General features: G+C 48.5%; 3 protein-coding genes across 10 annotated transcripts; 1 reads left to right on the plus strand and 2 right to left on the minus strand.

Moving 5' to 3' along the window:
• The first annotated feature begins 16,548 nt into the window (after positions 1-16,548).
• DHRS7B (dehydrogenase/reductase 7B) lies at positions 16,549-76,418 on the plus strand. Of its 6 annotated transcripts, XM_027625870.2 has the most exons (9): positions 16,592-16,610; positions 22,508-22,682; positions 23,160-23,236; positions 54,522-54,700; positions 59,887-59,996; positions 68,681-68,897; positions 69,508-69,600; positions 73,259-73,411; positions 75,085-76,418. In XM_027625870.2, exons 4-9 carry the CDS (start codon positions 54,547-54,549, stop codon positions 75,288-75,290), a joined length of 933 nt encoding a protein of 310 aa, XP_027481671.2. In that variant the 5' UTR covers positions 16,592-16,610; positions 22,508-22,682; positions 23,160-23,236; positions 54,522-54,546; the 3' UTR covers positions 75,291-76,418. The 6 variants fall into 6 exon arrangements, with proteins under 6 accessions (XP_027481670.2, XP_027481671.2, XP_035580488.1 ...); XM_035724595.1 differs by lacking the exon at positions 16,592-16,610 and having other exon boundaries at positions 22,493-22,682; XM_027625869.2 differs by lacking the exons at positions 22,508-22,682; positions 23,160-23,236 and having other exon boundaries at positions 16,549-16,610.
• Positions 76,419-76,559: 141 nt separating this feature from the next.
• On the minus strand, positions 76,560-94,584 carry TMEM11 (transmembrane protein 11). Its single transcript, XM_027625874.2, has 2 exons — positions 94,472-94,584; positions 76,560-80,632 (listed from the first exon to the last, which is right to left on the minus strand). The coding sequence occupies exons 1-2, from the start codon at positions 94,531-94,533 to the stop codon at positions 80,116-80,118; spliced, it is 579 nt and encodes a 192-aa protein (XP_027481675.1). The 5' UTR covers positions 94,534-94,584; the 3' UTR covers positions 76,560-80,115.
• A 13,871-nt stretch (positions 94,585-108,455) lies between these two features.
• Positions 108,456-120,477, minus strand: NATD1 (N-acetyltransferase domain containing 1). Of its 3 annotated transcripts, none has more exons than XR_003525226.2 (3): positions 117,734-120,116; positions 112,881-112,999; positions 108,456-111,005 (listed from the first exon to the last, which is right to left on the minus strand). XR_003525226.2 is itself a non-coding variant. In XM_027625447.2 (3 exons), exons 1-3 carry the CDS (start codon positions 120,418-120,420, stop codon positions 110,889-110,891), a joined length of 342 nt encoding a protein of 113 aa, XP_027481248.1. In that variant the 5' UTR covers positions 120,421-120,477; the 3' UTR covers positions 108,456-110,888. The 3 variants fall into 3 exon arrangements, 1 of the variants encoding a protein (XP_027481248.1); XM_027625447.2 differs by lacking the exon at positions 117,734-120,116 and adding an exon at positions 120,315-120,477; XR_003525227.1 differs by having other exon boundaries at positions 110,987-111,005; positions 114,693-120,131.
• Between the last annotated feature and the right edge of the window lie 7,241 nt (positions 120,478-127,718).

Below are 127,718 nucleotides of genomic sequence, written 5' to 3' on the forward strand. Positions count from 1 at the left end.
CAGGCAGAAGGAGCAGTTATGAAAAGAGAAAAAGAAGTAAAAGAGCGTGGTTAAGTATACTTGAGTGAGTAGATACTGGAAGGTGAATGGGGAGACATCTTGTTGGAAGGTTGATAGGGGACAAAGGATGAACGGCCTTGAGCACCAACAACAATAGTATGCATTCTTTTGTTCTTAGTATTCTAGGCACTTTTCATATATTAACTCATTTAATTATTGCAACAACCCTGTGAAGTAGGTAATATGATTACTTCACTTTACAAACGAGGAAAACTGGTTAAACACTTTCTTCAGGTTCATATGGCAAGTGGGAGGCAGAGAGATGATTTAAGGCCAGGAAGTCTGGCCCTAGAACCTGTTCTTTAGCCACAATTATTATGTCACTAATCAAACGAGTTTGTAGTTCAGCCCAAAGATGATAGGGAGTGATTTATTAGGAAATGAAATTTGATTAAAATGTAAGTAGAGAATTCCCATTAAAACCTTCTGAGTTGATTTTGGATCCTATGGGAATATTGACGCAAGAATGAAGCGGTGTATCTTTCAAGAAGAAAACCACAGGCCCCAAATGGCATTGCTTAGGTTAAGGCCCCAAGTCAGTAAACCAAGACTTAATACCTAACCTAAATGCATTTTAAATCCCCCAGGAATGTAACCTTTAACCACTCAGCATGGGAGTTTCCTGGTTGCACCAGAAAGTTTGCTGATAGACCCCCTCCACTCCCTTGAGGAGGGTGGCCTTGCCTCAAACAATGAATTCTCCGCTAATGATTTCCTGTTTTCTGCTCCCTCTCTACCTATAAAAACCCTTTCTATTCTGTAGCCCTTTGGCATTCCCCTCTATCTGCTAGATGGGATGCTGCCTGATTCATGAATCAATAATAAAGCCAATTAGATCTTTAAAAGTTACTCAGTTGAATTTTTGTTATTTAGGACATCCTTCAAATTTTTTTGTGGTGTAATATACACACAGTTGTTATATATATAATAAAGTGCACTAATCTTAAGCGCACAACTCGAAGAATTTTTACATATGTATACACCTACCTAATTATTCCCAGATCAACGTGTAGACTAATTCCTGTACCAGAAGGTTTTCTCATGCCCCTTTCCCCATCACAATCCCCAGCCCCAGGGAGCCACTATTTTGGCCTCTGCCATCTCCATCGCCTGTTCCTAGACTTCATGAAATGGTACTCAAATTCGTGTCTTTGTTAAAGACCATTCATCACTATGTCTGTGATACTCATCCGCATTGCCCCTAGCTGCAGTTAATTCTTTTCCGTTAATTTGTTAACAGTGCATTTTATGATTACATCACAATTTGTCTGTTGATGAACGTTTGGGTTCGTTTCTGCGTTTTGGTGATTACGAATAAAGCAGCTGTGCACATTCTGGTACATTTCTCTCGGCAATACACCTACCAGTGGAATCCCTGGGTGACAGGGTGGGCTACACCTTCACTTACTCAATTCTGCTGACTTACCCGCAAGCCATCCCTGGCCCAACACCCCGACACAATGGGTTACTTTCTGAACGCGAGGACCCCTCAGCATCAGCACCTCGGGAAGCAGCGAGGTGGACACGGCGCTCAGCGCCCCCTGTCGGCACGCGGGACTTGTCGCGTCTCCGTTACTGACATCTCATTGGCCCGCTAGTCTGCAAAGCATGCTGGGAAATGTAGTCTTTTGTTGAAGACGGAGTGACCTGCTAAAAATCAGGGGACTTTTATGCCTATATCGATCGAGAGGATCAATATCTATTCCTGTTACAATGACAAAAAGGGATTTTATAGGAAGGAAAGAGCAGGGATTCAGGGAACAGAAATTAAAGGGGCAGCTTCACAGGACGGGAAGGCAGAAAATATCAGCCAATCTCTGTCCACCCTTTTTTTACTTTTCGGACTTGAAGTCGCTTCTCACAAAAGCCCTAGAGACAGAGCCTGATTGGTCCAGACGTGACACAAGCCCAATGCTTGATGAAGACCTCTTAATTGAAAGTCCTACCATTCTCTAGATTGATGGACAACTCACAAATGGGTGGACTGACCCACTCATGCACGCACGGTAGGAAAGGGAAGGAGACAGCAATTCCTTGCGAGTGGATCCAGGAGGAAAACACTACCCAAACCAAAGACTACCCAAATCAAAACCACCCATTTGTCTCCTCCAACGCGCTTCCTAAAGCTCTCGGAGACAATTTTAGAGTCGCTGATAACACGACCAGCTACAGAGCTGGCTAGTAGGAGGAGCTGCATCCCATGATGGGGTCAGAATTTGCATCTCTCCTCTTTTAATTTAAGGTGAAAAGCAAGTATCTCGTCGGAAACAAAATGTGACATGTGATTCTCCAACAATTACCAGGAGGACGGTATCCATTTCACACAGAGCCAGAAACTTAAAGAAGAGAAAGTCAGAATTTAAATGAATTCCAGGCAGCAAGCATTTTCTTATCCCTCAGTTAAAAGTCTTGCCACCATCTACATCTATCTGTCCGTGTTCAATAATACACTAGGTGACATTTGGACCCCATAGCACTTTACAACTCAAAATAATTCTAAGTATTATCCAGATTCACTTTATAGACAAGTACCCCTATAACTTCAAACACCGGTACCTAAATTACAAGGGGGAAATTAAGTATTCATAAGCACAAATTAAAGTAAGATGCTTTTTAAAAAAATTTAAATTCAGTTAAAGGTAAGATGCTTTAAAGTTTCATATCTTAAACTTCCCTCAACAAAAGATTAATAGGGGTGGGAGAAGGAGGGATAAATAAGCAGAGCACAGAGGATTTTTAGGGCAGTGAAAGTACTTTGTATGATATTATAATGATAGATATATGTCATTAGAGTTTTGTCCAAACCCAGAGAATGTACAACACCGAGAGTGAACCTTATTTTAAACTGTGGACTTGGGTGGTTAGGATGTGTTGATGTAGATTCATTCTTGGTTAAAAAAAAAAAAGTATCATACTGGTGAGTCATATTGGTAAAAGGGGAGCACGTGTATGCGTGGGGACGGGAGGTATGTGGTAAATCTCTGTACTTTCCTCTCAATGTTGTTATAAACCTAAACTGCTCTTTGAAAAATGGTCTTTTAAAAAAGGTTATTAATGCTTAATATATACCAGAAAGGGCTGAGATAGACAAATACAATTTCTGTCTTCGAGAATCTATCAGTTGAGGTAGAGGGAAGACCAAGGGTAGTTTGGATAATTAACACAACTATATGGGTAATTTGTCCCCCAAGTCTCCATGTGATTGGAGCTATGAGAATATGAAAAGGTTCTGTGAATGGGAAAATTTTTTCAACCTGGGGAAGGAGGCAGAGTTAGGGAAGGCTACATGGGGGAGGTGGCAAATAAGAAAACATCATGACATCATTAGCATTTATCTAGTGCATTCAGTGTCTGAAAAGAACATAGTTATGTGGAAACAAAGAAGATATAGATCTTGCCCTCTGGGAATTCACAGTCAAGGTCTCTGGCACAGTGTAGATTTTTTTTTCTGAGTTACTTAAATTTTATTCACATGGTTCAAAAACATGAACATAATACATGAATAGGGCTCAACAAATAGAAAGTATAATAAAAAGTCATTCATTGACATGGTTCCGTCATCCTTCCTGCCGCAGTGTCTGTGTTCCCCTCCTTGGGTTCCCTCTGAGCTTGGCTTCATATGCATCTGTGCGTTGATTGGGCTTTTGCTCAGTTAATATTCACTCTTCTCGCCTCCCTCCATTGTGGTAGAATTTACCTGCTGACGTCGGACTTGACATTCCTCTAACTAGAAGACAGAAGATGGGCAGAAGTGAAAGTGCACCCTTTCCAAGCTGAGGTTTTAGGAGATGTGGCAAGTTACCTCCAGAACTCTTGCATTCCTGCCACCTGCCAGGACAAGAGCTTGCATGTTCAGACTGGGCCCCAGGATGAGAGACATGGGGAGCACACCTGAACCTGTGTAGCAGCCCGAAGCAGTCAGACCCCCAGATCCGCGAGCAAGAAAATGTTGTTGTAAATCAGTTAGACTTTGGGAGGTTGGGGCATACTTATTAGGTGGTATTATTGCAGCAAAAATCTAGTTTCAGGGGCACCTGAGTGGCTCAGTTGGTTAAGCGACTGCTTTTGGCTCAGGTCATGATCCTGGAGTCCCGGGATCGAGTCCCACATGGGGCTCCCTGCTCGGCGGGGAATCTGCTTGTCCCTCTGACCCTTCCCCCTCTCATGCTTTCTCTCAAATAAATAAATAAATAAAAATCTTTTAAAAAAATCTAGTTTCATTTTGCCTTTAACTTTATATATAAGTCACTAAGATATATAGTGACTTCCCATATTGGAGCACAGATTTTCTTCTTTGAGCTTCATGATATTCCAGTGGAGAGCTGGGCCCCAATATATTTAACCAACTTCCACAAATGAGTTCTCGGCTTGGTCCACCCAAGATAGGGAAACGGAAAGGACTCTGTTTCAGAAAGGCTCCATCTCTACTTGCATCTGAATAAACCAAGGAAGCTACGTTCCCACTCCAAGGGGGGAAGCAAGAAAGTTAACCATTCTCTGAGTTTCATCCTCAGCCCCCATACACCTGATGACATCTAAGAAAAACCGGATCCCAAACATGTTCCAGTACATTAGCTCTGAACAAAACCTGGCCAACACTGGCATCAATACCCCCTGCCTTCAATGATTTATGAAATAACACCTATTGTTCACCTGTCACTCACCTTTGATTGGACCCTACCCTGGAGTCCTGAAGGAACATGTACCCTGGACCCCTTTCCCATATAAACCCCTAACTCCGAGTGATGATGAGACTCACTCTCCTTTCTTTTCAAGTCTCCTAAACACTCAGTCTACTACAATGTAACACTTAATGCTATTCAAGGAACTCTGCTTTCACTTCCTCCCAGCTTGCATTTAGTTTCTATCCTGGGCAAAGCCAAGGACCCTCCTGGCTGGTCCTGTGGGGCCCCCTCTGGGTCCTCAGACCCAGCCTGCCCACATTCCAATGTTTTGTTATCACAAATAAAGATGCACTGAATAGTCTTTTACATACGTCATTTTATATATGTGCAAAGGTATCTTTAGAATCTTGGAATTTCTGGGACACCCAGGTGGCTCAGTAGGTTAAGTGTCTGCCTTCGGCTCAGGTCATAATCCCCGGGTCCTGGGATCAAGCCCCACATCGGGCTCCCTGCTCAACGGGGAGTCGGCTTCTCCCTCTCCCTCTGCCTGCCGCTCCTCCTGCTTGTGCGTGTGCTCTCTCTCTCTGACATACAAATAAAAATAAACTCTTAAAAAAAAAAGAATCTTGGAATTTCTGGGATGGAGGGAACATGAAATTTGAAATACTGAAAGATATTGCTCAATTGCCCTACTTAGGAGTTTAGAAGAACAATGACATTGATCACCAAACTAAAACTGGATGGGATTAAGAGTACACTTTAGTTTTGGTATCACGTGTATCCCCATTCTCATCCTTTTTCTCAGAGGTCACCTGCTACATCTTCTCTTCTTCTTTCTATTCCCTTAGTTCACCAGATCCTTGGTATCAGTCAGGACAAGCTAGGTTATGCTGTATAAAAAATGACCCCTGTATTTCAGTGGCTTCTTGATCATGTACATGTCCATTGTGGGTCTGTGTTTTGTGCAAGTCTCAGCCTATTAACCAATTCTGCAGTTCCTGTAATGATCGCAAGATGCCCTTCAGCAATGACCATCAGGAAACCTTGAAAAAACAGAGGATCAGTCAGTTAAGTGTCTGCCTTCAGCTCAGGTCATGATCTGAGGGTCGAGTCCCGCATTGGACTCCCTGCTCAGTGGGGAGCCTGCTTCTCCCTCTGCCTGACGCTCCCCCTGCTTGTGCTCTCTCTGACAAATAAATAAATAAAAATCTTTAAAAAAAGAAAAGAAAAAAACAGAGGGTTATTACTTAAAAGACATCGAAAATATGCAACACTTGGAGCCACACAGCGAGGTTGGGGGTAGAGACAGAAGAGCAAGCATGGGCCATGAGTTCTACTTTTATTGGGGTCAAGGGATGGGGGCCTAGGCTTTCACAGGCTCACTCCTAATTGGTGAGTTGAAAACATAAGAGGGGGAATTTAAAGTGCAGGGAAGAGAAAATACAAGTGGCTCAAATAGTTATTGAAATCAGCCAAGATTTATAAATCAAAGGGCCCTGAATGGGAAGAAGGTAGCCTGGCTCTTTGTGTGGTCCTGTGGCAGGCAGTGTGTTTATTTGACTTTGAAGTGGATACCTTGGTGATCAAAACTTAAGTCAGGCACTTGTATTGAGAGAGAGAGAGAGAGAGAGAAGACAGCCACTGTCAAGGCTTACACTACAGTCTTCTAAGGTCCCATCTCTCACTTTCTTCATTCCAGGACCCAGACTATTGGAGAAGCCTCTATATGGGACATTGCTGATTTAAGGCAGAAAGAAAAGAGGCATGATAAACTGCACACTGATTTCCTCAGGTTTTGCTCAGAAGTGACACATGTCACTTCTGCCCACATTTCACTGGTTACGGAAATCTAAGGGCCACTCCTGAGTTCTATAGAGCAGAGATGTTTAATCTCTCTGCAGGGTGGGGTACCACATCGGAGTGAACAATAATTCAATCTACCACAGCCCTATTCTCTTTTTACCTCACAGTGTGGACCTGGGGCTCAGGCCCTTTCCTTCCCCTAAGGTGATCCCGTGGACTCTATGGTCTTTGCTCTGTCTCCAGGCCTGACAAAGTGACAAATCCAATGCTTGCTGGGCAGCTCTAGAGGGATCCCTTGCCAGAACCTCAACCCCAACACATCTAAAGTTAAGTTCATTTCATCCCCCACCCCCCAGCCAAACCTGCTTCTTCTATCATACCTACATCACCCTGGATCCTGCTCAAGTCATGTTTGCCTCTCCCTCATCCAGCCCACTGCCAAGTCACAGTTGAGGCTACACTTGCCGTGTCCCTGGATTTCAGCTTCTCCAACTCCATTTCTGCCCTCAGGACCCTAACTTTGAAATCCATTCCCTTCATTATTCCTGAACCACCTGGCACATGGTACGTATACAAGAAATATTCATTAAGGGGCGCTTGGGTGGCTCAGGCGCTAAGCGTCTGCCTTCGGCTCGGGTCATGATCCCAGGGTCCTGGGATCGAGCCCCGCATCGGGCTCCCTGCTCAGTGGGAAGCCTGCTTCTCCCTCTCCCACTCCCCCTGCTTGTGTTCCCTCTCTCGCTGTGTCTCTCTCTGTCAAATAAATAAATAAAATCTTAAAAAAAAAGAAATATTTATTAAATGATGAATTAACTTTCCATAATTCCTTAATGTGTTTTCTGTGAACTTGCATTAAGTTACGTGCTTAACCGTGAACAACGTTACTCCTGTTTCCTAACTGGGCTATGTGCCTCTACTGTCAACCCTCTTCCGGCATGTTTCAGAGAGAAGCTGTGGGGATCTTCCTGACGCACAAAACTGCTCAATTCCCTGCTACGAAGCCAGTCGTGTCTCCTCACTCCCAGCTGAACACAGGCCAGTCTGACCCTGTCTGCTCTCCAAAGTCTCATCTTCACCTGGCCTGCACAGTAGCCAAATCAAACGCCTAAGCATCTCTGTGCCCTTGCTAACATCACTAAGGGTGAAATGGACATGTCTAGGTTCTCTGTATCCTGCAAAGACCCACACAAATATCTACTCTTCCAAGAAGACTTCCTGGGTGCCCGTCCCTACTCATCTCCTTCTAAATTTCCACGACACTGTGCCTGAAACTCTCTACACTGCATGCCATATTCTCTTGGCCCAGCTAAGCGTGTTCATGTCTTCTCTCCCCCTCAGATCCTGAGTTTCTGTGGGCTAGAGCTGTGCCTGCTGTACCCTTGCACCCAACAGTACCCTACATGTAGTAAGTACTCTATAAGGATTTGTTGAACAAATACACGGGAAATAGTAAGAAAATGAGGTGCGTTTCTCCACAAAACATACCTTGATCCAGGATGATGCCCTGTCAGTACTCTCCTGAGCACTTACAATATACAAAGCCCAGGCCTGAAGTCTTGGGCTCCAGTAGCTGAAACCACAGACTCCTAGGCTCTCACTGTATGATTTTCTACCTGCTTCTGCACGGGCAATGGTGGGAGCTCTCACTTCCCATTTCATCTTCCAGATCGGTCGGTTTCAGCTAACCCAGAAATGTCACAGACCATGTGTTGCCACGGCTGATTGGACTGCATGTGGTTAGTAAGCACACAAATAGCTTTTCATAGGTCCTTCAACAGAATTTTTGATAATCACATGTGCTTTTTTTAAAAAAACCAAAAATACCCTCGGGATGGCAGAAAGTCTCTAAGTTGCTAAATGGCAGATGCTGCAGCTTTTGAGTCTAGAAGATTCAGGCCCTTCCCGGGAGAAACCTTGAGATCAAAGCTTATCTGTCTGCCTCAAAGAGGGATGTGACCACCACACACACACACACACACACACACACACACACACTCACACACACACACACACACACACACTCACACACACACACACACACACACACACACACTCCGAAATCCATGGCCTCTGTTTTGGCAGAATCTTTGTGCTGGAGAAATAGAGGACAATCGAACCGACCAGCTAAACTACCTCGTTCTCCACTCCCCTAACTGTGCCGGGCGAACAGTGAAGGGGAAGTGGGATTGCTCTGTGAAGCCGTGTCCTTAAGGGAAGACAAAGATACCCACTCCCTTCACCAGAGTTGTGTACCCACAATTCTACAAAGAGAAGCTTAAGAGGTAGGGTAGCTGGCAAGAGGGTAAGAAAGGCACAGACAAGCCACTCCTCTCGGGAGAATCAACACGAACGCCTCCTGGTCAGGGGAGAAAATGGAAGTTGGGAGAGCAGCCCGCGCAAGATGGCTCCTCGGGGGCCGCGCGCCGGTCGCGGGCGCCACCTGCTGGAAGAGTTCGGAACACACCCTTTTGCGAGCCCTGCTTTCCCCCCGCGTGCGCGGCTGGAAACCCGCCGGTTGCCGGTGGGCAAGGCGTTTGTCCCCGACTTCGTATTCGACAAAGTCCTGTTTTAGACTTCTGACTTTATTGCCCTGGGAGGCCACGGAGTCACGGAGAGACGCTGACGGGAGACAGAAAAATGTCGCTTCTCATACTATCTACACTCTTGTCCCCGCCCCACCCCTGGGGCAGCTGTCACTAGATCTCCCCAGGAATTCTGGAATTGTAAACAACACAAATACATCACATTTTATTTGCGTATTGAAATCATTGATTTGTTAAATGCCAACCTTAGAGGTATTCCCTAAGTATTGTAATCGCATTTGGGGTTTTTTTTTGTTTTGTTTTTGTTTTTTCTTATTTTTTAAACACACTAGGAGGTTTTAGAAGGTGGAAGCCCTGGGATTGAATATGGAAGAGAAAGGCAAGTAAGACCACTTCTCATCGAGTCGGCATGGACACTAGCAACCATTAAATTGACATGTTTTGATTCAAACAAAATCCAACAGTTCCTGTGAACATAAAATGGAATTGGTTTTGAAGCAAGGTGCGTGCGTGCGTGCGTTGCAGAGCGCTGTTTCATGTGTATGTGCATGCGTGCGTGCGTGCGTGTGTGTTGCAGAGCGCTGCTTCATGTGTATGTGCATGCGTGCGTGCGTGCGTGTGTGTTGCAGAGCGCTGCTTCATGTGTATGTGCATGCGTGCGTGCGTGCGTGTGTGTTGCAGAGCGCTGCTTCATGTGTACGTGCGTGTGTGTGTACGCGCGTGTGTGTGTGTGTGTGTGTGTGTGTTGCAGAGCGCAGCTTCTCTGCCCCCGGGGGCCCAGAGTCAGAGAATTTACTCCCTGGACTACAAAAGAAGACGTCCGTAACCAGCTGTGGAGCTGTGGTCTCTCACTGGAAGATTATAACTATTTCCAAGGGTGTGCTCTGGAGTCAGACTCCTCAGGTTCAAATCCCAGGGTCTGAAGGTTAATTTTTTTCCATTTGACATTAGCACATTGTTTGACACACAGATGCTTTTGACAGGAGTAGAAGTATCTAGTAGAAATAGCGGTGCAGAAGGAACGTTTATCCAAGTTAGTGTACCTTTGCTGTGACTCGTCTAGTGCTGTTCCAGAGAACTTTCTGAGATGGCAGAAATGTTCTCTGTCTGTAATGAACACTTGAAATATAGCTGGTGTGACTGAGGAACTGAATTTTTAATTTTATTTTAATTAATTTACATTTAAATAGCCATATGTAGCTAGTGGTTACTGTACCGACAGCACAGTCTTAGCCCCAGATGCCACCAGCTTCCTGTGGAAAAATTAATCTTATGAAAATGTTTACTCCATCTGACACTCCTAGCCTTTTATGGGTGTTCCTCTCGAATATTATGTCTGATTAAAAGCTTGAAGAAATGCAGTGTACATATTATTAGTTAGATTAGGCAACAGGATCCTACAGGACATTTTTACTTAAAAAGTTTTAGAAATCCGCTTCTTCCCAGGGAAGAAATACAGGCTGTCTGAGAGTCACAATCTCTGTGCAGTAATGACCAAACACTTGCTTTTCTCCTAAGTTTCAGTGAGTAGCACTAAAACTCCCCTTGCTGCCAGGAAACTGAACATTTCCCAGGAACCACAAATAACAGAACATGTTGTGTGTGTTTCAGCTTTGTGCTTTTTTAAAATATATATTTTTTAGTAATCCCTCTACCCCTACACCCAACGTGGGGCTCAAAATCATAACCCCAAAATCAAGAATCGTGAACTCCACCAACTGAGCCAGCTAGGCGCCCCTCAGCTTTGTGCTTTCTGCTCTCACACAGGCAATATTCTAAAAACTGCATTGCTTTTCTTCTGTTATCTCTTCCCAGGTGTCCTTCTGACCATTTACTATCTTTGGCATAACCTTTATACTCACAAATACATCTCCGAGATGAAGAGGGGATACAACAAGTGCAAATACAAGTACTGCAAACTACTGATTTGATTCCACGTGCTTCGGGAAGGCGGTGGTCTTTCCTTGCAGCTCTGTGTGGTGGAGGAGGCGGGGAGGGGTCCTTTGCATCATCCTTGCAGCCTCCAAGTAGCATCATATGAAGCACATATCAGACGGAAACCAATTTTATTAAAAAGATCCATGGGGTGGGAGGATGGGGTCATGTTAGAATTCTTGTCACTAATAGAAGATTTCTCCTTAGAACTGTACAAAATCTGTGTCACTACCAATGAAACATTTTTTTTCCTTTTTCTGCTCTCATCAGAGGAAAATATGGTTATGTATCCTTGTATTTTTGCACCAATAATTCCACCACCAACTGCGATCAAAACAACAGCTATTGGGGCGCCTGGGTGGCTCAGTCGTTAAGCGTCTGCCTTCGGCTCAGGTCATGATCCCGGGGTCCTGGGATGGAGCCCCGCATCGCGCTCCCTGCTCGGCAGGAGGCCTGCTTCTCCCTCTCCGACTCCCCCTGCTTGTGTTCCCTCTCTCGCTGTGTCTCTCTCTGTCAAATAAATAAATAAAATCTTAAAAAAAAAACAAACCAGCTACAATTTATTGAGCACTAACTTATGTGGCACTTTACAGGTGTTATTGCTTTTGGTCTCACACTTTATTTTCATTTTAAGGAGATGTTAAGGCTGAGGTGTTAAGAAATTCAACACTTGTCATATGTGTTTAATTTTAAACTTTATTTTGAATGAATTTTAGATTCACAGGAAGTTGCAAAGGGAATATAGAGCAGTATAGAGCATGATTGTATTTCTGTACCAAAGCCAGGAATCTAACAATGTATGTGTGTTAGTGTGCATACGTGCAATTCCATGTCATATGTGTAGATTTGTGTAACCACAGATACAATCAAGATACAGAATTATTGTATCACCACAAAGATCTCCTTCCTACTATCACTTTATAGTCAAAATCATTCCCCTCTCTCCCATGGCAACCCATAGCAACCCCTAATCCGTCATTTTAAGAATCTTATATAAACGGAAACCTTTTGAAGTTGGCTTTTTTCACTCAGCCTAATGCTCCTGAGATTCAAACTATTGCATGAATAAATAAGTCATTCCTTTTCCTTGTTTATTAGTATTCCGTGGTATGGATGTACCACCATTTGTTTAACCATGAGAGACATTTTGGTTGGTTCTAGTTTTTGTCCACCACAAGTAAAGTGTCTATGAACAATTGCGTTTGGGTTTTCATCTTTTTGTAAGTTTCTATTTCTTTAGGATAAATGCAATTATTAGGTTCTATGTTTACTTTTTTATTTTGTGTTGAGAAACTATCACACTGTTTTCAGGAGTGGCTGTACCATTTTACATTCCCACCAACAATGTATGAGAAATCCACTTTAATTTTTTCTTTTCCAATCTGTATGCCCTTTATTTCCTTGCCTTGCCTTATTGCACTGGCTAGAACTTCTAGGTTGAATAGCATCAGTGAAAGTGAACATCCTTGCCTTGTCCAATTTTAGAGGGAAAGCATTTGGTCTTTCACTATTAGCTATATGGACAGCTGTGGGTTTTTCATAGTTGCTGTTTATAAGATTGAGTAAGTTCCCTTTCATTCCTAGTCTGTTGAATGTTTTTATTATTAATGGGTGTTTGATTTTGTCAAAATCTTTTTCTGCACCAATTGATATGATCATATGTTTTATTTTCTTCATTAGTCTCTTAATATCGTGGATTGCTTTGATTGATTTTTTTCAAATATTGAAACAGCCTTGCATTCCTGGGATAAACTTCACTAGGTTATGGTATATGATCCTTTTTACATATTGCTGAATTCTAATTGCTAGTATTTTACTAAGAGGTTTGCCTCTAGATTTATGAGGAATGCTGGTCTATACGATTCTTTGTTTCTTTCTTTTCTTTTTTCTTTTGGTACTGTCTCTGTCTGGTTTGGGTATCAGGGTAATACAGACTGACTTCTTAGAATGAGTTAGGAAGTGTTCCCACCTCTTCTAATTTCTGGAAGAGATCTGTAGAACTGGTATTACTTCTTTAAATGTTTGGTGTAACTCTCCAATTAAACTATCAGGGCCCAAATATTTCATCTTTGGCAGGCTTTTAATTATTTCTTTAATAGTTAAAAGGCTATTCTACTTTTCTATTTCATATTGGGCAAGTTGTGGCAGTTTGTACTTTTTAAGGAATTGGTCCATTTCATCTCAATTGTCAAATCTATGTGTTTAAGTTGCTTTAGCACTCCCTTCTGATGTCTGTGGGTCTGTAGTGATAACACCATTTCATAACGCTGTTTATCTTTTTTGTCAGTCTTCTTAGAGGTTTATCAATTTTATCTTCTGAAAGAACCAGCTTTTTGTTTCATTAATTTTGTTTTAAAATTTCATTGATTTCTGTTGTCTTTATTATTTTCTTCTGTTTGTTTTGGTCTTTTTTCCCTCCCTAGTTTATTTTTAGCTTGTTTGAGACTGTTCTCTTTTCTGATGTAAGTAAATTTCCCTTTCAGCACCACTTTAGCTGTGTCCCACAGGTTTTGGTATAATATATTCTCATTTTCATTATGTTCAATGTATTTTTAAAAAGCTTCTTGAGACTACCTTTTTTGACCTATGGATTATTTAAAAATATGTTGTTTAGCTTCCAAGTTTTTGGAGGTTTTCTTCTTAGTATTCTCTTGATATCTAGCTTGAATCCATTGTAGTTGGTACACACTCTGTATAATTCCACTTCTTTTAAACTTGTTGAGGTTAGTTTTTTATGGCCCAGAATATGGTCCATTTTGACATATGTTCTGTGAGTGCTTAAAAAGAATGTGTTTTCTGTTGTTGTTGAGGGATGTCCCACAAATGTTGATTAAGTCCTGTTTGTTGATGGAATTGCTGAGCTCTTCCATGAATGTGGGGTGGGAGGTGGCCCTGTTGCTGCTGAGCAGTGGTAAAGGTCCTAACTCTTCATTAGTTCCTCTAACACCACCTCAAAGAGGGGGGAGGGGGTACCTCCTTACCATTAAGTGGGGATGGAAGTCCAGGTTCCCCACACAGTTTCCACTAACACCATAATGGGTGAGAGCCTTCTGCCCAATGGGAATGAAAGTCCCAGCTCTCTACTTGGCCTTCTCTGACATTATATCAGCAGAGGGAAGAAAGGGGTAGCCGGATCCCTTTATAACGTGGCTTGAGGGAAAGTCTAAGCTTTCCACTTAGCCTTTGCTGGCAGGGGTGTGTGGGGCTAAAGTATTTTTCAGGTTATTGGCTGGAGTAGAGCCATTGTTTAAGTTTTCTGTCTTCCAAGGCTGCCCTTTTCCTTGTCTTTCTAGTTAGAGAGAACAGAGGGCCTTTTGGGGGGGGACTCTGTCTGTGCATGTTGGCATTTCTAGGTTGCCTGCACCTCTAGTATCCAGTTTGGGGTAATGAGGCAAAGAACAAAAACCAAAACCAAAACCCCCAGGGAATTCACCACCATGTTGTTCCTTCAGTCCCAAGGTCCCTAACCAGTGTGCCTTCCCTCTACTTTTCAGATAGTTCTTATGCTTTTTAAAATATATATTGTCCAGGGTTTTTAGTTGTACATAGCAATAGGAATAGTGTGTCTATTCTATCTTCTTAGGAAGTGCCCTGTCCCGTTTTCATTGAAAGCCATGGAGTCTATTTGTATAATATCCTGGCTGGGAAGTTAGAGTTCTTATACTTGCATTTGACAGAAGATCCAACGCGAATGGGTCATAAAAACATTGGAACTTATTCTTGCTTCCAGAATGACTCCAAGTAGGACTGAAGTTTATGTTGGCTAAAGGGATGGATGATAGGTTTAGAAAATTAACCCTAGGAAACTGACTCAGTCTTGCAGTAAGGACTCAGGATCATAGTGGGTTTGTGAGTGGGATATTCACATTTTGGGAACTAGCAAGCAGGAGTCTAGAGTTTCAGGGCGCCTGGGTGGCTCAGTTGGTTACGCGTCTGCCTTCAGCTTGGGTCATGATCTCAGGGTCCTGGGAATGAGCCCTGCATCAGGCTCCCCATTCAGTGGGGAGTCTTGTCCCTCTCCCTCTGCCTTGCTCCTGCCTCTTTCTCTTTTCTCTCTCTCTCTCTCTCACAGTCTCTCTTTCTCTCAAATAAATGAAATCTTAAAAAAGAAAAAAAAAAAAGGAGTCTAGAGTTTCCAGAACAGTGGACAGGAGGCAGGAGGGTATACCAACTCCTGTGAAAATGTCTAAGGAAAACATATTAAACATATTATTTGAAAAGATAACTAGCACTTAGAGATACAATTTCCTTTTTCTAGATTTTGTGAGTACTTGTGAGGATTTCCATGAAAATTAATTGACTAAAGTGAATAAAAGCAACATACAGAGCAGTGCCACAGTATGCTGTTTGTACAACAAGGGACGATGGGGAGAATGCTGAATGTACACATCATTGCTGAATTATGCATAAGATAGCTCTGGAAAGACAAACATAGCTAATAGCATCGTTGCCTACTGGGAAGAGAACTGGGTAGTACCTGGAGAGCAGGAAGGGAGATTTTTCAACTTACACACTTTTGCCATCTCTTGAATCTTGAACTATGAGAATTCTCCTGTTTCTCTTTCAACATCCTCTTCCCATGGTTCCACTTCAACCACTTCAGCTCTTTTACAAAATTTACTTGCAAGAATTACTTACATATCCTGAATAAAAATCATTCTCAGATATATGTATTGCAAATACCTTCTCCACTCTATTCCTTGCATGGTACTCTCTTCTGTCTTTCGATGTCTTAAATTTAAGGATGCCCAATTTAGGGCGCCTGGGTGGCTCAGTTGGTTGAGCGATGGCCTTCGGCTCTGGTCACGATCCTGGAGTCCCTGGATCGAGTCCCGCATCGGGCTCCCCGCTCAGCGGGGAGTCTGCTTCTCCCTCTGACCCTCCCCCCTCTCATGCGCTCTCTCTCTCTCAAATAAATAAATAAAATCTTTTTTTTTTTTTTTTTTAAGGATGACCAATTTATCAACCTTTCCCTTTAGGGTTGGTACTTTCTGTGCCCTGGTAAAAAACATTTCCCTAATCCATGGTCCCAACATTGTGCTGTTATTTTCTAGAGTTGCGCCTTTCACATTTAGGTGTACTTTTGAATTGATTTTTCGTACAAGATATAGGTCAAGGCTCATTACTCACCCCCAATCCCTATCGGCATTCAATTGATCTAGCACTATTTACTGAAAATAACTTTCCTATTGCTTTATGGTGGCTCCTTTGTGGAGGAGAATTATGCCTACATGCCTGTGGGTTTGTTTCTAGCCTCTTCTTTTCCATTGATCTTCTTATATATCGCTGTTTTCATTATGTCTTTGTAATTTATAATGTCTTGATAACTGGAGCATACATTCTCCAGTGTACCGACCACTTCCCCCCACCCCAACAAGCCACCGAGAGAGTGCAGGAAACCCAAACCACGGCCTTCCGAATTTCCCTCCGAAAGATGGAAGGAAGCCACTTAGGTAGGAGTTGGCCTTTCAAACTTCGCAGTCCTGCGCATCCTCCCGGCACCTCGAGGAACGCACGCCCGACACGCACGCGCAGCGCAAGGACGGGGACTGGACGGAGCCTCGCGGGCTGGGCGAGCGAAGTCTCGCGTCACTTCCGAGGCGGGAGGATGAAGTTGATTGACCATGGTCACAGAAGCGACCAGGTAGGGGTTGGGGAGGAAGCAACCTTGGCGGCGAGGGGCGGAGGGACGGGCCCGGAACGAGGCGCGCGGCTGTACCCCGACTCGAGTGCATTCCCGGCCCCGGCGAAGGGAGGGAAGCGGGTTTAGGGGCCGAGCGGAGGCCGCGGACCCTGAGGGGCACGCCGCGTCCCGGGGCGGGCCTCTGGTCGCCCGCCGCCCCCCGGGTCTGGCGGAAGACTCAGTCCGGCGCTTACACTCGAGTCTTGCCTCTGGTGCTTTCTCTTTGGACAGCCGGCGCCTTCGCTGACGTCCCTGTGGCGGTGTGAGCCGCTGGAAAGGGCGGACACGCCCCAGTGTGCGCCCCGGGCCGGGGCCTGTCGCTTTCCCCGATTCCGCACCCACGGACGTGACCCAGGCTCGAGCGCTAGAGGCTGGTGGCACTAAAGCCTGGCGTTAGAGACCTAGCATTAGCAAAGGAGATCCCGTTTTTCACAAGGCAGGGGAGGGTATCGACTGCGGAGCACCCGCAGCCGGGGGCTGTTTTCACATCTCTTACTCCTCCAGGCCTAGCTCCGCCGCTTCCTGCCTGTGCGTCTCCAAAGACGCACAAATGTCTTAAATTCTTGGCGCCTGGGTACTCAACAGTAATTTTGAAAATAAGACGCCCCTATTCGTGAAGTGGTTGTGAAACGTCAAGGAGCTTGCCTGTAGGATGCACCCCGCCCAGCGTCCGGCACATAGTAGTTACCCAATAAAAGGTATCTGTAGAATTCTCTTTTAATTTCCCTTGGTATAGTGATTTGAGAGTTGAGAAGTTACTTCTGGGCTTCGTATACACCTATGTTTAATGAACTAATAATACTTGATTCTTGTAGTGGACTTGCCAGGGAGTGCTTTCCGCGTCTCCCAACCTGTATGGAGGTGGAGGGAGGGGGGTTGGTGGTGAGGAGAACAAAGAGGAAGCCGGTTTCTAAAGGAGTGGCAGGTGGAGCAAGGGATCCTTAGCTTGGTGGTCCAGAGATACAATTAGTAAAAATGATCTAATTCTTCAGAAGGATAGGGGAACTAACTTATGACTGTGTCTCTTGTAGATATCTCTCTTACTCTTCACCACAAAAGAGTAAAGTGGGTGGTATCATCATATGCGTTCAGTGGAGTTATGAAAGCTGAGATTACACACAACAAATACGTGGGGGAGGCAGGCTTTTAGAACTAGGCCTCTCTGTAAAACCTACTCATTCTAGTACAGGGGTTGCCTTTGAAGAGGTCCTTGTGAAAGAAGTTATATTTAAAAGGTAATCTGGAGCCTTGTCATAATATAGCTTATGAACATACAGAGGGTCTCTCAACCCTTTCCTAAGGTAATGATGCCTTTTATTTCTCCTGAGGCTTATGATGGAAGGAGCCGAGATGGGAGGAAGAAGTAGGGTCATGACTGGGCCTTGGTCAGGAGTGACCAGTAAGGCTGAGTGCTGCTTCTTGCTGGGATTTTCTGGGCTGACCTTCTGTTATCCCCAAAGGCAGTGTAGTGAGGCTTCCAGATTAGCAGTTGACTGTAGCCTATTGTAGTCCTAATAGGGCTCGCTTTAAAAGGAGGCATTATAAAGATGGATATGCATGAATTATGTTTTGCTGAATTAATCTTTTTCAGGAAACAGAAGACCACCTAATTTGTTCTATTGTTTTCCTTTGCAACATTTTTTTAAAAAGGTTTATTTATTTGTAAGAGAGAGAGAGAGCACAAGCAGGGGGAAGTGGCAGGCAAAGGGAGAAGCAGACTTCCTGCTTAGCAAGGAGCCCGATGTGGGACTCGATCCCAGGACCCTGGGATCTTGACCTGAGCCAAAGGCAGATGCTTAACAGACTGAGCCACCCAGGTGCCCTCCTTTGCAACATTTGAAGCTTCTTTAGGATCATTCCTTTTATTCCTGGGTGCAAGGTTTCTTTTATTGTAGAAAACAGACTTTGAAAAAAAAACTTACACCATTGGAAAGGATCTTTGTTGTAATTTTTTTCTGGATTGTAGATTGATTAGGGATCTGGTAGAAACACTAAAACAGTAGTTAGCATGTGTTAATTTTATGGCATATACTGAGCCATTTACCCAAGAGGGAACTACTACCTTATTCATTTTTTAAATATTTATTTATTTGTTTTAGAGAGAGAGAGAGAGAGAGTGCCTGTGCTTGGGCGGGGGGCAGAGGGAGAGTGAGAAAGAGAATCTTCAGCAGACTCCTCACTCAGCGCAGAGCCTAACACAGGGCTCTATCCCACAACCCTGAGATCATGATCTGAGCCAAAATCAAGAGTCAGATGCTTAACTGACTGAACCACCCAGGTGCCCGGGGAAGTACTATTTTAGTTCCATTTTTTACAGATGAAGAAATTGAGGCTTACAGAAGTGGAATGATGTGTCTAAATTTGGAGAATCTAAGAGAGAACAGAAACCATGTTAAAGGGGGGTATCTTGGGGAATGTAGAATACACCAGGAAGGGAGAGAAAGGTTATCCTCAGATGCTGGAGAACACTGGAATGAAGGGACATTTTCTCCTTAGGGCTTGGAGTTTTTTCCTACTGGGAGGGAAGGGCACTTAAAGGCAAAAACCTGTTGTTTTATCAGCATATCCTGGGCCAAGGTCAGCACAGCTGGACTTAGGTCCCTAGGTTTTGAAGTGCAGGTCTGGAACCCTGCTGCCTTGCAGTAATGGATTGATAATGTACTTTGCTTTGAAAGAACCTGATACTGTATACAAGAGTGTGCAGATCACATAAATGCATGATCACTTCACATCCAAAAAGATTCTTGGCTATTTATAAACATCTATTTGAGGGTTCTTTTAGTTTTTATTTAAAATTTTTTTCTTATTTTTAAAAATTTTAATTCCAGTATAGTTAACACAGTGTTATATTAGCTTCAGGTGTACAATGTAGTGATGTAACAATTCAGTATATTACTCAGTGCTCATCAAGATTAAGTGTTCTCTTAATCCCCTTCATCTGTTTCACCCATCTCCCCACCCACTTCCCTCTGGTAACCATCAGTTTGTTCTCTGAAGTTAAGAGTCTGTTTTTTGGTTTGTCTTTTTTTTTCCTTCGTTCGTTTGTTTTGTTTCTTAAATTACACGAGTGAAAACATATGGTATTTGTCTTTCTCTGACTTATTTTGCTTAGCATTTATTCTTTAGCTTAGCATTTATTCTTTAGCTCCATCCATGTTGCAAATGGCAAGATTTCATTCTTATTTATGGCTGAATTGAATATATATGTACAATCCATTACATAGATGTATGTATATACACACACGCACACACAATATATTACATATATACAATGAGGATACTATACAATAGATGTATACATACATATTATACAATATATGTATGCAATATGCATATATATTATACAATATACATATATACACACAGAATGTATCATACACACACACACACACACACACACAGTGCATTGTATATATACACCACATCTTTATCCATTCATCTGTCGATGGACACTTGGGCTGCTTCCACAATTTGGCTTGTAAATAATCCTGCAGTAAACATTGGGGTGCAAATATCCTTTCAAATTAATGTTTTCGTATTCTTTGGGTAAATACCAGTGTTGCGATTCCTGGATCATAGGGTAGTTCTATTTGTAATTTTTTGAGGAACCTCCATACTGTTTTCCACAGTGGCTGCACCAGTTTTCATTTCCACCAACAGTGCAAGAGGGTTCTTTCTCTTCACAGCCTCGCCAACATTTGTTTCTTGTGTTTTTGGTTTTAGCCATTCTAAAAGGTGTGAGGTGATTATCTCATTGCAGTTTTGATTTCCGTTTCTCTTATGATGAGTGATGTTGGGCATCTTTTCACGTGTCTGTTGGCCATCTGTATATCTTTGGAATATGTCTGTTCATGTCTTCTGCCCATTTTTTAATTGGGTTATTTGTTTCTTGGGTGTTGAGTTTTATAAGTTCTTTATATATTTTGGTTACTAGCCTTTTATTGTATATGTCATTTGTAAATATCTTCTCCCATTCAGTAGGTTGTCTTATAGTTTTGATTGTTTCCTTCACTCTGCAGAAGCTTTTTATTTTGATGTAGTCCCAATAGTTTATTTTTGCTTTTGTTTCCCTTGCCTTAGGACACATATCTTTTTTTTTTTTAAAGATTTTATTTATTTATTTGACAGAGAGAGACACAGCGAGAGAGAGAACACAAGCAGGGGGAGTGGGAGAGGGAGAAGCAGGCTCCCCGCGGAGCAGGGAGCCTGATGTGGGACTCGATCCCAGGACCCTGGGATCATGACCCGAGCTGAAGGCAGTCGCTTAACCGACTGAGCCACCCAGGCACCCATCTTTTTTTTTTTTTTTTTTAAGATTTTATTTATTTGAGAGGAGAGAGCACACATGAGCAGGGGGGAGGGGTAGAGAAAGAGAGAGAAGCAAACTCCCCGCTGATCAGGGAGCCCGATGCAGGACTCCATCCCAGGATACTGGGATCATGATCTGAGTCGAAGGCAGACACTTAACCAACTGAGCCACCCAGGTGCCCCATAGGACACATATCTTGAAAGAAGTTGCTATAGCTGATGTGAAAGAAATTACTGCTTGTACTCTCTTCTTCAGGGTTATTTTAGATAATACATTCCTATAGTGTACTTAAAATATTTTATTCAGATTTGCAACTGTATGTTTGTCTAAAGGGAGCTATGTTTGTGTTTAGTCAAGAACGTGGAATGTATCTTCCCTAACATACATTCCTCTTTTTCTCCATAATAATAATAGTTAACATTCATTGAGTATTGTGTGCCAGACTTTATGCTAAGCATTTTATTGGATTATTCAATTCTCACAATAACTCTGTAAAGTAGGAATAGTTATCTTTATAGAGGAAGAAATGGGCTCAGAGATGTTAAGAAATTTATCCAAAGGCACAGAGCTAGTGAGGGTAGAGCCAATTCTATGTACTCCAAAAGCTAGTGTTTATTTGTGTATTTCATTCACTCCTTCATTTAGCAGAACACACCTACTCTCTACCAGCGATTTGCTAGGTGTTGGGGATACAGTGATGGCCCAAACAGACACAGTGCCTGTTGTCAGGTTGCTTCTAAGTCTAACAATGGAGATAGGCAGAAAAAGAATTACAAACTAAATATTAATTACAGTTGTGGTACATGCTATAGAGGACGGTAGAGGGTGCTGTGAGAATGTATAATGGGGCCATTTGGCAGCGGGAGGGAGTGAGGGGAGACAGGAGGCTCTGCTGAGGAAATACTTAGGTCTGAGACCTTTAAGGACTGCGTTGGAGTTAAATTGGGCAAAGAGAAGGGTGAAGAGTTACCAGGGGGAGGGAAGGGCATGTGTGAAGCCTTGAGAATAGGAGGAGCTTGTGTCTTATGGTTACTGTGTGGCCAAAGGATGGCAAGTGTTGCCCAAGTCTAACACAAAATGTAGATAGGAGTCTTAGCCTAAGAGCAGTATCACTCTCCAGTCTTGGTTTATTTGCTTCTCAGAATTTATAATCAGCTCCACAAACCATATCTGTTTTCCAGCTCTGATGAGAGTCCAGCCTCCTTCAAACATGTGGTTAGACCTCTGGTTGCCCACAGGATGGGGATTGGGGAGGAGAGGAGAGATAAATACCTAAATGCGAGACCTAATTGGCATTGGTAATTTGTACTACAAAGCTAAATAGACACTGAGTGCCAATATTTTGTTTCGTCATGTTGTCTCTGGTTTACAAAATGATTTAACAAACATTGTATAGCCCCACTACAGTCCACACCCTATGTTAGCCACCCAGGGTACAAATGTGTAAGGACATTCTTTTCCTTTGCCATGCATAATTTAATGTTTTATATGCCTTCCATTTAAGGTGCTGCAGGTTTTTTAAGAAAGGTTTTATTTACTTTTTTGAGAGAGAGAGAGAGAGAACGCCAGCAGGGGATGGAGCAGAGGGCGGAGCAGAGACAAGCAGACTCTGTGCTGAGCATCGAGCCCAAGGTGGGGTTAGATCCCATGACCCTGAGATCATGACCTGAACCAAAATCAAGAGTCGGATGCCCAACTGACTGAGCCACCCAGGTGCCCCTAAGGTACTTCAGTTGTTTTGTCAACATTATTCTTCAACATATATTTATTTAGCATTTATTATGTGCTAGGCACTGGGCTAGGGATACAGCATGAGCAAATAGTCATGGTCTCAGTCCTTCTGGAGCTTAAAGCTCCCATTTGGGGCTGGGAGGCAGTGAGGGAGGGAGAGAGACAGGGAGATAAGGTTGAAAAGGTAGGCTGGGGTCAGACCATGCAGCCCTCATAGGTCATGCCAAGGATTTAAGGCTTATCCTAAGAATGGTGGGACACCGTTGAAGAATTTCAGTCGCGAGAGTATCAGCAGATCTGTGTTATTAAAAGATCACTTTGGCTCCTCAGTGGAGGCAAAAGTCCATGGATTTGAGGGCTATTCAGGAGGTAGATCAGTAGGGCTTGGTAATATTTTCACTCTGGGATGAGAGGGGAAAGGAAGGTGTCAGGGCCAGTTCTTCATTTTCTGGCTTGTGCTTCTGTGATAGGAAACCCTGGAGGAAGAACATGAGTTCAGTTTCGAAAAAGATGTCTTTGAAATAATCCAAGTGGAGGTGTCACAAAGGTAATGGTCTAGGGGGATCTGTCCCTCAGATGACAGTAATGGGCTAAGTCCCTAAGAAAACCTCTTGTCTGTGAGGAATTTTTTTTTCTTGTATTGAGGGAGCCATCAAAGTCTGGAAAGTGACAGTGAGGTAGCCCAGCAGGGAGTAAAATTTCTCCACATTTATGTTGCGGAAAAGTTAAGATCTGCCCACCTTAGAAATGGTCTCCACAAATGTGGAATGAAAGAAACTAGTTCTGTTATTGAATAAGCATTAACCCAGACTGGGATACATCACAAGTACTCTGCTAATGAGATTACAAAAACAAAAAAGAAATTCTGCCATTTACAATTCATTACATACAGTCTCAAGATTAATGGTAATCTTGTAAGAACACTTGACAGCACCATTTGATGTACATGCTTTCATAGTTCCTCCTAAATTCACCTGGTAATGGAGGTGGCCATCTGTACTAATTAATTGCCCTTATCTGAAAGAAAAGTGAAACCTCTCTAATCTCGGTGTGCACAGAATAGAGGTGTGTAGGCTAAACTCCTACCGTGACTGGGAGAGGGGGCGCTGCCTTCCTGGGTATTTACATTTAAAAGAGATGGCTTCTAGGACCTTCAAAAAACCCTTCCTGAGTCCTGCAGCTAGCTTATTTAACCTTTAAAAAGATTTGCATACATATCAAAGGACAGAGGAAAGTTTTATAAATAGGTTATTCAAAGAAATGCTCTAAGAAAAACGAGAGAGGAAAAAAGATCTCTTTCCCTTTTGGCAACAGAGAAAAGTCAATTTTAAAAATTTACTTAAACTTACGGTGCAGTAAAATGTTGGACTGGAGCACACACAGAATGGGGATTATTCTGAAGATGACTTTGAAGTGAGTTCCATGTACTTTTGCATAGTTAGGATGCCCTCAAATGGTCAAATGTAGCCCATAATTTCTTGTACATTGATTTAAAGAAAAATGTAGATCTGGGTGCTCCTGGTAGTTTCCAGCCAAAACTCTTGTCTCTCATAGTTAACCCTTCCAGGGCTTGTCTTGTCCTCCTTAATGTCAATAATGTCATTTCTTAGTCCTACCCAGTGTTGAAAAACAAAATTCAAATAAGTAAAATTTGAAGATTTTTTTAAAGATTTTATTTATTTATTTGACAGAGAGAGACACAGTGAGAGAGGGAACACAAGCAGGGGGAGTGGGAGAGGGAGAAGTGGGCTTCCCGCGGAGCAGGGAGCCCAATGCGGGGCTCGATCCCAGGACCCTGGGATCATGACCTGAGCCGAAGGCAGGCGCTTAACCAACTGAGCCACCCAGGTGCCCAAAATTTAAAGATTTTATTAGCTTTATTCAGTGATTCATAAATCAGGCAGCGTCCCATCTAGCAGACAGAAAGGAGCTTCCAGGAGCTGTACAAAATGAAAAACTTTTATAAGCAGAAGGGACTGGGAACAAGGAAGTTATACTAGCAAAAAGTGGATTGATTTTGGCAAGGTCACTTTCCTTTAGGGGATTGCAGGGGTCTATCAGATTACCTCACCTGACCAGGTGGTTCCTGATTGGTTTAAGATTCCACTCCTGGAAGAGTCCGAGACTAATTAAACCAAGACTTGGTTTGGTGATGTGGGGCTTAGCATACGTGACTCTGTTTTGGGTCTTTTGCCTTGTTTTTAACCCCAGTTATACACATATGAGACCTTTCTTTGGTAGGTAATGTTAAGATTTTAATGCAGAACTGAACTCTCCATTAATCTATTCTGGAAAGCTACAAACATGAGGATAGAAAAAAGCTACAAACATGAGGATAGAAATTGAGGTTGAATGGCAAGTAAATTTAGCTTGGAAGCTTCTTGCCACCCACCAAGGTAGGAAATTGAATAAATGCTTTTAGACTGTGACTGAGCTCTCCCTCCCATCTCCTTAAGTTCATGGTAACCTGAGACTTGTCTGCTCATCTGCTTTGTGGGAGGGAGAGGAGGTCTGCTGATAGCCGCTGAGTTAATGGAACGTTGCTTACCAGTGGTTTGAGCTTGTTTGCTTTAGCTAGAGCTTTACTTTCTCAAGTAAGATCTTGTTTGTATTGGGAGCACTGTTTTGAAGGGAGATGTAAGATTTTCCAGGTTTGTATGAGTAGTACTTAGCAGTTGTTAAACTGGCAAGTGTATTAGGAAACTACTATTGCTTCAAAATTCTCTGTGGGTAGGGTATTATAGTCCAGATTGGCTTAAAACATTAGCTAAACTGAATCAAGGAAATTGTACTGAGTTCCTATTAAGCAATTAGCTTATTTACATTCAATTCTTGCATAAAAGCCTTTGTATTTTATTTGGGTGATTGCAGCTGAATATGGGGATCTATTCATCTAGACAGTATTAAAATTCTTCCTGTTTAGGGCTCCAACTAAAAGATTACTAATATTATTATTTACCCCCTATGTAATGCACTTAATGTGGACTTTAGAGTCTGAATACCTGGTTCAAATCTCTAATCTGCGACTTGCTGGCTATGTGACTTCAAGTGCTTTTCTCATTTAGCAAATGGAAATTACTATCATACCTACCTCATAGGATTGGTATGAGGAGGAAATGAGATCATGGAAATGGAGTCTGTAGCCCAGTAAGTTGCAAACACTAAAAAACTTAGTAATTGTTATTAATATTTTTCTTTACACAGTAGCCATATATGGTAACAAGCTAAAAGTTACTTTTTTAAAGTACATTTTGGACATTTGTGTAATATTATTGTTTCACTCCATTAAACTCGTCATGTGTGTTAGAAATGGTCACAGAATAAGTAAAAGATTAATTATATTAGAAATAGAAATGCACTCTGGCGCAGGGGTTGGGATATCTAGTAATTTCTGCCACATTTTCAAGGGAATGAAGGATTGTGACATTTTATCTTGGAGCATTCTGTAATATATAAAAAGCATCTGAAAGCAGCATTATCCCTCTTTTCCTATCAGTTGCCGGATCTTTACAAAGGGCAAGCTTTTTTCTCTCTTCTTAACCTGGAGATTTACAAATTGTGACAAATAGTGGTTCTTTTTGTACATACTGTACATGCACCTCCCAAGGGCCCAATCCAGTAGGTTGCACAAAAGTGTTACAGTTTTTGCTCTCCACTGACTCTTTGGAGAGCGATTGGGGCCTGAAGTTCCAGCTCCTGAGAACTAGGAGATAGGAGTACCGCGAGGGAGCCCAAGGCGCTACAGGTGTTCGGTTTTTTCATTTCACATATGCCACCCATTTGTTCATCATTCATCCAGCAGTATTTGTGTCTGGCACAGGAAGCAGAGAACTGAGGGGCTTAAGCCACCAGAGAGAGTCCACATGTGGACAGATCAAGTACAACCAGGTGTTCCAAGAACTCTGGCATAAGGCACCAGACAGTTCTGGGCTTTCTTCTTGATCTGATTTTCAGGTTGAGAAACACTTACATGAGGTAAACTTGCAACAGCAGAGGAGGTTTCTAGCAGCTGGGGTAAGCAGTTCCAATGGACCCCACTCATCACTTTATAGTATATGAAGAACTGTTATCTCTCTATCTCTTACCATAACTGTCTTGAGATGTGTGTAGAATGGGGATTATTTCCTTATTTTATAGGTAGGGAAGCTGGGGTCCAAAGTGGAAAATAAGTTCCATTATAGAACAGGAAATAAATGATGGCAACATTTTGATTCCACCATTGCTCCACCAAGTAGTAATTACAGTGATTTGCATTTCATTTGTAATGCTAGACTGCCTCAGTTTAAGGAATCTAGACTTAATGAAAATCCAGGTGTACTAATTCAGTCAGGTTTAAGAGGTGAATATTCACATGGCAGAAGGATTTTCTAGCAAAGGTAGGTATTCTAACTTGTAGTATCCAGATGGACTTAGGGCGGTTTGTGGATTTCCTGATATTTCCGCAGTTTATTTGTATAAACTTATATTTTAGCAGATTCAGCAGTAATAAGGTTTCCAAAGGAATCTATTCCGAGAAAAGATAGAGAATTTTTAAAATTCAATATATAAATTTAAGAACTATGGTACTTAATTTTCCCCAATGTTTCTCAGACAGTAATGTCCCCCAAAAAATTGTTTAAAAAAATGTAAATGCAACTTTGTAGGAAAATATCTGTTATGTTCCTCAGTGTGTTGTGTGTGGTAGAATATCATACTGTGTAGAACTGTTTCAATTAATGAAAAGGGGGATAAAAAAAGAGAAGGTCACTTCATTGTTAATTGGTGGATAAGGAGAGATGAAATTTAAATAGTTACTTTGGCCACCCATGAGTGCTAGACATAGCAAGAAAGATTAATTTATCCATTTTCTTTGTTCCTTTTTTTTTTAAAAAGATTTTATTTATTTATTTGTCAGAGAAAAAGAGAGCACAAGCAGGGGGAGTGGCAGGCAGAGGGAGAAGCAGGCTCCCCGCTGAGCAAGTAGCCCTATGTGGACTCCATCCCAGGACCCTGGGATCATGACCTGAGCCAAAGGCAGACATTTAACTGAGCCACCCAGGCATTCCTTCTTAATTCCTTCTTTTCACCCTTTCTGACATTACCTACCAACTTTCGAAGTAGATAACCCAGTAATTATAGAGATCATTGCTATCATTTCTAATCCTTCCTGCAACTGTGTGAGGCAGGTGTTAGACATATTTTGCAGATAAGGAAACCAGCTAAAATATTAAGTAACTTGTCTAGAGATACTTACCTAGTTAGTCTGGTTATTGGTATTTGAACCTAGGTCTGCTTGGTTCCAGAGATGGTTTGCTATATCATATCAGTAATTTGAAATTATCATCATACCTGTCATTTATATCTCAATAGAAAAATGGTAGCTGGAAACTTGATCTTAGGTAAAAATCAAGAGAAATTTGGGGCACCTGGGTGGCTCAGTCGTTAAGCGTCTGCCTTCGGCTCAAGTCATGATCCCAGGGTCCTGGGATCGAGCCCCGCGTCGGGCTCCCTGCTCAGCGGGAAGCCTGCTTCTCCCTCTTCCACTCCCGCTGCTTGTGCTCCTGCTCTTGCTATCTCTGTCAAATAAATAAATAAAAATCTAAAAAAAAAAAGAGAGAGCGAGAGAGAGAAATTTAAAGAGAAATTGTTGGGAAAAAAATTACTGAATTGTAAGAAACAAAGTTTGGTTCTGAACTGTATCAGGAGAAAGGTGTGGTTGGACAACTGTAGCAACTGACACCAGGCCAGAGATACTGGATAAAGTGAGAAAATGTAAATTCTTACAAGAAGCAAATTTCACAGTGATCTAGTATCTTTTTTTTTCTTCCCATAAACTTGAAATTAAAATTAGTTGCTTTTTTTCCCTCAACATTTTAAATTTAACTCGGCCACATATCACGTCTTAGAAGCCATCTTTTGAAAGTTTCTAATTGACATGCAGTATTTGCTTATGAAGACATTCAGATAGGATGATTTGAGAGACAGAATTTCTATTTGATTAGGTTTGTGTTATTATCAGTTTTAATGTCTAGCAGTAGGAAAAAGTCCATTAAGTCCTTGGGTTGAGGTGGGAGGACTTCTGGTATGGTAAAGAGGTTGCAAATTTCCTCAAAAAACTAACTATAAAACAGGACAGATTTGTCAAAAACAACCATTTCAGAGGTCTGGAAATTGACCAAAGGCACACAAATTTGAAAAGCATTTATTCATGAAAAAGCATCCAACAGGGGCACGTGGGTGGCTCAGTCGTTAAGCGCCTGCCTTTGGCTCAAGTCATGATTCCAGGGTCATGGGATGGAGCCCCGTGACCAGCCCGTGATCGAGTCCTGAATCGGGCTCCCTGCTCATTGGGAAGCCTGCTTCTCCCTCTCCTACTCCCCCTGCTTGTATTCCCTCTCTCACTGTCTCTCTCTCTCTCTCTGTCAAATAAATAAATAAAATCTTTAAAGAAAAAGAAAAGAAAACGCGTCAAACGTTAGGTGAGACCAGTGGGAATCTGTGGTGTTCCTGCCTGGGCTCCTCCCATCCCATCCCCCCAGCTCAGTTAGTGTAGTCGTTCAACCAGGTGACCAGCTGTCTCACTGTTGCGGCTAGCTATTTGGAACAGAGAGAAAACCAAAAACCATGCCCAGCAGCTTTCTTAGTCTTAGGTTGTGGCCCTGGTTGGGCAAGCAGTGAACCAGTAGACGAGCTAGAAATTTGACAGGTCCTATAAGTGAGACAGCCATAGATAGGCTTGATAAACCCGCACATACTCTGGATGACTGGAAAGCTACATGTATGAGCACAGTTTGCTAGAGAGGGCCCAAGCTATCCACACATCCCTGGATGACAGTGTGCAACTACAGAGGAGTTATGAGAAAGCTTGATGAAAAGTAAAAGCTGAGGAAGACTTGAAAATTGCTTGAACTTTGTATGTACTTCCCATACCACACATAGATCCATCTGCAAAGGGTAGAAGCTGTACTTGTCTGAGGTGTTTGGGCACAAATACTGACATATAATGGTTGACTATTAAGATATTCAGATAACCACCAGTAGGAATCCAAGCATAAAACTAAAAATAAGAAAAAAAGAAAACCTGAGCAGAGACCTCAGTGGCCACATACTGTGGGTGAACCAAAATCCATAGGTTTAGTACAGGCAAGTTATTAACCAAATTTTTAAAGTCTGCTACTCTACCAGTCTCCAGAGGAGAAAATGAGAATCTGGAGTTCTACAATATAATAGCTAAAATAGCCAGTTTTCAACAAAAAATGTGTAAGACATGTTGAAAAAACAGGACACTGTGACTCATACCTAGGGGAAAATAGCAAAAAGAACAAAGGTTGAAGACAGTTTAATAGAGCCTCAGAAAGCCTTGGGACAACATCAAGTGTACTATCATTTGGGAGTACCAGAAGAAGAGAGAATAGGGCAGAAAAAGTATTGAAAGAAATAATGTCCCAGGGCGCCTGCGTGGCTCAGTTGTTAAGCGCCTGCCTTTGGCTTAGGTCATGATCCTAGGGTCCCAGGATGGAGCCCCGTGTCAGGCTCTCTGCTCAGTGGGGAACCTGGTTCTCCCTCTCCCTTTGCCTCTCTAACCCCCCCCACCCCCGCTCATGCACTCACTCTGTCTGAAGTGAATAAATACTAAAAAAAAAAAAAAAAAAAGAAAGAAATAATGTCCCCAAATCCCGAAATTTGACAAAGAACACTGTATTAGTTTCCTATTGCTGCTATAAGTTACCGCAAATGCAATAGCTTAAAACTCCATAAATTTATTATCTTATAGTTCTTGAGATCAGAAGTCCTAAAATCAAGGTGTCAGTGAGATTGTATTCCTGCTGGAAGCTCTAGAGGGAATCTGTTTACTTGCCTTTTCCAGCTTCTATAGGCCATCAACATTCATTAGCTCAGGGCCCCTTCCTTATATTACTCTAACCTCCACTCTGTTGTCACATCTACTCTATGACTCATCCCTCTTATAAGGACTCTTGTGATTGTATTGGGCCTGCCCAGATAATGCAAGATAATCTCCCCATCTTGAGATCCTTAATTAATTGCATCTTGTAAAGTTCCTTTTATCATATAAATAAAATAATATACTCATAGGTTCCAGGGATTAGGATGTGGACATCTTCGGGGGATTTTATTCAGGCTACTATAAACATCAGTATATATATCCAGGAAACTCAGTGAGCCCCAAGTAGGGTAAACGTAAAGATTCTTACCTAGATACATCATAGGAAAACTGTTGAAAGCCAAAGATCAAAGTTAAAAGCAGTAAGAGAAAAATTACTCCTCACATACAGGGGACAACCATATATGATTAATGGCTTAACTTCTCATCTTAAAGAATGGTGTTGGGACTTCTGGTTTCTTATTCAGCATGTAAGGAGCTTAGAAGTTGCCCTTCCATCCTAACAAGTAAAAAGCAGAACAAATGGAAAAATCAACCCAACTCTTAGATCCATCAGAGTCATGAGATCACAGAGCAAACTTTTGCCACCAAAATTGGCAAGACAGGTGGATACAGAGAATCACACTTGTTGGAGCAGTACTGCTGCAGGAAAACCTGAACTGTAATTGACAAATTGTTGGGAGGCTTGATGTGGACAAGTCTGAGAGTTAAAAACTCTGGAGTGACCCAGTCTAAAGGGAGCCCCACAGTTTTGTGAGTTTTGACTCCAGGAGCTCTACCAGGCCTTCACAGTGAATACTGGGAGAAAAATTCCCTTGTGCTTCTGTTATGGGGAGGGAAAAGTAACTCTTTTGAAATATGGCAGAACATTTTGTTCTTAACAAGACCTGCCCTCAGGAGAAACTATTTTATCTAGGGAACTTACTTAGGGAAAGGGAAATACTCAACTCCAGCTCCCTCTGGTCATTCTGTCCTAGCTAAGGAGGGGGATAAAACCCTGAGAACCACTGATGAAGTTCACAGTTAGGGGGATAGGCTCACCAAAAGACTAGATCTAATCATTGGACCATAGCATGCATCCACTGCCTCTTCATTTCTCAAGGCCTATTTACTGCAGTTCTTTTTAACCAGTACATCATTTCTGCCTTTTTTTTAAATATATTTTATTTACTTATTTGTCAGTGAGAGCGAGAACACAAGCAGCGGGAGCAGCAGGCAGAGGGAGAAGCAGGCTCCCTGCTGAGCAAGGAGCCCAATGCAGGAGTCAATCCCAGAACCCTGGGATCATGACCTGAGCTGAAGGCAGATGCTTAACGGACTGAGCCACTCAGGCATCCCGATTTCTGCCTTTCAAGAAAACATTACAAGGCATACTGAAAGACAAAAAATAAAGTTTGAGGAGACTGAACAGCATTAGAACCAGAGTCAGATATGGCAGGAAAGTTGGAATTATCTGATAATTATCAGATCAAATTCTCTGATAATTTGAAAACTATGATTAATATGCTAAGGAGTTTAAAAGAAAAAAAATAGACAACATGCAAGAACAGATGGATAATATAAGCAGAGAGAAAATCTAGGAAAAAATAAAAAAGAAATGCCAGAGATAGAAAACACTCTAAGAGAATGAATGTCTTTGATGGGCATGGCTGAGGAAAGAATCTCTGAGCTTGAGCATATGACAGTAGGAACTTTCTGTTCTATTCCTTTCAGTTCCTTTCTTCCCAAAACAAAAGCAAAAAGAAAGAGATATAGAAGAACTGTGAAACGACTACCAAAGATGTAATATATACATAATGGGAATATCAGAAGGAAAAGAAAAAGAATCAGAAACAATATTTGAAGCAATAATGATAGAGAATGTCCCCAAATTAATCGGAGACACCAAACCACAGACCCGGGAAGCTCAGGGAATACCAAGTAAGGTAATGCCAAGATAATCTCACAACACCTAGGCATACTGTTGTTAAACTTCAGAAAATCAAAAATAAGAAAAAAAATCTTGGAAGAAGCAAAAAACCACCCCCCACACAAAAAAACTTACCATAGAGGAACAAAGATAATACATCTGATTTCTCTTCAGAAACCATGTAAGCAAAAACAGAATAGTGTGAAATTTCCAAAATGTTAAGAGAAAACCTAGAAATTTTAAACAAAATTTTTAAATTTTTATTATTTTTTAAGTAATCTCTACACCCAACATCGGTCTCAAACTCACAACCTGGAGATCAGGAGTCACATGCTCCACTAACTGAGCCAGCCAGGTGCCTCAAAAAGCCTAGAATTCTATACCCTGGGAAGTTATCTTTCAAAAGTGAGGGAGAAATAGACTTCTCAGACAAACAAAAATTGAGGGAATTTGTTGTCAGTAGACTTGCCTTGCAAGAAATGTTAAAAGAAGTTCTTCAGAGAAGGAAAATGGTATAGGTCAGCAAGTCATATCTACATAAAAGAAGAAAGAGCATTAGTGAAAGTAAAATAAAAACTTTAATTTTCCTCTTAATTAGCCTAACAGGTAACAGTTTGCTCAGAATAATAATAGGAAAAATGTATCAGTTTGTGTGTATATGCGTATGTATACGTGAAATGAATGACAGCAATGATAGATGGAAGAAAGGAATTAATATTTTGTCACTTGCATTATCTGTGAAGTGGTATAGTGTTAATTGAAAGTGGGCTTGGATTAGTTATAAATATGCTGCATTCTGTAAGGCAACCACTAAAAAAAGTTTAAAAAGAAGTATAATTGATATTCTAAAAAAGAGAAAATGGAACCATATAAATGCTCAGTTAAACTCCAGAAGGTAGAAAAAGTGTGGAAGACAAAAATAGGAGCAAAGAATGATGACAACAAAGAGAAAATAGTAACAAATATGGTAGATACTAATCTAACTATATAAATAATCACTCTAAAGGTCAGTGGTCTATATATACCAATTATAAGAAATTTTCAGGGTGGATCAAAAAACAAGACCCAACAATACGTTGTCTACAAGAAACCTATTTTAAATATAAAGACATATAGATTAAACTAAAGGGTTGGAGAAAGATATATCATGCTAACACTAATGAAAAGAAAGCAGGAGTAGCTATATTAATTTTAGAGCAGACTTCAGGGTAAGGACAGTGATCAGGAATAAAGAGGGGCATTACATAATGATAAGGGGAGTAAAAAATACTCCCAAAAGATGTAACATTCCTTAATGTGTATGCACCTAACTACAGTGTGTCAAGGTACATGTGGCAAAAACTGGTAGAATTACTAAGACAAATAGATGAATTCACTATTGTAATTGGAGACTTAATACCTCTCTGTCAGAAATGAACATAATTCACCAGGCAGAACATCAGTAAGAACATACTTGAAGTTAACAGCACCATCAATCAACTGGATATAATTAACATCAGAAGGAAAAGAATATCTCATCCAACAACAGCAAATTACAAATTATTCTCAAGTTCACATGGAACATTCACCAAGATAGATCATATTCTGGGCCATAAAACACAATAAACTTAAAAGAATAGAAATCATATATTGTCCGCCTTTGGGCCACATTGGAATTAAAGTAGAAGTCAGTAACAGAAAGGTAGTTGGAAAATGCCCTAAAATGCGTGGAAGATTGAATGACACACTTCTAAATAACACGGGGGTCAAAGAAGAAATCTGAAATTTAAAAATATTTTGAACTAAAGGGAAATGAAAATCCAATTTATCAGAATATGTGGAATGTAGTGAAAACTATGCTTAGAAATTTATAGCATCGAATGCATATATTAGAAAAAAAAGAAAAATCCCAAATTAGAAATTTAAGCTTCTACCTTAGGAAAAAGAACAAATTAAATCAAAAGTAAGCAGAATAATAATGCTAATTGGAGTAGAAATCAGTGAAATTGAAAAATCGGAATTGGTAAAATCAAAACCAAAAGCTGATTTTTTTTGAAGAGATTAATAAAATTGATAAGCCTCTGGCCAGGCTAACTAGGAAAAGGATAAAAGAAAGACATTGCTAATATCAAAAGAGAAAGGAGACATTACTACAGATCCCATGGACATGATACTAAAGGAATATGAACAATTCTATGCCCACAAATTTGATAACCTAGATGAAATTGACCAATTCTTTGAAAGACACAATGTGTCAAACTCATACAAGAGGAAATAGACAATCTGAATAGGCCTATATCTGTGAAAGAAATGGGATTAATAATTAATGTTCCAAAGTAGAAAGCACCAGACCTGAATGAGTTCACTGGTGAATTCTGCTAAACATTTAAGTAAGAAATTATGCCAATTCTCTATAATCTCTTACAGAAGATGGAAGTAGAGGGCATGCTTCCTTACTCATTCTGTGAGGCCAATATTACCCTGATACCCAAACTGGACAAAGAGATTACAAGAAGATAAAAGTACAGACCAATATTTCTCATGAACATATATGCAAAATTCCTCAACAAAATATTACCACATCGAATCAAGCATTGTATAAAATGAATTATACACCATGACCAAGTGGAATTTATCTCAGCATATAAGGCTGGTTGAACATTCAAAAATCAGTATAACCCATCACATTAACATACTAAAGAAGAAAAATTATGTGACCATATCAATGGATGCAGAAAAAGCAGTTGACAAAATCCAGTACCCATTCATGATTAAAAATAACAACAACGACAAAAACCAACTCTCAGCAAACTGGTAATAGAAGAGAACTTCCTCAATTTGACAAAGAACATTTACAGTCAACCTACAGCCAACATCAGCCTACTTAATAGTGAGAAACTCAAAGCTTCCCTACTGAGATTAGGAAAAAGGCAATGCTCTTCTCACCACTGCTTTTCAACAGAGTACTGGAAGTCCTAACTTATATAATGAGAAAGGGAAGCAAAAAGTATACCGTTTGGGAAGGAAGAAATAAAACTGTCTTTTTTTTTTTTTTTTTTTTTTTGCGGATGACATGATTGTCTATGGAAAACCCAAAAGAATCAGCAAAAAAAACCCAAACAAACAAAAAAAACTCCTGGAATTAATAAGCAATTATAGCTAGGATATAGGATACAAAGTTAGTATATAAAAGTCAATCGCTTTCCTATATGCCAGCAATGAACAAGTGGAATTTGAAATTAAAGACAATATTATTTCTTTTTTTTTTAAAGATTTTATTTATTCATTTGAGACACAGAGATACAGAGAGAGAAAGCATGAGCAGGGAGAGAGGCAGAGGGAGAAGCAGGCTCCCCGCCGAGCCAGGAGCCCCATGTGGGGCTTGATCCCATGACCCTGGGATCATGACCTGAGCTGAAGGCAGACGCTTAACTATCTGAGCCACCCAGGTGCCCCTAAAGACAATATTATTTCTGTTAGCATCCATCCCAACAAAAATAGTGAGATATTCCATGTTCACGGATAGAATGACTCAATATTGTCAAGATGTCAGTCCTCAGCTTGATCTATGATTTCAACATAATCTCAATAAAAATCTCAGCGACTTATCTTGTGGATATTGACAAACTGGTTCTAAAATTTATATGGAGAGAGAAAAGACCCAGAATAGCTGACTTGATAATTGAAGAACAAAGTTGGAAGATGCAACCTCAAGACTGACTGTAAAGCTACACTAATCAAGACAATATGGTATTGGTGCAAGAACAGAAAAACAGATCAATGGAACAGAATAGGGAGCCCAGAAATAGACCCACAAAGCTCTAGTTAGTTGATCGTTGACAAAGGAGCAAAGGCAATATAATGGAGCAAAGAAAGTTCTTTCAACAAATGATGCTGGAACAACTGCACACCCATAGCCCCCCAGAATGAAGCTAGACACAGATCTTACACCCTTTACAAAAATTAAGTCAGACTGGATCACAGACTTAAATGTAAAACACAAAGCTATAAAACAAGAATATAATGTTGGAGAAAACCTTGGTAATTTGGGGTATACTGATGCCTCTTTAGATACAACACCAAAGACATGATCCATGAAAGAAATACTTGATAACCTAGACTTCGTTAGAATTAAAAACTTCTGCTCTGGAAGAAACTGTCAAGAAAACGAGAAGACAAGCCACAGACTGGGAGAAAATATTTGTAAAAGACATATCTGATCAAACACGGCTATCCAAAATATACAAAGAACTCTTAATTTAAAACTCAATAGTAAGAAAATGAACAGCTGAAAAGTGGAGCAAAAGACTGACAGACACCTTAGAAAGAAGATATGCAGATGGTAAGTAACCATGAAAAGATGTTCAACATCCTATGTCTCTGGAGAATGGCAAATTCAAACAACAGTGAGATATCAATACACACCTATTAGAAAGGCCAACATCCAGAACACTGACACCACCGAATGCTGGCAAGGATGTGTAGCAACAAGAACTCTCGTTTATTGCTGGTAGGAATGCAAAATGTCACAGCCACTTTGGAAGACAGTTTGGCAGTTTCTTACAAAATTAAACGTACTCTTATCGTATGACCCAGCAATTGCACTCCTTGGTATTTACCCAAATAAATTGAAAACTTTTATGTCCACACAAAAACCTGGAAACGGGTGTTTTTAGCATATTTATTCACAATTGCCACGACCTGCAAGCAACCTAGATGCCCTTCATTAGGCAAATAAACTATGGTACATCCAGGAATATTATGTATATTTTCTTGTGCTACAAGAAAATGTTATTCAATGTGTGAAGGAAATGAGCTATCAAACCATGAGGAGACATGGAGGAACCTTAAATGCATATTACTAAGTGAAAGAAGCCACTCTGAAATGGTTGTATACTGTGTGATTCCAACTGTCTGACATTCTGGAAAAGGCAAAACTATGGAGACAGTAGAAATATCTGTGGTTGCCAGGAGTTGGGGGGGCAGGAAGGGATGAATCAACAGGCACAGAGATTATTTAAGGCAGTGAAACTATTCTATATGATACTACAGTGGTGGGCATATGTCATTATACATTTTTCAAAACCCATGGAATGTGCACCGTCAGTAAACCATAACATAAACTGTGGACTTTGGTTGATAATGAGGAGTCAACATAGGTTCGTCAGTTGTAACATTTACCACCATGATGGGGGATGATGACAGTGTGGGAGGTTGTGCACCTGTAAGGAGAAGGGGTATGAGAGAACTGTACTTTCCGCTCAGTTTTGCTGTGCATCTAAAATAGCTCTAAAAAATACAGTGTATTAATAACTGAAAAAAAGAATGCTTATCACAGAACGTGGAGTTCCAATGTTCAGTGGAAAAACTGTCAACACCAAATTCTATATTAAATATATCTAAAACTATCCTTCAAAAATGAAAGTAAAATATATTCTCGCGTAAACAAAGATGAGGTAATCTCTTGATTACAGACTTCATCTTTCAAGAAATACTCAGGGATCCTTTAGGCTAAAAGGAAATGACTCCAGACTATATGTTGTATCTGCAGGTAGAAATAAAGAGCCCTGGAAATGATTAACTTGTGGGTAGCTATAAAAGACTGTAAATATGTTTTCTCTTAATTTGTGGAAAAGTCATAAGATCGTATTAAAGCAGTAGTAATTATTAACACTGTTGGGTTGACATGTTTAGATCTAATCTGTATGATAATAAATTCACAAAGAAAGAATAGCCAGAATGGGGTGTTTGAGGTGAAGATTCTAAAGGGCTGCTGTTTGACTATGGGAGTGGCCGAAGTAGGGTGGAGGATAAGACAATGGAGGACAGGTCACGGAACTATGGCGTAGGTAGGAGCACCCATGTGTCTGTAAAATCTCCAAGAATTCTAATGACAGGAAATGTGCTGGAAAGAGTAACAGTGAGTAGCTAAAAATCTTTTTAAGTAATGCTGGGGTGTGGGGGTGGTGGTGACCAAGAGGAAAGCAGGTGCTTATAATGCAGTGTGTGACATCCTCTGACAAGGAAGAGGCACAGCTGGGCAGTTTTAGGGAGAAAGGGAGGAATAGTGAGGAGCAAAGACGGCCCCACCGTACCTTCGAGTGAGTTTGTGAGGGGGATGGGGGAGAAAACAGCCACCACTGCAGAGGTCTGCAGGGGAATCTGTCCTCAGGAGGAGCCGGACATCGTTGGAACAGGAAGGTGAAGGGGCTGTCCAGCGTAGAAGATATGAGTTGAAGATGCATGATTTCGCTGATGACTGACCAAGAGGACCACGGGTTAATATGGGGAAGGGTGGGAGGTGGGGTCAGAAAAGGGAGTGTGCAGAGTGCTTTAGGAGCCTGGGGATGTCTCAAGAGACCTGGACTTCCTGTGGTGACTGATGTAAACAGATAAAACTTATGATGAGATTGGTCCCAGTGGTTTCCGGGCAGATGGGGGTGGGGGGGTTGGGCATTGGGGTAAGGGTGGGGGTGGAGGGCCTTTTCTGGACTCCTGTAGATGAAATCTAGAAAAAAAGCAGTTACCCCTGACCCTGTGAATGGAAGTTGGCAGAGAGCCCTTGTTACCCACAGAGTGGCACATCTCTGTTGATAGACAATTACAGAGATCTCCAGGGGCTTCTAACTTTAGTATCTATTAAAATCATCGGAGGAGGGGCACCTGGGTGGCTCAGATGGTTAAGCATCTGCCTTCAGCTCCGGTCATGATCCCGGGGTCCTGGAATCGAGCCCTACATCGGGCTCCCTGCTTGGCGGGGAGCCTGCCTCTCCCTCTCCCTCTACTGTTCCCCCTGCTTGTGCTCTCTGGCTCTCTCTGTCAAATAAATAAAAAAAATATTTTTAAAAAATCATCGAAGGAGGGCATTAAGAGTCCAGATTCCTAGGTCTCACCTTTTCTGGTATATTTCAAAGGTCTTCACTGGGTGGGGGCCCTGGAGCTGGATTTTAACAGGTGCTTCTAATGTAGGTAGTGATTAGACGAGGACGAGTAATGCAGCTTGGAGCCAGCTTGTTTGGAAAATACATCAGGAGGGGAAGCCTGGAAAAGTCTGATGATTTACTCTGTAGTCACCTGGTCTCAAGTCCCAGGAAAGGTCCAAAGCAAGACCCCACACAGATGCCACTGTAACTTAACATTGGTCAGTTTGTCCCTTTTGGTGTTCTAGTTGGTGGTATTTATTAGCTACTTTTATTTCACAAAGTTGATACTTTCAGTGTAGCTAATTGTTTACTTTTCCAACTCCATTTTAGCAAAGTTGAGAGTGAAGTAGAAATTATGGAAATGCTCAAAGATACACCAAACTTGAATAGTACAGTGAACCCCTATATACCCTGTACCCAACCTCAACAACCATCAGCATTTTGCCGTGGAAGGAAAGAGACTTTAATGTTTCATTTCTTGACTCCTAAAATTGTCTCTAAAATTTGTTTGCTTTTACCTCATTCTGTGGTTAAGCTTATTAACTTTTATATCACCAGGAAAAAAAAAGCTTCATTATGTAACTGTATATTTTAATGCAGTGTAAGAGATAGCCCTTACACTGTTACACACTCACAACAAATACAGTGAATGTATAAAGGAAGTTTTCAATTGCAAGTGTTTTTCCTTTTAATATATATTCTGGAATTTGTCAAATATATATTTTTTAAGCCTGAAGGGCTCTGAGAGAGAAATAAGAGGAAAAATATGTTTGGGGAAAGGTGGGAAATCTAAGAGTGGTTGAAATAAAATTTTTTGACTCCCTACCATGGGCCTGTCCTGAGGAGACATGGCTATGTCTCAGGGAGCAATTTGCTAGGACACTGAAAATAAAGTGATCAGGCACTCGCTAGGCTATTTTTAAACGAAAGCGTAGAAGTTGGCGATGGAAAACCCCTCTCAGGTTATACTGCTTTCCTTCTGCTTTTGCCCTTTCAGTTTGTGAAATTCCTTCCTTTATGTTTTCTGGCATAAAAGTCAGTGCACTACAAGTTTTAAGTACAAGCATTGTAAAAACTGCTTCAGAATAAAGGGCATTTCCTAGTTAAATTTCACAATAATGTTTTTCAGTTCTAAAAATAACTTGGAATTCAGGGTGAAGCATCATCCTAAACTAATTACAGTAAGGCAGATTGTCTAAGAGAGACAGTGAACAGGGGCAGATGATTTATCTAAATCCATGAGGAAACTAAGACAGTCATTTGTTAGAATTTAAGATAATCTGATTTCAACCATGAGCCTACATGAAATTGGGCAGCATTTAGTGTTTAATCCTTTGTGAATGACATACTTATTTTTTCTTTTTGTGATAAAATACACACAATAAAGTTTACCATCTTTTTTTTTTTTAAGATTTTATTTTTAAGTAATCTCTACACCCAACACGGGGCTCGAACTCAAAACGCTGAGATCAAGAGTCACATGCTTCACTGACTGAGCCAGCCAGGTGCCCCACAAAGTTTACCATTTAACCGTTTTGAAGCGTACAGCTCAGTGGTGTTAGATACATTCGTAGTGTTGTGCCTCCATCACTATCATACATCTCCAAAACTCTTTTATCTTGCAAACCTGGAACTCTGTACCCAATAAAATATAACTCCCATCCCTTCCTGCTCCCACCCCAGCCCCTGGCAACTGCAATTCTACTTTTTGTCTCTAAGTATTTGACTGCTCTAAGTATTTCATATAAGTGGAATCATAAAGTACTTGTCCTCTTGTGACTGGCTTATTTCACTTACCTGTTATGTCTGCAAGGTTCATCCATGTTGTAGTATATTGCAGAATTTCCTTCCTTTTTAAGACTGAATAATATTCTTTTGTGTATATACTCTCTTTTGCTTATCGTTCATTGGTTGATGGACACTTTGGTTGCTTCCATGTTTTATCTATGGTGAATATATGCTTCTATGAGCATGGTGTGCACGTATCTCTTTGAGACCCTGTTTTCCATTTTTTGGAGTATACATCCAGAAGTGAAATTGCTAGATCATATGGTAATTCTATTTTTAATTTTTTGAGGAACCTTTATACTGTTTTTTTCAGCATCTCTACTATTTTACATTCCCACCCACAGTGCACAAGGGTTTCAATTTCTCTACATCCTCCCAAACACTTGTTATGTTTTGCTTTTTTGGTAGTAGTCATCCTAAAGGATGTGAGGTAGTATCTCATAGTTTTCATTTGCATTTCACTGGTAGGTAGTGATCTTGAGCATCTTTTCATGTACTTATTGGCCATTTGTGTGCCTCCTGTTGAGAGATGTCTATTCAAGTCCTTTGCCCACTTTTGAGTCGGGTTGTTTGTTTTTGTTTTGTTTGTGAGTTCTATGAGTTTTCTATATATTCTGGATATTGATCCCTTATTAGATATATAATTTAAAAATAGTTTCTCCTATTCTGTAAGTTGCCTTTTTATTCTGTGGATAGTGTCCTTTAATGCACAAATTTTTTAAATTTTCATGAAGTTCAGTTTGTCTACCTTTTCTTTTGTTGTCTGTGCCTTTGGAGTCATATCCTAGAAATCGTTGCTAAATCCAATGTTGTGAAGCTTTTGCCCTGTTTTCTTCAAAGAGTTTTATTGTTTTAGGTCTTACAATTAGGTCCTTGACCCATTTTGAGGTAACTTTTGTATAAGGTAAGGGTCCGGCTTTGTTCTTTTGCATGTGGATATCCAGCACCATCTGTTGAAAAGACTGTCCTTTCCCCATTGAATGATCTTGGTACCCTTGTCAGAAATCATTTGACCATATATAGAAGGGTTTATTTCTGGACTTACTGTTGTGTTCCACTGGTCTATATGTCTGTCTTTATGCCCAAAACACACTGTTTTGATTACTGTAGCTTTGTAGTAAGTTTCAAAGTTGGGAAATAGGAGTCTTCCGGCTTTGTCCTTTTCAAGATTGTTTTTGGCTATTTGGAGACATTTGAGGTTCCATATGAATTTTAGGATGAGTTTTCCTGTTTCTGCAAAATGTCTCTGGGATTTTGATAGGGATTGCATTGAATCTGTAGAGCACGTTGGGTAGTATTGACATTTTAATAATATTAAGTGTTCCACTCCGTGAATATGGGATGTGTTTCCGTTTACTTATGTCTTGTTTAATTTCTTTCAGGAGTATTTTGTAGTTTTCGTTTTACAAGTCTTTACCTCCTTGGTTAAGTTACTAAGTATTTAATTTTTTCAGCTGTATTGTAAGTGGAATTGTTTTTGTAATTTCCTTCTCAGACTGGTCATTTTTTGCACATAGAAATACCAACTGATTTTTGTATGTGGACTTTGTATTTTGCTACTTTGCTGTATTTATCTATTCTCACACCTTTTTGTGTAGTCTTTAGGGTTTCCTATGTATAAGATCATATCATCTGCAACTGGAGATCATTTTACTTACTTCTTTCCAATTTAGATGCCTTTTATTAACTTGCCTTATTCCAATATTGCATTTTAGGGACATCTCCCATTTGGTCATTTTTTTAAATATGCTGCTGAGTTCAGTTTGTTATTTTGTTGAGGATTTTTGTATCAGTTTTCAAAAGGGCTGTTGGTCTGTAGTTGTTTTTTTGTTTTTTTCTTGGTATCAGGGTAGTGCTGATCTCATTGAATGAGTTAGGAAGTATTCTCTATAATTTTTTGGAAAAGTTTAAGAAGACATGGTATTAGTTCTTCTTTAAAGGTTTGGTAGGATTCATCAGTAAATCCACTGGATCTGGGACTTTTTTCTTTTTCTTTTTTTAGAGGTGGGGGGCATGCACAAGCAGCAGGGAGAGGTAAAGGGAGAGAGAGAGAATCTTAAGCAGGCTCTACACTGAGTGTGGAACCTGACATGGGGCGCAGTCTCATGACCCTGAGATCATGACCTGAGCCAAAATCAAGAGTTGGATGCTCAGCTGCCTGAGCCACCCATGTGCCCCCAGGACTTTCCTTTGCTGACATTTTTTATTATGGATTCAGTCTCTTTAGTAGTTATTGGTCTATTCAGATGTTCTGTATCTTAGTGATTAAGTTTTGGTAGGTTTTGTGTTTCTAGGAATATGTTGATTTCATCTAGGTTATCCAATTTGTTGGTGTATAATGTTCATAGTACTCTCATAATCCTTTTTATTTCTGTAGAGTCAGTAGTAACATTCTCACTTTCTTTTCTGAACTTAGTAATTTGAGTCTTTTTTTCTCTCTTTTTTAGTCCATCTAGCTAAAGGTTTGTCAATTTTGTTGACCTTTTCAAAGCATCAACTTTTGGTTTCATTGATTTCTATTTTCTATTCTGTTTCATTTATCTCTGTTCTAATCTTTTTTTAAAATAGATTTTATTTATTTATTTGCCAGAGAGAGAGAGCACAAGCAGGGGAAGTGATAGGCAGAGGGAGAAGCAGGCTCACTGCCAAGCAAGGAGTCCGATGTGGGGCTCGATCCCAGGACCCTGGGATCATGACCTGAGCTGAAGGCAGGCACTTAACTGACTGAGACACCCAGGCATCCCTCTGCTAGCTTTGACTTTAGTTTGTTCTTTTTCTAGTTTTTTAAATTGTGGAATTAGGTCATTGAGATCTTTCTTGTTTTATAATATATGTATTTATAGCTATGAATTTCCCCCTTAGCACTCTTTTTGTTATATACCGTAAGTTTGGTGTATTATATTTTCCTTTTTATTTATCTCTAAGTATTTTCTAATATCTCTTGTTATTGATTTTCAACTATATCCTATTGTGATCACAGAAGGTAGTTTGTATGATATCTGTCTTTTATTTTATTTTATTTATTTTTTAATAGTATCTCTTTATTTTTAAAGATTTTATTTATTATCTATTTATTTGAGAGAGAGAGAATGAGAGACAGAGAGCACAAGAGGGAAGAGGGTCAGAGGGAGAAGCACACTCCCCGCCGAGCAGGGAGCCCGATGCGGGACTCGATCCCGGGACTCCAGGATCATGACCTGAGCCGAAGGCAGTCGCTTAACCAACTGAGCCACCCAGGCGCCCGATATCTGTCTTTTAAATATTGAGACTAATTTGAGAACTTGTGGCCTAACATATGTATATCCTGGAAATTGTCCCATGTGTAGTTCAGAACAATGTGTATGCTGTTGTTGTTGGATAGTGTTTTATATGTCTGTTAGACCTAGTTGGTTTATTGTGTTAAGTCCTTTATTTCCTTATTTTGGTGGTTCTTTCCATTATTATGAGTGGGATATTGAAGTCTCCAACTACTCTTATAGGACTGTTTTGCCTTCAGATCTGTCAGTTTTTACTTCACATATTTAAAGTCCATTTTGTCTGATACTAGTGTAGCTACCCCTGCCCTCTCTTACTGTTTGCGCGGAGTATCTTTTTCCATCCTTTCACTTTCAACCTGTTTGTGTCTTTGGATCGCAAGTGAGTCTCTTGTAGGCAGCATATAGTTGATCATGTGATTTTTATCTATTCTGCCAAATTCTGTCCTTTGGAGAGTTTAATCCATTTATGTTTAAAGTAATTACAGGTAAGGAAGGACTTACTTCTACAGTTGTGCTATTTGTTCTCTGCTTCCCCCCGCCATTTCCTTTATTATTGTCTTTTACATTTAGTTGATTTTTTTTGTAGTGAAATGTTTTGATTCTCTTCATTTCCTTTTGTGTATGTTCTATAGTTATTTTCTTTGTGGTTACCATCAGGATTGTTTAACATCCTAATGTTATAACATTGTAATTTGACTTTATACCAGCTTAACTTCAATAACAGACAAAAATTCTTCTTTTACAGCTCTGTCTCCATCCCTTTGGTTGTTGATATCACAAAATTACATCTTTGTACATTGTGTGCCCCAAAGGCTAAATTAATAATAATTTTAAATGCAATAGTCTCCTAAATTATGGGAAATGGGGTCTGTGGGTGGCTTAGTTGGTTAAGTGTCTGCCTTCCGCTTGGGTCATATCTCAGGGTCCTGGGATCGAGCCCCATGTTGGGCTCCCTGCTCAGTGGGGAGCCTGCTTCTCCCTCTGCTCCTCCCCCCGACTTGTGCACTCACACTCTCTCTCAAATAAATAAAATCTTTAAAAGAAATTATGTAGGAAAAAAGATTTGGAGTTACAGACCAAAGTTACAATAATATTAGCTTTTAAACTAAAAATTGGTTTTTAAAAATGAATTAGTCTTTTAAATATGTAGAAAACAAAGTGGAGTTACAAACTGTTGTTATAATAATTCTAGTATTTATATTTTTGCATGTATTTACCTTTATTGAAATCTTTATTTCTCCACATGGCTTGGAGCTACTGTCTAGTGTCTTTTCATTTCACCTTGTAGGACTCCCGTGACATTTCTTGCAGAGCAGATGTAGTGATCAGCTATCTCAGCTTTTGTTTATCTGGGAATGTCTTAATTTTTCCCTCACTTTTGAAGGACAGTTTTGCCAGATACAAGATTTTTGGTTGACAGTTTTTTCTTTTAGCACTTTGAATATATTGTCCACTGCCTTATATGTGATGAGAAATGTGTTGATAATCTTATTGAGATCTCTTGTGTGTGACAAGTCACTTTTCCAGCTTTCAAGGTTCTCTGTATTTGCCTTTAGAAAGTTTGATTATAATATGTCTTGGTATGGGTCTCTTTGAGTTCATGTTACCTGGAGTTCATTGAGTTTTTTTGTCTTTCAGCAAAGTTGAGAAGCTTTCAGCCACTAATTCAAGTATTCTCTCTGCCTCTCTCTCTGTCTCCTGTTTTTGAAGCTTCTACAATATATGCTGGTTGGCTTGATATGTCTTGTGGGTCCCTTACATTCTGTTCACTTTCATTTCAATCTTTTTCCCTCATTTCTTAGATTCAATACTTTCCATTGCCCTGTCTTCAGGTTCGCTGATTCTGTCATCTGCATGCTCAAATCTCCCTTTGAATCGCCATAGTGAATTTTTCATTTCTGTTATTCTTTTCAACTCCAGTGTTTCCTTTTGCTTTCTTTTTAGGTTTTCTGTCTCATTCTTGGTATTTCCATTCTTTTTATACATTATTTGCTTGATTTTCTCTAGGTCTGTCTTTAGTTTTCTGAGCAGCTTTAGACAGTTGTTTTAATATCTTGTCAGGCAAATCTGTAGTTCTTTCACAGGGACAGTTTCTTTGAATGGGCCATGGTTTCCTATTTGTTTGTATGCCTTTTGACTTTTTTCTTGAAAACTGGACATTTTAATCTAATAATATGGTAACTCTGGAATCAGATTTTCTCCATTCCCTAGTGTTTGCTGTTTTTTGTTAACTAACTAATTGGCATATTTATTTTTGTAGGCTCTCTTTGTGCCTAGGAGCAGTCTGATCTATGAACTTAATTAAGGTCTTCTCAGGTCTTTTCTGAGCGTGTGCCTTTTCCTGGACATTCATGGTCACTTTCTAATCTTTCCCATGTATTCAATTGCTTTTGAATGTACTACTCTTTAATTACTGGCTCCTAAAAGGAGAAAAAGAGGGAAATGAAGGGAGGATAAAATGCTGCCAGCCCTGTAATTACCCTGGCAGCCACCTCATCCGGAGGTGGAGAGGCTTGCTACAATGGAGGGGGTGCAGCCACACTGGCTGCCCACCTCTGCCTGCACCTCTCTGATCAGAAGCAGCAATGAGCAGTCAGACACACATCCCTGATATTTAGAGGACAGGGTCTTTTTTGCCTCATTCCAGCAAGTTGCTGCAGCATGGCGGCCACATGTATGCCCCTGGGGTGGAGGTTGTGTAGCTACTACTGTGTTTGCAGCTGAAATTGACTGAAATTAACCACAACTTGCCAACTAGGCCTTCTCAGGGAACTTGCAAGCCTTCAGTAGACTCCAGAGCTCTAAAATATACGTTTATACAGGACAGATTCTGTGAGTGCAATTATTGAGTAGGTAGGGAGATGGATTCGTGGTGCCTCCCATTCCACCATTGTCTTAGAATCCTTTTGATGTGCATTTTATTTGCTTATCTTTTTTAGTGTTTGTCTCTCCCATTGATATGTCATCTCCACGAGGACAACAATTTGCTTACCATTTGCTCGTTGTACCACAAAACCTGGAACAATTGACACACAGTAGGTGCTGAGTAAATGTTTGTGTAGTAAATTTATACTATAGCAGGTATAGTGAGTAATTGTGCCCAAGTTTGAGTACAGTGTTTACTGTGTTTTCTTCTTGTTTCTGAAGCTGATACCTATGCACAGTTCCTATTACATACTCTGGTTTGGGTCCTGCCAGCTACTTTTCAACACACTGGATTCTTGGAGCACCTGGTGGCACAGTTGGTTAAGTGTCCAACTCTTGGTATCAACTCACGTTGTGAGATCGAGCCCCACTTTGGGCTCCGTGCTCAGTGTGGAGTCTGCTTGGGATTTTCTCTCTCCCTCTTCCTCTGTCCCTCCTGCTCATGGTTTCCCTCTCTCTCTCTCTCTCTCTCTCAATATAAAATAAATAAATCTTAAAAAAATTATACACACACCAGATTCCTGACTTTATATTTAGCTGGGTACCTTGTCTGTCATATTCATTATTATATGTAATTTTTTATGGTAATAATGTAAAACTCAGGAGTCAGAAACTAGTAGCTGCCCTGGGCCAGGTTGTGTGTCTTGTGGCCAACATAGTGGTTTGAATTGTTTTGACTTTGAATTAAAGCTTCACGCGAGGCTTATCCTTTAGACAGGCCACCACTGTGTGGTTTTACAATGATTGTTTCTTTCGTTATCACAATTCTAATCGTTTAATTTTTGTGTTTCTTTGTTTATTATCAGTCTCCCCATCTAGGCTGTGAGCTCCACAAGGTCAGAAACCATGTCTACTTCATTCATCGCCTTACATCCCAGTCTTAGCCGAGTCTGGTACTGGATGGCATTTGATATATGAGGTGTGGCTATAAAGTCATACATTTGGTCTTTTTACCAAATGTACTGAAACGTGACTGGCCCTTAACGAGGCCCGCCTGGCTGCCATGTTTAGTTCCTTTCCCAGCTCATTTCTGGGGGCCACCTTTACTCCGTGAGTTTAGGAGTCAGGAGCATGTTTGTTCAGGATGTTAAAATGTACAAGGTGTTTCCTATGTGTCTTCTCATTGCAATAATCGTCCGCATAGTTGCAGGTCATGAGTAAATTTGCGCATGTCGTACAGCAAGTACACGACATGGTGGACTCGAACCCAGCCCCCCGAGTGCCACGTTGGTGTTTCTTCTGCCTCACCCCCACAGTGAGTGTACTGTCTGGTTTAGTCAGGGCCTCTTGTGTGTTTTCTAGGAAAGAGGGTGATACCACTCCTGCAACCTCCAGTAATACTTAATTCATTTTATAAAGCCTGTTAGACACCAAAATCGTTCTTCTGTGGCAGGGTGCTAGGTAGACATCGTAAGTGCTGTCTTTAGAAGCGGAGCTAGGACTTTGGCCCGTTGTAAACGATTCGGCTCTGGTGCCCCGCTCCTGTGTAGGTGCCTGCCCTGCAGGGTCTGGAGCTGTGCTGGCCCCTCTCTTCCCGCCCGCCCTGGCTGGGGCTGCTGTGTAGCATGTGCTCAGTGTCTCCCTGGAGAGCAGGCTTGCTTCAGCGTGGTTGCTCTTCCCAGGAGTGTACGCTCAGGAGCCTGGTCTGAAACAGTCTCGGGCCTTCCTTTTGGTTTTATCTTTACTAATGCCAGCCTGCATTCCTTTAAACCGGGGGCCCTAAGGCTGGCATCCCAAAATACACCATCCAGGCCGCTCCTCGCTGGCTTGTTCCGGCGCTCCAGGGAGGGCTTGCTGACCTGAAGGTGGCCTCTGGCCTCTGGCCATAGTCACTCTGCCCCAGGTCAAGAGACCAGAGAAGACGTTGGCACCGGGACCCACCACTGGCAAAGTAGCTGTTATCTGAGGTAGGATATTATTTATTCTTTCCAGTCAGAGACGGCCCTTAGCTGCTGCTTCTCATACACTTAAGACCCAAAGAGAGCAGGTTTACTCTGCTTTTCCTTTCTGAAAATAGATAGGTCTTTTCAGATATGGGTCATAAGCATGACCTAAAGCTTTTGTCACCTTTAACAGACCAGCTGTTAAGTGCTGGTCGTCACTTTCGAAATACAAGAGCGGTGTAGGTTTGTGAGAACGGGATCCTAACTGCTTTTGGGGATACTAAGCCACTCCTTGCTGCATGATTTCAGCGACCTGCCTTCCAGTTGGAATTCCTCTCTGCCCTTTAGCCTGATTCTCTTGTGCATAACATGACAAATTATTTCATGCCTGATCCTTCTTTCAGACCTGAAATCATTTTTATTCTTTAACTGCAGAGGGCTTTCGGCTACCCTCTGTTGATTTTCGAGTTTGGCTGTTAATGGTTTAATTTCTGTGTGTGGTTCTGAGTAGCTTCCCCACAACCTGTTTTTACGGATGGTTCCATTTACTTTATTTTTTTATAGTTGGTTGAGGGAAAAAAAGGAATCTTAGGAACAGATTCCATCAGAATTTTGGCTAAAGGATGAGGAATGAAATAACATTTAAGTGACATTTCTGCTCAGAGTTGATTTCGTGAAGATAGTCTTGTTTCCAGTTTGAGGTTCTAAAAGCCCTTTTTTAAAGAACCTCTCAGTGGAATAAGGGAATAGCTGAATTTCAAAGTTGCAGTGAGACCCCATGAACTTTCTGGCTGTCCAGGCCCAAGTAACACCCATGAAGGGATTTTTCTACCCTTGATCCTCTTTTAACTTAGATCTAGAGCTCCGTAGTCTGTGGTATATGAAAATACAAGCAGACGAACTTAGTGTGTGAACGCCTGAACTCTCTAACTTCTTCACACCAGTTGATGTGGCTTATTAGCATAAGGTCATGCTTCAGGTCACTTCCCTGTCAATTAAGAGAGTAGACAGGACTGTGGGTGCCTACTTTTCTGTTAGGCGGTGTACTCGCACTTCTAGACCGTGTGTGATCTGTGGTTTCTACTTGAGGGGGGCTATCTCGCCTACTTTTCTGACCTCACTCTCTCTTTGTGACTTGTCCTACTTTCTGCTGTAGCTCACAGTGATGCTGGGCTCTCCCCTCTATGTATGAGCTGATCTCCAAATGCTAGAAATCATGAGCTAGATTTTTTTCCCCCACTCCCTTTTTATACCGTCAATCTTGCCTTCCCGGTTCTGTCTGAAACTAGCAGTTAAGCATTTCGGTATAAAATGCAAAATTTGTAAACATGCTGAAGTTCTTCTTCTATGCCATTTTCAAAGAAAACCGACCCCCTCTGACCTTGTTTTACATAGGAGATGTATTTCCTACTCTGGAAATGTGGCCAGTCAGGACACAATTCCTTTCTTCTACTTGGAAGCTTCTCTTTGCTTGGAGCATGCGCCCAGACACCACAGCAAAGCGCTGGGGCTGAGTTACCTCCGTGTCTTGCTGTCTTGGCCACCCTCACTGCTGACGGTGAGACATAGAGGAGTTGACACAGCCCAGCCAGCACTCAGAGGCCGGAGAGGCCTAGCAGCCCAGGGGCCTGGCAGTACGGCCCCGTGCACTGCAGAGTGCCGTCATAAGGGGACGGTCTTTCAGAATTTTGAGAAACTCCCAGAAAGTTGGGATTGTCAATATGATCAGCTTCACCTGGTCAGGAAAGTGGCCTGAATACCTACCCTGGATACCGTAATGCTCTCAAATAAATGGCTTGCTCTGGACTGTCTTTTCCCACCATCATCATCCTGAGTTAGCTGGGCACAATTGGTGCTGATTTCTAATTTACTTTGCATTCTGATTCTGTTAATGACTTGCCAGACTGAATGCAGATGTGCGCTCTCCCTACAGAAAGCCGGCCCGTGGGCCGAGGATGGATCCCATTAACCTGGTGCCATATTTGCCGCAGGCAAAGTGGTCCCCAGGGCCAGGACACCAAGGCTGGCCAGCGATGTTGTGTCAGGTGCGCAAGGAATCCCAGAAGTGTACAAGACGGTGTGTAGTTCTCTCTCTTTTCTTCGTCTCCTAGACTGCTGGCTTGGGTTGTAAAACGGTGCATGAAAATGCAGTTTGTTGGCAGCTGTCGTTGTCTTCATGGGGGGGAGCCTTGCTAGGTGGGTTTGTTTTCATCCTGCTCCTCTCTGGGTGTGAGAAAAGGGGAGCAGGGACATTTGGGCACTTGTCTGCTCTCTCCTTGCTGTGTTGACCTCGATGACTGTTATGGTGGCTACATTTTCTGATACACACCTTGGCATATGGGATCCTGACTTCTGACAAAGTCAGGGTTCCTTTTTTCCTATTTGTTAATGTCATTAAACCAAAGGGTTTATGAAAGTATAAAAATTTAACTCCAGCAAGCTCTATTTTTAATGAATTTCATTCATTTGGAAGAAACCAGTTTTCATAAACCAGGGACTCTTTCAGACAACCTTGGAAATCTGACTGCTGTGAAACTAATTCCTGGCCCAGGAGCTTAATTTAGTTAGTTCTGGGTCATGATGATGCCAACGGCAACTGCATTTACTGAGCACTTACACTTCTGTAGGGATTGCGCACACATTTCCATGCATTAATTCAGCTGACCTCATAACAGATCTGTGAGGTGGAGACTCATATACCCTCATTTTACAGATGAGGAGATTGAGGCCCAGAGTGGGGAGGTCCCTTACCCAGGCTGATAAGGAAGTGGCTGAGCCCTGATGTGAACCCAGCCAGGCTGGCTCGAGGGGTCATCCTTGTTACCCCTGAACTGCTGTCACTTTGCCGCAGCTAGTGTTTTCCACGTGGTCTCTGCAACCTCTGAATTTTGGGGGGCAGTGGGCTGCATATTGGTATATGACACCCCTGTAGCCTTCAGTGGAGTTCTGAAGGTCTGAGACGGGCAGGCTCCACAAGGCTCTGGTCTCCGGGAGCCTATGGAGGACTGTGCAGAGCTGTTTCCACCCAGCTGACCTAATGGAGCTCTGCGCCTCCATCCAGGGCTTGAGGCCTGTTGTCCCTTCGTGAGTCCCTTCTTCAACTCCCTGGTCATCCCGGGCACTGGCCAGGTCCCATGTAATTCTGAGCGAAGGAGGGTGGTCCACCTTGGGACCTGCCTGGTAGAAGGATGAGGGAGTGCAGTGGGATAAAGCTCTTCCTCGACAGCCATCCTGCTCCGTTGAAAGCTCCCTACCCCCAAGTTCATTACAGGAAAGTTCTGAGCTATGATTACCTTGGGGCCCATCTGTGTTTTCTGTCACTTGCTGTAATTTTCTGGTAAAGCTACACTAACAAACTGGCAATCATTCCTGCCCCTCCCCCCAGAATTCACCCCTCCCACCCCTAGGAAATACTCCTACGCTCTGCGGTCTTCAGGGGCTGGGCCCTATGAAGGCCCCCAGGCAGTACCTGCAGACCCACAGAACTGCAGAAGTACCGGTCCCTGCTCTGCACCAATCTCAGTCCTTCCAGGTGCCAAAGGGTCCTTGGGCTCTAGCATTTCCCCTGGGACTCAGGGGCCTCGACTGTAGGCTAGAACACCTGGCCTCAGCTTCCAGTTGTGGGCAGGGTGTGGTGCCAGTAGTACCTGGGTAAAGAGCTTGGCACTTTAGAAGCCACTTTAATTGCCAGCTCATCCGAGCGTAGGCTTGGCACCATGGAGGGTGAGAGGGAAATGTAACCACTTTAGCCGACAGTCGTTGGGGACTTTTCGGAAGTAGATTAAGGGAAGTTGATGGGAAACAGTCATTTTTGCAGATGTTTAAGAATGTTAATATTTTATGGTGACCAAGAAATTGGATATATTTAGAAAGGCAGATGAAAAAATAAACTAAATACTAAACTAGTTGAGTTGGCAGTTCAAATCTGAGCAGAACCCTTTTGCAGTCAAGCAGTGTAACCTAGATCAGGACAGCTCTCCCTGATCCTGAGGTGCAGGATCAAAGCAGCTCAGCATGTCAGTGGATCTGTGCTGGGCTTCAGTGGGGTCCTGGCTTCGTGGTGCCCGCAGAGTTGATGTTGCCTTGGGAACGGAATCAGAAATATTTTTTTTAAATATATGGAGTTGAGAACATGGGACATTCAGCAGGTGAGTGAGGGTTTTACATAGTTACTCCCAATCTGATGAAGAATTGAAAGCTTTAGGCTGGTTTGCAGGAGCTCTGCTCTTGGTTTCCAGCCTCTGCCTTTCTGAACAGGATTACTATGCTCATAATATCTTAGTTCTGGAGGAGGATTATGGGTGGTGGGCCTTTTGTGTAGTAGACTCAGCCCACTTGTCAGATAGCCTTAACAGGGCATTTCTTTCAAAGTGACAGACATGGCGCTGCTCCTCACTGGCCCATCCCTGAGCTTCCTTTAATCATGTGTCTCCCTCCTCCCTTAGCCTGCTTTGGGCATGGGGGCATGGGTGAGTGACACGGAATCAGGGAAGCTTGGAGGAGTAAGGAAATTCGGGCAGTCGTGGAAGGAACGGATCCTAAGAATTGACTGCCAGTGTTGCAGAGAAGCTCCCGTAGCCTCCTGATTTCCTGTGGCTGCCCATGGCTCCCTGGCGAATGCTGAGTGAGAACACGCCGGAGCGCGTGGCAGGGCGTCCCGCTTCCCAGTCTGAGTCTGTGGCAAAAGGCAGCTCCCCTCTGCTCTGAATTCCCTCTGAGTGTCTGTGAGGCCTGTGGCCAGGAGGACATTTGTGGGCTATCGAAGACAGCATCCAGGGAACACCCCACCCAGAAACATCCATGTGGTTAGCGAGGAGTAGAAGGATTGGTATGGTGTTCTTTTTCCTTTTTAAAAAATGTTTTCTAGTTTCACAAATAGGGGTTGAGAATGATAATGGGTGTACCTAAGTCCCCCTAAATAGGTTTTGGAAGGAGAATCAGGTGAGTGTGGATATTGACAGAGCCTCCTGTCACACTCATGGGTAACTGGGTCCCGCGCCGAATGACTCTTTCAGCTTGTCCCGGGGTCGCTGTGCGCCTCTGAGAAACATCGCAAGGCCTGTGGCTTTGCTGTCTGCTCATGTCAGTCCGAGTGAGAGAAAGCAAGTCCACCGTGCTGAGCGGTCGGCATGGAGCCCAGGGCCTTAGGAAGATAGTTGCTGGGCTCAGAGCTAAAATCCGCCCGAGAGAGGTCTGGGCTCTGTATCAGTCTAGCAGGAGGAGGGCTGGCAAGTGCCTTGAGTTTTCCTGTTTTGTCACAACTTCATTTGATTTGGGTTCCTTCAGGAAGAGTCTGCTGAAGGTGAGGGTCATGGACTTTATTACCTCCACGGCCATCCTGCCCCTGCTGTTTGGCTGTGTGGGAGTCTTCAGCCTCTTCAAGCTGCTGCAGCGGATGCGCACGAACGCCTACCTGCGGAACGCTGTGGTGGTCATCACCGGTGCTACCTCAGGCCTGGGGCGAGGTGGGTCCCGGGGGCAGTGCTGCGGGGGAGGGCGGGGGGCCGGGAACCTGCCCGAGGCAAGGGGAGCAGCTCCTCCGCGGCGCGGGTGCAAGTAAGTGAAGCGGGCTAGGTGACTTGGGAACAAGAGCACGTCGCTGTCCCTGGTCCACGTGGAAAAGGCGAGAGCTTAAGTGCGGTGAGAAATGGCCCCTGACTTTGATCAGCATCGGTGTTGGGAGGCGAAGGCCGTGAGGAAGACTGCGGCAAACTGGAGACTCCGCGTCTCATCTCAGGGGGCCGCCCGACTCCACTCCGGCTAGTGGTGGAAATTGGGGTTTTTATGCGAAGGCTCCCAATTGTCAAATACGGCAACTAACTTAAAAAACGGTTTTACGTCTATGAGGGCCAAACAAAGCGTGCTTTTTCCTGGCTTCAGCGAGCATCCCTGGTTCATGGCCTTGGTGTAACCCTTCCCCTCCCCTTCCTCTCCCTGGGGCTGTGCCTCCAGCTGTACCCTGAGCGTGGCCTGGGCAGGGTCGGGAACAGAACACGTGGTACTTTAGATACTCGGTGCTTCCAGTGAGTTCCATCTGGTTTGGTGCACACGCTGAGCCTCTGGGTGCCAGGCGTTGTATGCTGGGACACAGGCCCAGAGTCAGTCACCACTCCCGGCCTCGCAGATGAGTTTGTAGAGCTGCTGTCATTTCGCTTTCACACATGTACACGAACTTGGGCAAACACAGGCACGTCGCGTGTCGCTTCCTCCTCCTCAGCATCTGCACACGTACCAAGCATAGCAGCGCGTTGTCCACGCCGGCGCTCGGCGCCACGGAAGAAGGCAGAGAGGCACCCAGGACTGCGGTAAACCCATCCCTGCTGTGTCTCTTGCTTGGGAGTAGCACAGCCAGTGCTGATGGAGCATCTCCCGTTTGGGAGGCTCTGGGCCAAGTGCTGGGACCGACCAAGGAAAGACAGGGTCCCTTCCCTCAGGGAGTTCACAGTCCGGCGGAGAGCGGCCAGGACTTATCTCAGGATATTGACACTTCCCTAACGGCTGTTCCCATCCAGGCCCGGGAGGGGGATGTGCTGCCTCCTGAGCTCACCGAATCCGCACAGCTAAGATGCAGAGATTTGCCCTAGGACTTCTAGATTCAAACCGCAGGTCTGACTGCAGGACTCTGTCTTGTCTCCCCTGCGGGGGAGATGGCCGGGGACAGGAAAGCATGGGGCCAGCAAGGAGGGCATTGCAGACAAACCCAGAACAGGGAGCAGCGTGGTCATGCAGGGCTGGGAAGCACTTGGGTGTTGGAGGAACATAAAGGAGCAGACGGGGCCTTGTCTGCAGAGGAAGTGGCTTGCAGTTGGCCGGGGGGGAGCCTGGGAAAGCATGGATTCATTTGTACGCCACTCTGATGTTTTAGGTGAGGTCTCTGCGGGTGAACCCTGGGCCTGTCATTAGATACCCAGACCTGAGTGGGGACAGCTGCCTCCAGGCCCTTTGCCACTGTCAGTGCTCTGACCTTACTCAGCTACTATATATAGGGTAGTCAGCAGCCACTTCTCTTGATCTCAGAGAGAAGCAATTTTTTTTTTTTTTTTTTAAAGTCCTTGAAGAGTATTTGAGAGCTGGCTGGGATAGTGACTTTCAGGTGCTCCAGTATGTGAATATTGGAGAAAGACACTGTCCTCTTGGTCATTCCATAGCTCTTCTTCCGGCAACCAAGACTGTGAAGGGAATAGACAATATAATTGAAAGAAAATCAAAACCTGTTTGTGTGTGTGTATATATGTATATATTTCTATCATATATTAGGTCAGCCATTTCCCAGATTCCAAGTCACGCTGCTTGTATGCTGCCCCGTTTCACATCTGAAAGGCAAGAGTCCATGGATCTCTTTCCCCTCCGGCCAGATAGAATAGGAACAGATTCTTCACCACCCGTCTCAAGGACAAACGCCCCTGTGGGTGGCCACCAAGGAGGCGCTGCTGCACCTCAGCTTTCGGAGGAGGAAGAGTGTGAGTTGCCCTTGGTGGCTCTGCTCTGCCTGCCCTGTCAGCCGGTCTGAAAGCCTGGATTATGTGATAAATCTTCAGACAGCTTTGTGTATTTGTCCTGTTTTGTCTCCTGTTTTGTATATTTAAGCTACACGAGCTTATCCTTATAAAACAGTAAGACCATTGACTAGAGGAACAGAATGTTCTGGATAACCACTTTAGCCAGCTTAAGCCCTGAGGTCGTGAATAACTCTTGACTGAACAGGCCAGGAGTGCCGGCAGTGCTGGAGAATCATCTGGCAGCCCTAGCTAGATAAATGGTACTTTGGGACTGTTCTTTTTCCCTTGACCCTCCTGCCTCCCTGTGTCAGCTTTTTCAAGAAATGAAAATGGAATCCTTGCAATCTGTTGTTTTCATTTCTGTCACTCCCTACACGGACTTTAATTTCCTCCCTGTTTGGCTGTGCTAGGAAGCAAAGCTTAAGCAGAATGTACGTGACCGTTTTCCAGAAGTTGTTTAGGCACTAGTGTGCCCCTCCCCACCTTTGGTTCTGCATGTCTGCCCTGTTTGGTGACACCTCACAAAATGTCCGTTGTGTCAGTCACGTCAGGATGAAATGGGGTGAGGAAGCCAACCATGCCTGAGATTCCTCCCTTTGGGAATGAGTTAGTAAACCACAAGAGCAGCTCTAGCCTCAGGAATGCTGGCGTCTGGCTTTGAGTGCAGCCGCCACCCCCATCCCTGCGAGGCGTTTGCTGTCCTGCGGAGGAAGCACAGCGAGGTGGGCTGTGCAGGGGCTGAGACCCCGACCGGACCATCCAGGGACGAGCAGAGCAGCGGCTGCAGCTCTGTGTGGGTTTGTGCCCTCTGTCAGGATGAGCCAGAGAACAAACCAGCCAAATCTGAAAGGAAGGTGATACACCACACCTGAAAATGTCTTGATTTAGTCCACTTAAGCACTTCCTTCCCGAAAATTCCACCTGGACACACGCCAAGAGGTGCTGGTCTGGGGATGGTATGTGAAAGCTGTAAGGGGAACTAAAGCAGGAGCCGTAGAGTGAAGAGACAAGGCTTTGCACCATGAGACAATCCAGACGTCAGAGAACTTTCTGGTTTCCTGAAGGATGCTGGAGTTTGTTCTCCCCTCCTGTTTTGAACCCTTCTAGCTTTTGGCACTTTTGTGGGGGAAGGGCTATCAGACCAGTACACCCTGCCTGGACCCTACACCGTAGCTCTGCTCCCAGCCGGGAAGTGACAGGCTTGATCCCTCAACCCCTGGCTGCACGGCTCCCAGGGCAGGCCTGTCCTTTCTCTGAGTCGGGATACGAGACACCACCCGACTCTGAGCCTCTGAGATTCGGCGCGGGACAAGGTGGGGGTGCTCTGGCTGCCTGGTCAGTTGGGGGCGGAGGGGTCCGCACGGACCTGCCCGTGGGTGTTTGTGGGAGACCAGCCCCAAGGCGTGGACAGGCAGTGCCTCTTTAAACCCTCGGGTTTCAGTTTTCGCCAATAGTCAGTTGTTTGAACGTTTTAAAAAAGGCAGCTTAGAAATATGAAAACAATGAACACTTCTGTGGTGCTTTTTTCTGCAGTGCTTTTTCTCTACTGTATTGTATCAACTTCTAGTCATTCGGTCCCAGGGCTGTGTTTTACCTGCATTCTGTAGAAGAGAGAAGTGAGACACACGGAGGTTATAACTTACCCCAGATCACAGAGCCAGGAAGTGACCGAGGCCGGCACTGGAGGTCGAGTTCGAGTCCAGTCCCTTGAGCGCTGGACTGCACTGCTTTTCACAAGCTGTATGTTTTGAGGGCACCGAGCATTCAGTCAGGCCGTGTCTGGGCTCAGAGCAAGCAAGAAGCAAGAGGCCCTCACCCTCCGTCTTCCCCACAGGTTAGCCCCAGTTCTGGAGGTCTCCCCTCTGAGGGATTTGCCTGTGACCCTTGCTGGCCTCGTCCTCGAGATGCCAGCCCACCCTTCCTGGGATTTCGGCAGCAGAGCTTGCCTGAGTCAGAGACCCCTCTCCTGTCTGGCAGGAGAGCTGTGTTGATCGTGACTCAGAGCTGCCTGCAGCCGCGTTCTCATCTTGGAAGGAAGCCCGTCCAGGGAGACGAAGTGGAAAAAAGACCCTGCCAGCCCTGAGAGAGCCTGGGTCCTGCTGCCAGTGGCCCTGGGCGGCCACCACTCCTGTCCCTCCCGAGTCTCGGCCACTCAGCTCTTTTCCCTTAATTCTGGAGCGACCCCAGCATCCTCCTGATAAATCTCTTTTTGCTTTGTCCCAGTGGGAGTTGGGTCTCTTTTCTTGCCACCAAAACAACACTGACTAATAGGAGGTACCCCGGTCTCAGTTGATGTCACCTGGAATGTTGGAGTGCGTTCAGCAGAGCCTGATCTCCACCAGTCCCCTTCCTTCTCAGCCAGTGGGAGGGAGCCTTTTAAACTGCATCCTCCCGTACTGGGCCTTCACTGCTGTCAACACTCCACACGCCTCAGCTGTTCACATTTGTTTGTCATTTCCCAGCCTGGCGCAAGCCTGGCAGACTCTCCACTCTGTGTCCCAGATGTATCTGTCCATGGCCCCCCCCCCCGGGTGCTTTGCAAACTCTGCTCCCTTAGCTTTGCGCACTTTCCAGAGAAACAGCCCCTCAGGCCCCGCATCCTTTCTCAACAGAGTCCTGTGCCCCCTGTGCTTGTAAAACCATGTAAGCACGCCCTGTAGATCTGTACCTGCTGCGTTCAAGTGACTTGGGAAACAGCCTAGATTGTGCCAGAACACGGGCCTCGGCAGACCACGGCCTCATGATGGCTGGTGCTGCCTGATTGTGGAGCACATCGCTTGACCTTTCTGAGCTTCCTCAGCTGTGAGAAAGGGGGTGATGCCCCCAGGGTTGTTCAGAGCTAAAGATCGTAATGGAAAGTTCTGAGCACGGTACCTAACAAATCTGTCCACCGGTCCCGGCCTTCCTCTTGCCTTGGTGTCTGCCATACCATCGATGTGAGCTCTCCTAGGGCAGCAGCGGGGCTCATTCATCCCTGGGGCCTTAACTCCTAGCTCCATGCCTCGTCCACAGCAGGGGCGAATACACACGTGTGCAGTGCATGAAGAAACAAGTTCATGTTCTGACACACGGAGTGAGTTTGGACTGACCTGCACTGGGGAAGAAAGGCATTGAATTTCCTCAGCTGTCAAGGTTCTTTCTCCCTCCCTTAGAATGCGCCAGAGTCTTCTACACTGCGGGTGCTAAGCTGGTGCTCTGCGGCCGAAACCGGGAGGCCCTGGAAGAGCTCACCGAAGAACTTACTGCTTCTCTGGCCACCCAGGTGAGCCCAGGGGTGTGTTTTCCGTGGGCCAGAGGGGCAGGCCATCATCTTCAGGCGTCTGAGGAGATGGCAGGTCTCCTTGCCTGAGGAGGGAGGCCTGTTGCCCGGTTCAGATCCCGACTCTGCCACTGAGTTTGGGCAGTTCCCTCCGTGAGTGCTTCCGCTCCCCCTTCACCTGGCTGACACCTATTCGTCTCTCTACGGTGGGAGATAGGGGGAGGTTGGCTGTGACTCCTAAAATTTTAATTGTGGAAAAATATACATAACATAGTACTTACATGCATATAAAGATATACATATAAATAAAATATACGTATCATAGTATTAATGAATTTAACCATTTATTGATGTACAACTCAGTGGCATTAGACACATTCAGAATGTATACAACTGTCACCACTTTCTGTACTTACCATCCCCAACAAAAATTCTGTACCTGTTAACAATCATTCAGTCTTCCTCCCCTCTCCCCGGTGCCTGGAAACATCTATTCTACTGTCTGTGTATTTGCCTCTTCCAGATACCTTATCTAAGTGGACAATATATTTGTCTCTCTGTGTCTGGCTATTTCACTACGCATTATGTCTTCGGGGTTCATCCAGATTGTAGCGTGTATCAAAATTTCATTCCATTTTATGGCGGAGTATTATTGCAGCATACATATATACCACATTTTTTCCCTTTGAATTTTTTATTGTTATGTTAATCACCATACATCACATCATTAGTTTTTGATGTAGTGTTCTATGATTCATTGTTTGTGCATAACACCCAGTGCTCCACGCAGAACGTGCCCTCTTTAATACCCATCACCGGGCTAACCCATCCCCCCCCCCAGAACCCTCAGTTTGTTTCTCAGAGTCCATCGTCTCTCATGGTTCATCTCCCCCTCTGATTTACCCCCCTTCATTCTTCCCCTCCTGCTATCTTCTTCTTTTTTTTTTTTTTTTTTACATATAATGTATTATTTGTTTCAGAGGTACAGGTCTGTGATTGAACAGTCTTGCACAATTCACAGCGCTCACCGTAGCACATACCCTCCCCAATGTCTATCACTCAGCCACCCCATCCCTCCCACCCCCCGCCACTCCAGCAACCCTCCGTTTGTTTCCTGAGATTAAGAATTCCTCAGATCAGTGCGGTCCATATATACCACATTTGGATTTATCCATTACTCTGTTGACGTACACTAGAGTTTCTGCCTTTTGGCTATTGTGAATAATGCTGCACTGAACATAGTTGTACACGTTATCTGAGTCCCTGCTCTCAGTTTTTTTGAATATAGACCTAGGAGTGGAATGGCTGGGTCATAGGGTAGTTTTATGTATAACCTTTTGAAGAATTGTCTTCTGTTTTCCACAGCAGCTCTACCATTTGACATTCCCACCAGCACCACACAAAGGTTTTGCTTTCTCCACATTCTTGCCAACAGTTGTTCTTTTCTTTGTCTTTTAATTGTACCCATCCTAAGAGATAGAAAATGGTATCTCATTGTGGTTTTGAGTTGCATTTCTCTAATTACAAATGACATTGAGCATCTCTTCATGTGCTTACTGACCATTTAGATGTCTTCTTTGGAGGAATGTCTGTCTTTTCAAGTCCTTCTCCTGTCTTTTTAAATCAGGTTGTTTGTTTTTGTCGTTGAGTTTAGTTGTGTATATGTTCTGGATAGTAATCCTTTATCAGATCTGTGGTTTGCAAATATTTTTTCTCATTCAGTAGATTGTCTTTCCACTTTGTTGACAGTATCCTTTGATGCAGAAAAGTTTTACTTTTTTTTTTTTGTAGATTATTTATTTATTTATTTATTTGAGAGAGAGAGAACACAAGCAGGGGGAGAAGGAGAAGCAGACTCCTCACTGAGCAGGGAGCCCGACGTGGGGCTCGATCCCAGGACCCCGGGATCGTGACCTGAGCCGAAGGCAGACGCTTAAGCGACTGAGCCACCCAGGTGCCCCAAGTTTTCCTTTTTTTCAGTAAAGATTTTATTATTCGAGAGAGCACGCATAAGATTTTATTATTCATTTGAGAGACAGAGCACGCGCACACACGAGCAGGTGGAGGGGCAGAGGGGGAGCAAGAGAAAGAATCTCTAGCAGACTCCATGCTGAGTGCAGAGCTTGATTCGGGGCTCGATCTCACGACCCCGAGATCATGACCTGAGCCCAAATCAAGAGTCAGATGCCCAACCGAGCCACTGAAAAGTTTTTATTTTTGATGAAGCCCAGTTTATTTTTCTTTTGTTGACTGTACTTGTGGTGTCATATCCACGAGGTTGTTGCCACGTCTGATGTTTTGAAGATTTTCCTCAATGTTTTATTCTAAAAGTTCTGTAATTTTAACTCCCAACATTTAGGTCTTTGATCCACTTGATTTAATTTTTGTATACAGTATTAGGTAAGGTTTCAACTTCATTCTTTTTTTTTTTTTAAGATTTTTATCTATTTATTTGACAGAGAGAGACACAGCGAGAGAGGGAACACAAGCAGGGGGAGTGGGAGAGGGAGAAGCAGGCTTCCCGCCGAGCAGGGAGCCCGATGCGGGGCTCGATCCCAGGACCCCGGGACCATGACCTGAGCCGAAGGCAGACGCTCAACGACTGAGCCACCCCGGCGCCCCACAACTTCATTCTTTTGCATGTGTATATCCAGTTTTCCCAGCACCCACCAGTTGTTGAAAAAGATTGTTCTTTCCTGCTTGAATGGTCTTGCACCCCTGTCAACAGTCATTTGGCCATGTATGCGAGCATTGATTTCTGGGCTGTCCGTCCTATTTCATTGGTCTGTGTGTCTTTCTTTATGCCATTCCCACACCCTTTGCTGTAGCTTTGTAGTAAGTTTTGAAATCAGGAAGTGTGACTCTTCCAGCTGTGTTCCTTTTTTTTTTTTTCCCCAATATTGTTTTGGTTATGCGGGGACCTTTGAGATTCCATATGGATTTTAGGATTTTTTTTCCTATTTCCTCCAAAACATGCAATTATTTTGATAGGGCTAGCATTGACTCTGTAGATCACTTTGGATAGCAGTGACTACTTAACCGTGTTAAGTCTTCCAGTCCGTGAACGTGAGATGTCTTTCCATGTATTTAGGTTTTCTTTCATTTCTATCAGCAATGTTCTGCAGTGTTTAGCATACAAATCTTTGACCTCTTTAGTTCGATTTATTCCTAACTAAATTTTGCTTTCCTCATTTCCTTTTCAGATTATCCATTGCTGGTATGTGTGTGTTGTTCTGGTAACTGCACTCTGCTAAGCTGACTTACATTGGCTCTGTGGCTTTCTCTGGATTCCTCGGGATTTCCTATGTTTGGGATCCTGACCTCTGTGAAAAGTTGTACCTTTTCCTGTCCAATATGGGTGTCCTTTTATTTCTTGTTCTTGTGTAAGTGCTCTGATTACAACCCTAGGACGGTGTTGAATACCTACATGAAAGCAAGCATCCTTGTCTGGTTCTTGGTCATAGGGCAACACCTCCTGTCTTACACCATTGGGAACATATATTAGCTGTAGGTTTTTCATAAATATCCTTTACCACTGTTGTGGACTTTCCCGTCCATTCCTGGTTTTCTGGGTTTTTATCATTAAAGGGTGGTTGGAATTTGTCAAATCTCTTTTTTGCATCAGTTGAGACGATGATGTAATTTTTTCCTTTGTTCTATTAATGTGATATACTGATTGATTTGGACCACCCCTGCATTCCTAGGATAAATCTCACTTGTTCATGGTGAATAATCTTTTCAATATGCTGTTGAATTTGATTTGCTAGTATTTTGTTGAGGATTTTAGCATCTGTATTCATAAAGGATATTGGTCTGTAATTTTCTTGTGATGTCTTTATCCGGACTTGGTATCAGAGTAATGCTGGCCTCTCAGAATTGAGTTAAGAAGTGTTCTCTCCTTCTTCAGTTTTTTGGAAGAGTGTGAGAAGTGTTGATGTTAATTCTTCTTTGAAGTTTGGTAAAATAATTCCCCAGTGAAGCCATTTGCTGCCTGACATGTCTTTGTTGGGAGGTTTTAGGTTATTGCTTCAATCTGTCTACGTGTTCTATGTCTGCTGAGATTTTTCCATTTCTTCTTGAGTCAGATAATTTGTGCATAGGGACTCGCTCTATCCTTTCTTTCTTTGTCTAGCTAATGGTTTCTCAATTTTGTCACTCTTTTCGAAGAACCAGCTTTTGGTTTCATGATTTTCTTTATTTCTACTTTCTATTTTATCTCCTCTCTAATCTTTATTTCCTTCCTCTGCTAGCTTTTGGGTTAGTTTTACTCTGTTCCAGTTCCCGGGTGTAAGCTGTAAAGTTGTTGTAAATTTATATTATTGATTAGAGATCTTTTTTTTTTTAATGTAGGCATTTATAGTGTAAATTTCCCTCTTAACACTGCTTTCACTGCATCCCCTAACTTTGGGTATGTTATGTATTCATTTTCATTTGTGTCTAAATAGTCTCTAATTGCCTTTGTTATTTCTTTTGAGTCAGTGGTTCTTTAAGAGTGTGTTGTTTCATTTCCACTGGGTTTCCAGTTTACCTTCTGTTACTGATTTCTAGCTTCATCACACTGTGGTTGAAGAAGACGCTTTGAATGATATCTGTCTTTTTCAGCCTGTTAGCATTTGTCTCGTGGCCTAACATGTGGTCTATCCTAGAGAATGTTCCATGTGTGCTTCAGAAGAATGTGTGTCGTGCTGTTGTTGGGTGGGATGTTCTGTATGTGTCTGTTCAGTCCTGTTGGTTTATAGTATTCAGGTCACCTATTTTGTAATTGATCTTCTGATTGGTTGTTCTGTCCACTCTTGAAAATGGAATATGGAAATATCACAATATTATTATAGAACTGTCTATGTCTCCCTTCAATTCTGTTGACTTTTGCTTCATATATTTTGAGGGTCTATTATTAGGTACATAAATATTTACAGTAACTACATTTTTTTTTGCTATAACGAATACCTCTTTATTATCACAGGCTTACCTTATTTTATTGTGTTTCACTGTATTGTGCTTTGCCGATACGGTGTATTTTACAAATTGAAGGTTTTGTGACAAGCACATATTGATCTAGTCTATCAGTGCCATTTTTCCAACAGCGTTTGCACACGTCATGTCTCTGTGTCACATTCTGGTAATTCTCACAATATTTCAAACTTTTCCATTATTAATTTGTTATGGTGATCTGTGATCAGTGATTACAACTCACTGAAAGTTCAGATGATGGTTCACACTTTATAGCCATATTGTTAAATTAAGATACGTACGTTGTTTTGTTAGACAAAATGCTATTGCACACTAATAGACTACAATACAGGGTAAAGATAACTTCTGTATCTCCTGGGAAACCAGAAAATTCCTCTGGCTTGCTTTATTGAGATATTTGCTGTACTGTGGCGGTCTGAAACCAAACCTACAATGTCTCTGAGGTATGCCTGCACATAAGGTCCCTTTTTGTCCTTTTCTGATTTAAGCCTGTTTTGTCCGATATTGGTACAGCCACTCCAGCTCTCTTTTGGTTATTATTTACATGGAATAACCTTTTTTTCATCCGTTCACTTTCAGCCTAATTGTATCTTTGGATGTAAAATGAGTCTCTTAAAGACAGTGTATAGTTGGATTTTGAAAAAAAATTCCAGCTATCAGTGTTTTGATGAGAGAGTTTAAATGGTTTATATTTAAAGTAATTATTAGTAAGGAGGAACCTCTGCCATTTGGCTGTTTGTTTTCTGTGTGCTTTATAGCTTTTTCTGGTCCCTCACTTCCTGCATTACTGTCTTTTGTGTTCAGTTGATTTTTTTGTAGTGAAATGTTTTTGATTTCCTTCTCATTTCCTCGTGTGCATATTTTATAGCTATTGTTGTGTGGTTTCTAAGGGGATTCATAGCATACCAAATTTCTGCTTTATGGCTCTGTCCTCCCCCATTTCTGTTATTCACATCACCGGTTACATCTTCATACAGTGCTCGGCCCGTTAACAGATTAATAATATATATACAATGGAATATTACGCAGCCATCAAAAGGAATGAGATCTTGCCATTTGCAACGACGTGGATGGAACTGGAGGGTGTTATGCTGAGCGAAATAAGTCAATCAGAGAAAGACATGTATCATATGACCTCACTGATATGAGGAATTCTTAATCTCAGGAAACAAACTGAGGGTTGCTGGAGTGGTGGGGGGTGGGAGGGATGGGGTGGCTGGGTGATAGACACTGGGGAGGGTATGTGCTATGGTGAGCGCTTTGAATTGTGCAAGACTGTTGAATCACAGACCTGTACCTCTGAAACAAATAATGCATTATACGTTAAAAAAAAAAAAAAATAGGGGAAGAACGAAGGAGGGGGAATCAGAGGGGGAGACGAACCATGAGAGACGATGGACTCTGAAAAACAAACTGAGGGTTCTAGAGGGGAGGGGGGTGGGGGGATGGGTTAGCCTGGTGATGGGTATTAAAGAGGGCACGTTCTGCATGGAGCACTGGGTGTTATGCACAAACAATGAATCATGGAACACTACATCAAAAACTAATGATGTAATGTATGGTGACTAACATAACATAATAAAAAAAAACTATAATAAAAAAAATAATAGTTTTCAAACACATTTGTCTTTTAAATAAGGTAGAAAGTAAAAAGTGGAGTTACAAGCCAAAATTACAATAATAGTAGCTTTTATACTTGCCCGTGCATTTACTTTACCAGAGATCTTTACATCGTCTTCATATGACTTCAGGTTACCCTGACCAGCTTACTTTCATTTCAAACCTGAAGGACTCCCTTTAGCATTTCTGGCAGAGCGGGTCTACTGGTAACTAGCTCCCTCAGCTTTTGTTCATCTGGGAATCTTAATTTCTCCCTCATTTTCTAAGGGTAGTTGTGCCAGATACAGGATTCTTGGTTGACAGGTTTTTTGTTTTTTTTTTTCTTTCCACCCTTTTATCAACCCACTGTCTTCTGGCCTCCAAGGTTTCTGATGAGACATCAGCTCATCATCTTACTGAGAATTCCTTTTATGTTAGAGTAGTTCTCTCTTGATGTTTTCAGGATTCTCTCTCTCTCTCTTTTTGTCTTTTGACAGTTTGATTATAATGTGCCTCCGTATGGGCCTCTGAATTTTATCCAGTTTGGTGTCAAGCTTCTTGAATGTGTAGTTTTCATGTCTTTCATAAAGTTTAGGAAGTTTTCAGCAATTATTTCTTCAGATGTTCATTCCACCCGTCTCTCTGTCTCTTCTCCTTCTCAGATTCCCACAGTGTGTTTATTGACACTTGATGATGTCCCACAGATCCCTTAGGCTCTGTTTACTTTTCCTCATTCTTTTTTCTTGTTCTCAGGCTCAGTAATTTCAGTTGTCCTTTCTTCTGTTCCACTGCTTCGCTCTTCTACTTGCTCAAATGTGCTTTGTATACTTGTAGTGTATTTTCCATTTCGGAAGTTGTACTTTGAGCTCCAGAATTTTTTTTATAATTTGTTTCTTTGATGGCATTTCTTTAATGATACTCATTTTGTTTATACATCAATTTCCTGCCTTTGTCCATGTCTTCCTTTAGCACTTTGAGGATCTTTTAAGACATTTGTTTTAAAAATCTTTGGTAAGTTCATCGTCTGGGCTTCCTCGGGTATGTTTTCTGGGGACTTATTTATATTTTTGAATATCAAAACAACAGGTGTTAACTACTTTACTTTAACTACCAAACCACAGGTGTTAACTACAGGTTTAAATCTACTGAAAACCATTTTAGCCAGTGGTGGTTAGAATAATTCAACTTGCCTCCATGCCGCACCTCAGTGATCCATCACCAGAATACAACCCTGATTTTTAGAAGACAAGGTCCTTATTGCCTATTATGGCTCCCTCACGCTGCCCCAGAAGCATGGGTTTTCCTACAGCTGCCTGCCACAGGAAATGGGGATGGGGGATGGAAGCCTACCACCAAGGTGATAGGTAGAATGGACCAAAATTATGCATAATTTGCCAGGCAAGCACTGCCCTGCAATCTACAAGCATTCAGATAGACTCCAGAGTTCCAAAATTGTCGCTTCAGAGAGTTTCTGCCAGTACAACGTCCAGGTGGAAAGACAGATTCCTGGCACTTCCAACTATGCCATCTTCTCTGATTTCACATCTCCACCGCTCCTTTTAATCTCTTGTTAAGCTCATGTCCATTGGGAAGCCCTGTAAGTTAGATGGCTCAGTTATTCATTTCTCTAGCATCTTATACTTCTTCATGATATTCTTTACAGTTACAGAATTTGTCTTCCTCACTGGATGGTATGCTTCTGGAAGACAGGAACCATGTCTGTCTTGCTTTCTGCCCTGGCCCCAGTGTCTGGCACATAGGAGATATCTATAAAAAAGTTTCATGAACAAATGAACAAAAAGCACAGCCAGAGAAGCATAGCCCCTGTCAGGAGGGGCACTGTTCAGCGTCATGACGACGTACAGCACAGTGCTGGCCCGAGGTAGGGAGGGGAGCCTGGCTCTACTACTCATTTTCAGTTCAGGGGAAAAGTTGCCCAGGTCGGGTGTGAGCACCAGCGGCAGGAAAGCTCCGGGCCACATTTCTGCGGAAGAGAGGTGTGAGAAGCCTGTGTCACGTCACGCCCAGTAGGCTGCTCGCGGCACTCGGAGCAGGGACACGTGGCTCACACGCCTGTCACTCTGAAGGTGCATCTGGTTTCTGTCCTGTTGGACCAGGTGCAGACACACCGGCCTTACACGGTGACCTTTGACCTCGCCGACCCTGGGGCCATTGTCGCAGCGGCGGCGGAGATCCTGCAGCGCTTCGGCCACGTGGACGTGCTCCTCAACAACGCCGGCATCAGCTACCGCGGCGCCATCGTGGACACCACCACGGACGTGGATAAGAAAGTCATGGAGACGAACTACTTTGGCCCAGTTGCTCTAACAAAAGGTAATAGTCCTGAAGTAAAAGCAAAAAGACCACTGTATGGCGGCAGCCTTCGTACTTTACTGGATTGCTTTTTAGCCCGATGTTGCCCGTCTCCGTCTGTTTTACCCTGGAATGGGTGTGGGCATTACAGCTTGGGGGTTTGTTCTCTCCAGGCTTCCCTTTGCATTTTCTGTATCTGCCTTCTAGCCTTAAACCAGGGTGTTCTCCTCGGTGACAGCTTATCTGCACAGCATTGCATCCGTTTCCTTTCCACGGGGTTTGGAAGCCCATACAAAGCGTGGACATTTTTGTGCCCAGCCACAGATATCACTCAAGGGGAGAGGCTCTCCCTAGAGAAGGGGACCGAGCTGACCGTTCGGAGGGACTGGGCTTCTGCCTGCCTCCCTCCTCCCCTCCTTCCCACTGTCTGCTGGCCTCCTCCCTCCTGCTGGTGGTCTGCTGGGTGCAGGAGGCCTGAGACTTCCAACCCGCGTGGTGCTCCCCGCGGAGCCGCTTTCCCTGTCCCCTCGCCTGGCTCTGAGTGCACATAATAAGCGAGGTCACCTCCTGTCAGCGTTAGCTGCGTGCCCACAAGAAAAGTCGTCTCTAAACCCCCGCTGTCTGTCTCTAGCGCTCCTGCCCTCCATGATCAAAAGACGACAAGGCCACGTTGTTGTGATCAGCAGCATCCAGGGCAAAATCAGCATTCCCTTCCGATCAGCATGTGAGTACTCCCTGCTCCCTCCCCTGTGCGCTCTTCCTTATTGTTTTCTCAGGATTATAAAAATAGCACGTTTAGTATGCAGAATTCAGACACTAGAGAGACATTCAACACAGGGTGTGAGGGGGCCTGACGAGAATGCGCTCTCCTGAGCAGAATGGCTGGGTTCACATCCCAGCTCTACCCCTTACCCCGCCTACGTGACCTTGTGCAACGGTCCCTCCTGCTCTGTACCCCAGTCTTCATCTGCAGAAGGGAGACGGGCCGGTCCCAGCCTCGGAGGGCCGCCGGACGACTGCGGTAGTCTGCGAGGGCCATGCGTGCAGCGCTGGCCTGGCCTAGGTGCCGCACGTGCGTCAGCCACTAGCTCGTTACCGCTTTCCACCGGGGACACCCAGGCACTTCCACGTCATCACTCTGCAGCACATGCCTCCCAGCTTCTTTCCTGTGATCAAACACTCAAACATGGGATCACGTTATACGTACTGTTCCGCGGCTCGCTTATTCCACTCGACGAGGCAACTTTCCGTATCAACACCCGCAGTTCACTGGATCCTCTTAGGTGGGTCTGTAGTAATGCATTGAATAGATGTGACGTGAGTGATTTAGCCATTTTTCTGGACACACGGGGATTACTTTCCCTTCAGTTCTTGACCAGTAGCAATGATGTGCTACCCAGAATATCCTAAAATACTTCCATCTCTGGTCACTCATGGGAGGGTCTCCAAAAAGTGGAAAATAGTAAGTACGACCAAAAACTAGAACTGCCGATTGACTTCCAGTTCACACTGTCACCTCCATGTGCGTGTGACCGCACCAGAAGTTTGAGATCTCGTTTCGCCCGTCTGCCTGCCTTCCTGTTGTACCAGCAAGCAAACACGGGGGGGGTGTTAACAGATTTTAAAGGTGATTTCACAAACTGCCCCCGGAGCTCCGTTCTTTGCTCCACCCTCTGCAAGACTGACCTGTAGCAGCCTCAGCTGCTCTCACCGCCTCCAAGCGCTGGCCTCTGCCTCACGCAGCTGCAGACTTGGCAGCGAGGGAAGGGAGAGCAGAGCTGCGTCAGCATTTTGAAAGGACAGTCGCAGACATCCAGCTGGATGACACGGCGCGGCTGAACTGGAACTTTCACAAAGACACCCTCTCTCTCTCAAGAGCGGACCCCCTGCTCTGCCTTGTGGTTCTAGTTGCATGTCCTTGGGCAAGTAATTTAATTTCTCTGACTACCCGCCTCCATTTCCTTGCTTGTTAAGAGACCGACAGCTCTCATACACACTCCACAGAGATGTGTTAAAGATGAAATGAGACATCTGGAGATGGCAAGTCCTTTGTGAATTGGGAAGCACCCCAGCCATATTTGTGTCTGTGCTGGTTATTTCCCTGTTTGCCGGCGTTCTCTTTCGGCTCCGACAGCACAGGACACCTATCGAAGGCAGCTCCAGTGGTCCAGGAATGAATAGAATCACAAATGAGAACGCAAGTGAGCTAAAATGTTGATAATAGGTAAATCAGGGTAAAGGCAAGCTTCCAGCCTTTACTTTGATTTCATCTCTGAATTTTGTTCTCCGCCTTGGCCTGTGCCTGTAGTAGGTCACACACAGTTGGTCTGGGCACTCCCTAACAAGCAGACCGAATGTGGCAGCGTGCCTGGGCACGTTGGTTGATCCTGGTGAGCAGCAGTCTTCTCGTCTCTGAAATGGGAGAGCCGCTCTCCCGGTCTCCCACTGCTCTCATGAGAACCAAGTGAGATGATCTGGGTGGCGTGTCGAGCCCCGTGCCCTGCGGCTCGGCGGGCTCCCTGTTGCCAGCCGTGAGTTGCCAGGACCTACGGCCTGAGACTCCGTGAGACCAGTCAGCAGGGTGTGGCCTTCTTTATTTTTTTTTAAGACTTTGTTTATTTATTTGACAGAGAGAGAGAGAGAGAGAGACAGCGAGAGAGAGAACACAAGCAGGCGGAGTGGGAGAGGGAGAAGCAGACCTCCCGCGGAGCAGGGAGCCCGATGCGGGGCTCGATCCCAGGACCCTGGGATCATGACCTGAGCTGAAGGCAGACGCCTAACGACTGAGCCACCCAGGCGCCCCCGGGTGTGGCCTTCCATTCTGGGGGACCCCCGGGATGACTCTTCTCAGTCCTTGGGCCTGGGCTACCCCCCTGGGATCACAGGTGATAGGAGAAGCTCTCCACCTGCCTACCCACAAACTACGCCGTCAGCCCCCAGCAACCTGGCCCCAAGCGAAGCTGCTGGCCTCAAGCTGCTGCAGTGAGTTCCGACCCTGGAATTTCTCATGTGACTCGCTGGGACACTTCCTTGCTGCTTCCCTTCCTGTTTTCTTGGCCGATGGATTCCCCTTCCCTAAGACTAAAACATTTAGAAATCTGAATGGGAGGAAACTGATTTTCAGTGGAGATGCCATGTGTTTTCCAAGAATGTCATTGTCCGGTCACTGTGTCCCCTCACAGAGCACCTGTCAGCATGTTTGGAGCCATGGCTGAAGAGCTGCCGTGGCTCAGTGGCTCCCAGGGGAGCAAGCTCAGTAGCTTTTCGCAGTGGAGAGCCCCTCCACGGAGGTCTGTCAGACTATAAATACGTAAGAAAGCCAGGCATGGATTTCATACACACACTCCCAGGCCTGCAGGGATGCCCCCTGGTAGCGCTGCTTCAGTGACAAAACCTGGAAACCACCCACAAGGTCCCGTGGCTCGGGCCGCTTCTCTGGTCCCATGACCCGTGGAAGCATGGCGGGCCTGTATGGGCAACACAGAGACTGCTAGCTCTGCGCCACTGGGTGAAGAAAGCTACTTGCAGGAATAATATAAACGGTTTGAGCTCACAAAAAATTCTTTATATGAACACAGGATATGTAAAGAGTCAGTCCTGAGAAACCGAAAGCATAGGTGACCTCTGGAGAACGGAACTGGAAGACAGAAGGAAGACCTTCATTTTTTACTTCAAATCCTCCGTCCTGTGTGAATGTTTTACCTAGTAGGCATTAATTTTTTTTTTTTTTTAAACTCCTAACTTTAGAATAATTGCAGATTTCAGGGCACCTGGGTGGCTCAGCTGGTTGAATGTCCAACTTGTGATTTCTGCTCAGGTTCTGATCTCATGGGGCGGAGGTCAAGCCCTGCGTTGGGCTCCGTGCTCAGCGGGGAGTCTGCTTGAGGTTCTCTCCCTCACGCTCTGCCCTGCCCCCCCCACACTCTCACACTCTCTCTAAGATAAATAAATACATCTTTAAAAAAAAAAGAATTTTGATTTAAAGAAAACTCACAGGAACATTACAAAGAACTCCCATGGCCCCTTCATACAGATTCCCCAATTGTTAACATTTGACCGTATTTGCTTTATCCTAGTGTGTGTGTGTTGTGTGTATGTATGCACATGTGTGTGTATATAAAATTTCTAGGTTTTTTTCCTGACCCACTTGAAAGAAGGTTGGAGACATGACACGCCTTTACTCCTACACAGTTCAGGGTATTTCCTGAGAACAAGGGTACGATACGCTTCCCTAACTCAGGAAATGAACGCTGCCTTAATACCGTAATCTTAAATTGTAGTATTAGTTTTTAAATAAAAGAGAATGAACGGGAATGAATCTGTGGGCCTGTCTGTCCCAGGCCCTCTCCCTCACCTGTGTGTCTGGCTGTGAACCTTTGCAGATGCGGCCTCCAAACATGCAACCCAGGCATTCTTTGACTGTCTTCGTGCCGAGATGGAGCAGTATGAGATCGAGGTGACTGTCATCAGCCCTGGCTACATCCACACCAATCTCTCTCTCAATGCCGTCACTGCCGACGGGTCCACATACGGAGGTGAGGCCCTGGTTTCTTTTTTGTTCCATGACAAGCTGTTGGTTGGCCACAGTGAGGTGTGCCTCTCTTCCCTGATGATTCTTTGGTTATTTTCATTTGCAATGTAATTTTTCAAACCAAAAACCTTGATGTGTGGGTATTGGTTAATACGTACTGTTGATTAGTGGTCATTTACCACAAGCCGTCCTTAGCCTGAGCATCACCATTGCAGCTGTTGGAACAGGGTCCCTGGTGGCCAGGACTGAGAGTCCTTTGAAGGACTTGGAAGGCCAAGCTTCCAAATTAAATTAAAGTAAAATTAAAGTGGATTAACTTCATGGAAAGTAGGGGTTGCTTGACCCAAAATACTCCCCACCCAGTGTGCTTGAGAAATGACTGATTTCAGGGTGCTCAAAGGAAAGAGTGCAGCCTTCTGGGGTGAGGCTAGGGGTGCCGGTCTCAGTCTCCAGCTTGCTTCAGCCAAAGACATGGTGAGCTGACATGCAGTCAGCACTAGTGGGCCGAACGGCCTGGCCCCCAGCCTCCCAGGTCCGCTGCGCCACGCGTGCTGTCGATGGGGGGGCTGGCTCTGCTTCCCCATGCTTGCATGGCCCCACCTCTCTGAGAAGTGACCTGCCATGTCCTGCCTCCCTGAATGTGCCCTCTTGGGCCTGTGCTCTGGTGTTCAGCAGGGGCCTGCAGGTCCTACACCCCCCACCCCCAGCCAGACCTGAACCACGACTGTGCGGGCCCTGGATAGCTGCTCACTCAGCCAGTCAGCAGGAACCATACAGAAGCATTGAGTCAGAGAGGTTCATACTTATTTATACCTAGAAGAATCCTTTTTTAACAATTCTGTCTGTGACATTTAAAAGTAAGCAACAGTCAGAAACTTCCTATTCTGTGTTTACAGCAGCACGGTGAGAACAGATACCGGTGAGGAAGCTCATGCAGTTTGGACAGCTCACCGGTGGTGGCAAATGGCCTGTGCTGGTGGCCTCTCTTCTCCGCCCGCCAGCTAGCTCTACTTTGTGAGCAAAATTGTCGGATTACTAGGAAGGAATGTTGGTGTTAACCAGCCAAACACCTCCTAAACTCCCTGCAGCTGTCTGTAACACCGCAGACAAACCAAGGCTTTCTTACTGGTTCTTGTCCAGTTAACACGTGACGGGGGAATTGTGACATCTGTTCCTGAGTTACTTCACTCTCACGGCGGTGGGCGCTCCTAGTCTTCTCTCATCCCCCGTCTGGCAGACCTCAGGCCAGGCTACTCAAGACCAACCCAGCACCACACCATCCTGTGGTGTTGGTTCCAGTGGACAGTTCCCAAGGCCTGGAATCACTGTGCGTGAAGGGCTCACTCTGTGGGACCCCGTGCGGCCTGGCCTTCGGCCTTTGTCACGGGCTACCAGTTCCTAAGCGCTGAGGGGGCTCGTCTGCCTCGTTCCCGTGTCTCACCCGCATTCCCTTTCCCCGCTCACACACACCGACCTGCAGACGGCTTCCTCATTTCTTGGGAGTACAGACTAGTCAGGGGTGGCGGCATACCACGTTCCTCCCAACAGGCGGTGGAAAGAGCTTCGTGGTGGGAAATTCAGCAAACCCAGCTGACATTGGTCCATGTCTGCTCAAGTCCTTGAGAGAGGGACTTCTGCTTTCTGGTTCATGACTTTCTTTTGTTTTGTTTATTTTAGTTATGGACAAGACCACGGCCCAGGGCCGGAGCCCTGTGGAGGTGGCCCGAGATGTTCTGGCTGCCGTGGGGAAGAAAAAGAAGGATGTGATCCTGGCCGACCTGTTGCCTTCCTTGGCCATTTATCTGCGAACTCTGGCTCCTGGGCTCTTCTTCAGCCTCATGGCCTCCAGGGCCAGAAAGGAGCGGAAGTCCAAGAACTCTTAGTGGCGCGTCCGAGCTGGGCTAGGGAGCAGCACCTGGCTGGGTGCAGCTCCTCGACAAGGGACGGCTGCATTTGTTGAGACCTTACTGGATATTTGTCTTATGGGTGGGAGAGATGAAACACACACTTCTGAAGATCCCTGGCTAGGCCCCTGCTAATAGAATGAGAACCAAAGAGGGCACCCAGCTTCGTAGGGGTGAGGGGTAAACCTTAAGGAACAAATGTGGAGCTGGGTTTAAACTAAGACTCTGAAATAAATGAGCAGAACGGTTAAGAGTTGTAGTCCTCGAGGGCTGCCAGCACCATGCCTCCTTTGAAATCCAGCCTCAGCCAGCTCCTAGAAAGTGTTTCAGTCTTGAAGACGGAAGACATCCTGACATCACATGACCCACTTCTCATATTTGACTGATCTGGATCACAAACTAATGGTTTTGGCAGAGTCACCTACAGTACTCGAGGGAGCAGGCTGTCCTTTTAAGAAGCTGTCATCCGTATCCACGGTCAGGGTCCTACAGTCCGTCATCCAACACAACAAATGGGCTCCTGTGTGTTCCGTCTTTCCACATAACCCAAGTGATGCTGGCTTTAGTACCTCAAAGGAATTCCCTGGTTTCCCTGTGCACTCTCGCCTGAAGCCGTGTAGACCAGGCCCCACTCCAAGCAGAAGATGAATGTACAAGGACATGGCAGCCAAAAGGGAGAGGCAAAGCACCCGGATGGTCCCGCAGATCTCTGGGAAGTGAGACTCCGAAGCCTGGTGCGCTTGGGGGGGGGGGGGGGGGGGGGGGCGGGGCGGTTCTTGAGGCCGCAGCTGGCCCCCGGTGACAGAAGTCATTTGTTAGCTCTGCCTGTTCGAGTGGGGCCAGAAGGGATGCCCGCCGCCACGTTTCTGATTTATGAAAAATACATGGTTGAAGTTCAGTGAGTAAATCAACATCATACCTGAAGTTTAGGATGACACTTTTCCTCTTATCGAGGCTGAAAGTGGAAATTGTGGGTGTTTTGTATGGCTTCCCCGACGTGGAGTAAAAATGCCCTAGCGCGTCGTCGTGGCATCCTACGCCGTATCCTGGCCCTGCAGAGCTTGTATCTTAAACAGCTGTCCCTGAAATAAAAATGGCCAAAGCCAACCTGTGGTGAGTGTTTGAGGCTGTCGAGTTTCCTGGGAGCAGGACGAGGCGTGGGGCATTAGCTCTGGTGACCTTCCCCAGCGCCCAGCGCGGCCTGGACGTTGCAGGGGCCCGTGGTGGAAGCGTGGGTCCGGACGTACGGGGCAGCTCCCTGTTTTCCGCAGAAAGCACCTGCTCCACCCTAACGGGGGAGAGAACGATCTTCCTGTTCACGTCAGGGCCGTTAGAGCCAGGGAAGAGCTGGGCCCACGACAGCCGTGGCGGCCACTCTAAAGCCTACTCTGAGATGGAATAAAATTGCCCAGTGCCCAGCACGTCCTCGGGAAAGGCAGTGACAGAGGAAGCTGTGCGTCCAAACGGGAACGACAGAACAGCTCTCCTCGGGCACTCAGTTGACTGGCACTTTCAGCGGGGCCCGGATCCAGGTGCTGTCCTTTTCTCTCCGTTAAACAGAACGGGCAGCAACTGGACACGATGTGACCTGCTGTCCTCTAAAGAACACATGCTCAGCAGCCACACGGGTCGGTCATCAAAACACGGCACCCACTCCGCTGCGGAGGGTGTTGCTGTGGGGCTCACTGGGGCAGCGGCTGGGGGCCCGCCAAGCCCCGACTCAGGCGCGGGTCCGGACGCGGAGCTTGGAGCAGACACAAAGGGTCTCTTAACCTACACACGACCCCTGAGCCCGATTCCAAACCACTGGACGTTCATTTACCTCCTATTTTTAAAAGACTCACACTCACTTTCTTAAACTTACTTTAGAAACTTTATATTCTGCCGTATCAACAGCAAATGGAACACAACCAATCATTAAAATCTAGCTACCTCCGGCCGGCTGGCAGACGCTGTCCGAGGCCCAGCCAGCTGCTCCTGAGGAGGTGGGCAGTATCGGAGAGGTAGTAGAGATGAGCTCCCGCCGCACAGATGCTCCTTTTGGCCTCGGAAACGAGGGAGAGGACTAAGGAGGGCCAGCGACGTCAGTGTTCTGGAACGTCCCCCTGGAGGGCGCGCTGGCGTGAAGGCGGGGCTCCCCGGCCTGGGAGGGCGAGCCCCCCCCCACACACACACACTGTGCCCCCGGCCAGGACCCCACTCTTGCTTTCAAGCCGGTGTTTGAATATGAACATCTGCCACCAGGGGCGGGGTGGTGCTCCTGTTGCCGTTTCTCTTTTCTGTCCTCAAGGGTTCGTCCCCTCCCCTCCCCCCCCCCGCCCCACCGTGGATTGTGGGTAGGTTGGGAAAGCTCTGCATTGGTTCTGCCTGCACATAAAGTTCAAAGGCACTGTCCGCTCTGCTCTGTGGGCCTCCTGGAGTTTCCCGGGCCGAGGGCAGAAGCATGCGCACTTGGGCTGCGCGCCCACGTCGGTGTGGAAAGCACAAGCACATGAGTTTCCATCCAGCAGCGCTGCACATCTGTGCGCGGCTCCCGGGTGGTCAGACGGAACAGCCCGCGCGCGCTGCCTGCCACCTGCAGGCTCCCAGGGACGCCGCTTCCCTTCCTTTCCTTATGGGGCACCGCAGCTGCTGAACCAGATGTGAACGCTCGGGAGGGAGCGGACAGGCTAAGGAGAGAGCCAGTAAGTGTTTGCCGGGGTCTGCTCCTCCGCATTTCTCGATGAGCTGACCTTTCTAAAGGCTCTTTGCTCTTCTCTGAAACTGCGGTGAGAGTGGGCACTTCAAACAAGACTCCTGTAATTGGGTTACTGGCGCGATGCATTGACGGACGTGGGCGCACACAGGCCTGGTGTGTGGACCTCGCAGGCAAGGGCCAGCTGACTGGGCCTGTGTTTCCCATGTCAAGAGCCCTGCGGCACGTCACCGAGGAGTGTAACCCGCTCGACTGTGACGGGTAATTAGAAAGGCGGGAGAAACGGGAGAAGCCTTCCAGGCGCCGGAGGCGTGGGCCTGCCGCTCCCCTTCCCAGCCAATCTGGGCCGCTGCTCACGTGGGGAGGCCTAGAGCACCCAAGTCCCGCTCTGCGGTCCGCGGCAGGCCTGAGTCCTCCACCTTGGCGGGGGACATGGAACTGCGGTGGTATTTCAGAATCTCGGCTAGTCCACCCGACAAGAATCACTTTGTTCAGCGCAGCTGGAGCCAGCCTGTTTGCACTTGGCTTCTGTTCCCGGTGAGGACTTCTGCTTAGCTGACCCGACCGAGACGGCTACTGCTTGTCGGCTTCCAGCCACCTCCCCCATGAAATCTGGTTTGCAGGCAGAGCATGGGGCTCCCTTTCCCAATCTGCGCCATTTATTACAAGACACCTGCCATTCGTGCCCGGCCGGCCTGGGAGCCAGCAGTCAGACACCCAAGGGGTTGTGGGCTCTGCACGTTGAGACCCTGTGTCTGGGATCACTACCGATCGAGCATTGTTGCTGATGGCCAGACTGCCATGTAAGCTATAGTGTGCCCCCAGCACCATCTTGCCACCCAGCATTCACCTGAGTGATTAGTATTTCTAGGCCTCTTGGAATTGAAGTTGTTCAAACTCTGTGGACCACGGTCCGTTGTGAAGTCTTTTAAAAGCGCCGGATCTCCCCTTACAATAAACGGACCAGTCGCCCACTTGAGCTCCTTGACGCCTTCCCACGTACCCCTTCATTATTCTCTGGTATCAGATCTTCCCGGTGTGGCCTTTAAAACTAGACTGCTTCTTAAAGGGGGACCCTTCAGAAGGAAGTGCCACGTAGCTCTTCAGGGGGGACTGAGAGCAGGTCTCAGGAAGGTTGCAGGTAAGGCGGGGGACCTGACATCCTTACGGAAGGGAAGATTTTTGAATTACCCAACACCTTCGAGGGGTATGGAGGAAGGGGTGCGGCACGCCCTCTGCTGTGAGGGAGGGGCGCGGGACCGGCTCCTGTGGAACGGGACTGCTGGGGGGGCGCTGGGCTCCGACTCGGGGTCCACATCAGGAACAGCTTCGACGCTTTGAAAACATACAGGCGTTCACCCGTGGGGCCTTCCAAATCAGAATCTCTGGACGGGAGGTCCCAGGCCTCAGCTCTCCACGTGGCCCCGCACGCAAACCCGGCGACCTCTAGGCCTCGTCACCGGGTCCTGCCACATCCCCGAATGGCATTTAGCGGCGCCCGCCTTGAAAACGAGGCTGGCGTGCGGTGAGACCGCTCTGGGCGGGGTCCGGGCCGGCCTCACGCACAAAGGCCTGTTGTTGCCGCGGACGGTGGCACCAGGCCACAGCAAGGAGCAGGGCTGGCGGGCTCGCGTGGTGCCCACAGCTCCCACGAGCAAGCGCCCGCCGGCAGCAGCTGCAGGTGGTCATGGACACAGCGGACACCTGAAGTTGAAATTCTCATAATTTTAATGGCCAATAGCTTCTGGTTGGCTCTGGATGGTACAGTTAAACAACAGACGTAAAGACCTCCCCCCCGCCCCACAGGCGCATTCATACCCCCTCAGTAGCGTTGCTGCTGTCCACGCTCCACCGCCCGCTCAGACTCCCACAGCTCAGACCCCCTGTGGGTTCTGGAAATCCACATCTTAGTGTAATGAGTTGAAAAACCCTTGGTACACCTGTGATCTGTGTTATTTTTTTTTTAAAATAACAAATATTAAACGAAACCCCTTCCCAGGCTCTGCCGCCCCATAGAGCAAAAACTGTTACTGGGGCCATCTGCATACTCGGGGGGGGGGGGGTCTCTCGTGGGCTGGGTCATTTGCTTCTCTCCCCGTCCTACTGAGATCATACGGCATAGAGTTCGTAAATCTTCTTTACACAGTACACCAGGGCGGCCAGGGCTATTGTGTTGTGCAGTCTCTTTCTGTGCAAGTCGTCCTTCCGGACCAGCACCACGGGGGTGGAGGAAGTGAGTGTGTGCAGGGGCAGGCGGGACAGTTTATAGGCGTCGTACTCCACTTGGTACTTGCAGCAGGGGTCAAACTGCCAGGAGATCCCGTACAGGGTGCAGCAGGCCAGGCTGAGCACGCCAGCAGGCAGGGAGATGTAGTGGGAGTAATCTAAGGGCAGGGCCAGCGGGGTGAAGAGGCACGCGGTGCCCGCCAGCACGGCGGTCTTGTGCAGGCAGTTGCCCACGGTGATCCAGCGGGCCGTCTCGTCGCCGATGCGTGTGGGCTCAATCACGATGTACTTGTACTGGGCTTCCAGGGCCTGCTCCAGCTCGTACTCGAACTGGTCTTGGGCGTTCTCCCCATTGTAGATCTCGTGCACGATGTAACAGTCTGTGGCCGACAAGCTCACCCTTGGGGCGGGGGGGGGGGGTGGAGAGAAAGAGGAGACAGTGAGACAGGCCGAGAAGCGCACACCCCGCCTCTGCGCCGAGACGCTGGGGACAAGTCCGTGGCTCATCAGAGAGCCCGAGCTCGTGAGGGCACCACGTCTCGCTTATGTTTTGATCTTCCCTGGAACCCGATATACAAGGTAGTCACTAAAGAATTTTTTTTTTCCCCTCTCAGAGAAAATGGTGAAATGTAGAGAGACACAGGGGGAGGAGTACCCAGATCCCTAAGGACATGACCACCTGCGGTGTGTACCAGGCCCGGCGGTTAGCCCAAGGCCGCGCACGGACAGAGCTGAGTGTGCACAGCAGCCCCAAGGAAGAAAGACTGTTTCGGCGCGGAATCACACCCACACAGAGGCCTGGGGTCGGCTGGATGAACCGGGCCCTTGGTTAACCAGAGCAACGCGAGGAGGAGGACCCTTCGATGGAAACCAACAGACCCAAGGCCGATAGTGCCAAACGCTCTGCCCTCGGCAAGGTTCAAAAGTCGTCATCCCTGTGCTGCAGAACAGAAGACCGACAGGGCCATCTTCACCTCGATGACCGAGAACAAAACTCCTCTGGCCGTCACGGGAGGATGAGGTGCACAAAGCACCCGAGGCCGAGAGCCCCAAGAACACCAGCACACAGCTTAGAAAAAGAAGCCCTCTGATTTAATTAGGAAAAGACAAGGCCTCGAGAACCGTGACAGTGAAATTCAGTGTTAAGGGGGTGACATGAAGGGCCCCTAGAGGTTCCCACCCATTCTGACCCTGTGCCTCCAGGACTCTGTATTTACTGCCAGTAAAGCTCCTCTCACTCACATAAAAAACACTGTTCACGAAGCCCCACTTCAAGTGGCTGAGCTGATCCAACTCCCCCCCCCCCCCCGGGACTAGGGATGGGTGACCTGACCCTCACCGGTGGAAGGCAAATCTGGAGGCTCAGGGACGGCTCAGCTGTGAACCATGGGCCCCGGGGGCATTTTAGGCGGTTTCGGGATTCTACTGACGTCTCTCCGGCGCAAACTTCGTATCCAAAGCAGAATCTTTCCACACCCCTGATGGGCAGACCTAAATATAGACCTGTACACGCCTTGTCATTTCCATTTGGCTTGTTTCAGCCTGTCCAGATCTTTCTGAAATTCCATACCGCCGGCCAGCGTATACAGTTTCTCCTAGTTTTATGTTCTCAGTTCATCCAGTAAAAAGCCTTCTTTATACCAGTCTCCGAGGGGGACACTGCGAGACACAGCTCCTGAAGCTGGATCAAGTCACTTAACCCTCTTACCAGGCAGTGCAGAGCACCCTCCACGTGCCTCGGTGAAAAGCAGCCCCTTCCCTTCAGCAGCCCCTGGGCCCTGGGCTGGTCAAACCATCACAAAGGAGAGGAGGTCCAGGGGACCCGTCTCGCTCTGGTGCTCACTGCTCCCCGCGCCCAAGCCCACGGCCCTCTGACTGGGGCTCCGGGCAAGTGTACCGAGCCATACAAAGGTGATCGCAGCCCACCACCTGAGGTCTGATTGCCCAACGAGTAAGCACAGCCCTAAGTGCTCAAGGACACAAGGCCATCAGCTCCCCACCTCCCGGGCACGCACACTCAGCAGCCGCTCCGAGGAAAGCAACAGGGGAGCCGGGGCTCAGAGCTTCCTCGTCAGGGACTGTGCACATTAAGGACAAGTGAAGGCTTTTAAAACAAGGTCACCCCAGAACCTCTAGGCCCTAGCCCTCGTTCAAAGATGAAAATGACACGTCAGGTGTGGTGAAAACTGCATTGGCGGGGGTATGCCTCAAGGAAAAAGGACAGGTGATCAGAGCCCTCCTTCCAGTTATTACTCCCAGGCAGGATTCAACACGATAAAAGCTACCTTTAGCCAACAAGTAAGCAAATCTAAGAGGCAGAGGGTTTCACTCTGTTAGAAAAACAACTGCTCAAATACTCTCCCCGAATAGTCTCCCCGTGGTTGCATCGGAAAGTCACTGGTAATGCGCCCCCAAGCGCAGGGGGGAGGGGCCTCCGTTCCCAGGTGGGAAGGACTTCAGCAAAAGGCACTGGCTGGGACTTGGGCAGAGGGAACTCTTTATTCTGAAAAAGTAACTGTACTGAAGCTGGGCTCAGGGGAGCCTCCTAATTAAAGCACAGGCCCTAATTAAACGGTGTGCACTGGGGAGAAGTCGTTCCCTGGGGGTCGGACAAGCAGCCTCCTGAACACGGGACATTGCCAGAGCAGCTACGGTGGGCCAGTAGGGAGCCAGTAGTCAGGGCCGCCTCTCCAGGAGGAGTTAACGAGGTGCTTCCGGAAGAATCCACCGGAAGTTGATGCAACGGGAAAAGGAGGGCTTTCCCCTTCAAGGCCTCCATTTGGTTTGAATTCAGGGAGGGGAGATGGAACTTGTTTCAGTTCTTACTCCCAGGCAGGGTCTCACGCTGGCTGGATAAGTCACAGCCGAAATGGAAGCCACTGGCCACGGGCCGACTGGCCCCGTGTGCGCAGGACCAGGGAGAGGACTCGCTCCCAGGGCAGCTCCGACTTCCCTTGTGTTCTCCAGGTGTGAGGACGAGGCGCTTCCGAGTCAGTGCGTGTCCCCACTGACTACCCCACTGACTACCAGAGCGAGGCCAGGGATGCCCTTCTGGCCACGAAGTCCCTCCAGAACGTTCAAACCAAAACGTGGGTGTCAGCGTTGGGATCACAGAATGTTCCTGCCCAAAGCCCAAGTCTACCTTAGTATACAGTGCCCTCTCTGCCCAGCAGATCGGAGGCATCCTGAACGTCGTGAGGCCCAGTAAGCAAACGCCAGTTGAAACCCCAGCACCTGGAACCGGCCGCTCCCTTCTGGAAACACACGGGCGGGCAGATCGCACTTCGCCGTCCCCGAGCCCCCTGCCGCCCGGGCTTCTGCAGGCCCAGCTGGCATCCACAGCCACGCCGCCTGCGGGCCCCCCTCAAGCCCGACAGTGAAAGGCCACTACCCTCCAGGTTCCTGCCTCACTGCTGCCGCCCCGTGCCCGGCGTCAGGCCCGACAGCACAGGGACGGACCGTGAGTAGACACGGGCAGCGGGTCACCCTCTGCGTACTGACCGCCACAGCGCACACGAGTGTGCTCATCCAGTACGCACACCCAGCCTTGCCAAAGCATGCCACAGCTTCCTGAAGCCCCAGCGGCTTCCCGGGGGCAGGTCACCCCACTGCTACCCGTCACCATCCACCAGCTACCCAGAGTGTAAAATCAGAGCACCCGCCGCACCGAAGTCCCTTCCGGGCGCCTTCCAACGAGCCCGCCTCTGAAGCCAGCCCAGCCGCAGAGCCGCGCTCCCGGCCCCGACGTGCACGAATTCTGCTCTTAAAGCCAAGGCGCTATTCCCAAACTCGGCACACGCAGTCGTTTCACTGCAAAACGATCTAATCTGAAGTCGTGGGGACATTTCCAGGATTCCATACGCTATACACAGGAGACACAAAGGCTCAAAACGCGGGCACGCGCGCACACGATCGGAGGCCCCACCTGTTAGAGGCCACCCATCAAGCGGTCAGCGTCTACTCCTTCCACCTGGGCTGTGGCAGCTGGGGTTCATGTCCCTGCAATTACAGGTTTTAATAGCTGCCTGGACCACTGGATTCAGTCCGCATGGTTGTCATGGGCTGTTACGTCACAAACCCGGTGGCCGAGTACTCCCAGGACAGGGCCGTGTCTCCCGCCACCGAGCTACTCCAGTGCCCACCCACGTGTGGCCTGCTTTTGTTTCCGGGTCACGTCACCCAACTAAGGAAGGAACCCAGTGGCCTTGAACAATTTTAGACCATCACCAGCCAACCCCTAACTTGAGCCCTGGTACACAAATGCAGATTAAAAAAAAAAGCTAATTGGGAGTCTTTGGGGCTTCCTAAGAGACTATATTTTTACTTTTCATGACAGGTGTGACATGAGCAGTAAGAGTGCATAATACAGAGTTCATGTAGGGCTGGCTAGTGGTGCAGCTGGTTGAGCGTCTGGCTCTTGGTTTCAGCTCAGGTGGCGATCTCAGGGTCCTGGGATCAAGCCCTGAGTCAGGCTCTGCGCTCAATGCACAGCTTCCTTATCTCCTCTTCCTCTGCTCCTCCCCCCAACTTGGCGCGCGCTCTCTCTCAAATAAATCTTAAAAAAAAAAAAAAGTTCATGTAAAAAGAGAAAGAGAACTGATGGAAAAGTATCCAAGAAATAAAGTGAAAAAGGCAAGTACAGAACAGCGATTATAGTACGTTATATTTAGTGTACTTTTAAGAAGCTATGTTTGTGTTGAACCACAGACCTGTACCTCTGAAACAAATAATACAATATATGTTAAAAAAAGGGGCGCCTGGGTGGCTCAGTCGTTAAGTGTCTGCCTTCGGCTCAGGTCATGATCCCGGGGTCCTGGGATCGAGCCCCACATCGGGCTCCCTGCTCAGCAGGAAGCCTGCTTCTCCCTCTCCCACTCCCCCTGCTTGTGTTCCCTCTCTCGCTGTGTCTCTGTCAAATAAATAAATGAAATCTTTAAAAAAAAAACAAAAACAAATAAAAAAAAAAGATAGCAGGAGGGGAAGAACGAAGGGGGGGAAATTGGAGGGGGAGACGAACCATGAGAGAGGATGGACTCTGAAAAACAAACCGAGGGTTCTAGAGGGGAGGGGGGTGGGGGGATGGGTTAGCCTGGGGATGGGTATTAAAGAGGGCACGTTCTTGGGGTGCCTGGGTGGCTCAGTCGTTAAGCATCTGCCTTTGGCTCAGGTCACGATCCCAGGGTCCTGGGATCGAGCCCCGCATCGGGGTCCTCGCTCCGCGGGAAGCCTGCTTCTCCCTCTCCCACTCCCCCTGCTCGTGTTCCCTCTCTCGCTGTGTTTCTGTCAAATAAATAAATAAATAAAAATCTTAAAAAAAAAAAAAGGGCACGTTTTGCGTGGAGCACTGAGTGTTAAGACACAAACAATGAATCACGGAACACTACATCAAAAACTAATGATGTAAGGTATGGTGATTAATGTAACAATTAAAAAATAAAATACTATTCTGAAAAAAAAACAACTAATGATGTATGGTGACTAACATAATAAAATTTTAAAAAATAAGTAACAAAAAGAAAAAGAAGGGAAAAAAAAAGCTATGTTTGCTTTTAGGGGCACCTGGGTGGCTCAGTCAGTTAAGCGTCTGCTTGGGCTCAGGTCATGATCCTAGAGTCGCAGGATCAAGCCCCGCATCGGGTTCCCTGCTCAGCAGAGCGTCTGTTCCCTCTGCTCCCCCCCCCGCCGCCCCGCTTGTGCTCGCTCACTCTCTCAAATAAAATCTTCAAAAAAAAATAAAAAGTGTATGTTTGCTTTTAAACACACAGAACATTCCTGGATATACAAAGACCTGAGATTTATGACCATCACTGGGGAGAGGAATGGATTGGCTCCGAAAGGAAAAGGGGGCTCTTTTACCGCGTAACTTCTGAGCCTTTCGAATTTAGCACGATCCATGGTACTTACGGTACAGGGTCGTCCCCTTGAACTCCCTCCGCCCGTGCGGAGGTCAGTTTGCCTGGGGAGCCCTTAAGTAGCCTGTGCGGCAGAGCTGATGCTCTCTCACCTGAGCCGGAGGGGCTGCTGTGGACGCTGCCTCAGGGTCATGGGCACTTGTCACTGGGGCTCCTGAATCGGCCTCCCTCCCTCTGCCTTCGACCAGAGTGGGCCTGAGACCCTCCCCTCTCCTCTGAACCCGCTCCGGAGGTAGTCAGGAAACGGTCATCAGAGGAGTTCCCTGCGAACACGGGCCTTCCGGTGCAAAGGTGGCCACGGCGAAGCAGCCGGATGAACTCCACTCCCCCGATGTGGGCACCCTCTGTGCCCCGGGCAGCCTGCCCAGCATGTGGCGCCCTGGTCCCCTAGACCATCAGGAAGCTGGTCTCAGAGGAATCCAGAATTACAAAAGTAGTCTCACCCATGGGATCCCCAAAGTCTGGAGATACCTCCCCCAAAGTCAGAGCTGTGCAAAAACGTTCCAAGCAGCACTGAGGCGAAGAGATCGCCGACTCGGGCGGTTCCTCCGTCAGAGCGAAAATGGAGGCACAGCTGAATCCCTCACTTGTAAGGTGGGGGAGAAAGCCGGTAACATGCAGGTGCACACCCTACACACGCGTGCAGCAGCGCACAGAACCCAAGGAGGTGCTACTACCGAGGACTGTCTCCGTGTGCGCTGTGAAGAACAGCAAGGAAATGACAAGTCATGAGCAAGGGGGCCTCTGCCTGCCGGTAGGGACACGTGGGCCAGGGTAATGCTCGTTTTCTACTAAGGCTGAGCGGGGAACACACGGGTTTACTGTGTCTTCAAATCACGGTGAAACCCACATAAAATGTACCATCCTGACCATTTCTTTTTGTTTGTTTGTTTTTAAAGATTTATTTATTTGACACAGAGAGACACGGCGAGAGAGGGAACACAAGCAGGGAGAGTGGCAGAGGGAGAAGCAGGCTTCCCGCTGAGCAGGGAGCCCGATGCGGGGCTCGATCCCAGGACCCTGGGATCATGACCTGAGCCCAAGGCAGACGTTTAACGACTGAGCCCCCCCAGGGGCCCCCTGACCATTTGTTAAGTGCACGGTTCAGTAGTGTTCGGCACCTTGCCGCTGTCGTGCAACCAATCTCCGGGACGCTTTCCGCTGGCAAAAGGACACCTCTGCCCCCGTGAAGCAACAGCCCCCACTCCCCACCCCCACCCCCCGACTTTGTGCCTCTGAGCTGGACAACCTTAGGTACCACACGTAAGTGCAATCGTACAGTATTTGTCCTTCTGCAACTGGCCCTACTCGACGTGATGTTTTCAAGGTTCACCCACGTTCTACAGCATGAGTCAGAATTTCCTTTCTTTTTAAGGATGAAGAAAAACGATTCCATCGTACGTCTATACACTTGTTCATCCATCACCCTTGGGATACTTCCACCTTCTAGCTACTGGGAATACTGCTTCTGTGAGCATAGTATAAAATGATCGACTCCGGTCTCCACTTCTAATTCTTCTGGATACACGTCTAGAGGCAGAAGTGTTGGACTGTGTGGGGATTCCACTTCCCACTGGTTGCAGAACCGCCACGCTACCCACGGCTGCATCCCTTTACATTCCCACCAAAAGGGCATGTGGGGTCCAACTGCTCCACAACCTCAGTAATCCTTCTAATTTTGTTTTGTTTTTGTTTGTAACTGTAGCCACCCTGATGGGTGTGAGGTAGGGATCTCCCTGTGGTTTTGATTCGTACTTTTTATGGAGATAGCAGTCACATGCCACACAATTCACCCATCTGGAGTGTACAGTTCAGTGGCTCAGCGCCTTCGCTGCATTGTGCAGCAAGCACCATGAGCAATTCTGGAGTTATTTCCATCACCCCAAAAAGAAACCCCATCCCTCCCCATCTCCCCCGGGCCTCCCCAGCCGCTGGCAAGCACCAGTCTACTTCCTGGCTCGACAGACTCACCTATTCTGGACGTTCAATATAAACACAATCATGTCTGCGGCCTTTTGTGACTGGCATCTTTCATGGAGGGTAATGTTTTCAGGGGCCAGACACATGGCAGCAAGCTTATGACTTTTCACATGTTAGGAACATACTTTTGATGTGTGTAACATAGAGTTTTTTTTTTTCTTAAATCCAAGACAAAACATCTGGAGCGAGGTATCAAAGATGCTATGCATAAAGAAAAGTCAACAATGGTTTTCTTCGGATGGTAGCCTAACAGGTGACTAAAATTTTACTTTCCTTCATAGGTTTCTGTCTTTCTCAAAAAAGAAAACAAATACACATGTGCTTCTTTCATAATGGGAAAATTAATGGCCAACTTTTTCTTAAAAAAAGAAAACTCTTGCTCGACAGCCCCATATCCCTTGGGGTGACAAGACCCCACAGCCGTGGACCGTCCACAGCCGAGGTGAGCGGAGGGAGCCCAATTCCGGCTCCAGCAGCGCCTCCGTGCTTGCGGAGAAGCCCGCGCTACCAGCGAATGAGCCCACCGCCGCGAGTCTGGGCACAGGCAGCCATCTCGTGGCTGAGGTAGCCTGCTGGTCTCAGCCCCCTGCCGTCCTGCCAGTGAGCAGGAGGAAAATTCCATTTCCCTGTCGGCTCAAGCAAGCACTGGCCAAGGGGCCGTGCAGGCCACCATCACTTTCTGGTCCTGGCAGAACCGGAAGAGGCTAATCTAACTGTAGCGGAAGGCCTTCCTTTGGGCCCACTTCCTGGAGCGGGCCCTGGGCTCCCAGGCAGGCCTGGGCTGTGAGCTCCCGTCTGAAACACAAAGGATTGTCAGTTCGGATTGTCAGATTGTGGAGGCAGACTGTGTTTTCACCACAGCAACCCAGCACCGGGCCTGAATGTGACAGGGTACCAGCAGACATCAGCGGAAGCACATTCGAAATGAGTGGCAGGGGAAAAACAATTACAGTAATTAAGAGAACAGGTGGGTGAAAAATTAAACTAGGTCCATATGTCAGGTTGCTTTCCACCTACTAAGCCTGTGGCCACTCCATTACCTGTGCTCTGTGAGGTGCTGGACTTTACCTCTACCCCCCCCCCCCCAGATCTAGAATCCACTTTTGGCTAACCAAAAATTGCCAAAGCAAGCAGAAGGGTTCTATGCTGTGGATTCAAAGGCCACTTCGGACAGAAAGGCACACGCACATAGCCCCAGATGTGGAGAATGACTCCAAACAGGCCAAGGAACTTCCACGGGCACCTGGCATGTTCATCTGATTCAGAGAAAGCCCCGCGCAAGAGCACACGCTCCTCCCTGGTGCTCCGCGAACCGCACAGCGCTCTGCCGTGGAGTAAGAACACAGTGCACCGAGTGGGGGAGTCCGGAGACCTGGATTCTAGTTCCTCTCGGTGACCCGCTGGCTTTGTAGCCAAGGGCAAAAGCCCCTGCTGCTCTAAGCCACGCTGCCTCGGGTCAAACAGGGCAAAGGCCCCAGCTCTTCCCGAGTGAGTGCCGCAGCGAGGGTGGAATGGGGTCAGCTATGCCAGCCAAAGGGACAGCTGCAAAGCACCCCCCAGCGTAAGGCCCACGCAGCTGTTTCTATTTAAATTAACTAAAACTGTCGGGGCGCCTGGGTGGCTCAGTTGGTTAAGCGACTGCCTTCGGCTCAGGTCATGATCCTGGAGTCCCGGGATCGAGTCCCATGTCGGGCTCCCTGCTCAGCGGGGAGTCTGCCTCTCCCTCTGACCCTCTTCCCTCTCGTGCTCTCTATCTCTCATTCTCTCTCTCTCTCGAATAAATAAATAAAATCTTTTAAAAAATTAATTAATTAATTAACTAAAACTGTCAAGTAACAACTCCAGTTCCTCAGACACGGGGGCCACACCTCGAACACTCCACGGCCACCTGCGGCCAACGGCTACCCTAATGGACAGCACAGAGACAGAACATTTCTCTTACGGCAGAAAATCCTACCGAACAGCCCTGAGCTCAAGGACTCCTACGACTATACTAAGCGATTACTGGCTCTCCCCAGAACTCCGTGGCCCATAATGCTGCTGCTGGCGGCAGGGACAGAACACAGTGGCAGCTGGGAGGTGCCCAAGGGTGTGCTCCGTGGAGGACCTCCCACGTCCTCCCACTGCCCCTGCTCACCGAGGCCCCGGACGGAGAAGCCCAACTCAGGCCGGGCCTCGGCCTCCCCTCCCCGCATACAAGATGATCTCGCCCTTCTTCAGGAAGTTGGGATGGAGCTGGAACGGGGCCTAAAGGACTAAACCCCCGAGGCACAAGGTACTGCTGCTGGAACCAGACTGCTCAACTCAATGCAGGAAAATGGAAAATCGTGCCTTAAGAGGATGAACCCCACAGATGACCTTAACTCGCAATATCCAAGTTCCGGGATCAGAACAGGTGGCCTAAGTGTGCACGACTCCACCTTCTGGTAGCCAGCTGGGGAGGACCCACACACCCAGAGACCCGGGTGCAGGCGCTCTACCTGTGTGGCTCATCCAGAGCAGGATGAAAGAAACATTTTTACCACATACTAGAGCCGGAAAGGCAGTTTTCCAAGAGAAAAAAAGAAAAAAAAAAAAAAAAATACCCCCGACCACTTAGGGTCCTCAGCTTTAGAAGGAAAAGAACAGATCAGAATGAGGAGAGTGTCACTCCCGGAATGTGGGCCGACTGCCCACATGGCTTGGGGCCCATCTGTTCAGCTGGACTGGGACCTAAACTCCCTACCAGCCATCCAGGACCACGTCTCTTCAATTCACATATTAAAGCAACACTGTCAGAAAAGGAGGACCGAGTCCTGGGAAAGAAGGTAAATGGTACAGAAAGACGGGGACATAATCCCACGGACCCGGCTCCCTAAAAACACGGGCAGACGGCCACACAGGCCAGCGGAGGGGGAGGGCCGCAAGAAGTGCCTTCTCCCGAACCCCTGAGCACTTAGGCCCGTGTGCCCGGCCCTCTGAACACCCCAGGTCTGTAAACAGCACTGCTGCTTTGCATCGCGATCAGAATCAGATCAAGCAGATCTTCACATGATGAGAAGAGCGGAAGCTGAGAGTACGTGGTTATCCTCACATTCCAACAATCACGCTCGGAGGCCCTGACGGAGTGAAGACAAGCAGCCCAAGTAGGACGGGCGGGACCGTCTGTGAGCTGGTCCGGGGTGGCACCCAAGGGGCAGGACACACAGACACCTGCACTGTGCCTTCCTAGATGGGCAAGTGTGTCTCAAAGACGCCGACGGGACAAGCGGCAATCTGTTTCGTGTGCTCGTTGCCAGTGTGCTGAATTCTGGACAAGAATTCAGGTTACAGCTCAGAGTCTGATGTTCTTCATGACAAACACTGCTGAGTCCCTGGATTTAATGGAGTGGAGAGAAAAATCAACATGCAAGCAGCTGGCATTTTGCTATTTCCACCCCTCTCGTCTTGTAGTCTAGACCAGCGTTGTCGCATCACTAGAACGTTCTGCAGTGACGGAGTGGTTCCACAGCTGCCCTACGCAATGTGGTAGCCCCGAGTCCCATGTGGCCACTGAGCGAAATGTGACTAGTGTGACTGAGGATCTGAATTTTTTCATTTTATTTATTTTTATTTAATTTTTTAAGATTTTTTTTTTTTTTTTCTAAGTATACTCTCTACACCCAACATGGGGCTTGAACTCACAACCCTGAGGTCAGGAGTTGTACGCTCTACTGACTGCGCCAGCCAGGGGCCCCTGTGTTTAATTAACTGAAATTTAATTGCCACATGTGACTAGTGGCTACAGAATGAACACAGTTCTAGACTCAAGAACCAGGTAAAGAATTCACACATTGTGCATTCTAAAGTGGACCACCGTTAATACAGAGCTGAGGTCAGTAATGCCGGTGGATGGTACGGCCCTGGGCCGGGCCTTTAAATACAAGTCATGCCTTGGAGTTTGCAGCCACTGGCAAATCTGGAAAGCCTGCCCAAAGTGTTGCTCTGCTCCAGCTCCTGCCCCAAACCAGGCAATGTGTCCTTCGCTTTCAGCATAAAGCAGACTCCAACTGGGTGTGTCAAGCAATTCTGGAAAGTGGTCTTCCAATGTGAAGCTGAGATTTGAGTCAGCACAAATGTGACATGGAACAAACTCATTTAAGAGAGCCATAAACAGCCTATTTCAGTCGTAAGAGCCAATAATATGCTTGGGCCTCTTAATCTACGGTGCTGGGCAATCAATTAATCCAGCCTGCCCCACCCGAACAGTCTTTCCACCCACTGAGCAGGAATGGAGGTGTGCCCAGACGTTAGCTAGCTGGCCCAGTAGCGGGTTATGTTTCCATCCCCTGCTCACTGTGGGAGGATAGTAAGGAAACTGGGCTCAGACAGATGACTCCTCCAACAGAGCGTGGCTAGGGCCTCCCAGAAAAGGCAAACAGAAGGGTCTCCCCCAGCCACACACCACAGTTATCTGGAAGAGAGAGAGATGGGGCCACCCGAATCACAAAATTTGATGCCCCATTCCTGGCTGACAGACAGCATCTGCATTTGTGAGCAGAGCCTTCAGTTCCAGGCCAAAGGTTGCAACCTGCACACCTAGGGAGACTAGGCAGGTAACTGCAATGAGTCAAGCTGTCAGGTGAGTAATGAACTAGAGAGCACTTGCCCTGACCAAAAAAAGTCAGCCACTACTCAGCTTTTCAAGGGCAGTTTTATGTGAAATCTTTCAACTTCTAAGTATTGGCAACTGATTTAAATTCTTTTTAAAACCTGAGAATCAACAGTCAAGGGCTGGATTCAGCCTATGGGCTGCTAGTTTACAGACTCCGTTTTGAATTGATGCCCGTCTCCAACCAAGGAGATAAGAGCCCCAGTATCTCATTTCTTAGATCAATAAAAGCTTAACTTGTGATGGCGCAGCCCTCCTTGTATGGTGTCTGGGGCATTCCTATTTGGCCCTTCCAGCTGTTTTTATCCAGGAGGGAGAAATGCCTTTCTCTCAGCTACTCCGGCTTTTCTAAACAGGATTAATGGTCGCATTAAAGATTTGAAAACGTTTGCAGGTTTAAAGGCCATCTGGAAACCATCGAGGTCACTTCTTTAACTTCTTCCTAGGGTCTGATCTAAGAAATAGCACATGGGAGTTGGAAAGACAAAAATTATCTGCTTGCCATTCACTGCTTTTCCACAGAAGAGGAAGTGCAGAACAGACAACGTTGGATAACTCTGAGCTTAAGAATAAAATGTAAGCTGGTCTATCCCAACTACCAAACAGGAAGAGTCTTCTGAGCTGAAAAAACCATCTGCAGGCAACAGCAATGAATATGTGATGGAATCAAAGAAAAGGAATAATGAGGAGAGTTAAGAGAAAGGCGGTGGGGGAGGGGGAGAAAGAGAACTTTTCTGGGTAATAAGGCTTTCCAAAGAGACAAAAAACAAGCAAACACCCAACTTTCTTGCTAACCTCAGCTATGCCAACCAAGCCACAACACAATGGACAGAGCAGTTGAATCCAGGTGACTCCACCAATACAAATCCTTCCCCAAATTTCTAGTAGCTGAACAGCTTCTAGCGGCTTCTACGAGCTGAAACTGCTTTCCTGAAGCAAAACCTGTAATTCAACACGAAACACAAAAACCATTCCAATCTCATCTTCTAGAAATCAGTTCTCCAAATCGAGATCCACCTTGGAAGAAACAAGCCCCTAGCTCCCTACCCACACATCATTCATTAGGAAAGGTCACTTTAAAGGACTTCCACGGCAGGGGCGCTTGCAGAGAACCCTCGAAAAGTCGCAAGAATCGAGGGTTCGAGGAAGCGGCCAGCTCTCGGCCCGGGAGACAAACTGAGGAAGGTTAAAGCTACCCTGATAAACGTGCAGACCGCACTGCCCTGCCCGCAGCTGGCCCACTCGGTGAAGGCTTCCCTTCCTTCTCCCTCCCGGGAGCCATTCCTCACCACGTCAGGGGTCGCGGCCCAGACGGCCACGCTCGTGGCCAGGCGGGACGGGAGCTTCGGCCGCGGGATGCTATAGGCGGGTCCCTTGGGCCTGCGCGGGGCTCCCGGTCCTTCCCGCGTGGCCCGGGCCCGGCCCGGCCCCTGTACGGACGCGGCCCACCTCGCCCGGCCCCGCCATCGTCACCTCCCCTGAGCCCTCCGCGGAGGCCGCTTCAGCCGGGCTAGAGCGGGTGCCGGCTCCCATCCAGATCCTGGATCGCCCGGGACAGGAACCCCTCGTGCCCCGCAGGGCTACGAGGAGGGCGGGTGGGCGGAAAGGGGGGCCCGGGGACGAAGGCAGGGACAGCGCTGCAGCCCCAGGAGCCCTCACTGGCCTCCAGGCTCCTGAGCCACTCGCCCTGGGAAAGCAACAGGCCCCCGGATCTCACCTCTCTCGGGCGCTGCCGCCACTGCTGCCCGGGCCAAGACGCCTCCTTCCCCAACCGGCCATCTTGGAGACACTCCGCTCGCAAATGTCTCGCGCCAAGGCGGCCTCGGGATAGTGGGCGGACGGAAGGGAAATGTAGTCCGGGCCCAGCTCCGGACTATACAGGAGGTGGAAATCGAGCCCCTCCTAGGACTACAATGTCCACAGTGCATCGCGCGCGCCGGAAGCCCCGCCTCTTTGAGGTCGCCTGGGAAATGTAGTCCTCAAGCCGGGCGGAGCGAAGGAGGCACCCTGGGAAGAGTCCTATTCAGGGCATCTTTTTAGAAATTAAAAATTCCCAGAGTTCGCAGCCTAGGAGTCACAGGCGCCCGCCCGCCTGTACGGGCTTGGGCTTCAAGAGCAAAGAGCTGGAGAGTGGAAAGAAAGTGCCTACAACTCCCAAAGCACCGCGCGGGAGGCGTCCCGCCGCTGCCCCGCTGCAGTCGCCGAGGGGCGCCGCGCTTTCTGTGCGGCCCGCCCGCCGCTTCCCGGTCCTACCCGCGCTCGCCGCCCTCGCCCCGGTCCCGCCGCCGGCGTGGGCAGCCGGCGCCTGGGTCTCGCCCTCCGCGAAGGCGGCCCGACCTGCCCTTCACAGCCGCCTCTCCCCACTAAGGTCACCGAGGGGCCGGAGGCGCCACCGGCCTTTCTCAGAGGCCCTCGCTACTCCCGCTGCCTTCCCCCGAATTCCCTGCACTCCAGGGATGCTGTGGGGACAAGACAGACGCGGTCCCTTCTGCCACGAAAGCCCCTGCTCACAGACTGTTGGAATCGAGAGTCTCAAAGCAAAGAAGAGAAAGAACTACAAGTGATCATTGCTATGGAAGAAACAGCATCCTTTATAGGGAAAAGCCCGTTTTAGATAGGGCCCCTTAGGCCCTTTCGTCTCCACCGCACAGCCCACTCCTGTCTTGGTGCGGAGACGTGAACATAATCAGTCTTCTATTTCGGTGTCTTTGAGGGTATATGCAGGGCAAATCACCCCGCCTGGCGGGAGCCCTGCCTGGACGCTGCTGCAGAGAGTCAGGATGGACGAAACCGGACCCGGTGATTCGTAGACGCTACTCCAACGGACCTTTGGGCTATTTGGAGGAGGAGCGTTCACAGTGTTGGAACTTGTCGTCCCTCTCCTGTTTTCCACAGACAACGTTAGGACACGTTAGTTGGTTCCATAAATATTTGAGCAACTCTTGTATGTCAAAATCTGTTCCAGATTCCGAGATAGGAAAAAGTCTGGCGGAACTCAGCACGCCTGGGCACGGGGCTGTCAGGTGTAGATCGCACTCTTAGCATTGAGGATGCATCCGGATCTCCTTCCAGCTCACGTTCTACAGTAGATTTAAATGCTTGAAATCCTCTTAGAGTCCCTCATTACCTATATGATGGACTTCAAGCTCCTTAGCACAATCTAGAAGCCCCTCCACCGTTTGGAGGTTGTCTATCTCGCCAGCTTCTACTGCCTCTCCTGCCTGGAACTTGCCAGGAGAGCGAGTCCATGCTTTCCCTAAAGTGTCTTTCTCTCCCAGCCAACTATCCTTTAGACCGTAGGCCTGTCGGGTACCTCAGAAGTGCCTGCTCAGGTCACACGACACGGCCTCGCAGAGCCAGTGTGTATGTACCGCATTGCTAGAGACCTCTGAACAATTACCACGCTGCCTCGTCATTACCTACAGACAGACCCGTTTTCTCTGGACCAGAGTGGTGATGAGGAGGGTCTCTAGGGATTCTAGAACAGCTGGGTTTGAAGCCTGGCTCCACACTCTGCATCTAGGGCTGCTTCTATAACCTGTTTCTCAGTTTCCTTGTTTGTAGAGTGGGGGTGATGTTAGTACCTCTCCTCATAGGACTGCTCTGAGCATCACATAAGATGATACATGTATGGAACTTGCACATACATGTTACACAGGTAACAGTAACAGCTGATGGTGCTGTCAAGCCAAGCCCTGTTCTAAATATGTTAAGTGATTTAACTATTGATCTCCACAACAACCCCGTGAAAGTGATGCTGTTATTATCAACGTTGTTGTGTAACAACCGAGTCACAGACGACCTGAGTGACTTTCCAAGGTCACCCTGCCGGTCAGGAATGGTGCCGGGGACTGAACCCAAGCTGTCTGGTTGCAGAGATTACACTACGCCGTGGTGCGCCTCGGGAGGAGCCTGGGAATGCCATTGTCTTCATCAATGAGGACAGGTCCCAGGCCAATGTCTAATGCACAGAGGAAAGGTAGGTACGCAAACAGCTGTGCACCTAGGCCGATCTTCCCACCTCCCCGGCTCTTGCACTTAACTTCTAGCAGGCCATCTGCTTCCAGTCGGCTGACATGACATAGACCCCCTCACCCCCCCAGTGTTGCCTCTGGATCACTCTTACTGCACAGACGTCTTCTGGAAGGTTTATAGGCAGGATCGTTCCCTCAGCATGTACTACCTGAGCACCCACTGCGGGCACAGCCTGAATGGTGGAAGTTGGAATTCCTGTGGCCTCCCAGGCAGTGAAGCCTCCTGAAGAGACCCTTGAACTGCTACCAGACAGAAAGCAGGAAAGGTGGGTCCTAGCTGGTGCTCCAAAATCATTGAGCACCCTTTTCATTCATTCATTCTTAGCAAATAAGTATTGAGTGCACTCTGTGTCACACTCTTAGGCACCAGAGACACAGCATTTGGTAAGATGAACACTGTTCCTGGTCTCATGGGCTTTTCCGTCTAGTGAGATAACAACCAAGTACTTATTTTCAGAGAATTTCTAAGAAGAAACAAAGCAGGATGATGTCGTAGAGTGACTTGGAGACTATGGGGGGCTAGAGGAGATCTCTTTCAAGAGGTAACATTTGCCTGGGACCTGAATGGACAGAGTGTGCTCGGGTAGAGCTGGAGACAGAATGTTCTGCCCCGAGAGAATCCGTGTGAAGGCTCTGGAGTGTGAGCGAGCTTCATGTGTTCCAGAAACGGGACCGGGCTGACTGGAGCATGGCGAGGGAGGAGAGGTAGTGGGTTTGCCTTTGGCTAAGTCACTTCCTCTCTTTGCGTTTCCGTTTTGTCCTCTGTAAAATGGGGGTAACTTTCTCTGTGTGTTAGTCAGTGTCTAGTTAGGGGGCAAAGCCACTGTAGGTATTTCAGGCAGAAGGAGTTTACAGAGGTGTTGGGAGGGCAGGAAAAGCAAAGCGACAATAAGAACGCCCACAGCCTAGTAACCGGCGGGAGCAGTTGTGGCCCCTGAGACTGGGGGAGCAAAAGAAAAGATAAGTGTTTCCCAGAACCGTGACTCCCACTTGCTGGAGCAGGAGCTGAGCGCCACACCCCTGGGGGTGCTGCTGTCACCACGGTGGCCCGAGGCGCCACAGCACCCTGGACTGGATGGCTTCTCCCTCCCTCCCGTCCCCGGAACCCCTGCCCGTGCCTGCTGTAGGCCGAGTCACCCGACAGGGGCGTCTGCGAAGTGCACTTTGCAGGCCTCCAGGCCTGGCTGCAGGGGAGAGTGTAGAAAGGCACGGGTGGGATGAACACGGCAGACCCATTCTCACACAGCGGCCGTGCACGCCTGGTGTGAGCACGAGCAACGGGCTATGTCTGCTCGCGTGCTGCGCAGCACATGGTGGGCATCCGGGAGGCAAGCGAAGACATCTTGGTATACTGTGTTCACATGACGGTCTGGACTTAACGACCAAAAGCATCAAAAGTGAGCATCTTAAAAATAGGATTTTAATTCTGAATGGATAATATATTCACCCGGCGTCAAATTCAAATTACAAAACAATATGCAGTGACAGTAGGTTTCTCGGATCCTGGTCTCCCGAGGACCTAGTCCTTAACACCTGCTAGAGCTAAGTACCTCTCTTATGCGTCTTGTACCGATCCTCAGACAGAGGCAAATGTATCCAGCTACCAACAGCTGTTTCCTTTCACCCCGAGGGTGCATACTGTACTCAGGCTGTGTGACTGGTGTTCACTTCGCCGTACCCTGGCGATCACTCTGGGCAGACACCGGCTCTAACAGTACGCGCACGCCGTGGTCAGAGATGCCAGGGTTTTATTAGGCAGCCTCCCAGTAGTGTTTCGCTGTTTCGAGGAGGGCTGCAATCCGTGTGCTTGCACAACTTCCCGGCGCCCGTGTGCACACCTTCCTGTGGGATAATTTCCTACAGACAGCTGGCTGGGTCAGAGGGCACGGGCACTGGTCGCCTTGGTAATGATCGCCCAAGCACCCTCCACTCCCACCAGCAGGGGCTCTTTTCCCACAGCTTCACCAGCACAGTCTTCACAACGCCCCCACTGCGGCCCCAGACACTGAGGGGCAGATGTGCTGTGCCCCGTCTAGATTCCCGACCCACAGACTCCATGAGCAGACAGAAGTGGCCCTTGTTTTCTGCGACCGTGTTTGGAGGTGGCTTGTTCCACAGGAGTGGGCTCCTGAAACAAGCCCTTCCTAAAATCCTATATTGGCAGATGCTCTGCACTTGCAGAGACAGAAGCTGGCCTCCCAGTGCTCCGTGGTGCCCAAGGCCAGTCATGAGCCCAGCCGCAAGCAACCAAGCGTCCTTTCGGGATGTTCCTGGGCAGCTTCAATCCTCCCTGCTATCGGCATCCCACCTCGGACCCGGGAAGGGCCCTGGTGTGTGCACAGCCCATACTCCTGGGGAACCCCAAGCTCATGCCTGTTATCGCAAACCAGTTGCCCCAGTTTCAGGGCCAGAGTGTGGAAAAGGCACAGATTGCCCCTAGTCGATCTCAGTGTCCTCCTTGGTGGAGACTGGTGGCCGTCAGCAGGAGAGCGCCGCCGCTCAGCAGTCGTGGAGCTTTGTGGGAGGTGTTACTCGGTCATGTGTCACCAAACCCTGCTCTTTCCCACAACCTGGCACAGGTTGATAGAGGAGGACGTGCCCAAGGCCCCTGCCTCCGGTAACCCGCCTGGCCAGCTCCTAATTCAGGGCTGGGCCAAACAGAGCAAGGGTACTGGAGGGGGACACGGGAGTTCCGGGGTTAATATGAGGAGCTCCTGGACAAACTGGGCCAAGACGGTCTGATGATAACAGTGCCTGTTTATACTTCATGTGAGAGCAGGTGCCTCCTGGGGAGCGTGAAGTAGGTGAGACGTCCACTCACAGGTCTATATCACAAGCAGGGGCTGGGGGACCTCAGGGGAAGTGAAGATCTCAGATCTTCACAGGACATTAAAACTACCCTATAATCATTGCTAGGGCTGCCATAACCAAGTGCTACAGACTGGGGGGCTTAAACCACAGACAGTTCTTTTTTCATGATTCTGGGAGCTAGAAGTTCGAGATCAAGGTGCCAGCAGGCTGCTTTCTCCTGAGGCCTCTCTCCTTGACTTGCAGCAGGCCACATGCTCGCTGTGTCCTCACACGTCTCCCTGTGTCTCCTGTGTGTCCAGATTTCCTCTTCTTATGAACTCACCAGTCAGACTGGATCAGGGCCCTCCCATCTGACCTCATTTCACCCTACCCACTTTATTTTTTTTCAGGTTTTATTTATTTATTTGTCAGAGAGAGCACAGAAGCAGTGGGGAGGGGCAGAGGAAGAAGCAGACTCCCCGCTGAGCAGGGTGCCTCACGTGGGACTTGATCCCACATGGGGCATGACCTGAGCCGAAGGCAGATGCTCAACCGACTGAGCCACCCAGGCACCTCTACCCTGCTCACTTAAAGACTCCCTCCAAATACAGCCACATTCTGCGGTACTGGACTTCGACATACGAATCTGGGGGCGGGGGACATGACTCTGCCCAGAACATGTTTGGACTGAGGCCACCAAATGTGGCAAGATTCCATGCCCTGTGGTGAGCATTGCCAACATCCAGCCTAAAAGAAGCTGGAGAGCAGAGGGAATATTGCTTCGAGACAAGGACAGGTGGGCTGACGCCACTTGCTCTGGGTCCCCTTGGGCTGGGACGCTGTGGGCCGGTGGACGGCTGCATGTGAAGCCGTTTGAAGGGGAGAGGCTTTGCTGGCAACCAAGGGGGCTGCACACAGAGAGAGGGACCGGCTTGTGCTAGACCAGTTACATTCCCCGCCTGGGCAGGGGGAAATGGCAGAGGGGCTCTGACGCTATTTTAAATCCTGTCCTGCCCCAGGGGATGCCTGGAGAGACAGGGGGACCCCACCAAGAGGATGGGCTACCAGATTCCTAGGGGTTGAAAGAAGAACTGGAAGACCCGCCATCACAGGAAGTGGAATCAGAATACCCGGCCATAAGCCTCTGCAGGAAGCACACAGGTGACCAGCAAATGTCGTATTTAAACAGATGTTTGTGGGGCGCCTGGGTGGCTCAGTCGCTGGGCGTGTGCCTTCAGCTCAGGTCATGATCCCGGGGTCCTGGGATCGAGCCCCGCATCGGGCTCCCTGCTCGGCAGGGAGTCTGCTTCTCCCTCTCCCTCTGCCCCTCCTCTTGCTGGTGCGCTCTCTCTCTCTCTTTCTCTCTCCCTCTTGCTCACTCTCAAATAAATAAATAAAATCTGAAAACAACAAAAACAACAAGATGTTTGTACCCCCATGCTCTCGGCAGCACTATTCACAATCACCAAAAGTTCGAACAACTCTAAAGTCCATCTGCAGATGAGCAGATAAACAAAACAGGGTGCATCCCCACAGTGGACTATTACTTGGCCATAAAAAATGAAGTACTGACATATGGTACAACATGGATGGACTTTGAAAATATGCTGCATGAAAGAAGCTGGTCACATGTATATGAAATGCCCACATAGGCAAATCTAGACAGACAGAAAGTGGATTAGTAGTTGTGTGTGAGGGGTCGGGGGGGGGGGGTGTCAGGAGAGGGAACGGGGAGCGACTGCTGATGGGTACCAGACTTCCTTTGGGGATGAAGAGAATGTTTTGGAACTAGGTAGAGGTGATGATTGGCATTTGTGCCAGATCCTTAGTCCACTCTTAATATTGCTCTTTGAATGGGTTCACTCTTTGAACACTGAAATATAGTTATTTAAAAGAGAAACTCTATATTGACTCTCTGAATGGAATGCCTGTATCACATGCACGATTCTGCAAAAATGAATACAATAAGAACAAAAAAAATTATTAAATTCTAGCAAGATATTGTCGCTCCCCTAAAGCTCCCAGGAAAAGGGAGACACCTGCCCCCGAGGTGAGGGGTTGCCCTTTAACTCTGGGCTCTAGACGGCCCAGGATCGTCTCACTGGCCGGCTGGCCTCTGAGGAAAGACTGCCCCACACTCTTGAGTAAGGAGCACTCCCCAAAACCCGGTGAGGGGCAGGGGTGATTCTCTCTCTCTCTATCCAGGCCGGCAAACACAGGCTCCTTGTTCATATGCCCACAACCTGCACGTGGGCGGGGCAGCTCCTCACGACTCCCTGGATTCCTCACACAGAGGGTCCCAGGGGCACTGTGAAATGTCCAGGCCCATGAGACGGGAGGTCTGAGTTGGAGTCCTGACTCTGGCACCAAGCTAGCTAGGAGACTCCATTGTTCATTCATTCAGCAAATACCCCTATGTCCCCGACACGGTGCCACAGCCGGGGTGTAGCAATGAACACGACCGGTGTGGTCCTGCTCTTAGGCTTTTGTTTCAGCGCAAGAGTTGGTCAACAAACAAGGAAACAAGTAAGAACAGTCCAAGGAGTCATATAGGTTCAGAATAAGATGGGGCGTGAGGTAAAGAGTGCCCAGGGAGGCAACATTAGATGGGGAGCTCAGGAAAGGCAGCATCCACCTTTCCTCTTGCCTGGAATATGGCTGTGATACCTGGAGGTACAGGAGCCATTTTGTGACCATGACGCAACAAGCAGGAGGGCAAAAGTCAACATAGTAAGGAGATGCAGAGGAGGATGAAAAGAGCCTGGGCCTTCATCCTCCAGACTTTGTAATGCATAGCATAAATGAAATACCACTGTGAGCTGGGTCTTCCTAGCAGCTTGAACACATGTCTAATTAAAACAGATCTAAATGACAAGGAAGGTGAAATTATGGTAAAATGTGGAGGAAGAAAATTTCAGGTAAAGGGAACAGAAGTGCAAAGGCCCTGGGGCAGGAACAAGCTTGAAGGATTTGAAGTAAAGGAACGAGGTCAGTGCCACTGAATTGTGATGAACCTGAGGGACATGGGTGAGCAGGGGCTGCTTCAGGTCCCTCAGACTGTACCCTTAGTTCAGTGGGAGGGCACTGGACATGGTCTGATTGGGGTTTTAGGAAGATCTTCCTGGCTATTGTGTGGAGAGCAGCTCACAGGGCATAAGAGATCGGTCAGGAGACAAGAAGGTCAGGTGAGGGAGGGAGGCTGGGCCCTGCCCTGGGCTGGCTGTAGTGGAGATGGAATCTGGGGGGCCATGTTTATACACACACACACACCTCAACACATAGGGAATCTGGGGGGCCATGTTTACACACACACACACACACACACACACACACACCTCAACACATAGGGAATCTGGGGGGCCATGTTTATACACACACACACACCTCAACACATAGGGAATCTGGGGGGCCATGTTTACACACACACACACACCCACACACACACCTCAACACATAGGGAATCTGGAGGGCCATGTTTACACACACACACACACACACACACACACACACACACACACATACCTCAACACATAGGGCCCTCTTCCACCCAGACGGACCCCAGCTGGAGTCCTGACCCTGCCACTTGTCAGCTACAGACTCGGGGACACCTCAAACCTACCCATTTCTCTATCTTAATCTTACTCCCCCCGTTGTGATCCAAGACACTGAGGATCTGCGCTGAGCTCCTAAGCTGCCTTCCCACCCCCCACCTTCACCTTGCAATCCTTTCTCCACACTCTAGCCACCATAATTCCTTTAAAACAAATATGAACGTGGCACTTCCCTGTTTACAAGCGTTCGATGAGTCCCCAGAAGCCTCAGCAACAATCTAGATGCCTGACCAGGCCTATGTGTTTGTTAAGCTGTTGTTAGTCTAACAAATAGACCGAACCATGCTTCAGAGTTCAGATGTAATGCTGGGGGCTCCCTCCCAGGGGTCCGTCACTTCCTGAAGGGGAAGGAGAGATGGGGGAGGGGAGGCACCACCTTCGGAAAGCCTCCGTCCACTTTTGCTGGTAATTAATGACCAGGGAGCCCGGGAGATGCATCTGTCTGTCCAGGAAGGGCAGGAAATGGAGTTTAGGTGACTTACCGAGTCCCTGCAACAATCTGTCCCCTGGCCACCCAATGGCAGTGCTCCCCTTTCTTCACTCGTCCCCTCCGCCCGAGGGACACGCCAACACCACACCCCATTTTGGTTTGAGGCCTCCAGTCTCTTAGAGATGCAGCATGTTCTCCACCGGCCTGGGATCTAGAAGTAAAATCCAAGTTACTGCGCCCTCCGACCCAGAATGAGGTAGTGAGACAGGGACGGGATCAACGCAGGTGAAGCTCTCAGCTGAAAAAGGGAGGGCAGGAGACGGCACGTCCCGGCACGTCCCATGGCAGCCCCAGGCCAGCGACAATGGAATCCAGAGGGGCAGGCGTCGTGGGGACCCCCGCCCTGGCTCGGCCCCGACTCTGCTCTTGGGGAGGACCCTCCCCGTCCTGTTTTCTCCGTGGCCACCTCTGAGGAGGGGTCTGAGGAGGGGTCTGCATGCTTTCTGCAGCCTGCCCACATGGCCGTGGCCTCGGGGGCCAAGCCATGGGCACACTCTTCGTTGGCAGTACAATTCCCTCCAAGACTGAGGCAGCTCTCCTTTCAGGAAGTTCCGGAGGACTGTGCCCGTCGCTCTTTCCTAACGTGGCTTTCAAAAAAAAAAAAAAAAAAAGAAGCAGAAGCAGCAGCAGCTCCATTTCTTTGCTTTCTAATCACATGTCTGTCTCTGCCTCAGTTTACCAAAGCTTAACCTCCGGAGCAGCTCAGACAGTGAGCTGGCGGGCCCAGGGGACACTTGCATGTGATCTTGCGGGCGGCCAAGGCTTTGTCTGCAGAACTGAGAGTGTCGGGCCGCTGCAGTCTCAGACGTTGTCAGTTCGATTCCCTGCTCTTTGCGGCCACTAGCAGTTTTTGTTTTTGTTTTTTTTAGCAGTTGTCTTTTCGAACACGGCGGGGCCTCCAGCCCTTTCCCGCACCTGCCCTCCATTTGCAGACTGTCCTCTCGCACGCACCTTGTCCTCACGCCTCGTTGCAAACTGAAGGAACCCCCCCCCCGCACACATCAGTATCAGCTTCGATCGCCTGAGTGCCCCCCGAAAGCCACAGGTTCAGGAGCGGCCTGCTCTGCCCTCCAGGGCCTGGCGGGGGCCGGTGGTCATGAACGTTTTGTCCCCGCACGACCTGAGTCTCCAGCTTTCCGCTGTGCTGTCCATCCTCTGGCGCCATCTCCTCTCCAGGCTCATTTCCTGCCTCCCTCTCCTCCGGACACGTGCAACCTCAAAAGACGCCGTCAGCTACCTCACTGCTGGGCCTTTGCTCGTGCTTAATCTACCCAGAGCTTTCTTTCCCCTTATCGTTCCATCCATTCATCTATGAGTCCACCGGTCCCTCCCTCCATCCAACAAACACTGCTGAGCGTTGAATCTGTGTCAGGCACTGCTCCGGTCTGGGGATATCAAAGTGAGCAAAATGGAACACAAACAAACTACTGTTCTCATGGGGCTTGTATCCTAGGAGTGAGAGGCAGACAACAAATACTAAACAAGCTAAAACAAACCGGTTATATATAATGTAAGAAGAAAGCAATGACTGGCAAAACTAGAGCAGAGTAAGGGAATCAGGAGGGGTGGGTAGCCCCTTAAAGGCAGCGTAGGATGTGGGAAAGGAGGCCTCCACTGAGAAGGTGACAGTTGGGCACAGACCTCAAGGAGGCCAGGGAGGAAGACCCAAGGATGGCGGGGAAGAAGAGCATTCCGTGCAGCTGGAAGCGCATGTGCAAAGGCCCTGAGGTGGGAGTGACTTTGCGGGTATGAGGAACCACAGGGAGGCTTGTGTGGCTGATGACGAGATGGGGTCATGAGACCGTGGGGACCACCTGCTATGGGGCCTGTAGGCTGAGCCCTTCACAATGCCCACCTATCTTTTAGCTTTCGACCCAGATATTCCTTCCTCGAGAGAGCCTTCCAGGGCCCTCTGCATTGGTGTGGGCGCCTTGCCTGTGAACACCAGCAGCCCTGTCAGAGTCTTCTTACTGGGTGTGTGCTTTCCACTCCTACCCTGCCCTGCGGGGTCCCATGAAGATGGAGCCCCATCTGCCTTACTCACCCTCAGATCCTCACTGAATACATAATGGCTACTCCACGTGGGAATGGGATGGGCTTCTGAACCGCAGGGTCTCCACTTGTGAGAGGAGGAAGGTTCTCTCTTCACAGGCAAATTCAACTTGGGAAATCTGAAAGAAGGGACCTGATTTTCTGACCTAGTTCATACTTTTAGTTGGCCTTTCTGTCTTAACAGAAAAAACACTGGTAAATTCTCTTCTCCCTGACTCTCCTTACTCTAGATTCCAGAATGACCATGGAGAGGCTTATTCCTGTCCAGTCTCAGCGTCTTTACACATCTCACCTGTTGCTTCATTGTCGAGTGCCTTTAGAAAGAAGCCTCTTGAAGGATCCTCCTCTGACCTCATGTGTTTCACCCTCTCCCTAATTCAGAGGATTGCTGAATCTCACCCACAGATCTCGCACCCAAACCCGAGCCACAGCCTGCAAGTGTCCCCTGTCACCTACGACAAGCTCATGGCACCAGCCCATGACGTGCCAGACGTGAGTTGCCATTCTAACAGCCATTCGGAGTCGGCCTGGCATTGGGAGCTGTCATTCTAGATCATGCTGTGGCTTCAGCCATTGGTGTAGATGGGTTGGCACGCTATCAGATGCCCTGCCCCTCGCTGGCAAGGATATTTTATCCCAGCTACTTGTCTGGGGGCATCCACATGCCTTCCCCGCCTGGACCACACCTGCAGGCCACACCTCCCAGAGCCCTCGGCAGTGGGCGGCCTGTTCATTTCTGCCCAAGGGGGCACTGGCACGAGCCTAGAAGACGGTGGAGGTGTTTCTGGATCTGGGGTGTTTTTAGCAGTGGTGGCAGCGATGGGTGGGCACCCACTCCGGGCTTTTATTCAGGTAGCGGAGTCCTAGCAGCGGCCCAGCGATGGCGGCTTTAAGGGACACCTCGTGCCCCAGCTCATGGCACCGCAGCCTCCCACACGTACTAACATTCGGGTCATCTTCTCGCGCGGGTTCCTCTCATCCTTCCAACAGTGTGATCGCCAGTCCCCTGCACTAACATCCCCTGTGTTTGCCGGACCCTACACGGAGTGGTGGTGTTCTTGGTCGGAGCTTCGGTCTCCGAGGAACGATCCCTCGAACACGGGAACCCGGGCTGGCTTGTGTGACCGGACTGGGCTGGGGCACAGTCTTGACCTCACTGCCCCCGTGGGGGAAGGGGACCCTGGAAGCTCAAAGCTGCTACTTGACCTCTCCGCTAGTTTCGGTGAGGGGTAGAGGCGCCTCCTGAAGGCCGGGCTTGGAGACCCGCCGGCTGCTGTCCCCAGTCACCGTGGGCTGGAGGCAGGGGCTGCAGCAGGGTCAGCAGACAGAAAGGGGTAGACTCGGCTCCAGGCGCAGCCGCAAGACCGCAGAGCGTCCTCGGCAGCCGGGAACTCCTCGCTCTAATGTCCTGTAGCTGTGGGGTGACACAAGGGCCCACGGAGCCCGGAGCTGGATCTGCTGGGGGCAGCGTGACGTCCCTTCACAGCCTCGCCAGACGCCGATGGGGAGCTTAGGGCGCTGACTGGGAAGGAGCGGGACCCTGAGAATGGTAGACGGGACATTTGTGTGGACTTGAGCAAACCCGAGAAGCCTGCCCCGAGGAAGGAGCAATGTGAGCGACTGAATGGTTGGTTGCTCCCTCCTAATCCCCGCACGAAGTCATCCTCACGTGCCCAGCGGGCCCCCCTGCTTAGCTGTGTAGCTTAAGACAGAACCCACCTTGCCAGAAGGGTTAGGTGTGTATTGCTCTCAGAGACCGTCTGTCACCTAGGGTAGACATTAAGACCTAGGACCCCCGAGCCCAGCATCATCTTATAAAAAGGGCGGGGACCGGGTGTGGATCCTGCTGCTCTTGGTGTCTAGCTATGTGGGCTGCAGCCTAGTGACTCCCCCATTCTGGGCCTCAGTTTCCGCATCTGTAAAATAGGCCTAAGAACTGGGCTTTCACGGCACCTGCCATGACAGGCCGGACAAGATTTTTGAAGGGCCTTCCCCTTCTTCTTTTGTTCGGGGTAGCACCATAATCCCGAGTGGGAACTAGGAAAACTCCCATTCAGGGGTCCCTTCCTCCCTGGGCCGCGGGGTGGGGGGCAGGGAGTGGGACAGACACAGGACGTGGCCACGTGGCCCTTGAGCGCAGCACCTGGCTTTCCCCGGGGGCCTGCAGAGGAGCCTGCCTCCCCCCACGGGACCAGAAGCCCCAAAAGAAGGCTCTTTAGTAGGGAGAGGGACATGTCCAAGAGCAGTAGCTGAGGACACATGACAGGACATCACAGCCTCTTCCTGGCAAACCCCGTTGGGCTGCTCCACGTGCCCAGCGCTGAGAGCGTGGCCGTGGCCCCGGGGGGCGGGAGCCGTGACATGTGAAAGGAAAGCAAAGTCCCCAGATCCTGATGCCACTGCGGTCTTGCTGGGAGACCTTAGCCAGGCCCCGGGTGCCTGTCAGAGCCTCGCCTTCCCTACCAGAAAAATGGGGGCCTCGCTGCCCATTAAACACAAGGCTCAACACCAGGGACCGGGGACAGAAGAATGGAGAGCGCCTGCCAAGCCTGCCTTCTCCCCTCCTTCCTCACACCCCATGGCTCCTGAATGTCCTTCCTCCTCAGTAAAAGGGGGGGCCAATGATCAGACTGCCGTGGGGATGGAGCAGGGCGGTGTGGGGGAGAACAGGCCCCCGCCCGAGTGCCCACCGTGCGGCTTCTAGAAGCACCCCTGGAGCCCGCGCACTCGGCCACACCTTTTATTGAAACGTATGCCATGCAATCTGTTCAGGAGTTTGAAAAATAACAAAGGGAGCAGGTCTGGAGACCGGCCTTGGCCCAGACACCACCTGGAACAGGTCCTGAGTAGGAAAGGCACATGAGTTACCACCTATTTTGACCGGGCAAGAAAAAGAAACCCCCCAGAGCAAGACATGGCAGAGGAGCGCAGGGCCTTTGGGGCAATCTGCTGGAAGGGGGGCCCGGGGTTGGATCCCCAAGCGTCCCCGTGCCCTTGCGGGTGGAAGCGGCCCTCGTGACCTGCCCGCCGGGGAAGGGCTCTTGGAACAGCCCGGATGCGTGCGGGCAACGCAGGAGCGCCACAGAGTAGCACCGGGGCGGGGGGCTGGGGGGGGGGGGCTGGGCTGGGCACTTCGGGCCTGTGTCTGCTGCAGACCAGGGTCCCAGCCTCGGAGGGCAGGTCCCTGCTGTCTTGAGCCTCTGCTGAAGACTGAGGGAGGGCTGGACGCTGCGGTGGGGCGGTGGTACGTTAAGGCAGCCGGACGCGAGGAAGCTCCAGGAGGCTCCAGGTGGCTCCTGCAGGAACTGGGGACAAGCTGTTCCTAGGCCCAGGGGCTTCTCTGGCTCCTCACAATAGCCCTTTGCCAACAGCACTGAGGAATATGGTGGGAAAGGCAAGGGGTGCCCTCAGCCCTCTGGGAGGGGAATTCTTAGAGGCCAGAGTGGGGCTGGGAGTACATGGGAGGCGGTGGGCGATGCTGAGGATAGTGCCTCTCTGGGGCTCGGGGACCCCCCCCCGTGGGCAGGCTGCCCAGCCTCCGTGCATTTCCTGATCTAGATGTTCCTGCCACTGGGTGGGAAGGGGTGTGTGCAAATGTCTGCGGGAGGGGGGAACCCCTGAGCTGCGTTGGCGGTCGAGCTCGGCCCGTGCCGAGAGCGGGGAAGAGGTGAGCGCGAAGGCAACCCCAGGCCGAGTCCCACTACAGCGAGTCAGAGAAAGTGAGGGGTCACCGTGGCCACCAGGCCCCCCAGCACACACACGTCCCCAAGCCCGCCCCCAGCCAGAGGCCTGGAAGGGACACGGTACCCCTGGGGAGGTGCTGTTAACTGATGTCTCAGCCCCAAAGGGACTCTGACTCCAGGGTCACCCTCCAGCCCCACAGAGAGGTGGGCATGGATTGGACCCTTGTGGGAAGGAGGGCACAGGAGGTTAGGACCCCGAGCCCTCACCAGCTCACAAAGCCTACGGAAGAAAGGGTGCTGGTGTGCACCTCCCAGGCCATTACCAGGAGGGTTGGTCTGGGAGGGACCCTGGGATCCCAGCAGGCAACAGAACGTGCGCAGCCAGAAGCTTGCCATGAAAGAGAAAGATGCTCCGATGTCCAATGTCCACAAAGGAAATCCCTCCACAGAAATGTTTCTTCCCTTTGGGTGGTGAGGACGGTTTCGTGAGGACGGTGTGCCTCCCTCCCACCTGAGCTCCAAAGGGTCCTCTGTGAGAAAGCCCACCCACAGGGCGGCCAAGAGGCCGGCGAAAGGGGGGTTCCCGGGGCTTGGTGCTCGGGCCACGCCTGGGGCTGGCTCCAGGCAGACCAGGCAAATGGAGGGCGGCCACAGGGGACAGGGACCTCGATCTCCTGCTGAGCTGACAGACGAGGGGGCAAGGAATTAAGGGAACAGGTACCAAGGAGAGAACAGCAGCCACTCCATGATGCACAGCCCTGCACATAGCGTCCCGTGCGTGTGCGTGTGCGTGTGCGCGCGTGTGTGTGCCATGTGCACGCGGGCGAGCTGCGGCGGGTGCCCATTACATGCACTGCAGGCCTTGCCCATGAAGGAGCGTTGCCTCTCGCCTTGGCCTGTGCCCCCCAGCGCCGGGGCACAGGAGCTGGAGGAAGAGAAGGCTGGGCGCTGGTGGCAGGGGCGGCTTGGTGTCACGCCCCTGGGAAGCTGGCACGCCAGGTTTCTAATTGCTCCTCTCCACTCAGGGAATCCCCTTCTCGTCTGCACCAAGGACACAGACTAGGTGGGGGCGGCAGGGGCCCCAAATCAGCCCTCCTGCCGATCACAGAGCAGCGAGCAGCAGGTGGGACCCAGACCGGCCCCAGGGACAGGCCTGGCCACCTTGCAGTCCTGGCCGCAGGCCCCCGCCGGCGCGCCCACGAGAGGCGGGGGTGGCCTCGTGAGGAGCCAGCCAGTGTCTGCAGAGTGACCACCGCCGGGACCTCGGCTGCCCGGCCTCCCCTTCACCACGGTAGCTGGACCACTGCCCATCGTTGGCCGGCAGCCTCCGGGGACCACCGAGGAGCGTCCTTACAAAAATAACTCTGAGTCCGTCCCCTGTGGGGACCAGGTTTCCTGAGAGCACGCGGAGGGCCAGGGCGAAGGCCGCGAGGAGAGGTCTGGCGCGGAGGGCTCCTGCCCCGCGGGGCCGGGGTTACGGCTGGAGGCGCTCCAGGTACTGCGGCAGGGGGTTCTCCTTGACGTACTTCTGGATGTACCAGCACGTGAGATGGGCCTTCAGGTCCTCCTCCACTACAAAGTCCAGAGCAGCCTGGCGGCCGGGCAGAGAGAGAAGTGGTCAGTGCCCGCAGCCCGGCCCCCACGCTCTCCCGGGCGCTGCCCTCCGAGGGCGGGAGCTGGAGGCCACTGCTGCCACCCTTCTTGTGCAGTGGGGGAAACCGAGGTCCAAAGCTTGGGTAAACTGCCCGAGGCCACACGACCCCGAAGCGGCTAAGCCAGGATCGGATGCAGAGGCCCTGGGAGGGCAGCCCAGTGAGCCCAGCAGCAATGTGCGCACGGCTCCGTGCGTCTTGGAAGGCGCCAAGCAGGCACTAAACCAGAGCACGCCCGACCCCGCGCCGCGTCTTGCCGGTCCCCCAGCCCACCCGCAAGGCCTGGGAGCCAGCGCACCCGCCCCATCGACCTCAGGGCCTCTATGCTTGCCAGGCCTGCAACTCTTTCCGTCATCTTCATGCAGCCACTCCTTTGATGCCTCGTCCTGGACCCTTACCCCCTGGAACCTAACCAGGAGCCCCAGGGCTCCCTGCCCCTCGCAGAGGTCACGCTCAGCTCTTAGCGGGCTTCTGAAGCCCATCAGGGGAGGGGGCGGGGGGTGGGGAGGGAAGCAATGAGGGTGGCAGCCTGTGGTTTTTGTCACCGCTGTGGCTGTCCTCCCCAAGGAGCTCAGGAGACGGAGGGCGAGGGCGCACCCGGGGTACCCCCTGCCCCCGGTGCCTTGCACGATGTGCTGCACGCAGCTGGCGTTTAATAAGTGTGTGCTGAAACGAGGTGGAAGACAGCCTGGGTGGGGCTGGTTGGTCCGATGAGGGGGAAGCAGCATTTACTGAGCACCTACCAGGGACCCTGGGCTTACATGTCCGCCAGTTTGAGCCTCCAGCTCCACTCGCCCGAGCAGGCCTTGTCACATCTCACCGTGCACACCCCATCTCAGGGCTCACAGCCTGAGACCCTCGAGAGACAAGATTCCAGTCTATTCTCCCATTTCGCAGAAAAAGAAACGGAAGGCCCAAGAAGGCCTCGGAGGCCACACGGTGAACACCTTCGTGCCCTCGGCAGGCAGGGCTCAGGGGAGACACGGCCGGGGGGCGGCCGGCAGATCCCACGCCTGGCCAAGGCTCCGCAGCATCAGGGAGGGGGGAACCCAGCTCCACGGCCCGCCTCCCCTCTGCCCAGGTCAGTAACGCTCGGTTTCCTCAGCGGCAACACGGGACAACCCCCACAGAGCAGCTCAGAGGCGGGGCCCGTTTAAAGGAAGAAGACAGCTGTGTCTGCAAGACCCGGGCACGAGTCCCTGGCCCCAGGGGGGCAGCAGCTACATGGGGCAGAAGGGACAGGGGAGAGAAGGAACGGAGGTGCGAGGTGGGGGTGCAGGTGGGTAGAGCAGCCAGAGGGAAGAACAGGAGCCTGGAGCAGCCCTCAGGGCCACAAACGGAAGGCCATTCTCTGTTCCAGGCTGCAACTCCCCACATTAAGGCCACACCTGCTCTCCAGCTGGCCTGGGCTATGGGTTGCTTTGGGGATGGAGGGCTTGGGGGTGGGACGGGACGCAAGCCGTCGTTCCCGGACTTTCCTTTATCTCCTCGTTCAGTAAGGGTTTACTGAGCACCTATTACTTTTGCGCCGGGTGCCGGGGTCCCGGCCAGCGAGCTCCTGCCCTACAGCAGGTGTCCGTGGCCCCGGAGGCTTAGCCCTACAGAACCCTAAAGGCCTGGGCCCAGACCTGCTGCCTCCCGCCCCAGAGGGGCTGGGGGAGGGCAGAGTGTGCTGCCAGCCCGTTGCCCGCTCCCAGCTGTAACCTGTTGGCAAGGTGGGCACCGTCTGCCCTCTGGCCACGACGCAGGCCCAGGTCAGCCCCCCAGGGCCACGGTTACCCGCGTGAGAGGGCGGCCCCGTCTCCCCACCCTACCTTAGCCAGGTGCTTGGCGATGCCACGCCCGCGGTAGGCGTCGGGGACCTCGGTGTGCTGCAGGTCCACGATCCGCTTGCCCACATACTCGTAGAGCAGGACAGCCCGGTCGTGACATCCTGCAGAGGGAGGGTGGCGAACAGGTGAGGCCCTGGACACGCTCGGGGCTTAGATCGGGCAAATGGGGGGATGGGCGCTTGGGGCCAGGGTGCCGGAGTTGGACCCGGAATGACCTCTCTGTGCCTCAGTTTCCTTATCCATAAACTGGGGGATATAATAAGGCATCCTCGTCGTGTTTTTTAGAAGACCAAGTGAGGGCATCTCTACACAATGCTAAGGAGCACGTGAGCCTTTGCTGTTCTAAGTCCTCGCAGCACGCACCACCCACCCAGCAGCCAGCCGGCCAGCCATCCTCTCTGTCCATCTCTCCCTTCACCCCTGTATCCATCCATTCCATTCGACAGATGTTTGCGGAGCCCCAGGCACTGTTTCTGCTGCTGGGACTCAGCTACAGACAAGCCAGACAAAGAGCCCTGCCTCGTGGAACTCAGAAGAGACAGAGGATAAACAAGAAAAGCAAGTGAATGTGCATCGGGCCGGGGCGGGGGCGGGGGCGGGGGGAGTGCTGGGCAGAAACAGGAAGGAGCGGAGGGAGTCGGCCATACGGTGTCGGGGGGAAGCGTGTTTCAGCAGAGGGAACAGCCAGTGCAAAGGCTCTGAGGCAGGAGCGGGTCTGATGTGTTGGAGGGCCAGTGAGGAGGCTGGGGTGGCAGGAGCAGTGTGGGCAAAGGGGAGGCAGGGAGGTGACAGGACCAGGTGCTGCAGAGACTGTAAGTCACTGTGAGCTGGGGGCCAGAGGAAGGTCCTTGGCAGGGGAGAGACAGGAGGGGACTCAGCGTTCCACGGGATCCCTCTGGCCGCCACGAGAACAGACCAGGGCAGGCGCACGGAGGCCAATGGGATGGCTACTGCATGAGCCCAGGTGAGCGATGGCGGGGACCCAGGCGTGGGCAGAGGCAGTGGGGTTCGCGAAGGCACTGGACTTGGACGGTGTTGTGCAGGTGTAGCCGGCGGGATTTGCCAGTGACCTGGACGCGGTAAGTGAGAGAAAGAGGGATTGAGGACGACGCCACAGTTTATCATTTCAGGCCACTGTGAGTGTGCGAGGGAAAAAATAAAGTGGACTGGGAGCAAGACGGGGCCATTTAACCACGGGCAGGCCGGGGAGATCCCGCCAAGAAAACCTCGGAGTTGAGGGGGTGGCTGAGGGAGGGAAAGGCAGAGGGCACGCTCGATGGAAAGGCCCTGAGGTTAGAAAGCACAATTCACTGGCTCTACAAGAACACACGTCAACGCCAGGTGTCTTTCTTTAATTTTTTAAAAGCAAATAGTCTTTTGTGTGTTGTAACTTTAAAGCATCTTAGAGAATTCGCTCCTCAATGCCCGGGCTCCCAGCCCGTGGCGAGCATGGAAGGCTGACGGGCCAAGAGCTATCAGTGACCAGACCAGGGTCTCACAGCAAACTGGACACGGCAACGGGCTCTGATCCCGTGTGGGAGGCTTTCTGTTTCTCCCCAAAGCTCCAGGAGGAGGCTACAGTTCATCTTCCCATTTCCAGATGGGAAAGCTGAGCTCAGAGATCCAAGGGCCACAGCGAGTCCCCGGTGAAGCTGGCGGTACCAGGCCTCCTGACCCTCAGCCCCGTTCTCTTTCTGCCCCACCTCTTTGCCTCTGCAGTTCCTTCTGCCTGGAACGCCCTTTCCCCTTCCTGGCCCCAGTGAGGGTGGCCCCAGTCCCGCCGCCTCCCCATACCTCCAGAGCTCCAACGTCTCCTCCTCACGTCCACTCTGTGGCTCTGCGGGCCGAGATGCGGCCGGGGTCCAGCGGTGGCCTCCACTCCACCTGCCCCAGCTGTGTGGCATGGGACTTGGCTCTTGGCTCCCACATCTGTACTGGGGAGTCAGTTCAGGTCACCCAGTACAGGAGAGCAGAGATCAGGAGGCTATTTTGGGCCTGGGCTGGTCACCGGTCACTGAAGGACTGCTGCATGCCTGCCCTGGCCATTTGAGGACCCCAAAACTCAGGGAGGGCCTACTACGTGTGAGGCAGGGTTTGGAGTGCTGTGCCTGCAGCCGTGAAGGAAACTGACTACACCTTCCCACATGGAGGAAGACAAATGAACAGTACCCAGTACCATCATAATAGAACTCGAAGGTGATAAGCTGGAATACAGCAGAGAAGGCAGGAGGGCTGCCATCTTAAATGGAGTCTACAGGGAGGCCTCTTTTGAGCAAAGACCTGGGGGAGGTGAACGATCCAATCCAAAGTGGGATGCGGGGGATGAGCTGTCCAGGTGCCAAGAACAGCATGTGCAAAGGCCCTGAGGCCGAATGTTGGAGGATCAGTGAGTGGGAGGAGCTGAACCCGAATGACGGAGGGAGAGCAGTAGGAAATCACACTCGGTCCTGGCTTTCTCCGGCTGGCCTTTGGGGAGATGACAGGCGGCTCACACCCGTGGGGCCCTGCCACAGGCAGTCCTGTGTTCGGCTCTCTCCACACACTATTCCTCACCACAACAGTAGAAAGTGCGTAAGAGTCTTACAGCCCTGTGTACAGATGGGGAAACTGAGGCTCCAAGAGGCAGTCACACAGCCCGGCAGCACGTGAGGCTGAGCTCACTTCGAGTCTGCTGGCTGAAACAGGTACAAAAAGGCATCTGGGGTCACCGGGGTGGACGTGGGCTACGTGTGAGGGGAAAAAGCTCTGTAGTGAACCCACCTGCGGGCCCAGCCACAGCACTCTACCTGGGGAGGAACCAGACCCCGAGTGCACGATCTTGGTGCACCTGGCCTATGGCCGGGCACCCACCTCAGCCTTAGAGGGGCAGCAAACGTCACCCCGTCCCAAACACCCACACCTGACATGGCGCAATCCACCCCCACCCCCCCCCAAAACCGGCCTGGAGAGCCCCAGGAAATGGCCAGCTTCCCGTGACTCAGGCCAAGATCCTCAAGGTCCTCTGGGCCTTGCCTTCCTCTCAGACTCTGATCTGACCCTTCAGCAGGTCCATGGACATAACCTTCAAAACGTGCCTGGAATCTGGCCATCGCTCGCATCTCCGCCGGCACCCCCTTCCGGCCGCCCTGCTGGCTTCCCTGCATCCACCCACTGGATCCCTGTTGGGGCCCTGGTCCAGCCACACTGGCCTTGCTGTTTCTCACACACACACAGCTCTCGGCCCCCCCCGCCTTTGCTGAGCTGTCCTGGTCGCCTGCTCCGGCCCCGGACCCTTATCTGGGCCGGGTTCCATGCGCTGCCAGGAACTCCAAGCCTCACTGGCAAGGGGGTCAGTGCTTGCCACTGGGGGCCCCAGGAACAAGCCCAGGGCAGGGCAGGGCCCCGAGTTCCAGTCCCGGCTCTGCCACGTGACCTCAGGCCCGTCCTGACACGTGTCCAATCCCTCACCTGTCCTGCCTGGGACAATCGCTACCACCCTCCCGGACCTCAGAGTCACGTTGAGATCGTGAAACTGTAACTAGTTTTGAGGAAAGTGAAAGCTGCTCTGTTCGTGGGGACTCTGCCCTGGGTTTCTCCACTCTGGGACCCTTCACTGGCCCCAACTCAGGACCCAAGTCCCCAGGAAGTTATCAGGAGAAGGGGTCACCGAGAAATTGTCAGCCCTGGCAGGCGGGGAGAGAGGAGCTGGGAATCTGGGTGGGAGATGTGGGGTCTTTGCAGAGGGACATGATCCCTGCTCTGGCCAAGCCCGCCCTGAGAGGAGGGCCGGCGGATCCAAACCCCAGGCAGAGGCAAAGCCAGAATCCGGGCCTCCGGGAGGGGCGATACATGAGTGGCTCGGAGGGGACGCCGACAAAGGGGCTGGGGTCTAGAGAAGTGCAAGGGGCACAACCCAGCACGGCCAGGAGGCACTGAGGGCAGAGCCTGGGGGTTACCCAGGCAAGTCCATCCACACAGCGGGCTAGGCCCCTTGCCACACCACGCATCCTCTCCCGCTCTCCCTGCTCAGGAACACTGCTCTAGGTGGGTATCATGGGACACTGTGGGGTGGCAACATGGGGTCATGTATGGGCTCATACCCAGGATTGGGATCTGAGTGCCACGAGACTGGCTGCTTCGCTTTCAGTCCTGCTGCCTTTGGGGGTGCCGAGGGAGGCCAGAGGTACTTACTAACTCTCTGGGGCCTCAGTTTTCCCATCTGCAAAATGGGGGTCAGGAAGGATGTGGAAAGCACCAGGACCCTAGGACACCCCCTCCCCCGCAGATGACCCTCCTCCCTGCAGCACGTGGGACAGTCAGCCCCGGCTGGGAGGGGAGAGGAAAGGCCAAGGAAGGGACCTCCCAGGGGTGGGGGCTCAGTTCTGGCTTAGATGCCTACTGGCTGTGTGCCCTGGTTTCCCCACCTCTGGAATAGTGATGCACAAGCTAGCGTTTCAGAACGTGGGTGTGGGCGTCAGGCCCGGGCTCCAGCATCGTCTCACATTCCGTGTCAGGAAGAGCCAGCCACGCTTCCTTCTCCATCTGTCCAGGACCGGGCCATTTCTCCCCAGCCCTGCTCACAACATCTGGACTACTGCAGTAGCTACCTCCCCACTTCTGTCTTGTGCCACACAATCTGCTCCCATGGGAGCAGCCAGAAGGAGCCTGGGACATCCCACCCAGCCTCTGCTCAGGACCTTCCCAGGCACCTACCTCACTGGGAGTCAAAGCCAAGTCCTCATTATGGCTTTCGTGGCCCCTGTACCACTGGCCCCCCATGACCTCTTGACCTTATCTGCTGCTATTCCTCCGATCTCCCTTCTCCATTACTCCACTCTCTTGCTCTGGATACACACCAGGCAGCGCAGGCCCTTTGCTCCTGCTGCTTCTTCCTCTTGGAACGCTCTTCCCGCTGGAGCTCTTCCTTCCTTGCCTCCTTTAGGTCTTTCTTTAACTGGCACCTTCCCAGAGCGGCCTCCCGGACACCTGATGGGAAACAGCAGCCCTTTCCCGGCACGCCCTTCTGCTGCCCTGCTTTACTTTCACCAGGCCCTTGCGTTCCAGCACGCTTCACACTTCAGTTAGTGTCCGCCACCCCTCTAGACTGTCAGTCCCACGAGTACTCAGCTCCTAGGGCAACACTTGGCACACAGTAGGTGCTCAACAAGGACTTGTGGAATGAATCCCAGTTCTTCTACCTCCAAGGTACAAGACCCTGAACAACTGCACCACTTCCCTGTGTCTTGCGGTCCTCGTCTGTAGAACAGGAAGAGCAGTTTCCCCTGAGCCCACCCTCACATGCCCACAGCCTGCCTGGGACACAAGGACTTCACGGCAGACGCTCCAAGCCTGCCCTCGTGCACAACCAGAGTTTGCTGGAAGCTTATCAGCACAGCCCTGCCAGGGGGATGCCCCGGAGCCTGCCCAGGACCTGGGGCTGCTCTGACTCTCAGCCGAAGCGGTCACCTCTCTCAGTGGGCACAATGAGCCAGTCTCCAGGGCGTGCCCTGCGGTTCGGGAGACTCTAGGACACGCTCTTCCCCTCCCGAGCTGAGGCAGGACGGGGCTCTGACCCCGATCAGCTCCCCCCAACTCCCCGTATACACACCCAGACCCCACCTTCCAGGCTGGAGAGAAGCTGGCGGCCTCCCACTGCTCCCTGGGCTTGGCTGGGGGATCCCCAGGCCATTTTACAGTTAGCCATTTGGGGAAGGCAGGAAGACAAGTTTAGAAATATGGCAAGGCACGTTCAACCTCGACCACAGCCAACTCTAGAGGGCTGGTGTCCTTTGGCTGTACTGATTTGCCGAAAAAAAGGAAAACCCCAAACATTCCCTTTTTCTTCTGTCTCTGTGAATGTATAGAGGAGCCTCCTGAAACGCCCCCCCCCAACAGAACCAGAGGCCTCTCTGGAACCTCAGAAAAGAAGATTTGAAAAACCACAAGGACCCTCCACACAAGAACGGCCAGCCCTGAGTGTCAAGGTCAGCTGGGCCACGGCAAGCGCCATGCTGGTGGAAGGACTTGCATCCACATGGGAAGAATGCTGTGTAAGGTCATTTGGGCCCAGGGTCGAGGTCTGGCACTTTGTGATACAGGGCAAGTCACTCCTTCCCTCTGGTTCAAACCTCAGTTTACTCATCCTTAATGTGGGGTGAAAATGCCGCCATCACAGTAATGTGGTGGGGCCTGAGAAACCTCCATGCCCCAACCCCAGGCCCTCCTGACTGCGTCCCAGGGCAGGCTGGACAAGCCCGGTTCCGGGGGTCAGACCAGGTAGGATCCTATCCCAGCTCTGCTCTAACTCACTGCCTGACTTCAGGCAAGCCTTTCCCTTTTCGGAGGCTCTGCCTTCCCTTCTCAGAAATGGGCACGATGGCCTCTGAGGGCCCTTCTGGCTTGGACACTGCCACCAGGGGCCCAGCTGGGCGGGAAGAAGAAGTTATTAACGCAGAGAGGGGGTGCACCGGGAGTTCATGATCCTGGATTTTGTAACTCTATTTTCTATCCCCCAGACCTCTTAGGGCGGAGGGGGGATGGGTTAGTAAGTGGTGGAAACTTTCTTTACAGGAAATGAAGACTTGACTCTGCTTTCTGGTTTTTAAAAACCACCACCGGTCCACGTTGAGCGGCATGTGCTATGTGTTGCCAGCGCTATTCTAAGCCTTCTTTACTCTCATGACAGCATTTCATCCCTACAACCGGGGGACAGGTGTGCACTGGTGTTACTCCCATTGCCGAGATGGAGAAACTGGAGCACACAGAGGTGAGGCAACTTGGCCAAAGACTCAGGGCCAACAGGGCTGATGGTGACACCTTCCCCTCCACAGTCCCCACTGAGGCAGACACCCCTGTCTCCCTCAGCCCGGGTCTGCCCAGAAGATTCCCCCAACCACCTCGGTGCAGAAAAACTAAAGTTCCCAGCGGCGGCAAGAGGCCACTTAGCACCCGGGGAAAGGGCGGAGGTCACCGTTGACCCACTCTCCAGGATCTCCAACCGCAGCCCGCAGGAGGTGTCCAACAGCGGAAAACTGCCGCGCTTGAGCAGGTGCGGGTCCCCTGTGGCTTGAAGCCGGGTGCTGGCGGCAGAGGACCCGAGCTGGCCCTACTTCTACCTCTGCCTTCCCGGGAGGTCCCCTGCCCGCCTGCCCGGAGTGCTCCGCGTGGGCGCGCCTCTCCCCGGCCGCCCGCTCCTCCCAGCCCCGCGACTCGGCCGCGCCCCCACGTAAGCCCGCGAGCGCAGCCCGGGGCCTGCTCCCGGAGCGCTGGGCGGAGCGGTCCCGGAGCGGCGGCCGCCCGGAGGCCACCCCGCGGCGCGCGCTCGCGACGCCCCTCCCGGGCTGCGGGCCGGGGGCGCGCGCCCCAGCTAGGGGGCGGCCGCGGCGGGGCCCGCTCGCTCGCAGACAAAAGGCGGGGGCGGGCCGGACGCCGCGTTACCGTTGAGCCGGACGGTGAACTGGCGGCGCCGGCGGTCGTGCTCCACGCGGATGGGGCAGCCCTGCTCCAGCGCGCCCAGCGGCACGGCGGCCGCCGAGTGCGCCATCTGCGCGCCGGGCAGCGGCCGCTGGGGACCCGCGGCCCGCGCCGGTTCGGTGGGGGCCGGGCGCGCGGAGGGGTGCGCGGGCCGGCAGCGGCGGGGGCGGCGGCGGCGGCGGCGGCGGGGACGGGGGCGCGGGGCGGCCGGCAGCCCGCGGCCGGGAGACCGCAGGCGGCGGCGCAGAAACTGACACTCGGCGGCAGCCGCGGCGGCGGCAGCAACAAAAAAAAAAAAAGGAGGGGGGCCAGGAAATCAGCTGTAAGGTCACGTGCGGCGCGCAGCCAGTGGGCGCACGACCTTTTTGTTTTGATACATTCCATTCAACTCTTAAAGGGGCCGTGCGCCTCCCTGGCCGCGTTCCACTCGTCGCTCCAAACAAAACAACGCGAGCCGCATCCGCGCCTGGGACACTTTTCCCTTCCCTCTTGCGTTAGACCCACAAGCAACTTTAGGCCCCCCACACGGACCCCTTCTCAAAAAGATGTAACGACCTATAGGGAATTCTAATCATCCCCTCGAAGCCACCATTTATTAAGCACTTGCTGTGTGCACCGCCTGTGCAAAGCAAAGCCCTGGTAAGCTACTGGGAGCGCTCAGTAAGGACTCACTGAACTCAATGAAAATTCTTCTCACAAGTCTGAGAAATAGGTATGCTCGACTCCATTATACGGATGAGGAACAGAGGCCCAAGGCACACAGCTGTGATTCGAAAGCACCAAAGGGAGAATTGGTGTTGAGGATCCCACCCGTATGCAGGTGTGGCTGGTGAGGAGGAACAATCCTGAGAAGCCTTGTTTGGGATAGGGGTGACATGCCAGCTCACCTCAAAAGAGGCGGAAGTGTAGGAAGAAGGCTTGAAGATCCCTGGATCCACTCCACAGATGAGGAAATTGAGTCCCAGAAAAGGGGCAGGGACTTACTCCCAGGACTGTGGGTGTTGGTAGTGGTGGGGTTGGCAGACGTCTTTTCTGAAAGGGGACATGACCTGACTTCCCCCTTCCCTCATCTGGTTCGCATCTCCCTCCCACCCATTGCTGCTTACCAAACACATGACTACAGGTTACCTTTTCCTAGTTTGTGTATTAAGATGTAAGCTTGAAGTTTATTCCCATGTGACCACTACCCAAATCACAGTAGAGAACGTTCGCTGTGGTTCCCTCACTCCCTTCAGTCCGTGCCCCACCCTTGGAGGTAACCACTGTCCTTGACTAATTTGATTTTCCTAGAACTTCACATAAACAGAATCATATAGTATGCACTTTTTAGTGTTCAGTTTCTTTTGTTCAACATTTCTATCTATGAGATTCATCCATGTTGTTGTATCTTTTTCATTGCTGAATGGTATTCCATTGTGTGCGTATACCGTAATTATTTTATTATTCTTATTTATTTAATTTGTTTAAGTAGGCTCCACACCCAACGTGGGGCTTGAACTCAAGACCCTCAGATAAAGAGTCACGTGCTCTATGGACTGAGCCAGCCCAGCGCCCCACCATAATTTATTTATCCACACATCTGTTGGTGGGCATTTGTGTTGCTTTCAGGTTTTGACTATTATGAGTAAATCTTGAACACCTCCTTTGGTGTCCCTACTCTGGCATTCCTGTTGGGTGGCTACCAAGAATGCTGGGTCTTACAGAAGGTGTAAGAGAATTTGCCAGACCTTTTATGAGACCAAATTATGAGAAATTGCCAGAATTTTTTCCAAAATGGCTGCACCATTTTATGATCCTAAGAACAAATTTGAGAGTTCCATTTGGTGTTGTCATCCTTTCAACTTTTCTGATGAGTGTGAGGGGGTCTTTTGGTGGCTTAAATTTGTGTTTTCCTGATGACTGATGATGTTGAGCCTTTTTCAAATGATTCTTAGCCATTTGCATATCCAATTTTTTAAATTTTTTATTGTTATGTTAATCACCATACATTACGTCATTAGTTTTTGATGTAGTGTTCCATGATTCATTGTTTGTGCATAACACCCAGTACTCCACGCAGAACGTACGCAGAACGTGCTCTCTTTAATACCCATCACCAGGCTAACCCGTCCCCCCACCCCCCTCCCCTCTAGAACCCTCAGTTTGTTTTTCAGAGTCCATCGTCTCTCATGGTTCGTCTCCCCCTCTGACTTACTCCCCTTCATTCTTCCCCTCCTGCTATCTTCTTCTTTTTCTTTTTTCTTAACATATATTGCATTGTTTCAGAGGTACAGATCTGTGATTCAACAGTCTTGCACAATTCACAGTGCTCACCATAGCACATACCCTCCCCAATGTCTATCACCCAGCCACCCCACCCCTCCAGCAACCCTCCGTTTGTTTCCTGAGATTAAGAATTCCTCCTATCAGTGGGGTCATATGATACATGTCTTTCTCTGATTGACTTATTTCACTCAGCATAACACCCTCCAGTTCCATCCACGTCGTTGCAAATGGCAAGATCTCATTCCTTTTGATGGCTGCATGATATTCCATTGTGTATATATACCACCTCTTCTTTATCCATTCGTCTTTCGATGGACATCTTGGCTCTTTCCACAGTTTGGCTATTGTGGACATTGCTGCTATAAACATTGGGGTGCACGTACCCCTTCGGATCCCTACATTTGTATCTTTGGGGTAAATACCCAGTAGTGTAATTGCTGGATCGTAGGGTAGCTCTATTTTCAACTGTTTGAGGAACCTCCATACTGTTTTCCAGAGTGGTTGCACCAGCTTGCATTCCCACCAACACTGTAGGAGGGTTCCCCTTTCTCCGCATCCCCGCCAACATCTGTCATTTCCTGACTTGTTAATTTTAGCCATTCTGACGGGTGTGAGGTGGTATCTCATTGAGGTTTTGATTTGGATTTCCCTGATGCCGAGCGATGTGGAGCACTTTTTCATGTGTGCACATCCAATTTTATGGAGAACTTCTTTAAGCATTTTGTGCATTCATTTTTCTTCTTTTTGATTTATTAGAGGTTTTTTTTTTTTTTTCATAGCTTGGTTGTGAATCCTTTGTCAGATATATTTACTGAGAATATCCTAGCAGAATTTCTTTTTAACAAGAGTCCATTATATCATGGAGTTTGGAAACAAAAACAAGGCTGAAGAGTGAGTTATTATGTACAAGGAGACAGAATTATGTACAAGGGGTCAGAGGGGGCCTTGACCTCAGCTGAGTCACAGCTGGCTACAATCCTGAACAAGCAAGATGTGACCTCGTATATGTCTCAGGTGACTTCTTTGTCTCCAAAGAACTTGCTTCCGGAAAGTCCATGAACAGGCCATTCTGTTTCCCACTCTGAGCCTTTGCTTGTGTTGTTGCTCCAACATCACCGCCTCCAGGAAGCCCTCATGGATGCTTCCCAATCAACCTGGGTTCAGGGGAGATTCCTCTCTGAATGAGTCCCTGTCAGAGTCCAGTGCACACCAGGCCTAGCAGAAGAGCCCAGAATCCTCCCTGTTTTTGATTCCTTTCTTTCTCTCCTAGCTTTCAATGTCTATTAGCTTGCTGAGGTCTTTAAAACTTGCAGAAATCCTTTGTGAAACAAGGCGGTAGATCAATAAAAGGTACAGTGAGCAATTAATATACACCAAGCTGAATGGATTTGCTTTATCTTTTCACCCCAGAGCATGCTGGCCATGAAGGAGACCTTGGGCATGGGTTGCTGAATGACTGTGTGACCCCAGAAGTTGGAAAGCAAAACTGGGTAGATGAGCCCTGGGTCCTTAAAGCACCTGTGGCTGGGACCTGGTGGGGCCACATGGAGACCAGGTCCTATCTCTAAGGATATCATTCATTCGGTCAATTAGTAATTCACTTAGCAAATATGCAGTGAGCACCTATTGTTGCCTGGTACTATTCTAAGGGGACACAACAAAACAGACCAAGCTCCTTGTCTTTCAGGAGCTTACATTCTAGCAGAGAGAGAGACAATAAGCAAGGAAAGACCATACATGGTCCATCTGATGGAGACAAATGCCCCAGAGATTCAGCCAGGAGGGATGTGGGCCATGCTTCTGGAGGAACTTTCAGTCAGGGTGGCCAGGACATACCTCAACTGACTTGGGGTCTTTTAATGAAAGATTTGAAGGAGGTAAGAAAGTGAGTCAGGAGATGTTGTGGGGGAAAAGCGGTCGAGGCAGAGACAGCAGCCAGTACAAAGGCCCTGTGGTTGTTTAAAGAACACACTGAGGCCAGTGGGGTGACGCATAGTGAGCTGGGGAGAGGGGTGAGACCGAGGGGCCTGGGGGACAGATTGAGGGTCCTCGCTGGCCACAGTGGGGCCGTTGGCTTTGATTCTGAGCCAGGAGGGAGCTACGGGAAGGTTTTGAGCAGATCACGGATGCAATCTTAGGTTTTTGTTTTTTTCTTTTTAATATTGGAAAATTTCAAATATACAGTATATATAAATACATTGAAAGTAACATGAAGCCCAAGGTACCCATCATGGTTGAACTTTTCATTTTGGGTTTTTTTTTTTTAATTTAAAACATTTCAGGTCATGCTTACATACAGTAAAAATGACCTCTTTCAGCACATAGCTTTGACAAATGTATACCCTCCTGTAGCTAGCACTGCAGCCAAGTTATGAAAGTTTTATCATCCACCACCCCCCCCCCCCCCGGAGTCCCTTGAGCCCCTTTCAACCCTCCCCCATCCCACCTCTGATTTGTCTCGCCTTTTCCAGCAGGTCCTAGAAATGGAGTCATGCAGCATGTGGCTATTTGTGTCAGCACGGGTTCTTTGTGATGTGCCCAGGGTGCTATGCCTGTCAGCAGTCGGCTCCTGTCCATGGTTCCATAGCATTGCATGGAACTGTGTAATGACCTCGGCTGTGAAGATCCCTCTGCCTCCTTAGTGGAAAGGAAAGCCGAGAAGCAGGGGACTCCTGCAACCACTCCAAACAAGCAGGGACAACAATGGACAATGCCTGTCGTCCTGGGCTCTGCGGTTGTCGCAGAAATGCAATGTGGAGGTAGCTCGTAAGCGTGGCATGCACACAGCCACCACATGAGATAGGACAGGGGAACTGAAGCTCCATTAGGAGGAGGCTCCCTGCGGAGGAAAGTGACAGATTTAGAATCTAAGCCAGTCTGTCTCCAGACCTGTGTTCTTAGCACCTCTAGCTCTATACCCCTGGGCCTCAGTTTCTCTACCTGTGAAATCGAGTTAAGGGGTATGCATAACCTCACCAAGCATCCCAGTTTCCTGCTATTGGAGGCTGAGACCCAAGCAGGCCTGGCTCGTCCATCCTGGCCCTGCTGTGAGACCCCAGGCCAGACTGGGTCTTCTCTGGGCCTCGCCTCCCCTCTTGTAGCCCTAGCTTACGCCGCAGGACCTCAGCTCTGCCAGGCCTGTGTGGAACGAGCATGGGCGCCGTGGGTGGGATGCCTGCCCCGCTCACCAGCCCAACATTCTTCCCAGTGAGCCCCCACCCGCTTACCTCATCTGGACCCCAGCCGCCCCCACGCCCATGGACAGAGCCTTCACTTTTCCTTTTAATGCCTTTACTGTTCTTCTTTCCTGCCTTTCCCTTCTTTCCACAAGGGGTGCTCATTTAAAAGTTTCAGAATAAACAAAAAAAAATATCAGCAGGATAAAAGCCCCTCAGAAACCTACCTCCAAAGTCCACCACTGTTTGCAGGTTGGCTGCGTGTCCTTCTAGACGTCCGGCCTTCACTCACTCATTCATTCACTTGCTCATTCAATGTTTATTGAGCCACTGTGTGTTCTGGATTCTGTGAACCAGTCACGAATAAGGCAGACGAAACCCCTGCTCGCCTGGAGCTCTGTACACAGACTGTTTTCCAACACAAATGTAATCAAATCATATTCACTGTTTCGCAGTGGGTTTTTTTCCTTTTAACAATATGCTGTGAGCATTTTCCTTTGTTAATATATGGAAACCACAGCTCCTTTTTAAGAACTTTTTTCCCCCAAGGGTTTTATTTATTTATTTGAAAGAGAGCAAGTAGAGAGCACGAGTGGGGGTGAGGGGCAAAGGGAGAGGGAGAAGCAGACTCCCTGCTGAGCAGGGAGCCCCATGCGGGACTCGATCCCAGGACCCCGAGATCACGACCCGAGCCGAAGGCAGACGCTTAACCGACTGAGCCACCCAGGCGCCCTAAAACGTTTTTACATTTACTTTTTGACGAGGCAGTATGTTGACACGTGTGAAAAGCTAAAGCAAAATACATGCAGGCAACCAGGAACCATCTACCGGATGCCCATGTCTTCTAAGCTCCCCATTCCCCGCCTCACACACACAAGCAGTTTTACTTGTTCCTTATGAATTTGTCCAGACTTTACGCACATACACCTGGGTACATCCAAGGAGATACTCTTTTTTCCCATTTTTAATCCAAATTAGCAAAGGACCCCAAAGTGTGGCGTGTCACCTGCTGGGATGTCCCTGGAGGCCAGCTGTGCCGGCTCAGCCCGGTGTCCCCGCTCCACAGCTGTGCAATCTTCCATTGATGGCATCTCATGATGTCACTGGCAGATGACGAGACCCTAACCATTCTCTTAGACACAGTCCTTTACTGATGGCTATTCGGGTCATTTCTAAATATAGCGTGTTTGTCTCCACTGTTGATTCTTCCATCTTATGGAGACAGTAATTAACCAGTTCCCTGTGTTGGGCATTTAGGTCAACTTCCAAATTTTTCACTGCATCGACGAGAATGTTTGTACAGATGTTTTTGCCTACCTTTGCGACTGTCTTCACAAAAACACATCTGTTCCCCACAGCATCTCTGGAGTGCTCTTCAATGCCAGGTGCTGTGCTGAGGGCTGCATGTGTGTGATCCCATTAAATCCTCACACTCACCCGGGGCAGCAGGGATCATACCCATGAGGGCACGGGACTTCGGAGAGGCTGAGAACTGTCTGTAGTCTTCTCAGTGGTAGGGAGTGAGCTGGGATTCAGACCCAGGGGAGGCTGAGTCCAGAGTCTGACACCCCAAGCAGAGGACAAGCCACCAGATGGGTCCAACAGGACCTTCCCAAGGGCGAGGATGGCTCCCTCCCGAGAAGACCGAGTCTCTCCGAAATCATCTGGAGTAGATCGGGGCCGAAAGTGCAGTTGCCGAGGGGCCCAGGCAGGCTACGTGATGGAGAGAGTGGGGCTGCGTGTCGGACAAAAGGGAGCAGTGTGGACTGTGGCACAGTGCGGACACCCTGCCCTGGGCAGAGGCGCAGCTGCTCTTCGCTCCGGCTCGGCTGACTGTCCCATGTGGGACACCTGTCCTGGTTTTTCAAGAGGAGCTGGAAATCAAATAATACAGTGAGGTCTTCTTATGTATAAATGACGGCAACTG

The sequence above is a fragment of the Zalophus californianus genome, chromosome 16 (assembly GCF_009762305.2).
Source record: "Zalophus californianus isolate mZalCal1 chromosome 16, mZalCal1.pri.v2, whole genome shotgun sequence".
NCBI lineage: Eukaryota > Metazoa > Chordata > Mammalia > Carnivora > Otariidae > Zalophus > Zalophus californianus.

Coding starts and splice junctions, on each gene's coding strand:
- DHRS7B (XM_027625869.2), top strand. CDS start 16,591: ATGGTCACAGAAGCGACCAG. Junction 54,701..59,886: donor TACCTCAGGCCTGGGGCGAG/GTGGGTCCCGGG, acceptor TCCCTCCCTTAG/AATGCGCCAGAGTCTTCTAC. Junction 73,412..75,084: donor CGACGGGTCCACATACGGAG/GTGAGGCCCTGG, acceptor TGTTTATTTTAG/TTATGGACAAGACCACGGCC.
- NATD1 (XM_027625447.2), bottom strand. CDS start 120,420: ATGGCGCACTCGGCGGCCGCCGTGCCGCTGGGCGCGCTGGAGCAGGGC. Junction 113,000..120,314: donor GTTCACCGTCCGGCTCAACG/GTAACGCGGCGT, acceptor CTCCCTCTGCAG/GATGTCACGACCGGGCTGTC. Junction 111,006..112,880: donor TCGCCAAGCACCTGGCTAAG/GTAGGGTGGGGA, acceptor CCCGGCCGCCAG/GCTGCTCTGGACTTTGTAGT.
- TMEM11 (XM_027625874.2), bottom strand. CDS start 94,533: ATGGCCGGTTGGGGAAGGAGGCGTCTTGGCCCGGGCAGCAGTGGCGGC. Junction 80,633..94,471: donor GGCGGCAGCGCCCGAGAGAG/GTGAGATCCGGG, acceptor CCCCGCCCCAAG/GGTGAGCTTGTCGGCCACAG.